The sequence below is a fragment of the Lynx rufus genome, unplaced genomic scaffold (assembly GCF_022079265.1).
Source record: "Lynx rufus isolate CCGP_SWC_20201006 ecotype Redwood Valley unplaced genomic scaffold, mLynRuf1.p SCAF_1, whole genome shotgun sequence".
NCBI lineage: Eukaryota > Metazoa > Chordata > Mammalia > Carnivora > Felidae > Lynx > Lynx rufus.
The window spans coordinates 137,180,266-137,324,444 of NW_025814823.1; the positions used below are offsets into that span (position 1 = coordinate 137,180,266).

Consider the following 144,179-nt stretch of genomic DNA (forward strand, 5'->3'; position numbering starts at 1 on the left):
TATCCTCCCCCTTTTTTAGTTCAAATGGGAAAATAACGGTTGACAAATACCACAGACCCATTTTTAATTTAAGAGTGAGGATCAAGGTTTTGATGAACGAACACTGTTCCATAGTCTTACAGGCTCAGTGGAGGCTTTTATCACTAAACTTAACTGACATTAGTACTAAACTAGCCACATGGGTTCTTGCTCTCCAAACAAACAAATGTCTCATAGAGGTTTTTTGGTTTGGGGGAAGTTTTTACAGTTTAAAATTTGCAACCCTGGACAAGAATATAGTTCCCAGCAACTTGCGTCGTGGCTGGATGTATGTTCCTCCCACTCCTGCTGTGTGCGTGTGCGTCACCACCCTCCCTGCCCCCACCCAAATGGAAGATGCATTTCTCCCTACTGTTTACAGACAAGTCCCAGGAAAGACCAGCCTCAGTCTCTTTGGTACAAGTTTTACAAGGGCCACCCAAGGGTACAGCCAGCTGACTCTAGCTGTTAGGACATCTGACAACTCAGGGTCAAGGGAAAATAGGATCTGAGGCCAAAAAAGAAAATGGACTGGTAAACTGGAGTAAAACAACTGGAATAAAGACTTCCTTTCAAAATTCAAACAGAGTCCTCACCCTTTGAAGGATAGGAGGTACAAAACAATGGCAAGACAACAGGAATAAAAGCCACATAAATCACTGGGCTTTTCAGTTTCTATTTACAAAGAAAAAGCTCCGGGTCATCCTTTATTTTCTGTGTTTATATTCATAAGAAAGAAAAAAAAACAGGGAGACTATAAAACTGAGTATGGATCTCAGCATTACCAGCTGAACAGATGAAGGAATTTAAATGTGTTAATTTAAAAATTATGATCACAATGAAATACCGCTTCATACTCATTAGAATGCCTGTTATCCAAAAAATGGAAAATAACTAGTGTTGGAGAGGATGTGGAGAAATTGGATCCTTTGTGCATTGCTGATGGGAATGTAAACTGGTGCAGCTATTGTGGAAAACAGTCTGTCAGTCCCTCAAAAAGTTAAACATAGAATTAGCATATGACCCAGCAATTCCACTTTTAAGTATATACCCCAAAGAATTAAAAGTAGGGACTCAGGTAGATCTTTCCACCCACTGTTCCTGGCAGCATTGTTCTCAATAGCCAAAAGGTAAAAACAACACAGCTAGCTGCTCATTACAAGACAGGTGAATGGATAAATGAAATGTGGTCTATTCTATACGTTCAATGGAATACTGTTTAGCCTTAAAAAGGAATGAAGTTTTGACACATGCTACAAAATGGATGAACCTTGAAAATATTAATGCTGCATAAAATAAGCCAGACACAAAAGGCAAATATTGTATAATTCCACTTATATGATGGCATCTAGAGTAGTCAAATTCATGGATCCGGAAAGCAGAATGTAGGTTACCAGGGGCTAGGAGTATAGACAGTGGAGAGTTAGTGTTTACTGGGTACAGAGCTTCTGTATGAAACATTTCTGGAAATAGTTAAGTGGTGATAGGTATGAATGAACTTCATGCCACTGGATTACACACTTTAAAATCATTAAAATGGTCATGTCTATGTTATGTATATTTTATCACAATAAAAAGAATATGTCGTCAAACCTGTGAATCGATTCATTACACTTGCAGTGTCATATCAATGTTACCACCAGCTCCTACCACCTCCCAGCGAATAGGGCTTGCGTAGCACAGAGGCAAGGGAAGTGGGAGCTGCCAGTGTTCACCAGCTGCTCAGCTGGCCTTGAACGGCTTTCCTCCACCAGGAACCAGGGGAGATGGGAGCTGCTGCTTGGCTTCCACGTCCCCTGGAATAGCACAGGCTGTGGGGAAAGGAGGCGTTGCACTCACCAGCTGCCCCACCCCATTCCTCCTTACCAAGCAGGGGCTTGGTGGGGGGACCCCTTTCTGGCCACCCACCTGTAGGTTTGCACAGAGCTAGGGAAATGGGAATTGCTGTTTGGCCGTCAAGGTTACCTCAGCCTGCCACAACATGGATCTGGGTAGGTGGGATAGGTGCAGCCAGCCTTTCGCTGTTCCTACTGAGTTCCTGTAGGTTTTGATGAAAAACTATTTTGTAAATTGTTGTCAGCCCTTTGATCAATCTCCAGAGATTTTGTATGATTGTCTTTGCTAATTTTTACTAGCTTAATACATGTCTCTCCAGGGATGAGGTTTCAGTGGGATCCCTGCACCACCATTCTGGAAGCCGCACCTTCTCTGTAGAGCTTCAACTAACCATAATGGAAACATACATATTTTCGAACAGCAGCATTTTGTACAGGTCACTTTGAAGGATCTTCCTTGTAAATTCGTGTGTCAATCTTCTACCTTTCTTACAGTATCCCAAGGAGAAACAGAGATAGTGGTCACATCCAATCTCAGGTTTGTCTAAAAACTTGGAGATGATGTGGTGGTGTCCAAGCCCTTTGCTCAGAGAGCTAACGGTCTGAATAAGAAGCATGATTTGATTAGATAAACCTGAGATCAAAAGTGAAGTGTCCCTGCAGGAAGGTAAGGGGATTAACAGTGTGGAGGCATGCAGAGCTTTTGGAAAGACAAGCCCTTTGAAATCCACAAAATCATCTGCGTCTCAGATAGGGGCTTTGAGTGACTTCTGAGGGGATTAGACCCTGTCCGTGGTGTTTGCTTCATAGAGATGCATCATTATTCTCAATGATGTTTATTGAATGTCCCCTCAGAGGCTGGCATTGTAATTATCCATTTCTAAGTCTCTGCATAGCCTTGCTTTGATTTTGCTTTTTTTTCTCCTTTGAAGACTTTGCTATTGCTGGGGATTTAATATTTCTCTTATTTTATGTTGGTTTTTAAGGAGAAGAGGCAGTTGACTCAATGCTCTGTATATACAGTCTTGTAAAGCCACAGCTGAAGATTTTAAGTATTATCCTGCTTTGGATAACCTGCCACTGTACAAGAAGCTGTTTTCTTTGCTAGACTTGCTACAGGTTGGAAGGGAAGCTGTCCTTCAACAGTGGCAAATGACACAGCTATCATTTCTGCAGGTCCAGAATGATTAATAGGTTTTGCCTCATCCATCCCCTCTTCCGACAAGGTTGGAGAACAGTTTCATTATTACTACTTTCTGGAAGAAGAAACAAAATTATTTGCCAGCATGCTTAAAATGATGAATTGCTAAAATGAAAGAAGTATCTTTATAATCCTTTTAGATGTCTCTTAATGTAGCTCTTCATTTTCCTTCCAAAGACCATTTGTTTATTAAGATCTGCCGTGTGAAAACTCGCAATGTGTATTTCAAACATCAGTTTAAAATGATTCTTCAGGTGCAATGCCAGTAACTTTAATAGCCCCCTTTGCAATGCTTCTGTGATCTCCCCGGCACGTCCTTCGAAGCTCCCTCCTGTCTCCCCTTCCCTACCCAAGTGCATTCTGAATAACAAAGAGTTTCTGGCTGGACTTACTGTTTGGGTCAAGTTCAGAGAGTATCCTTGTGTTTCTTTCATCATCTAATAAAGATGGGGGGCGGTGTGGGCAGTGGTCAGGGAAAGCACGTCGTAGAGAGGAAAGGCAAATGGAGATTTTTGATTTAAAGACTGTAGCCCCATCACTTTCTCTTACATAAAAATTGTATTCATCCCACACTTCCTACTGCAAATCACTCTGGTACGACGTGACAATGCAGCAGATACCCAAGGACTTTTCCCACATCACACTACAAACACAGTCACCCTCTCTGGGGAACCTAAGAGAAACTTTTGGGCTTCCACTTCCCCTCCATTTGTTTGAAGGATCAAGAGAACACAGTTCCATTTTCAACAAAAATTAAAAAGGAAAATCATGAAAAGAGCCAGCGTCCTCTTTTTTTCTCTCTCTTAATATATTGTTGCATCCAGGGAAGAGGAAGCGGTGAGCGCCACTGATACTGGGTCCCCAGGGACCCTATAAGGGTCACTCCCCAGCTATCAAATGAGCATGTCTTCCTCCACTTGCACAGCAAGTTTGTAATGGGACTGGAAGTTACTTTTGGCTCAGCTCTACTGTGCAAAAATATGAAATGCCATGGTGCTTCAGAGATTCAGGCTGTGTTCACACCTGGGTTTTCGTAGGGAAGATAGTTTTCAGTTTTAAGGCTTTAGAGATTTGAAAAGCCATTAGCCATATTCCTGCCAGCTTCCATAGGCCTTGATAAGATGTGTGTGTTCCTTAAGGACAGGAGCAAATTCCTTCCACACATTTTTGTTTTTTATTTCTTCTTTAGGTACTGTCGGTGGTGCCAATGGGCCAGTTCAGTTTGGGACTTAAAATATGACAACATCTCATTTATTCTGCATTGTTGCAAAGTAATGTGTGCACTGGATAAAAATGGTCAGATGACTGAACTGTCACTCTTCGAAGAATTTAAAATGAAATGTATTTGGAGTGCATTTAGTTAATAAATAGGTAGAGATGATTAACCTGTTCTTTGACCATGCAAGTTCATTATTATTAACATGCTTTTACTGGCTGCATCAGAGATGTCCTCAAGGCCTATAGGGATGAAAAGGACTTTCTGCAGCCTCACTTACGGTCTTGGAGTCTTTCCTTGGTTTTCTGATTTCTAACTGTGTGCTCATTTGTCCTCACTTCTGCCATTCCTTCCCAGGATCTGTGTCTGACAAGCTTCATTGTCGTCTTTGGTCCAAACTACTTCACCAGCAACTGTAACCCAGAACAAAACTGAGAGAAACCAGATTGCTTAATTCTACATACATTTACTTGGTAAATATGCTCTCTTGTCAAATGAGTAAAAACCATGGGTTTTATGATAGCCCTGAGACTCTGATTCATCCCTTCTATCATTATGTGAGGAGATGGGCTTTATAGTAAGTGGCATTTTGTGCTTAGAAAAATACATATTTTTGTTACTATTATAATTAGCCTTCAACAGAACAAGTCACTTGGACCCCCAAAACAGATTTTGAACTCTTCCTTGCTACCTCCTTAATCAAGGCCAATGTTATCTCTCACAGACTATTAAAACTGCCTCCTACAGGTCTCCCAATATTATTCTGGCTTCCTTCCAACCCATCCTCCACACTTTAGTCAAAATGAATTTTGGAACATGTTAATCTCATTATCTTGCCCTCATTGCCCAGTGGCTTTCCATGTCAACCTCACCCTACATCACTCTCCCTCTCCTGCTATGTGCTGCCCACACCATCTTCTCTCTTTGGCCGTGTTCTCTATACCACAGTCCTTTGTGCATGCTGTCTTCTCTGTCTGGAATGCTCTTCTCCCAGTTTTCCCCATGGTTGGCTCCTGATGTCCTTAAGTTCTCAAATTAAATATAAGTTTTTCAGACAGACAATTCCTAACCACTGTAACTAAAGTAGGTATTCCCAATTATTCTCTGTCTAGGGTGGATAGACATATGGGAGTGAACACAAGTATGAAAATCTTTGTATCACATATTAACATCCATTAGGTCACATGCACCACGAAAGAGACATTTAAAAATCAGGCAGACAATGACTTTGCCAGTTGACTTCAGCCCTCTGTCAACAGCCACTCCAGTGCTAAAACAAAAAACATATGAATGAAGTGGCCATAGTAGCAGATATGGAGGCTATACATGGGCCCAACAGCATGAAGTACATTTGCCAAGGCTGATCTAACTCCTATCACTGCTGAATATCCAACATGCCAGCAACAGAGCCTGGTGCTGAGCTTCCAATATGGCATCATTGCTCATGAAGATCAATCAATCACTTAGTGAGAAGTTGACTATATTGAATCCTTTTCATCTTGAAGAGCGAGTGGTCTTTTGGTCATAGGAATGGACACATACTTCCAAGGGTAGAAAAAGGAGTTGGTCCCACCTGTCTGCACTGACAGTGACCACTGTTCTACTTTTCATCCCTGTAACTCTGCATTCTGCAGGGTTAGAATTCTCATCCTCACAAAGGGATACACTTTCACTCGGGGACATAGCAAGATTATCCATTGAATTATAAGCTACAGCTGCCATGTGGGCATTTTTTGCTCCTTGTCTTCAGGGACCAGCAGACAAGGAAAAGAGTCACCATTCTGGCACAGGTAATCAACCCAATCATCAGGAGGGAGAAGGCTGTTGTCACAAAACGGGTCATGGAGGAATAAGTGTGGAACCCTAGTAACCCATCGCGGTTTCTTTTGGTACTTCTCTTCCCACTTGTGACTAAAAGAACAAGTGCAGCAACCCCTTGCTGAAAAGGGCATGTGTCTTAGTCCACTTGGGCTGTGATAACAAAATACATAGACTGAGTGGCTCAAGCAGTAACATTGATTTCTCACAGTTCTGGAGGTTGGGAATTTCAAGATCAAAGTGCCGCCAGGTTCTTTGTCTAATGAGGGCCTGCTTCCTGTTTTGCAAATGGCTGCCTTCTTGCTGTGTCCTTAAATGGTGCAGAAAGTCCTCACATGGCTCTGGTCTCCTCTCCTTGTAAGTGCACTAAGCCCATCATGGAGGGGCTTCCATCTTCATGACTTCATCTAAACCTAATTACCTCCCAAAGGCCCTACCTCCAGATACCATCACTCTAGGGTTAAGGGCTTCAACATGTAAATCTGGGGTGGGAGGACACAACAACAGAGCAACATGGTGGTGAGGCTCAGATGCTTTGGGGATGAGGATATGGGTCACACTACCTGAAAAACCACTGAGACTGGCAGAGGTGATATCTGATGGTGACAGGGATGCAGACAGGTAATGGAGGAAGCACGAGCTATTTCTCCTAGACTAATTACAGGAGTGGGGGCTAAAGCTGATCCCACTCATCTTCCTCTTCTAAGTTTTCCTTGAGAAAGAGAGACCCACTGGTATCCTGGAGGAGATGCCCCATGAATATATAAAAAGAAGTGGGTAGGAGTGAGGCAAAGGGTGGGCTGTGGTAGACACAGAGATGAGCTAAGCAGTGTCTCTTCAAGGAAGGACTTGTACCGAGCTGTGGGGAGTGCAGTCAGCAGACAGCCTCCAGCCACTGGCTCCTTCAGGGTCTGTCCCTGCTACAGAGATCCTGAGATCATGCCCTTCCCAGGGCAGCCCATACCTGGTGACTGAGCGAGGTGGGTGTCAAAAGGCCTGGACATCACTGCCCAACCTGGTGCAACTTTTGGTGGGCAATCCTTGCCCAGAACTGCCTGCTATGTTGGGTGAGGCTTGGTCACAGTTTTCCTTCTCTCTTTATTCAGTCTTCTTTCCTGCCCTTTCTTTTCACTGCTGCTAATCCCTATTAAACATCTTGCGCCCAGATTTGTCTCATCATCTACTTGCAAAGAAACCAACCTGGTATAGGCTACATGCTTTGGCAGCAGATGAAATTTGCTAACTAGGTCATTTGGAGGAAGTTATTTCACTCTGTTGCACCTCCATTTCTTCTTCAGTAAAATGGAAATAACAACATTTGCCTCTCAGGGTCATGTGAGGTTAAATAAAATCAAGTGTGTAATTACTTGGCACGGTGCTTGGTGTTTTAGAGTGTATAACGTTTAAGAGAGAAGCTCTCTCAGAAATGGCAACTTCCCATGCCGACACAGCTTTGTGAGTTCTCTGTTGAGAAGGAGCTGAGTGTTCAGTTTTCTGGCCACTGTGTTGATAACAACGGCAAATTCTTACATAGCAGACACAGTGAGCCAAACACTTTTCAAGTGTCTTGCATATACTAACTCATTTAACCCACAAACAACTTGATCAGGAAGGTTCCTAATCCCATTTTACAGATGAGGAAACTGAGGCACAGAGCTTCTCAAACTGGTTCACAGGTCTCAAAAGTTGCAAGTAGCAGAGCTGGGCTTCAAATCCAGGAACCTGACACCAGAATCTGTGTCAGGTGCTCATGCCCAGTATAGTACATGGCCTCTTGGGTCAACTTTATCCTAGAAAGAGCTTGATGCAGAATAAGGCAATCTTGCCGCTAACCTCCTACTTCCTCATGACACCCTTCCAGAACTAGTTTTTCTGAATGGGAAATAAAAAGAGGATGAGGAAGATGTCACCTGCCTGCAGATAGTCTGAGGTTCACTAGTCCTCTGTGAAGCCTTGAGACAGGGAGAATCCAAAATCTGTGTCTTCCTGGGATTGAGGCCCCAACCAAACGGAACCTCCCTGGCAGAAGGTATGAGAGTAGGAATGAGAGACACTGACAATGGCAGTTTCCTTGTGAAATTTCGGGCATTTGCAAATAATCAACTCAGCCTTTTCAACAAGTCTTTATTTTGCTTAAATTAACAAAACATAGGTTACATGCTATTTTCAGGTAAACTGCTTTATCACTGAAGCAGAAAGTGATATTCACAACTTGGGTTGCTACACATTTGGAGTTTTAGTTTTTAAATAGCAAGCCAGAATTCTGTACAAAATCAACATTTGGTGTAATGTTGTCCAAATATGTGAAGGATTTTAAATGTTAGCTGTGTTACATTTTGTTCCAGCAAAGCAGACAAAGATCATGATTCAAAACGCGATGTTAATATTTTATTAAATGCCTTTAGGGCTTAATAAATACAGTATGCACATTGGGCTTTCTCATGCAGCTACTCATATACAAATATACCAGATACCCTTGTGGGGTTATGGAAGGTCAGCCTCAGTCTCATGGCCAATAGGGAGTCAAATTTTTAAAAAGAAAGAATGAAAGAGGAATTAGAAGGCAAACAGAGGGGGGTAATTATAGGCCTGAATAAAAAGGATAAAAGAAAAATATGCCTCTTGGCTGGTCAGTTGGCTGTTTCAGAGTGACAATGGTCAAAAGCCTGGAAAGCATTTGGTAGTGACCTATTTTCAGAGTGTCACAAGGAGATGAATGCCATGCTGTCCTGGCCCTTAGAGTGCTGGTAACCTTGGATGGTTTTATCCTTAATTCTCTCTAGATGATCCCCATGGGCTCTCCTTCAGGTGTGCATTCTGGCTAATTAGCTCATCAGGCAAGTTTGGCCAACTCTTCCCTTAGCTCTGCACTTAGGCACAGGGTGTCCATATAATTGGTCACCCAAACTGGGATACTTTTTTTAAAATTTTATTTGTATTTATTTTGAGAGAGAGCTAGAGAGCAAGTGGGGGAAAGTCAGAGAGAGAGGGAGACAGAAACCCAAGGAGACTGGGCACTGTCAGCACAGAGCCTGATGTGGGCTCCAACTCCCAAACCATGAGATCACGACCTGAGCCAAAATCAAAAGCTCAATGCTTAACTGACTGAGCCACTCAGACACCCTTAGGATCCTATTTATTTTTTAAGTGTACTTGTTTATTGAGAGAGAGAGAGAGGGAGAGAGTGAGAGAGAATCCTAAGCAGGCTCTGCACAGTCAATGCGGAGCCTGACTCAGGGCTCAGTCTCATGAACCTCAAAATCATGACCTGAGCCAAAACCACGACCCAGACATTCAACCAACTGAGCCACCCAGGCACCCAAACTGGGATACTTTTGAGAGTTAAAGTGACACTCTTAGTAATTACTCTGGGACAAAGCTATAAAGCAGGGTTGTTCCAGGTAAACCAGGATGTTGGTCACTCAACAACATACAATACCAAGATTTTGGCCACATTTCTCACAGAGTCAGTGTATATTTACCCTCAGGCTAGATCTAATTAAGTCTCTCATACCCAGAGTTAAGAACTAAAAACAGGCTTTATAATATACTTCATAACACTTTTTAAATTACTTTCCTTAGATATTTTTTTCTCCCTCAAAATGAAATTTTACTTGGAAGGCTAACATGAAAAACAAATGAAATTTGAACCACTTTGAGTGAAGTGGGAATGAGGGCTGAGAGTCTCTCCTTCTTCCCTGGCAGCTCTGGAGGGACCCAAGAGGGACCTCTGACTCCTCGATCCACAATTTGGAAACCTCCATTCTAGACCATGCTCTCTCCATCTCAACATGAACTTGTTCCTCAAACATACCCACATGATTCATTTGGTTGGAAAAGACTAGAGTTTGCTATTCTGGATTTCCTGGTTCCTGTTCCAGCCTGTTCCTGTTCCATACCCAGAATGAACCGGAAGTCTGCAGCCCTTACAGTATGTCTTTGACACAGGGCTACTGAAAGAATGAACACGTAACAGGACCCCAAGATCCGGAGGCCTCACAGACCATGCTGCCAGCCTTGTGAGTGATGTCATCAGAGGCACTAATGAGCGATATTCAAAATGAACGGAAGGCAAGTTGCCCCTCTGAAGACTTGGAAGAGTTTCCTGGCACAGAGCTGTGCTTGCACCACAGAAACCCACACTATTCCACTCACCATCCCCTTTGCAGGTGCTTGACCTCAGGGCATGGGTGGCAATAGGAAACCCAGGCAGCTTTGGCACTTTGTCATGGTGGTGAGGCTGAAAGAAAGAGCTTTAAGCAAGGTAGCAGGAGAAATGTGTCAAGATTGACAAAGCCCACGGGTGGATGATTTGAAGTAGATGCGGCTGAGGGGGAAGCACCTTGGCCAAAAGAAAAAGCCACATCCAGCAGTCAGAGATGGGCCAGGTGGTCTAAAGAAATGTACTAGGAACTTTAGGAGAAGAGAAAGCAAAGTAATAAACAGTACCTACCTCTACGAATAAGAGTTGAGACTACCAACCAAGAGGCAGTTTTTACATAAACACAGACACAGTACCAGAGGGTTACTGCTTACGGCTAGTCACAGGTATGCGACATCCTGTAGGCACTGCTTTATTCGGCACCCATGCCTAAGGAAAGCCTACTGCTGGGCTCAAGCCACCCACGGTAGTCTTCACCCCTGACTAGAATCACGATTCAAGCATCTAGGAAGAAATAATTAGTCACTGTAGGCGGGCTGTGTATTTTTAGACTTATTAAGTGACCATAAACATCACAGGCATCATCTTCTAGTACAAAATTGTGTGATTATACAAGAGTATGTGTGTGTGTGTGTGTGTTGTGTGTGTGCATGTGCGTGTGCGTGTTCATGTCAGGAGGCTCTTACAGAACAGGTGAGAAGCCCTAAATCAGCAGGATGGTTTCAAGGTCTCCTACTCCATATTTTAATGAATCTGAAGGCAGAAACAAATATTTATGGAGTCCCTGGGAGGAGTCTTGGGAGCCACCATTTTAACCTCGTCCATCTTTCTCAACCCTGGCTGCACAGAAGAATCCTCTGGGGGAAACTTTTAAACAAATACCCATATTGGGGCTCCACTAGACCAATGAAATCAGACTCTCAGCAGCTGAGGCTCAGCCTTGGTATTATTTTTTAAGGTTCCCCTAGATGATTCTGATATGCAGGCAGCTTTGAGAACACAGCCCAGAATCTGCTTACCAGTAACTACCTGATGGTTAGCATAATACTCTAAATAAGCAGTGATCAGATTTCAAGAATTCCTCCCCACATCCCTGGTCTGGCACTGAGAAGAAACCCACTGCACCTAAGGCTTCCTGCAGCTGCCTTGTGGGGCATGAGGCCTCAGAGCAAGGTCTCCAGGAGGGGGCTCTGCTCAGGACACAAGGGGTGAGCTGGGACACACTGACCACTTTGGGGACCATCTGAAAATGCGCGCCACAAGCCATACCTGATGACGGAAGCTGCTGCGGAACAAGGCAGACCCAGGCAAGGATCTAAGTTCCGCTGGGTTTTCATTAGTTAAAATTATTCCTGTTTTCTTAAACATGTGGAAACTACTTGAGAATATTCTCTTCAATACCTCACCCTCCTTTGTCATTTTTGGCATTGTGGATGATTCAATAAAGGTGATTTTTATATATACAACTACTAATATTTTCATCTATCTGGAAAAATATTATAACTTCCACACATTCAACTAAATCATCATTAATAAGGTAACATGTCAAGCACCATATTTTTGCAACTAAAAAGAAATCTACCATGTATTATGTATTAGTCAAAGGAAAACAATTTCTAAAAGCACCTCAGCATCTGCTTAGAATTAGGTATCTAGAATATGTACAGCTTATTATACTGGAGAAGCATGAAATAGCACTGAAGAAGCCCCCGCATGCATGTTAAAAATCAAGGGCCCAAGGAACGACCTGAGAAGCATTTGTATTAGTGAGGACAATCCCTGCTCGTTTAGTCCAGGCCATTTGTAAAGATCTGCGCCATTTGCCAGTCTCCAGCAAATGACAGCTCGTGCAGAAAGCTATATTTGAACTGCCTATTCTCATTTTCCAAATGTAATTTTAGAGCTGTCCACTTAGATACCTAAAAGCACTGCTTGTTTTTCCATTTTCCTCTCCAGTAATTCCTTTAAACTCTCATCTCTGTGCTTGAAGTACAGGTAATCAGAAAAGGAGGGGCCCCTCCGAGCACTCTGCAGAGCCCTGAGACGGAGACACTCTTCCTTGTGGGCAGATTCTCTCTCCAGGCTGCCCTCTGCCCCCAGGCTGTCCTTGCTCCTCTCCTGGTGCTCTCTGTTTGGCTTGTCCTCCTTTTCCTCCTCACAGGTGTCCTCAAGCACCCTGGGAGCCTGCTCGGGCTGGGTGGTGAGATCCTGGGGGGTGCAGGGCTGCCTGGGTTGGGAGTCCAGGCCGGGGCTGTCTCTACCCACTTCATAGCTATTGTCCTCCTCCTCTTCCTCATGGCAGGAGCTGCCCCGGGCACTCTCCCCATCTGACTGGAATGCCGGCCCCTTCACTCCACGCTTCTGGGAAAGGTCAAAGGGCTCCTCCTGCTCCAGACCCCTCAGCACTCCTGCTGTCTGCGCCAGGGCGATTCGCCCCCTTCCAAAACCTGTGAGAGCAAAAGCAACGTTCAGGTCCCAGGAAAAGCTGTGAAAATGGGCCACTGGGTGGTACCCAAGGCCATTTAGTATAGTTTGATTTTGCATTTTAAAAATAAATTCCAGTAAGGCTGTGGAGAGATGGGCCTTGTCACAGATGAAGTTTGCATCCGTGTAACTTCCTTAAGGTAAATTTGGCAACATGCACTAAATGCTTAAAATAAACATAGCTCTGACTTAGCAATTATGCCACTGAGAATTTAAACTATGAAAACAATCAGACAGGTGCACAAAATATATGTGTAAGGATGCTCATCACCACATTTTTTATGGTGAAACTGAAATGATGGAGGTTTTTTAGATAAATAATACACTGAACCATGTGTAGAAGATGTAGAGACCTACAAATGGTTATAAAAAGGTATTCTCTATATATTTTAAGTAAAAATCATATATACCATATATATTTATAGTGTAGACACAATTTTATCTATCTTTATCAAAATATCTGGAAGAATTTACATCCAAATCTCAAAAATTCCATGATTCGGACATTTTTCTCTTCAATTCTAATGTCTTTCTTATTTTCAGTGAGCAAATATTTTACCAGAAGAAGAAATAAAATCATAACAAAGGTATTTTCATCTTGAAAAAAATGCACGAAAATATACCATTTGGGGACAAGAAGGCCGCCCCATAACCAGTGGTCCTAAGCACAGACTGGAGAGGGCACAAAGAGATCCCCTTGAGGAACTCTAAAGCCCCTGTGTCCAACTACAAGCATCCCTGCTATTGGGCACAGTGATGCAAAAGGGTCTCACTTTTAGTTTCAGTTGGAAGGCCCTGTTGGGAGGGACTTTTCAGGAGCCAGAAACACATAGTAGGGCTCCGCCTAATTTGATCTTGCAGGTCTCTGCCCCTGGTGAGCCAACAGCCAGGCCCTGAGGAAGAGGCGGGCAGAACCAGGCTTTTGGCGTGGGGGCAGACGTCCAGGTCTGCTTGCCTTATGATATCGTCAGGCAATGAATCTGTCTATAGCTTTAATCTTGTCAGGGGCATGGGAGGCTCTTTTTAATCTGAGTCATGATTTTTGAGCCATTTCAAACACTAGAGTGAAAAAGCACTAACACCTTTTGTAGATGAAAACATTTAAATTGTTGAAAGTCTGTTAACTTTCAAAGCATCTCTCTGATACATAGTGATGCTCTTTATTTTTTCAGAAGAATGACAGAGTCCTTAGGTGCCTTTTAGGATTTGAGCATCCATATGGGGTAAGTTGTGGTGACCAGGTTAAGCTTTCAAACGGATGAACATCTCACCATTGCCTTCTATCCCCAACCCCGGCAACTGAACAAACTTCACCTATTCTGGAAAAATCCAGGTCTAGGTTGGAAATTGGCTCAGGCAACTAGAGATGCAAAGAACAATTCAGGAGAAAACCAGTCTCAGGGAAAGAAAACTGCTTTTGTTTTTTAACCGGAATATTTTCAGGGCTTTTGCCTAAACTCTGGGCTTTGTTTTATGATGACCACAGTTCCCTGTAACTCAGGAGCACTATAAGCTCAGTTGGTGAAAAATATGAAAACTATAATTATTCTGTTTCATGCTGCAGGTGTATGTGTGCATCTTATTTATGAATACATGTGCCTGCTTGACCAGCTCTCTGGAAAGGGTAAGAGAAGCAGGCAACACGAACAAATCTGTGTTTGCCTGGTGTAGTGAGCACTGGTGTAATTCAGAAATTCCCGAGTTGGGATCCCAGTTCTGCCTTCAGACCTGTTGTGCCCCCTTGGCCTCGGTCTCCTCTTATATAAAATGAGAACAACAGTCTACCTTGGGACATTGTGGGCACAAGCAATAGGATTTCTGAAGTGCCTACTGCCGTGCTTTAATCATACTAGTATCAGCAAACAGTGGTTAACATGATTTTGTAAGGTCCATAAATGTGTGTCTTCTCTCCTCACACACAGACCTTCTAGGAAACAAAGATGGTCTCATCCCCCCAGTATCTTCTGCAGCACCTAGGGCTCTGCTTTGGATACAGGTGCATTTATTGCCTGTTCATTGAAGGACTGCTTGATTAAGTAACTAGAGAACAACCTGGTGAACTCAGTGGATCTGGAACATAAACTCGTCACAGCTAAGGGCCGTGGCACTGAGGGGGCGAGAACTGCTTAGCAGTTCACTTTGGGCTCAGTGGGGGAGACGGAAGCCCCTGCTCTGCAGATGGGCCAGTGAGCCCTGCCAAGCAGGAAAGCCGTCCCTGGGTGCATCTAGTTATGAACAGGAGACCCAGCCTGCTACACACATCCTTCTGTGGAGGCAGAGCTTACACGCCTGTTTTTTCGAAAGGAAAGAAAAAGAAAAAACCACATGTCCTTTAAGAGCAGTGCGATGAAATGGATACAATAAAGGCTTTAATGTCAGGAAGGTCTGTGTTCCAATCCTGACTCAGCCACTTTTTCAGTTGAGCAACTTTGGGCAAATCACTCTCTTGAAGCCTCAGTTCCCCCCATCTGTAAAATGGGGATAATATAAGTTCCTCCAGCCTTGAGTTGCTGTCAAGATTAAAGGAGGCAAGGCACCTGATGTGGTGTCTGAAGCAAGAGCTAATAATCGTACTGACTGGAGTGGTTATGATGTTCTCATCTGTCCTCTGTAATTCGCTTTTACTTACTACCTTCAGATAGTACTATTGTATTTGTTAGAATAACACTAAGCGTGTTTCTGCTCCTCTGCTGTGGTCTTGACACTATGATCCCTTTTTCAACAATAAGAATACCCCCCCCACAATAAAGCCCCCTAAAAACAAGTTGAGCTCCCTTTTTTGTCATCCACCAGCCCCAGCAGCCTTGGGTGCTTCCTGGAAGAGTGATTACCTTGAGAATGGAGGCCCCGCTCCATGACTCCATGCTTGACTTTCATGTGGCGTGTCAGGTTCCCCTTTAAGGTGAATTTGCTTGGGCAGTAGAGACACTTGAAGGGTTTGCTGTCGGAGTGCAGGTGCATGTGGCCCATTAGGTTGTGCATCCGGTTGAATTCCTTCCCACACAGCTGTCAGAAACAATGAAGAGGATGAGACAGGTTACTCGTGGAGGTGGGTCCTGCCCAGGTGAACCCACACCTAGGCCTGCATGAGGACGGATGTGCCTTCACTTTGTTTGGATCTTGGCATTTTAAGTGGCCTCCAAGTAGAATGTCCCCAGTGAAGTCAGGGAGGATCTGGACTGTGCCCAGGCCCAGAGGTGGAGCAGGGAGGGATGGATTCATGGGCTTGTGTTCCTATCACACAGGGATTTTTCAACTCATGGCAAAACTTGCAAAGCTAGTAAGGCTTCTTTCGAATGCGAGCTGCAGAAAAGGAGAAAAGCTGAGCTGAGAAGCAATTGCTCAAAGTGTGCTTCATTTTAATAATAAGTATATGATTATCTGTTTAATATTTATGGAACGTTTATAACATGGAAGATACTGTCCTAAGTCTACCATGGAATATCACATTTAATTATATCGATCGTATAAGGTGGGTGCTGTATCATCCCCATTTTACAGATGGGCAAACTGAGGGATTAAGGCACTTGGCCAAGGCACACAGCTAATGGGTGCTGAAGCTGGGATAATGAACCCAGGCCACTAGACACCAGAGGTCACATGGTCAACCACCACACCATCCTCTGTGCCCTCAATATAACTCTTCTGTTAGACTGTATCATGCAATGCATTTCTAATTTTTTAATTTGCTTATTATTGGAACGGATAGCAAAGTTAGAAGGAACAAAAGAGAGATCTAAAGAAGGAGTGTGTCTTTTTCTCTGGGTAGAGATTTGAAGTCCTGGAAATATTATCTCAGGTGTAAACATGTTTTATTCATTTCTTTCTTTTTTTTTTTTTGTCATTTTCTCATTTCTATTTCTAACAAAGTGCAGATGCATGATGGATCAGAAAAGTGGTTCTCCAACTTCTTTTGAGAGAACAGAACTGCCTTTTCAAAGGCAATTCATGCAGATACGGAAGGTATAAAACAGAGTCCACTGCTCTGGGTGCTTTCCGCCCTCTTCCTGTCCCCCGGCCCTAGCAGAGCAGGGTTTGGAGAACCCAGCCCTTCCTTGGCTGTGCTGGGAGGAATACAGAGAAGGGTTTTGTGTCTGTGCTCAGGCCCGAGTGTTAAGGAGGGAACATTTTCCTTCCCTCCCTAACCTCAGAGGCCCATGCTGTGAGGGCAGTGATATGGAGTGAAAGATCCTTGGAGAGAGAAGTCAGGGCACAGTGGCCCCTGAGGCTGACACCAGTTTTCCTTTTGCACTGAGAGACATTTTCAGGGACGATGTTGGGGGTACTGGATTGAGTATTTATGAATGAAGGCACTGTTTTCTTCAGGTGGCCACGGAGATGGGAGTTACAGGAGCCATGGAAGAGTGCGTAGACCTAACAAACAGAGATGTAGGAAGACCAACTGCAAAGAATGCTAGGTGGTAAGAGGCAGCCAGCTGGGGTGACAACTTTGTCACAGATAATCCACCCATGGATAATGAATAATTGTTTCTGTGTTTTTAAATGATTCACATTTGGGACTTTTAAGTACTTTTCCCCTTTTTACTTCCTTACTGGCAAGAATGAACTTGGCATACTGGTGTCCCACACTCAGTGTTCAGAGTAGCTGCACAGCACATTCATTTGGAAAAGGTGACCTGAGAGGGGAAAGGCTGGGAGTGCTTATCTAACTTTAACATCCCTACATGTGGGATGGATACTCGCTTTCTTTTATTCTCAATAGAGACAGTTTCATAAGATGCATCAGTCTGTGATTCAACTTTGCACAGGTGAAAGTTCTGGCAGAGTATTATTTATTAGTTTAGTTTATCCAGTTCTCTATCCTGGCCAAGGGGGGGAAAAAGCTTTGAATCTATTGATTTGAATTAGCTTTGAATCTACATTAGGTATTTCCAGTCTTGAGTCATTTTAGAAAAAGGAGATCTCATTTGGTTCATGGGACGGTTCCTGATTATTTGGAGTGAGCCTGCAGCAAAAGATCTGAGAACAGCACAAGCCATGGGTGATTAAACATAAGACACAAAGGAGGAGAGAAGCTGGAGGCTGGAAGATTAATTAGACTACTGCACTAGTCCAAGCTTGGATGAGTCTCATGGTCGTTTAAGCTAGATAGAATTGAAGAGATGGGTGCCTTCTGTACTTCACTCCTATAAAGGGGTAGGGATTCTACTTTTAGTTTACTATCTCTGGTTGCTGAGATATCAGAAGCTGGACTAGTCTGAAAGGTTTTTATAAAGGAGAATTTTAGCTCAACCTTGAAGAATGTATAGAATGCCATTTGTTTTTATTTTGACACAGACTAAAGTCTCTTCATTAAGTATTTTCAGGCACTTTATTCAACATTGAACTAGAGGCAAGATAGAAATCACAGTTGTGATAATGACCAATTGTTTGTTGTTGCCACAGCTGCTGCAACTCGGTGGTCAGAACAGTCCTGGAATTCATGGACCCCAAAGTCCTACCTCCCTTCCCCATCCTACTCCCACCCCAACACACAGAGAGGGGCACAAATATCAGAATGGCTACTAATAGGGGCACCTGCGTGGCTCAGTCGGTTAAGTGTCCAACTTCGGCTCAAATCATGATCTCACAGTTTGTGGGTTCCAGCCCTGCATCGGGCTCTGTGCTGACAGCTTAGAGCCTGGAGCCTGCTTAGATTCTGTGTCCCTCTCTCTCTCTCTCTCTCTACCTCTCCCCTGTTCATGCTCTGTCTCTCTCTGTCTCTCAAAGATAAGTAAATGTTAAAAAAAAAAAAAAAAAAGAAAAAAGAATGGCTACTGATAAGTATTTTCCACCTACTTCCTTAGCTTTGGACAAGCCACATTTTATGATCCTTTAACATAACCCAGTGTGTGTTTTTCTACTATAATGTTTTTCTGACTCAATTCATCCACTGCTGAACTTCCTGGGACATTTTTTAGTGGTACATGCGTATATTAGGATATTAAAATGATATTGTCCCCTGAAGTCAAGGCATATGGCCTTAGGGAAGGTCCACTGTAGGGCATGTCTGGTCACTTATATTATCTGAGGGTGACTGGTAAACGACACACTTTTGTGCTGTTGGTAAAATCTATTTTTTGTGTATTATAGTTCGTGATTTATGGTAGCCTAACGGGCCAACCAATGGAGAGTGTTCGCAGGGTTGAATGGAGGTGTGTCAACTCTAAAAGATGTTTGGAGCATTAAAAGGTACCCTAAGTTATCTTTTGAAATGCAAGAGCTTCCTTCCTTTTCTTTGTGGCCAACCTCAGTATCAAGCACAGGTCTACACACATAGTAACACTTAATAAATACCTAAGTATTTGGCTGGGGGAATAGACAAACAAGTCAGGAAAATATCACTACCCCGTGCAAAAATCCAAAAAGCAGCCATCACCAACTCTCTTCTTTTCCCTCACTGTAATATGTACAACCCTATACACACTAGTTTGTAAGCCAAAATCCTCAGTGGCAGAAGGATAGAGACAGGTAACTGAGGACCCAAGGTACTTGGACACTATTCACATCTCTGTGGTAGGCACCCTTCGCTTCTTCCTTTCAGCCCTCTAGCTCTTCCACAAAGCCCTTTGGTCCTTATCCAGAATACTTGGCCTCTTCATCTTTCTTAGAAGACCATCCATCAGTATAGAAGACATTTTATGTCTGTGAAATTCAGAGGGGGACTTTTCAGTCACTGTTAGTAAAGAGAGGCCAGAGGAAGAGAACTGGGTGAATTAAAGAAGGCACCCTTGGGTGGGGTTTGAGATGTGAGCTCCCAGAAAAATTGTCATAGTAGAGAAGGGGAGGTAGACTGGAAGGAAGAAGAGTTGGGAGGGAGCACCAAAACTCTAGTTTCTTTCTTCTCCTGGGAAAAGCAGTCAGTCTATGTCAAGGCCCCCTATAATCATGACATGTGAGGCTAAGAGCTTGCCCAAGTCAAGACTTGCTGAATCATCTCCTGCCAAGGTCTGTGGGGATTGAAATAGGGGTAGGTACTGACACAGGAAGCTACTGGAGTGGTGATATCTCAGATTTCATGGGACATGTGGCCATCTCAACCAGTCTGCCCCTCTTGAACTTTCAGTTCCTCTAGTGAGGGGTATTAGTGTACCTCTGGCATTAAATCTCAGCTTTTCCATCAATACTCACATTTATTTATTTATTTATTTATTTATTTATTTATTTATTTAAGAGAGAGAGCGAGCACGGGGAAGTGGGGCAGAGGGAGGGGGAGAGAGGGAGAGAGGGAGAGAGGGAGAGGGAGAGGGAGAGAGAGAGAGAGAGAGAGAGAGAGAGAGAGAGAGAGAGAAAATCTTAAGTGGGCTCTATGCTCAGCACACAGCCTGACTTGGAACTTGATCCCACAACCCTGGGATCATGACCTGAGCCGAAATCAAGAGTTGGACACTGAACTGACTAAACCACCCAGGAGCCCCCATCAATACCCACTTTTATGCCTACTTTTTAAATGGAGGTGAACTTCAACATTTAATAGAAAATGGGAACAAAAGTTTTGTTTTAATTTTTTTAAGTTTTATGTATTTATTTTGAGAGGGAGAGCACAAACACAAGCAGGGAAGGGGCAGAGAGAGAATTCCAAGCAGGCTCCATGCTGTCAGTGCAGAGCCTGATGCAGAGCTTGAACTCACAAATCGTGAGAACTCACAAATCCTGAGCCGAGATAGTCAGACACTTAACCGACTGAGCCATCCAGGCACCCCTGCAACAAATGTTTCGAACTGTCCTTTAAAAATGGGTTGCATGGATCATTAGGCTTTGAGATAGCAAAGCAGAGAGGTGATGGTGAGACCCCAGAAGGATAGAGAACTTGCCCCATTTTCTCTTCTGTAAAATGTCAGTGATAATAATAGTGTCTTATGAAGGTTGTTGTAAGGATCCAATGAGATAATTCATGTAAAGGGCTTGGCAAATAGTAAGAGCTCAATAAATAGTAGCTCTTATTACTATCATTATCATGTACATAGTAGACTCTTTTAAATTCTGGAAATAGTTCTTCAAAGATAAGACTACTTCTTAAACCAATTATTTGGAGGAAGTATGAAAGGGAGGACGAAGTAAGGAATCCTTTTGAGTAAATACTTGCCAGGTCACTTGAGGCATATAGAAATGGAAGCAGTTGTACCTGACCCAGCACTGAGAAATGTGGATGGAAAGACAAGATTCATCCTGAATTGCAGGCTTTGGGAGAGCCCTTTATGCAGCACCCAGACTCTCAGTTAGCCATTTAAACAGCTGGCCGATGCCCTGTTTTCTCATCCTTATAGCAGTTCCGAATTCTGGCCTCCTTGTGCCCCTTCCCTCCCTGGTTCAGGGCTAGAAACACCTCAGGTAACTTCTTGTGAGCTGCAGTGACAGCATGGACAGCCAGCCTCACCAAGAAGTCAGCTGGGTGCAGAGACCGGGTGATGGCAGTGGGCAGCACTGGGCCAGAGGCCCACAAAGCCAAGAAGAGGCACACTACTTCGTGCCAACCAGCCTAATCGGAGCCTGAGGACTGAGATGCACCAGGAAGCCTGTGCTTTCCTATTCTAAGAGAAAAGGTCAAAGAGCTGGAGCCTGCGGCCGAGGAGAATGGCCTCTGCTAAACTGCCCTTCCCTTACATTCTTCTCTCTCTCTCTCTTTTAATAAGGGTGTTCCTTTCCTCAAAGGGAGAGAGAGGGAGGGAGGGAGAGAGAGACTGTAAACTGTCCAAAAGGACCGTGAGAAAACAGGAAGCTTTGAAAAGTACAAGAGAAAGCAAGATGAAATCTATTTGCAGGCGGGCCCCTGGGGACATGTGAGGCATTGTTAAGCAGGCAGTTCATACAGCTATATCCTTCCTTCTGCTGAGGAGGGCTTTGCTGCCAAAAGGCTGCTATCTGGTCACTGCCTTAACCCCCTCAATGCCAGCCTGAGTGCTTGGACCCAAAGTCCTGGGCCCCTAAAAGCCCCCACCTGGTTTGTCCCCCATGGGGCATCCAAGAGCTGGAGTAGGAAGCAAAGCCATGGTGGCAAAGGTGGTGGGGACCTTTTTCAAGGAGACCTCATCCTCTTCTATCAGCCCTGCCCTCCGTCTTCAGGCCTCTACTTCAGACGAGGCTGCAGATGACCTGGTGATTCATAACTTAGGCAGCTCCCGGCTTCACCCATCTCAAAGGAGAATTTGTCCCGGAAATTCTGGATGGCTGCTTTTCCTGGACAGGTTTCCCAAAGACGGCAGCTGGTTCTTTGCTATTATGGAGTGTGGCTCTACAAGGATAGCATCCAAATCAACCCCTGCATGCTTACGCAGAATCTGGGAAGCATATTTCTGAAACATGGCTTAAGTCTACAGGCGCAGGTCTTTGGAGATACTCCAGCTGGCTCCAAGAAGCAGGGAGTCCAGAAGTGGAGCCAATAGCATAAGAGCCCAGAAGGGCAGTAATTTTTTTTTTATAAAAAAAAAAAATAGAAACACAGAATGGAAACCTTTCCTCTCCTCTAATTTTCCATCCTATTGTTAATGCTTAATCTCACAGTAAGCGAATGTTTCTGCTTGCTGTGGACAGCTGTTTCCACTGAGCACGGGGCAGAGAGAACCATTTCATGTTGCAACAGGGGGAGGGCTGTGTGTTTGGAAGAATTTTTAGTGGTGTGAATCCTAAGAAATTAGAACCTGTTATTTAAACTGTCTCCCCTTTTTATAAGTTTTCGAGTAAAGGAGACAGAGCTGACGCTTGGAGTACGACTGGAGCAAGGCCTGTGTCTTTTTGCTAGCCATGTCAACCGTGTGAGGGGAATAACCCTTCCCTGTGACTACAATAAAGCTCGGGTTTAGTTGTCTGGGCCTTTTCTCCAACATCACTATGCAGCCAGCCAGTCACCCGTGTCTGATTGACTCTGAATTCTGTAGCAAGGAGCAAACGGCCCTCCATCCTGTACCTAACTCCCAAAGCACCATCAACCTCTACCCATTACCAGGTCTCCAAGAATCCACCACAACACTGATGGGGAGCAAAGGCTACAGGACACCATCTCAAGATGGCCCACCCAACAGTGGGATCTGGATCTGGAGCCTGGACAGGACACAAAGAGCCCTGTCATGTGATCTGTAAACTCAGACATGCTCTGAGATTCCTCTGAAGTGAAGAAAGGCAGCACTTTGTGGGGACATGGGGACAAAGAGGAGGAGGACCCTGGCAGTGCTTCTGGCACTTCTCAGGAGGCAGAGGGCTCTCCATTGAGGTGACTGATGCCTGTCCTCATTCAAGAAACATCTAAGAAGGGAGAAGGGCCACCTGTTTGACGAAAATACCCTTCAACACCCAATTATTTTTCTTCTGATAGTAGACACACTCTCCGAGGCAGCCACCTGACCCAAAGTGTGGTCTTCTGGGACAACCTGTCCCATCCCCCCAACCAGGAAAAGGAGGCCTTTGCAGATGACCAGTCCAATTGGTGCACCAGGCCCATCTGGTACTGAAGAGTATAAACTGTGCATCATTTCAGAGCTCATAACTTATACTGCAAGCCCTTCTCTTATGGAATCTGGTGGTGTGAGCATACATCCAGAGCCTAAACCATTCTCAGGGAGAGGTCATATTGAGTTTCTGAACCATAAAGTTGATCATCAGGCACTCTCTAAACCATGTATGTGCACTATCATTGGGGTGGATGGAGGAGGAGGGGGCAGTGATTCATGAAAGGAGACATAAAGCTTTGAGCAGGGCTGGTTCACTGCATCATTGGGCCCAGGTTGCACTACAGCATGCAGTCTTCTGTGCCCTGGTGCCAGAGAGAATCCTCTAAATCCTCGGGTACCACCTGGTCCAAGAAATCCTCCAGGCCACTCTGAGGCCCTTGAGGTAGGCAAACAGAACTGCCTCTGTGTCCCCAGATCAAACCCAGCCTGCAAGCCCTTTTCCTGCAGCGGCTCTGCTCCCTGACATATCCCTTATTTCAGAGGTATCTTCTGCCTGGTTTCACAACTACTCCTGGACCTGACTTGGAAAGGCAGAAGTGTGAGTTAGTTGGACCGTACACGGGTGGAAGGGACCACAAGCATGGCTACCTTCATGCCTTAACAATGTATGTGTTCTGCCACCAGTTGGTTTGATAAAAAATACAGTTCATGCTGGAAGCCCAAGAGTAAACTCAGCACAGCAAATGAGGAGTGGCAAGCAGTGCCTGTTTGCACCTTGACTTTAGGAGACAGCAAACTCCTGGCAGGCAGGAATAGCTCTGTTAAAAGCGAAAGGCTCAAAGTGGGAAGCGGGAAGGAAATCCAAGTGCCTAATCAGAGAGAGAAGAAGTGATATACGGAGTCCCTGGGCTCATGTGGCCAGGGCTAGCTTCGTGGGTGTGTGACCAATGCAGTCACACCCAGCCCCATCTCAGAAGCGTCCTGAGTTTGGTGTCATGTTCTACTTGTACCATCTCGAAATTTCTTAATAACATTTGAACAAGGGGCCTTACATTATCATTTTGCATCAGGCACTATCAATTATGTAGCCCCTTCTGCACGCAGCTTCCTTCTCCTTCAACTCAGATGACTCAAGATGGACATAAATTGACTTGCAAACCACTGGGAACTTGAAGCAAAGGAGGGGAAACACAAGTGGGTGGCAGGAAAGGGCTGGAGGGAGAAACCTCCCTCCCCCACCTGCAGAGAATGCCCACACAGGTCTAGGGAAGCTCTGGTTCCTGACCCCGCTCACCCTGTCCAGGAGTGGCCAACACAGGAAAGCAGTCAGCTTCACAGGGGGTTCCTTCAAGAAGGGGGGGAAAGGGGACATGCTGTAGAGGGATTAAAGCAGGAACCGCCCCTCAGATGGACGGAGAATATCATCTGGACCCTATAAGACATGCAGTGACAGAGAAGGGAAACTTCCATTTCAAACAGAAAGGCTCTAACAATATCTGAGGGTGTGATTTCCCTCTCCTTCCCCCTCAGCTCTCTCTCTTCATGATGGGGATGGCACGTGCCAGTACATTAAACTACCCAATCCTCAGCAAGATTCCTTCTCATTCTAGAAGTGGAGAAGGGAAACAATGTGGGGAGAGGATGGGAAGAAGGGGGAAAAGCCTGGGAAGCCCAAGCATTTCTAAATAATACCAGTCAATGCCTTGAGTTTTACAAATCTCCAACTCACACATTTTCTCAGCTGATAATATAGCAATTCAACCAAATGAATCTGATGCGGACATTTTAATGAAGATGCTCAAAATCCCTGAGCTCCATGGTACTTAGGAACAAAGAGACACTTCAGATGACTGTGCTCACAGTTATTCCTTGGCCCAAACAAGCATTTCTAAGGTCGTCGGAGGACTAACCTTGGAGTCTTTTTCATCCTGCCTCAGAGACCTGTCCTCAAATTACACTTGAAGTCCCAGTGTCAGGAAGGCGGAGGGGGGCGAGGGAGTGCAGTGTGAGAAGGGAGGGGGCAGTGCTAGAAGACTCTGTGACTCCTTTCTCTGTTTCACTCATTGGCTTGTAAGGAGAAGAGTATTATACTCAATTGCTTCTTTCTGGAATGGGAACTTTCCACATCACCTTCATCCTTTAACAACCTCATTTCCCAATGGGCCTTCCACCCTCAGACTTCCTCTACTGGCTCCCTCCACCCCTGCACACTGATTCCACAGTGAGACCAATAGGACAGGCTTCTCAGGGACCAGCTAAAGGCTGGCGTGGTACAAAGAACAGAGCAGCAGATGGGCCTGGGGTTAGCCAAAGACCTACTCTGAGCCTCAGTGACCCCACTGGTGAAACATAGTAGGAAGTTTCCTGGAGACTCTCTCCCCTTGGGCATTTGTACAACCCTCAGAGTCCTCCCTGTCTGCATTCCTCCCAGGGCCCACTGCCCACCTTGCATTTGAAAGGCTTCACGTCAGAATGAACGATCATGTGTGCCTTGAGGGTCTGTTTCTGCACAAAACTCTTGTAGCACAGGTGACACTGGTAGGCGCGGATGTTGGTATGAATCAGCACGTGTCTCTTCATGTTGGCCAACAGAGTGAACTCCCGCCCGCAAATCCCACATTTGTGTTCCTTCACACCCTAGAGGGAAGCAGATTCAAAAATACTGTGGTTAGCAGGTAACAGGCTTTCATCAGAATTGTAGTCTTCATTCTTCTGTTTGCCACACAAATCCATGAAGAGCCTGGTGACAGATGTTGAGTTCCAAATGGTGTGGCTTTAGCCTTGTTAACTGCTGTTTTCTTGAAAGGTGTTGATTATGTAATCTTTTTTTGTCTTCTGAAAACCATTAACTAAGCCAGAACTTTTTTTTTTTTTTTAACGTTTATTTATTTTTGAGACAGAGAGAGACAGAGCGTGAACAGGGGAGGGGCATAGAGAGAGGGAGACACAGAATCTGAAACAGGCTCCAGGCTCTGAGCTGTCAGCACAGAGCCCGACACGGGGCTCGAACTCACGGACCGTGAGATCATGACCTGAGCCGAAGTCGGACGCTTAACCGACCAAGCCACCCAGGCGCCCCTAAGCCAGAACTTTAGAGGAAAAGAACGCTACTGCTTTTGTTGTTCCTGATGCTACATGGGTTAATTCTACAATAACAATTTTGGGGATTAAAAAGATTTTGGTAGGAGCACTGTGGAATGATAGGTGAAATGAGTCTATAATCTACCCTTCATGATAATGAAAAAATAAAACCTCCTAAAGTGATAATATCATTTCTCATATGAAAACCAATGTTTTCTTGAATTCTCATTAATACACTTGAAAATCCCAGGAGAACAATTCATATCTACTCTTCAATAAATTATAATAGATCACAGTGACCTAGGCTCCCATAGGTCACAGTGACCTCTATGTGATTTGGCTATGGAGCCTCTGCTCAGCTAGCTTCTGTCCTATAGAGAAATTTGGCAGTGGATATTTGAATACTTAAGCATTAATGTCCTCCCTTGAAAACATTTCCAGGAACTCATAGCATGAATAGAGTATTAGCTAGTCCTAATACTAGTCCTAACTAACCAGTGCTTCCCTGAAAAGGCCTTTGCAAGCTATCTTAACACAGAATGACTTTTCAGAAGGAAAACTTAGAGAACCATGGCATTAAAACTAAAATTATTATGGAATTACAACAAGTTGCTTAGTTAACAACTGTACCTAATAAAACACATATTGCCTGGTATCCATAATGACCTGGGAGAGAGGAGTCCCAAGCTTACCTCTGAGTCTCTCTGCCTATATGTCCATTTCTTTAACTTGGGACTTGATAATAAAACAGCACTCCTCAGTTTTCGTGAGCCCATGGCACCCAAGGACAAGTTCAGGTCTCTGCCCAACCATTTACTGGCTATGTAACTGTAGGCAAGTTTCATGGCCTTTCCTGGTGATGGTTCTCTCATTTGAAGATGGTGGGTCATGAGCCAGGGACTCTTTCCAGCTGGAATACTCTTGAGTCTAGATGATTGCAGAAGAGTATGGATATATACTAATGAAGAGACCTAAATTTTAAGGCCCTCCTAAGAAGATGAATTTTAAGTGTGTTGCATATTCAATCAGTGAATTTAAATTTTTGAAATTAACGAAAATTACGTTCTTGATGTTTTTTAAAAGTTACTTCAGCATTTTTCTTTTCAAGATTGCCTCTACACTCATCTATGATTCAGCTGACCTGGGACCAAGGAGAAGTATCTACTTATCACTGTTTTTGGAATTCTCTCAGAGAATTCTATGTCCACGGTAAAATTCACATATGGGCTGGCCTAGAACTCAAGTGAATGAAAGCCCAGACACAACTCCGGGAACAAAGGAAGCCACCTTGTCACTAATAGGATCAGTGAAATCAGAGAGGGAGCCTGTAGGGGTTTTCAGGGGTGAGGGAGGGAAGGGGGTGGAGAAGAGAAAGACTTGACAGTAGTATTTCAGAGTCAGGTGCTGGAGTCCAAGATTCTGGGTGACCACCCCATGCCTCAGTGTCTTTATCTGCGAATCTAGAATAGTATCTGCAGGTTGCTCTTCCAGTTGTTAAAGAGGATTAAATGAGGAGTAAAGTACCTGATATACAGCAACCGTTATATAAACACTACCTCTCACTGCTGACACTATGAATTAAAATGCATTTTGTTTTCTAATTCCAGTGAGATGTTTCAGATACGAGGCTGCTTTGCCCATTTTGACTTCATTTTCTATCTTACGGAATTTTTATACGTTCTGAAATGCATCTTTGATTCCTTTTCCACACATGTAGGAGCCCCTGAAATCAGCAATGGTCCCCTTTGTGGGTGAATCTCAGTACAGGTTCTTTGCTGAGGATTCCTGCACTTGGCAGGGGCCTCCTCTCTGGATGGTATCTACAGGTGCCTTTTGTGGGGCAGGAGTTGTTTGTGCACTGCCCACAAGGCAGCCACACATTTCATCTCCACTACAGAGCCAAAAAAATGCCCCATGTTTTGTCCTAACCTATCAAATGAAACACACTATGGCCGGGTAGAGATGTTATCTCAGCTGAGCAAAGTCCTCCAGTGACCTTTCTGAATTAAAGAGTGTTTTTAGAAACTCTGGCTTGCTAGAAGTCTCTCCCGCCAAGAAAACCACTTGCGGTCAAAAGCATGAGGGTAGCCAGTGGGGCAAACCTCTCCTCTTGGAAGCTCAAAGCAGACCCAATCAGTTTAGCTGGGTAAGTTATCAGGGACACTACTGTGGCCTCGCCTTACTTCATCCTGAATGACTCCAGGGCTCTGGTTGCAAACCAGGCTGAATTTAGACATTTGTGCCTGTATATCTCCTTAAAGACCTGAGCCCAGGAAAGATAAAAACAAAGCAGACAGAGCAGGATGCTCTTTCATTCCCCCCACAAAAAAAACCACAGGGCCCTACACCCACCTAGGCAGGGGCTCTACCAGGGGAAGCAGAGGCCTTGCTGGATCCAGAGCCACGTGCATATGTGAAGCACTTCTCACAGCTGAGAGTGAAAACACCCCAAAATGTAGGCACTACTTCTGCAGCAAAGGACCAAGAGAATTCTCTAGAAGGTGGCTCTGATTAGCCTACCCCAGGCACAGAAATGGTTTGGGTAAATAATACCTGATGGCACACGCATACTAGGGCCCTGGATGAAGTTTCCAGAAACAGGATTTTAGGGGTGGCAGGAGGCTAAGAAGCAACAGCACAAGGACCAGCTGTTTCCTTCCGCCTTCCTCACCCTCCTTTCCAAACTGCCCACATTATTTATTTCCAGGCCCATCTTAGACTCTAGAAGGCTGGATGGCAAAGGACTTGGTTGCTGGTCCCCCAGCGTCCCCCATTTCAAGGAGAGGAAGGAGGCCAGGACTCAGGGAGGAAGCCCCTCGCCCAGGGTTACACAGCTCCTCCCCGCCCAGGTGCGGGGCAGCGAAGGTCTGCGGGCCCCGCCCCCCCAGGGCTCTGCGCCTGCTCCCCGGGCGCCGCCCGCGGCCTGGGTTCCGGCGGTACCTTGTGGGTGAGGGAGTGCTGCTTGAGGTGGTGGGGCTGCACGAACTCCATGCCGCACTCGGAGCAGATGTAGGGCCGGATGTCCTTGTGCTTCATCATGTGGTTCTGCAGCTGGCTCGGGTACTGGAAGGTCTTGTCGCACTCGGAGCAGCTGTACTGGATGGGGCCCCGGTGAGTGGTGAGGTGCCTCTTGAGCTGGGCCAAGGTGGGGAAGTCGAGGCCGCACTCCACACAGATGTTCTCGCGCCCGCTGGCGTGCTTGGCCTCGTGGGCCTTGAGCTCGCTGGGGTAGGCAAAGCCCCGGCCGCACACGCGGCAGTTGTGCGGCTTCACCTCGCTGTGCTGCATCATGTGGCGCTTCAGGTGGCTGGTCTGCGTGAAGGCCTTGTGGCACACCTGGCACTTGTGGGGCCGCGTGCCCTGGTGGGTGAGCATGTGGGTGTGCAGGTGGCTGAGCTGCTTGAAGAGCTTCCCGCAGCGGGTGCACGCGTGCGGCTTGATCCCGCTGTGGCCTAGGATGTGGGTCACCAGGTTGTACTTGGAGGTGTAGGACTTCTCGCAGGTGGGGCACTGCCAGCGCTTCTGCGCCCCGCCCACGTCCACGTAGTAACTGTCGTCGATGCGCACGTTCACGTCCACCCGCTCCACCTTCTGCTTGGCCTCCTCGCTCTCCTGAGGCTCGGCCTTGCGCGGCAGCAGCGCTTCCGGGGGCTGCTTGGGCAGGAAGGTGTGCCGGCTGAAGGGGAAGGGGGAGGCCGAGGGCATGAAGAAGGGGAACATGAGGCCCGGGGGGACCTTGGGGTAGTAGGGGTAGGGCGCGGGCAGGAACGGAGGGGGCGTCGGCTGGGGCCACACGGCGCTGGGCTTCACGGGCTCCTGCTTGACCGGCTTGCCCCCCAAGTGTTCCAGGGTGCGGTAGAACTGGAAGCCCACGTTGCACAGGTCGATCATTTGCGAGTCATACTTGGGGCGCGGGGGCTGCGGGAAGAGCAGGGAGAGGTTCGGAGGGCCGTGGTTTTTGCTCTCCTCAGAGTGGAGGGCGAGAGGGGCCTCTTCCGCAGGGTGGCTGTAGGGCATCTTGGTGGGCATGCTCTTCCGTTTTCGAGACCCTCCTCCTTCAAAGACCCCCGGGAATCCATCTAGGTGTCCTGGAGGAGGTTCATATCGAAATTGGGAAAAAGGCCCCCGGAGAGCTTCTGGGAAGGGGTGTCTTTGGGGAGCCTTCCCCCGGGAAACCACTGGCTGCAGGCAGTGGGGAAAGGAGGGGGCTCTCTTCACACCCAGATTGAAATGCACATCCTCATCTTTGATCATCTTCATTTCCTTCTGCATCCTTGGCAATTTTCCTTTAAAGAAAAAGAAACTTACTCTTTAAAAAAAAAAAAAAAAGAGCCCCCTTTTTCCTTAAGGGTTTTGGCTAGATGATCAGTACTAATTTATGATGAGTGATGTTTGTTTAATACTGACCCTCCCTTATCCTAGGGCCGCTCGAAGTATCACTGTTTTTTCCCCCTTAGGAACCCATTACTAATGCGGAAAGCTGTGGCCTCCCAGAGTGGGACCCTAGAGCTCCAGTGTAAATCCACAGCCACAGAATATCATCTGGGGGTTGGGAGGCGTGGGAAGGAACCTGAGAACTCAGCCAGCCACTGTGCCCACTTAAGATGAGGGTACCTAGGCCCAGAGAGATGAAGGGCACGTTCATGCCCATCACCCCTCAGTACAGAAGTCAGAACTGGGATGTGTTCTGTGGGTTTTTTAACCTGAGAAAGAGTGCATCTGCCAGTGGTGACTTAAATGTGTCTTTTGGATTGTTTTCTGTTCTTAGGGAACCAATTTCCCCTGCTCTCCTCTCTGTCTTCGGGGCCTTTGCTGCTGGAGGAGGCGGCGGCGGGGGGAGTATGCAAGCCCACACAGGTGAAGAGACTTTCCTGCTCGATTTGGATCTCAGATTTTCCGAGTCACCCACTCCAAGCAAGGTGTGCTGCTGGGGTACATCAAGTGGATGAGATCAGTGTGATTAAGAAAAGCATACAACCCAGTGTTACAAAGTCATCTTGGTAATGTACACACTTTAATCTTCCACCTGAAGCCACCTCAGGTGAAAAATTCCAAGACTATGAATCTCTAAAACTTAGACACACATGTGTCTAAGTAAAGCTTGGCCTTCGAGGACTCCTGAGGCACCTGACCTTGCCTTGCTGAGCCAGTTACTGCATCCTGGTGACTCTATCAGGTATGTGTGGGAGAGCTTGTGGGCTGGAGTCTAAACCAAGGACGAGGCTTCCTTTCCCACGTCTCCTTGTCACTTTTCTATACTCCTCGTGTGGGTAGTGGTAAAAACAACCAAGTGGCTGACTTGATGTTTCCATTGAGGGCCCTTTCTACCCAAATCCTCTGAGCTTGAATGGGATTGATTCCCTTTGCTCAACAGAGGCTTTCACAGAGCCAGTTACCCTGCCCAGGTATGCAGTCTGGTCTGGGACCAACGGAGACAGGGCTGGGATAGGGTCCTGGATTAACTGAGGGCCTTGGCCCTTGGGAATGGCTGCATGCTGAGCAGTTAGGGTGAGGGTCCCAGGGGTGAGAAGGCCAACAGCTGCTAGCGATTTTCTCCAGTCTTTGATGAGGCAAATGCGGTTTCTGCAAGCACCTGAGTATTCCCCAAATCACACATATGTCTTGAGGTTTGAAAACTGCAGCACATTAAAGCAAAAATGGGCCTTTTTTTTTTTTATACTGGGTTACCAATTCCATACACAGACGATCTAACTGGGAGGAAAACGCTTGTGCCTTTATTATATGAATATTTGGGCATTACTTAAAACTGTTATGTTAAATCATCAGAAAACTGAAAAGAAAATAATGTCTATTAATCTTTGCTTTGTGTTTATGTGATGGGAAGATAGTCCTGGTTTGTCCTCTTTCTGTGGACTTGGGGCTTGGGGTGAAGAGAAAGAGCTTGCTTGTTTAGCAGAAGGAAAACCCAGACCTGTGCGTCCTATCCTTCTGCTTCCTCCTAAAATTGTTAACCAAATGCAAGGTTCTTCTACTCCTGACTCGAGGACCTATCAGAGGTCCGGGAATGCTGCTCTGCTATCGTCAGTACCTAAGCGAGGATGGAGAGGGCAGAGGCTCTTGGGATAACGTTCCACATTTACTAGATCTCCGTTTGCATTTCAACAGGTTCTGATCCCTGAATTCACATGCAGTTATAAAGGGTGTGTTGGGCCCTGGTATGAGACTTTGTTGCTCCTATAAGAATAACTGGCTTCCAGATCAGATTAATGTGTCCTATTGAAATAGAGAGGAAAAAATGGCAGCTCCTTTCTCTGGATGTCATTTTGTCTATGGTTGGTTGTATACCCTCTGTGGAGAGAAGATTCTATTTGCAAAAAGTCTCCTTGGACTGGACCCAAATGCCAGGCTACACATGACTGTGACAGACACTGGCAGAGCCCATCTGAGTGCACACTGGTTCTGTTTTATTCTGATCTGGTTTAAAGAGCTAATGATTCCTATTTCATAGAGCTTCATAGAGCTTGATTGTAGAATTAGTTTAAAAAAAAGGGGGGGGACAGACATATCAGAACATGGGCCAGAATTTAATGATTTTTTTGTGTATTTTATTGTTAAGAAGGTATTTGAAAATGTATGACTAGTGATGTCTGGTATCTTTAAACCGTGTGTTATATCTTATACTAGAAGGTACTTACTTGGAAATGAATGTTATCACTAATTATGAAACAAAAGGTACTTTGGTATATACAATTATTATTGCTTTTGTTTAATATTTGTGTTTTCACTTGTGACATAGTATACTAATTGAGTCACTTTATTAGAATTGATATCTTTTTTTATTTAAAAAAATTTTTTTAATGTTTATTTATTTTTGAGAGAGAGACAGAGGGTGAGTGGGGGAGGGGCAGAGGGAAAGGGAGACAGAATCCGGAGCAGCCTCCAGGCTCTGAGCAAGCTGTCAGTACAGAGCCTGATGTGAGGCTTGAACTCACAAACTACGAGATCATGACCTGAGCCGAAGTTGGACACTTAACCGACTGAGCCAACCAGGCGCCCCTAGGATTGACATTTCTAATGCAATACTAATTTCAAAAGCATATTTATTTTCAGTGTTTGCATTTTTATTTGATCACCATCAACCTTCTAAGGCAAAGAACATCGTTGAACAGAGATGATGTGTCCTTTAACATCAACAGCAGAATTGTGTCCCCCAAATGCAGAGACTTTACATGTGTGCATTGTAATTTCCTCCCTATTTTAATATGATAAAAATTTTTCCCAGTTTCTGACTTGTGTATATACACACCCCACCCCTAAAATGGTAGTGTGCCTGTTCTAGAATAAAATCATTAACTCAGGAGCTTTAAAAAGGCATTGAGATCCATCCATGGACATATTTTCCAGATCTTTAAAACAGCAGTCCCCTCTGCAAAAAGGTCCTAAGGGATGCTACCAATCTCTACAGAAGTCAAGGAGAACTAGATCTGCTTCCTCTCGGCATTCTTGAGAAATAAATCAGGTGTAGCTGCTGCTAGTTATTAATATCCCTGTCTTCTGAGCACAGGGTGCTAAGGAGAAGCCCTAGGGTGTAAAAGAAAAACACAAAAAAGCAAACTCATTGGGGATGGGGAGGGTTGAACGGAAGAGCAGGGAAAGGATGTCATCCTTGGGAGGTAATCTATCTTGAAATCAATCAACTTAAAACTCCCAGTGGACTCTACAAAAATATTAACAAACTCCTAGAAAACCTCACTGTGTGCCACCCGCATGCTCCCTTCTATTTCTAAAAATAGGCCCACAGACATCCATGGCACATAGGGATTCCCATGCAGGAGGCAAGAGAGATCTGAGAGCAGCAGTAATCTTGGCCAAGGACAGAGGGTAGGGGACTGTGGGCCCTCCCCCGGCCAGTAACCTGTGACTTCTCCCAGAAAATTGCATGTTATAAGACAGTTCCCCACCGGGATGAGCAAGACAATATTCAAAGAAGAAGAACTGAAATTGTAAAATAGCCACCTCTGGGATAATCGGGAGCCTTGCTTTGGAGGCTGAGGGTATCTGGGTTTGAATTCTTGGTGTTAGCAGTTTTGAGAAACTGAGCAAGTTAATTTTGGGGCTTGGTTTCCTCATCCATGGGGTTGGGATATCCTCCCCTGGGTTTTTAGAGACTTAAAACAGAGCATGTATGTGGAAGTGTATTAAACACTAGTCAGTGTGGTGCTCGTGAGGCTAAGAAAGAGTGGACAGGAGGGGAGGACAGCTACTGGGATCAGTAGATAGACACTGACTGACAGCATCTCTCTTTTCCAAGCTGAAGCTCTTGTCCACATCTGGGTCTCTGCTTTGCAGGTCAAAACCAAGACTTGACCCATTTGCACTGAGTTGGTCTTGTCACAGCAGTGAACGTGAACCAGGCTAAAGGAGGCCATTGGGTGAGTCCAGGAAGTGTGTGTGTTCCCTCAGTGTGGAGTTCAACCTTCTAGTTTGAGAATATTCCCCCATCTCTTCTCTGTGGATCTTTGTTCTATTGGGGAGATAGCCCTGAGCTTACATTGATAACAGATGGTGACTGGGGACAGAAGGGATTGAGTGGTCTCCTGAGCTACTTCAGCTAGTCTGTGGGACCCTGAAGTATCGCCCCCAGTATAAGATCAGAGGTCACCTTCCCAGGGACAGGAGGACCTGTTTGTCAAACCCTAAGTCTCCAATACAAGGATGGTGCTGAGTCATTACTGGCAAACTGACTCTTGAGACTCCCGCTGGAGTGTGGGGGCATGGGCTGGGTCTGTTTTGTTTACTGCTGCATTTCCAGTGTCCATCATGGACTGACAGCTAACCTCTCTGTGTCCATATGAGAGGTTCTTGTTATAACATTCCTCCAAAGTGGGATTTTTTGCAGAGCAGAGGCTCAGTAAACTGCTATGGGATGAGAGAAGGAATGAAAAGTTCTTGTTTTTAAAGTCTCCACCTGGAACTTTTAAGTGTATCATTTTATCTCACTTTATTTAGACTGCAGGTGACTTTTTGAAACATCCCTAATCAGAGCATGAGCACACTCATAAACTCTCAGGTAGCTATTGTGGGAAGAACTCGATATATACACCTTGTGTGCACTGTTGTTTATCCCCCTGAGTTTTCAAGGGCTCCTTTGTCTGAACTGTCCCTCAAATCATGGTAAACCATAAACCCTGGCTATATCCAAGATGGGAAATATATGGAAAATAATGCTAGGGAGCCATCTTCAAAGTGCCACAAAGTTCTGCAAACCACTCAGAAAACAGATGCCTAAAAGTCCAACGGGAAATAGTGGATACAAAGATAGACCCTAGGATCAAGACTGGGAAACACAGATCAAGACTAGGTAGTCACCCTGCACTCTTCTACCCAAAGGAGATGTTTGAAAAGTTAGTAGCAGTCCACTTTGTGTACTATGAGGTAAGGGTGCAGGCTTAGAATAATGAATTGCTATGGTCAGAGAATGTTCCTGACTTTCTTCCTTGTATACTCAATCACCATAGCAAATAGGCTGTAAGTCAGGAAGCACATAGCTTGGGGAGGAATATATTGTGTCGATCTGTGTTAGAGGCATCTGGGACTCAAGACTTCTTCTCTAACAGGTATCATCCACAAGAGTTAGTAATGAGGAAATAGGCAATGAAAAGATGTTAAAAATAAAATCTTCTTTTGAACCGTAAAGACCAATTAGAAATGCAAAGCCTAAGATGAAACTGCATTTAGTTTGGAGGAAAAAAAAAATGCTTCTAATAATGCCCTTTAATCAGGAATTCACCTACTGCACAAAAATATAAATATTCCCCAGATAAAATTACTGGTATTTTGTGGTTCTCATTCAAATCGAAGGTCATTCCAGTAAATGCTATCAGAAGAGTCATGGTGAGTCAGCATGCCAGAGTCAGATCTATTATCTTGACTCCATAACACTGATTTTTGTTCATCCTGAAATTCATGAAGTAATATTCTCTTGTGTTCTTTATTCCTTGAAGATTTCCATGTTTCATTGGAAAATGTTACATTTTGCTCCTAGAGACACTGGCTTCCCTTTTAAATTGAGAGAGTGGCACTTTCTTATGTGGTCTGCTCTGGAGCTCTGCTCTCAACAAAGATGGAAGTAGGGAGGAGATGGGAGTTGAGGGGACATTTCAGAATAAAGGGCAGTGCTAAGAGAAACAAAGGTGTAGGGAGTTGTGGGAAGGTAACAGGAAGGCGGGATGGCAGATGCATGGACTGACAACTAACCTCTCTCTGTCCATGTGGGAAGAATGTTACAACATTCCTCCACCGTGGGATTTTATTGGATCACCTGGTTCTTTGTGAATTTTTGGTAACAAAGGGAGACTTTGAGTCATGAAATTAAACATTCTAATGATTGAATCCCATTGTCTTAATATGTACATAGTTATATTGCTAATTTCTTCATCTGCATATATTTGGCAAATAATGAGTCAATCTTATTTTGCTGTAATTGGCAGGAATAGAAGGATCTGTGTATGCAGATGCTAAATAGGGCAATATGTTCTAAAGAAGTGAATGGTCAGCCATGTCACTCCCTGGATTGTAGGATTGACAAGAAAAGGTAGTTAGATACCTGGTAGCCAGACCCCAGGTAGCCCCTTCTGGATGCCCTTGTGGCCCTTATTTAATCTATAAACCCGAGTTCCTCCTATTTTGTTATAAAAAGTAATCCGTCAACCCACAGCATGAGCTGAGTCTTCTAGGGGGTCAGAAAATATTCATTGGTAATGAGACCTGTCTACATGTGAAATAGTCAATCAAACTCACCTAATTTATTTTTTTAAGTTCCTAAATATGTCACCAAGACATTACATAGTTAAAGTCAAGTTTAGTTTTTCTTTTTCTTTTTTTAAATGTTTATTTTTGAGAGAGACAGAGCATGAGTGGGGAAGGGGCAGAGAGAGAGGGAGACACAGAATCCGAAGCAGGCTCCAGGCTCTGAGCTGTCAGCACAGAGCCCAACATGGGGCTTGAACCCACGAGCCTTGAGATCATGACCTGAGTTGAAGTCAGATGCCCAACCAACTGAGCCCCCAGGCACCCCTCAAGTTTAGTTTTACAATGTTTAAATTGTCCATGCTAGTTTTGCATTTATTACCCCCCCACACACATGTATTTTTTAAAGAGGCCTTATTAAAATAACGACAACAAAGTCTGGTACTAACTTGCATAGATTAAATAGATGTGGGACAAATAAATAAATAAATAGATGTGGGTTTCAGTTAAGAAAGTGTTCAATGCCTAGGTCAAATTTCTGGAAAGCAGGAATGAATATAATTACTTGAGCCCTGGAACAGCTGCTAGGGTGTTGGGGTTATCTCTGCCCTCGTGACGCATTTAAAGGAAGGAAATGAATTGGAGATGTGACTTAGCAGTTCTCTTTCCCAGCCCTCAGAGCTAATATATCTCTTGTGGATAGGGCCCTAACTGGAATGTTAAAAATTTTCTCCTACTTTCTTTTGGGGGAAATGTCTTTAGAATACATGTCAATTTTTTTTTTTTTTTTTTGCTTTTATGATCATAGGTCGAGTACACTTGATATACCTACTCTCAGCTAAGCAAATATACACATGAATGTTAGAAAGCTTCATTTTGTCTATCTCTGGGGAATGACAGCATATTTGGTTAGGTAGGCCTTAGAATGGGTAGCTAATGCCAGAAAATATGACCATCTGGCATCAAAAGTGGTAAGAATTAACATGTAATAAATGAGATTAGCCATTGATGGAGAAGGAACCTATCTTCAAAGTAGAACTTAGGGCAGTATTTTTGGGAGAGGGGAGGGAAGAACTGTTTTGTACCTTGATTGTGGTGCTGGTTACACAACTATGTATTTGTCAAAACTCCTAAAACTCAAATGAATTTTACTGTATGTAATTTTAAAATAAGCTTAAAAATATTTTTTTAAAATGCCAAAAAATGCTGCTCTGCACATTATTATAAAAAAGAGTAATGGAGGATATTTGAGAAATATTCAACAATAGTCAAGGAAACCAGACTCCACCCTCTAATCAAGTCTTATCTTTGTAATGCATCTAATAACATGCATATGGTATATGAAGAGGGGAGCTTTGTTGTCAGTATTTGATGATCTTAGTTACTGCTCTTTCCAAAGGGGAGACTCAGAATATGGCCAATATACCAGTTTTTTTTTACTTTGTTTTGTTTTGTATGCTATTCAGCAAGAATATTATAGGGGCACAGACGGTGTTTTAAGTTATCCTTCAAGGTCTAATCTGTGGCCTTGATTGCATATTCAGTAAAGAATCTTCTGTAATTTCTCCAACATTTTTGAAATGTGAAGTCTACCGTCAGTGGACAAGATCAGTCTGGTCATTAGGAAATATATTTCGGGGCGCCTGGGTGGCTCAGGTCATGATCTCGTGGTGCGTGAGTTCAAACCCCACGTCGGGCTCTGTGCTGACTGCTCAGAGCCTGGAGCCTGTTTCAGATTCTGTGTCTCCCTCTCTCTCTGACCCTCCCCGTTCATGCTCTGTCTCTCTCTGTCTCAAAAATAAATAAACATTAAAAAAAAAATTAAAAGAAAAAGGAAATATATTTCTACCCTTTGTCAGTCAATAGATTGGTATTGACATTCGGGTCCATAGGTAACTCTTGTGAATGAACCATTTCTTCTAAGAGTGATTAACTGAGTGCTCTACAGGAGGCAGAGAGAACCTCACCTACTGGCAGCTTTATGGAGACTTACAGGTGAAACTTTCCTTTCTAGCAGAGCTGGAAGAAAATTCCTCACTTCTCTGATATTTATCACATTTGTCTGATGTTTTACTCATTGACTAGTTCCTGTGCTGCTAGTCAGTTTTCTGTGTAGGTATTTTATATTTCTAACACAATCTGGTCAGAGAGTCGGAAACTTGCCTGGTACCTTATCTATTGTTGGGATCCAGCGATTGTGTGGGAATTTATCAGACAAGTCCCATGCTCTAGCTTGCTCTTCTTCCCTGATTCCAAGCAGAATTTTGATGTTACCTGAAAGAAGGAATAACTGGTTGACTTGCCCTGGCCTAAGTCCAGCCCAGGTCAACTTCACGTCAATAAGCTGCCAAGAACAACTGTGGTGAGGAAGGTGGTTTAGCTAAGGTGTAGCAATGACTAGAGTTTTGCTTTTCAGAAAGCATGCCCCCCCCTTGCTTCATCCTGTTATGCCATCCTTAGCCTATGTGCACCGTATTCCTTTGACCTGGAAGGTGACACTGAAATAATATGAATGAATTTGGGAGGGCTCTGGAAATGCCCATTGATCAAATGCTACAGAGAGTATGTGTCACCATAGAGTAGAACATGCCCACATTCTAACAAACAATATCCTAGAAAGGAGGGGCATAAGAATTTCTCTCAGTTTTTCCACAATTGCAAGTTCCCCCATGATTCTCTGGGCAAATGCCCATTAGTCTCGTGGAAATGCCTATCCTTATGGGCAGAGGGGTCTTTGATTTCACCTTTTCTTTTTATTTTTATGTGGAAAAAAGTCCTGCTCTTTCCATATTCTGATGAGTGATCGCTTTTCACCCTGGATACCAGTTTTCCCCTCACACTTTTTAGTTCAAGGTCTTCTCATTGCCCTGCTTCATGTTGATTTTTCTGTTGATTCTGCTCACTAAAAGCATTCTTGGAAAATGCAGTATATACATTTATCACCTCATGTACTTGTACCTATAGCCTGTCTCTTGAAGGAAATACAAGAATCTGGTAATACTTGTTGCCTCTGAGGAGGAAGACTGTATAGCTGGTAGAGGAAGGCTTGGGAATCCAGCAGTCGAGTTACCAATTCAGGATGGAGCATTGCCGTCATAATCTGTAGGACGGTGCCCTGTGGGTGTAAGGTTCTCTGGGTGGAGAGGAAACTTTTAATTATATACCCTTCAACTATATTTTTGCACACTGTGACTGACTTAGCTATTCAAATACTTGCATTAATAAAATAAAAATACATATTGACTTCAAAACAGCAGACATTCAGACAAAATTAGACTTGGGATCCCCTTCTTTTTGAGTGCTGAAGAATTATTTTGAAACATTTCTTTGGACTCTTCAGTTTCCTACCCAAGATCCCTGGTGCCCCTGGAATAGTTAACCCTGGTTTATATTTGGGCATGCATCTTTTTGACCCAGGCAAATAAAGCAACTGCAAAGACTCAGACTTGGAGAAGCCTCCTCAAAGGTGTCACTCAGCAAACTGCTTCAGGTGCTTCCTATGTGCCTGCACTGTGTGGAAGCCAGAGGATGATGTCTAATAAACCAAATGCTAACTTAAAAGTACTCACTATCTGGGAGAAGAAACTGACAGATATATGTGGAGAAAAATATTCTAGGAGCTACAATGGAGGATCCTTGAACTGGCAGGTTGATTAGCTGATGAGAGAACAAGAAGCCGAATGACATTTTCTTTCAAGGGATGCCTGGGCGGCTCATTTGGTTAAGTGTCCAACTCTTGATTCTGGCTCAGGTCATGATCTCAAGGTTTGTGGGATTGAGACCTGCATCGGGCTCTGCACTGACAGTACAGAGATTCTTTCTCCTGCTGTCTCTTGCCCCTGCCCTGCTCACTCTGTCTCCATCTCCATCTCTCTCTCTCTCTCTCTCTCTCTCTCTCTCTCTCTCAAAATAAATAAATAAAATTTATTCTTATTTATTTATTTTTTAAATGTTTATTTTTGAGAGAGAGAGAGAGCCCATGAGTGGGGGTGGGGCAGAGAGAGAGTAGGGGACAGAGGATCCAAAGTGGGCTCCGCACTGACAGCAGTGAGCCCGATATGGGACTTGAACTCACAAACCGCGAGATCATGCCCTGAGCCGAAGTTGGATGCTCAACTGATGGAGCCACCCAGGTGCTCCAATCTTAAAAAATATTTTCTTTCAAGGGAAACCCTCTTATACTGTTGGTGGCAATGCAAACTGGTGCAGCCACTCTGGAAAACAGTATAGAGGTTCCTCAAAAAGTTAAAAGTAGAACTACCCTACGACCCAGCAATTGCACTACTCGATATTTACCCAAAGGATACAAAAATACTAATGAAAAAAAACATCGGCACATGCACCCCGATGTTTATAGCAGCATTATCAACTATAGCCAAATTATGGAAAAAGCCCAAATGTTTGATGATTGATGAATGGATAAAGAAGATATGGTGTGTGTACACACACACACACACACACACACACACACACACACACAATGGAATATTAGCCATAAAAAATGAAATCTTGCCATTTGCAATGATTTGGTTGGGGCTAAAGTGTATTTTCCTAAGCGAAATTAGTCAGTTGGATGAAGACAAATACCATATGAATTCACTCATATTAGGAGTTAAAGAAATGAAGCAGATGAATATAGACGAAGGGGAAAAAAGAGGGAGGCAAACCATAAGAGACTCTTAACTAGAAAGAACAGACTTGAGGGTTGCTGGAGGAGAAGTGGGTGGGGGATGGGCCAAATGGGTGATGGGTATTAAGGAGGGCACTTGTGATGAGCATTGGGTGTTGTGATGTAAGTGATGAATCACTAAATTCTACTTCTGAAACTAATGTTACAGTGTATGTCAATTAGCTAGAATTTAAATAAAAACTTTAAAAAATATTTTCTTTGAAGATATTCCTCTATTTCCTTTTTTATCATTAAAACTTCAATTAGAGTAACATGAAACAGATGAAGGAGTATCTGTGGATGTGAGGAAAACCTTCCCTCTCCCCAACCAGTGCCCCAGCCTTCCCTATCATGTATCCTGCAGAGCAGATGAAGACTTTGGTGACTTGAAAAGTGGGCTGACCTTTAATTAGCTGCACCAAGAAAAGCAGGTGTATATAAGACAAAAATAAATTACATTCAACGTTGGAAGTTCAGATAAAGATGAGTCTGATGTGAAGATTCACAGTAATTACAGAGTCACACACTGCAAATACGACTAATCCAGTTTCTCCATTCCACCCATCCCTGAGTTTTTCCTTGGCTCCTTCCCCAGTGCTGAGAAGCAACTTTGGGATGCTAAGGGTGAGACCCTTCGATTTGGGGCAATGTCAGGTCCTCCCCCGGTAATTACTGTGTAATTAAGTTGTGTAAAAGCTCCCAGGGTAAAAGTCAAATCCTATTTATGCCATTGCAGAATCATAAAATGTCAAAGCACAGGCATGCTCCAGCCCTCAGAGAGAATTAGTGCCTTCTTCCTCTCAACTCCCCTGGTTTGTGCCTCCAGTGACCTGCTTCCCCACAACGCTGTCATCCCCTTGTAGTCCAGACTAATTCCTAAACTTTTCTGAGTCTTCACTGCTTTGTGAAATTACTGGGACTTATTAACATATATAAGTGATAAAATTTCAAATTGTAATAGTTTTCTAGTCGTAAAATGATCTTGTTCTGTTTGTTAGCACAAACAAGTAGATAAAACTACAGAAAAGTCATGGAATTCTTTCCTTGTACTCTATCCCTTCTACCTCCCTTCTAACAAATAGGCAGAACGCTTTGTTACTGTTTAGGATTAGTCATCAAAAGAAACAATTTGTTTTCAGATCTGGTTCATCTTGCTTTTTAATCACAAATGTGGTTTATATTCTAATCTGTTCTAATAATCTGTTATGTGTTGTCATTTAGAGAGTCGTCCTGGAGAGCAATACTTATTTACATTCCCAGGAAGGAGTACATTCATATTAGAATCCATAACTTTGATTATAACTCATTTCTTTTGCATACCTTGGTTGCTTATTACTTTAAAATGTAATAATACTCCAGGATTTGTAATTGCCTCAATATATCTCCTTCTAGCATTTTTCTTTGTTAATTTCTCCATTTAATAAGTTTTCTCCCATACACCCTAAATGCTAACTTTATGTAAAAAAATAAGGAAGAAAGGGAGGAGGTGAAGGAGGGAGGGAGGAAACCAAGAAGTCACCCTGCCAACACCTTGCACATGGACCATGCATTTTGGGGTGATTATTAGAAAATCTTGTTCACTATTCCTTAGAAATGACTCTTAGCTTCTTTGTTTCCATTCCTAGATCTAGGACTGTAGTTCAAGTGCCCACTTTACTCCTAGGTTACTTTCAACAGTTTCCATCCAATCTTTCAGACCTTTTTTCTCCATCTTTAAAAATTTCTTGAATACCAATGTCACATCCATCTTCTAAAAAGTCATCACTTTTTCTGAGACAACACTGTTCAGGAACCTTACAACAGTAGAATATAGATACTGCTATACATAGTGTGTAGAATTTGCTAATTGCTATTTCAATATTCATTCCTCCTCCTTCCTTTAGAAAGGATTTCTAAAGGAAATACAGGTTTTTGCTTGTGGTGACAATGTGCCCAGCCAAAACACTAGTCTTTTCAGACTAACCCCTTCAGTTAGGGGTTACCTTGTGCCACAGTTCTGACTAGTGAGATATAAGCAGCCAGCTGCTAGGGATTTCAGAGAAACCCTTTTGCATTTCTAATGTGGAAACCACTTGCTTTATCTTTTCCTTTTTTTCTTTTTTTCTGCCTGGAATATGGATAGGAGACTGGAAGTGGAATAGTCATGATGCAACCATGGAGCAACCAGGTTAATGACAATGCTTTCCACAGAGTGTAGTAGAGGGGAAGAGGGAAATTTTCAGTATGAAACTCGTACTCTGTTGCTGGCTATCTTGTTATTAGATAAAATGAACCCTTTACTTGGTTAAGAAAATGTATTCAGAGTTCTATGGCTTATAACTAAACACAGTCCCCACCTGATGCACAGAGCAATGTAAACTCTTCTCCCTGACTCTCAGGTCCTTTAGAACAGATCCAACGCAATTCCCCTTCTCACTAAAATCGTCTCAACCCCAGTGAGACCAGGCTTTCACTATTGTGTACATGGAGCAAACTGATTTCTACCTCTCTGTCTTTGTTTAGACTGGTCAGCCATGCAGGAATATTCTTTCCATTGATCCATTCCATCCTTCCAGGCTGAAGTTAAGTTCAGCTTCTTCCTGGAAACCTTTCCACCCTACTCTTATGCCCAGTTACTTTCCCCTTCTTTCACATCCTATTGTATCGCCCCGCTCAATCCTGAGTTAAATACAGGTTTTTTTCTTTGCTTATTGCACTCTGGGTCTTTCATGCTTAGGTTTTGTTTACCCATAAGCTCCCTTCGGCCTGGATCCGTACTCTTCTGTCTGCCATTGTGCCTTGCATGGTAGTGATTGCCATGAAATTACTTAATACAGAGCTCTTGCCTGGTTGGGATTCTTACTATGCACTGCTGTATCTACTTTTTAAAGAATTTTTTTTTCAATTTTTTTAATGTTTATTCATTTTTGAGAGAAAGAGACATAGAGTGCAAGTGGGGGAGGGGCAGAGAGAGGGAGACACAGAATCCGAAGCAGGCTCCAGGCTCTGAGCTGTCAGCACAGAGCCTACCCGGAGCTCAAACTCACAAACTGTGAGATCATGACCTGAGGCGAAGTCGGACACTTAACCAACTGAGCCACGCAGGCCCTCCTGTGTCTGGTTTTTAAAACACGTTTGTCTATGGCTTTAAGAGGACATGTGAATTTAGGCTGTATTTCTGTCTAGTAAGTTAGTATTCCCATAGGCTGCCAATTCAGAATCAGTATGAATTTGCCAGTTGGAGAAAGTTGCAGCAGCAAACATTGTCATTGTGGATTGTTGCTGTGATCATTGTGTTGAAGTCACACATTGTTGACAGAGCATTTGCGGGCATTGGAGATCACTCTCCAGGCCTTTAAATCTAGGTTTCAGCATCAGGAGGATGTGAGATGAGGACTCTTGGAGCCCATTTCTCCCTGCCTCACGAGGACTACAAAGGCCAGTTAAAACACTCCGTTTGGGTGAAGGGCCACAGATCTGCTGTCGAGCTCCTCTGTTGAGCTGGGCTGCCACAGTGGGTGAAGCCAGCCCAATACTCTACTTAGAGGGTGGCATTCCTGGTCTTCCACTGAATGCAAAGAAAGAAAGGAGGGGGAAGAGGGGAAAACAGCATCTTTGATTAAGCCTTTGGGGATTTAGTTGCTCTTCTATGAATTGGAAATAATCACTGGACTTATGGACAGTTTTGTATTCTTCCTTGGACACTTCAACTGTGAAAAACAAAAAGGACATCAGCACAGGGAGGGGGTTCCAAATTCAGAACTGAAGTTCATTGTAATTTCTCACTTTTCTATTTTAATTTTTCTTCAATGAGATATCACCACACTAATATACTGGCTTTCTTTCTGTCTGAAATATACACATATATGCATGCATACACCCACAAGCCATGCAAAGCTATATTTTATACAAGTTGTTAAATTTTGTGTGTTATATTAACAAATATAGCCATTATGGAAATATGTATGGAGGTTCCTCAAGAAATTAAAAATAGAACTACCATATGATCAGCAATTCCACTTCTGAGTACATATCCAAAGGAAAAAAAAAAACATTATCTTGAAGAGATAACTACACTCCCATGTTTACTGCAGCATAATTCACAATAGTCAAGAGGTGGAAACAACTCAAGTGTCTGTCAATGGATGAATGAATCAAGAGCATATATACAGTAGAATATTATTCAGCCTTAAAAAAGAAGGAATCCTGGCATTTGTGACAACATAAATGCACCTTGAGTGCATTATGCTAAGTGAAATAAGATAAATACTGCATGATATCACTCGCATGTGGAAATCTAAAGAAAAAAAATTGAACTCATACAGAGAGTGAAGAAGTGGTTGCCAGGGGCTGGGGTGTAGGGGAAATAGAGGGAGGCTGATAAAAGTGTATAAACTTTCAGTTATGAGATGAAAAATCTGAGCATCTAATGTAAAACATGGTGGCTGTACCTGATAACACTGTACTGTATATTTGAAATTTTCTAAAAGAGTAAAACTTAAATGTACTCACCAAAAAAAGAGGGGGGGCATAAATATGTGGGGTAATGCATGTGTTAGTTAACTAGTTGGGGGGAATCCTTTCACAATGTATATGTGCATCCAGTCATCACATTGTTTAAATATTTTAGAATTTTGTTTGCCAATTTTACCTCAGTAAAGCCAGAAAAAAATGGGGAATTCTTTTCAAAGATAAAGTCCTCCTAATCCCTTAAAACATTGGCATGAGTGTGTATTATAGAATAACAATCCCTAGTATAAGAAATTGCAATGGCTTTGTTATTTGGTGTATTAATCTCTATTTTAAAAATTTTTTATTAGCAAAACAAGCAAATAAAAATGATAGGGAACATGAAATAATTGTCTTTTGGGACAGACCTTGGGGAAGATGCCCACAGGACCCATTCATAAATGTCTATGAGTTACTTTGGGGGCACTCTGAGGAGTCTCGGTGTTGTTTAGTAGAAACCTACCAGGCAGTCTTGACAGAAAAGAACAGAGTTGAAGCTTATGAGCAGCAACACTGGGGCTTGCAGGACTCACAAGATTCCTTGAGGCCTCAAGGGCTCAGGAGTGACCTCCAGGCTGCCTCCATAAATTGATCTCTGACGTATCTGTTGCTCACCTTAGGCAAGGCCCATGGCGGTGAGGAAAGAAGGGACTCTTCTGCAAAGATATATAAGATGCAGTGCCTTTCTTTTGGGAGCTTGCCACCTAGTTGAGGAAACAAGCTAGAGTCGGCAGGATCACAGATTGTCTGAGTTGGAGGGGACGTAAAAAGTCTAAAACATAAGCCACATTATAAGTTTCTTAACCATTCAGGGTTCTTGGTTTCCACATTTATGAAATGGGCTGATGTTGCCTACCTTAGTAGTGAATTGAATGAGATCACGTATCTTGTAGAGAGCCTGCCAATAATAAGTGTAGTTCAATCTGCTTTTAGTATTATCATTATTGTAAAGTCAGCAAGTTGTGTTCTAAAATGATGCTGATGATAGGATATCACTTCAAAGTGGAGCCATGAATTAATAGAGGGTGGAAGGGGAAAGAAGGAGGGGGAATGCTGTCAGTAAGTAACTGAGGAGAAGGTATGCCCTGTGAGGCTGCTTCTGGTTATAGTAATGGACCTGGGCTATCCAGAGAGTGTCTCCAATGGTGAGTCAGTCTGTAAAAACTGGGCTCAGGGGACACAGTGACACCACTTGTCCTGAACAAGAAGAAGACATTTAACCACAGCCCTGTCCCTAGCCCTGAGTGCCAACAGAGCTTAATACAAGCAAAGAAGTAAAGTATGACCCCACAGTGATGGTGCCTGCATCATTTAAAGTTACATGATCTCCCATCCTCCAGCTTTTCACAGCCCCAAGCTTTATTTTCCAGTGTACTATCAGAAAAAAATCTTTGCCATTCATTTATTTATTCTCTGCTTTGCCCCACTGGACCATAAACTCCATGAGACTAGGTCCTTGCCTGTTCTATTCACTGTTGTACCCACCTAGAAGAGTACCCTGCCCATAGTAGGTTAGCACGTTGGAATCACTTGGGAACTTTTAAATGTACAATACCCACCCACCCCCAACACCTAAAAACAATGCCATGCCTAGACCCCTCCCCAGATCTAAATTACACCAGCATCTCTGGAGGTGGGGACCCAGCATTGGTGTATTTCAAGAGCTCTGTAGGTGATTCTTACAGCCACCCAAGATTAAGAATTACTTGAGGGAGGTTTGTGATAAAGCTCTGTTGAGTATAAATGAAAGAATGTATACAATAAGGGAAAGGTGAGTGGGCATAGGGTGGTAGAGGAAGGATTCTGATGGAAGAAGCCCTATGACATCCTCTTTCTGCCACATAACAAGGCTACTAGAAATGGGTCTATGGGTAATAAGATTCTTCTCTACGACAAGGCTGAGTTGATGAGGCATAACCCATGCAATGGCCATTTTGGAGTCCATGTAATCCACAAAGGGATGCATCCTGAGCACGTCATGCTGTACCTGGTGGTGGTCGGGTACCACCAGTGCACCATTTGAGTACATATGAGTTTTAGACTAGAGAATCTTCCCCACCACTTTTTTTCCTCCCAAGCCCCAACCTACCCCCAAGGTCCTGCCTTGCTACCTGCTAAGAAGCTGGGCTGCAGATATGGTCCCCACTAAGGGATGGCTCTTCTTGGCTCTGCTAACCTGCAAAGCTTGACAATGAGGAAGGAGCTCAAGAAGGTTTTCTCCCTGCATGACTATGATACTTCTGAAAGGTTGAGCTGTGGGATTTTTTTTTCTCACTTCTCTCTTGGAAATCACCTCCATATGCTGATTGGACTGTAGGATAAGACTTCTTCTTTACATTGAGAAATCATTTCCCATTATATTTAGGAAGCAAAGTGGAGCTGCTGTTTTTTCAGCTTCCTTAGTGACTTTTAATGCCATTTGTCAAGTTTGGTTGTGTTTGAAAAAAATATTTTTTTGTTTTTGTACAATAAATGACTAAGTGCAGAGTCTTCCCTTGTACTTTGATTGGGAGTTCACACCTTTTAGAATATCCAGCGCATATTTTTAGAAAGAAACGACTGATACTATTGACATTTAATTCCATTAAAATGCTTCATCCAATTTCCCCTGCCCCATATAGGATACACAGGTTACTGGAAAATATTCAATGACACTAATCCAAATGTCTGTATTAAGTGTGGAGGAAAGGTAGAGTAATGCTTTTAATAACCCAGAAGCTGAGCTAATGACATCGAAATGCCTGATGTTTAGAAAGCCATTGTGGCAGGAAAAGGTGACTATTTTAGGTGCTGTTGATATCTGCAGTGGGTGGGGGAGTGGTCTTTGAAACTGGGGTTGAACAAGCAGGTTTTTATTCCTGGGTCATTGTGAGTTTTACACAAAGGGCTTTGCTATAAATCAATGCTACTAATAGTAAAATAATGCCTATAATTAACTGAGGACTCACCACATACAAGGTTTTTAATGTGGATTATCTTGTTCAATTACTACTATTATTAATCCCACAGATAGGGAATCCCACAGAGGCATTATAAGTATAAATTATTTGTCTAAGGTCACATAGCCTGAAAGTAGCAGCTCTTAGCCAGGTGTTGGTAAACTTTTACTGTAAGAGTCAGAGAGTAAATATTTTTGGCTTTGTAAGCCTACAGTCTCTGTTGCAACTATTCAACCTATTATTGTAAAGAAAGCAGCCATAGTAGCCATGTAAACAAATGGGAGTGGCTGTGTTCCAATAAAACTTTATATACAAAAACAGATGGTGGGCTGGATTTGGCCTCAGGGCTGTCGTTTGCTAACTCCTACTCTTAGCCATGACACTAAGCTCTCTTCTGAGGCCTGTTGCGGGATTCTTCTGTTCTAATAACCCTCTTTCAAGATCTTTTACATTTACATATGGGCTATTGCAAACACTAATCAAGCCTACTTACACAAAGCCCTACTGGGCAAATAATTGAATTTTTTGATGAATCCTAATCCTCATTGCCAGCAGCACTCTAAATGTTATGATAGGAAAGGGGTTTTAGATGAGTGGGATTATAAACCACACAAGGACTCTTCAGAGGAAAGCTTCCAAGTGCATCTTAGCTCTCCAGAGTTTGTGAGCTGGCAGAGTAGAAGAGGAGTTAGGTTTTCGCGGCACCCACTCTGTGCCAGGCGCTGTGCAGGGCTCTGCATGCTCTTCCAGTTCTCGAGAGTGTCTTTATGTACTACTCCTTCCATGCAAGTTTCAAGGCGGCACTCAAAAATATACAATACCAACAAGATAAGAGAACTAAAGAAGTTGGGGCATTACATAACTTAATCCTCACATCAATCCTGCGAGACCATTATTCCTTATAGATGAGAAATAGAAGCTCAGAGGAGAAGTTACTTGCCTGAGGCCAAAGAACAAATAAGTGGCTGAGTTGACATTTCATCCCAGATGTGACCACTTTCTTTGCCTGTACACCTTCTGTTACGTCACGCTGCCCGCTTCACAGTAGACTGTACCCCTCACCTTGCTTCGAAACTCAATCCCAGACTCACTTAAGTTTGGAAAGTCAGTTAAGTTTGATACTGTATTTACTCCTTTCTCTAGAAAGGGTATTTTCTCTAGAAAATAGAAATATTTTCTCTAGAAATAGAAAGGGTATTTTCTCTAGAAAATAGAAAATATTTTCTCCAGAAAATACCCTTTCTAGAGAAAGGTATACCGTTTCTCTGATATACCCCACGTGCTTCACAGAGTTGCTCTAATAATCAAACATGGTAGTGCAGGTGAAGGAAGGATCCTTGCAAAGGGTGAAACACACTGTAGATGTGTAGTAGTGTTATCTATCAGGGAACTGGTTGTACTTCTGGTGAGGCAGGCCCCTTCCCCTCCTTACCACACTGCTGACCACTGAAAGTATTCCCCTGCACCCAGGGGACCCTGGCCACTGAATCATTCAGATTGCCCAGGTCTAGGAAGGAATTGGTCCCCAAAAATCCCCTGAAATCAACCCAAAGTCCAGGAACTTGGAAAAGGTTATAGAATAGTCATCCAATTTCTAATCACATAAGTGACTCTTATAAGCACACATATTAAGTGTCATTGCTATGCCTCTCCACACTGTATTCATCCTATTTCTATTCCTCTAGTTTCAGAATGGACTTTTTACCCTCAAGATGAGTGTAAATTCAGCCAGATCTTCCAGACTGATCCCCTGCCCGGTTGTTTCAACAACGTGGTAGGGAGCAGTGGTACCTGCTTCATTCAAAGCCTGGAGCTCTACCTCACTGGGGGGAGGCTTGCATGTGTCTTTGCCCTGAACTTGTGACTATTTATTTATTTATGGTTATTTATTTATTTTGAGAGAGTCAGACAGTGAGCATGAGTGGGGGAGGGACAGAGAGAAAGGTGCGAGAGAATCCCAAGCAGGCTCCACACTGTCAGCGTGAGCTGGATGTGGGGCTCCATCCAACGAACCATGAGGTCACTACCTGAGCTGAAACCAAGAGTGGGATACTCAATCGACTGAGCCACCCAGGTACCCCAAACCTGTGACCTTTTAAAACTCTTGGCTAAAAAAACTTGAAAAGTTTGAAAATAATTTGATTATACAAGGAGAAAAATTCCTGTATGTCAAAAATCATGTAAAATTCAAAAAGAAATGGCAGACTGGAAAAATAACTGCAACATATGACAGAGAAACAATACTACCTCATATCGAAGAGCTTCTACAAATCAGTCGCAAATGTGACTACTTAAAGTGGAAAACTGGGCAAAAGCCATCAAAAGGGAATGCACATGAATAGTTCTAAAGACAGATTTAAAACAAACAAAATTTTTTGAGCTAGTTTCAAGTAACACCAGACACCCAATTCTCATGGAGTCACCAGTAATAGAAATGTTTTGACAAATCATACAGTATCATATCTGGCATGTGTGTAATCTCTGTATAAACCCACACCTGCCTGAGGCAGTTTAGGTGATTGAAGAGAATGATACCAGAGACAAGGATTGGACTGAGTTTCAGATTTAAAGTTTATGAAAACACCATATACAAATATAACCAATATTTCATCACTGATATTTTTGACACAGGGGGAAACAAATTATATATATATATATATATATATATATATATATTTGTATATATATTCATATATTTGCATATATGCATATATTTGCATATATATGCATATATATTTGCAGAGAGAGAGAGAGGAAAATAGAAGCAGCCTCACAAACTCTTGTCTTGCAACAATGTCTGGAATTGAAGTATACAAGGCCTGAGGCTCATCTAAGGCTAAATTCACACAGGGAGAAAATCCATTCATGAAACTAAATCATCCTAATGCAGATGACATTTCATGAGTAGAGAGTACAACCAAAGTGTGAAGGACAGTTTCCAAATCAGTGTAAAAGTGTGAAGAAATAGCTGGATCTAAAGTGAGTAAGAATTGTGTGACAAATTGATGAGGTGGTGAGGAAAAGCCAATTAAGATACTGACAGGCTTACTCTGAAAGTCTGAATGGTACAGGACTGAATCTGGAAGATTCTGGGTAAAGATTATTTCCTTGGAAGGATTAGCAAAAGAAAGAGTTCTTTTAAGTGCTTCCTCTTATCCTATTGTTTGTTCCTTGGAGCTTTTTGACTTTGAGCAGTTGGGAATAACTTGGTTTTAGCTGATCTCTCTGTCTCTGTGTCTCTCCCCCTCTCCTCCACTCTGCATTACCAGCAACAGGCTGATTCTGTTAGATTATTAACCTTCTATGTTTTTTTTTTTTTAACAAAAAGGGTACATTTGATAGATGACATCATTTAATGGGGTGTTTGGGATATAGCCCCTTTAAGTTTTCATCTTCATTTGTGCTGATTGAAGAAACGCTGAGGCTAACTTAAGATGAGCTATATGAATAAATAATAAAACATCTTTTGACTTACCATCTAGTAAGAGGTAACTCATTTGGATTCCATTTCATAACAAAATATGAGCAAATTCAATCTAGAGTTTAGCGAATTATCTTTAATTTCTGAAACCTTTGGTTTTTCAGAGTAAAAGGCTATTCTGTAGTCATTCATGGGAAATTTGATGTGAGTAGAGAATGCCTCTGCCTGAGAACTTTTTAGGGAGAATCCAACAAGCCACACTTAAGAGTGTTGCTTGGTAGGTTTTATTCTCAAAGAAATGAGTCCTGGGCCGATTTGTATCTTGTGAACTTCATGTGAAGAAAGAATGTTTGGGATATTCTAGGAAAGAGCATCATATGTGGACAGTCTAAAACTGGATGGCAAATCAGCCCTCTGGGTGCTCTGTAGACTGCTGGCAAATGACAGGCATGATATAAGGCCCACAGAGTGTTGTGGTTAGCAGAACAGGAAGAAAATCATGAAAGCAATTGAGATAAGCTGGCTATTGATCAGAATGAATTAAACACAAAATGAGTTAGCACCACAATTAGATGAAGGTGAGCAGCTCTATACAATTTATTTTTAATGACTTTTAAATAATATGAATTCATTACCATTGTAAAGCTTAACACTAAAATGTTTGAAGAAGAAAACGAGAAGAAGAATACCATTACCAAGAGTAACTGTTAATATTTTGGTTTGTTTCTTTCAAGTCTTTTATATGCATGAATATGTCTTCTTTTCCAACACTATTTACTGTACGTCTCTATGCCATATACAAATACCACTGTAGTAGATAACTTTTATACATAGATATTGGTTGAGTCTCTATCATTTCCTTAGATTAGATTCTCTAGAAATAGGATTACTGAGTCAAAGGATATGAATCTTCAAGTCTTAGTACATATTACCAAATTGATTTCCAGAAAGGTCAACTACTCATTTCCTTAAATGCATCTTCTTACCATCTTTGAATCCTTTTGTTTTCCACATGAAATTATATAAGCTGCTAAACTTAACCCAACATTTTTGTAATAGGAATAAAAAATAATTCCAGGTTTATTGAAAGAATTATTTTGCGATATTGTGGTAAATTACACTAAGATATTCTCAAGTTGTAAAAATAACTTTTATACCCACTATTACATTTAGTTTCCACAAAAACCCCATGAGATGAAGAGAATTAATTGTAGGATGTTTCAAGCATGGGAGACGATTTCAGGCATCATCTTGTTCAGATTGTATTAATATTTCTATGTGACAGAGGCACAGAGAGAAGATGAGAGTTTTAAAGTTCCAGAGCCCAAGTGTCTAGAATCTCAGATCATGTATTACTTCCCACTGGATGACCTTGACTCTGTACTGGCTCCTGTAAGCCTTTTGTCATTCCCAAGTTCCTCCTCCCCTACACTTTGTTATCAATCCACTGGGAAGTATACCTCTCAGTCTCTCCCTGTCACATGGATTTGCAGATAACTGGAAATCTAGACTCAGACTCATAAGCAGAGAGAGAGCAGTCTGGAAATGAGCATTTTATCTGTGATGTATATGATGATTTAGAAAAGAAGGATATGGGTGAAAATGAGCCAGTGGAGTTGAGATAATCAGGTCTGAACTTGGAGTGAACTTGATAAACCAAGTGGTCAAGGGAAACTTAGTAAGAACAAGTCTAGGGGCTGCAGGCTCAACATGTTTTACTGCCGGACTGTTCTGATCATGAGGACTGCCGAATGCCAGAGTATGCTGACACAGGGAGAATCATTTCCATGGATAATTCTCACTTGCTCACGTGAATTAGCACAGGTGAGTTGTGTCAACAGACTGGAAGAATCCTCAATGAAAATTGTCAAGACTTCTTCTACCCCAAAGATTTCTACACTCTGCGGATGATCATCTGGTTAACACACTTATTTGTTCTTTGGCCTCAGGCAAGTAACTTCTCCTCTGAGCTTCTGTTTCTCATCTATAAGGAATAATGGTCTCGCAGGATTGATGTGAGGATTAAGTTATGTAATGCCCCAACTTCTTTAGTTCTCTTATCTTGTTGGTATTGTATATTTTTGAGTGCCGCCTTGAAACTTGCATGGAAGGAGTAGTACATAAAGACACTCTCGAGAACTGGAAGAGCATGCAGAGCCCTGCACAGCGCCTGGTGCAGAGTGGGTGCTGTGAAAACCTAACTCCTCTTCTACCCTGCCAGCTCACATCTGGTTACGATATATTGCTTAGAAGCTAAAACAGCACTCTGCTGATGTTTGGCAGTCCAGAGTTCTGCCGTGGCCTCTGGTCAGCTGTTGCCTCATTTTATTTAGAAACATCTCAGTAGTATTTCCATTTTGGGGGTGTGTAATTTTAATTCAAAGAAACCATTTCTTAAAATGCTTGACATTTAAGAAAATCTGGCACTGGATTGCCACCACTGAAGCCAAGTATCATATGTGTGGAAAGTAGCATGGCTTAGCGTATTATGTTCGCCAAATCTTCCTTAAAATTAGCATTTGTGCCATATGTTGGTACCCTAAACTCAGTACTCTTTTGGCTGATGAAAATGCAAAGGAAAACATTCTCAGACTAAATCCTGTTCTCTTTCTTTGTATACACTTTTGTGTAGTCACTAGCAGTGATATTCCTTTGGGAGTGAAAATGAGTGCCTGCCTTGTAATTCTCAATGAGAGGTCAAGTACCCAAAGGCTCGAAAGTGGGAAGATATGAGCCTGTCAGGCAAGGGTGTCTGAAGGTATCGAATCTGCGAGATATAGTCCTGTGTTCTCACTTTACTATTCAGATCCTTGCAATGTCTTGGGCAAGAACTTGGACATAGACTCCAGCCTCCTCATCTCCCAACACAATGTTTGGGAGGGTTGAGTGGATAGGAGGTGGCTAGAAATCTCTCATGGAATTTAGAGAGAGCCTTACAACAGAATTTCACAAAATGCAAGACAACCTGATGTGACAAGGGATCTATACTCGTATATCCTCCTTTGTGGGTCTTAAGTGCTATGCCTTGTGGTCTTTGAGGTTACATCCCCTCTGAGTTCCCTCCTCTGCTCCTACCTGTTCCCATCCCATGTAGCCTCCATGATGTGAGGAAGAGGTAATGGTCTTTATGGCTTTGGACCAACCATCTGCACCATTCTGGGTTTGCAATGTACTTTGTCTCTAAGATTTATCACTATGCTCCCTGAGGCCCTGTAAGGCTCAGACAGAGTGTGGGGATCTCCTTGACACCGAAGGCACAGGCTTTGCCCTTACAAGTGCGCATGCACACACACACACGCACACATCCTAAACATGTACCAAAGTGTGGGATGAAAGGGCAAAGTTATGTTACCACTAAAAACACCAGAGGTTTAAACTATGATGGGAATTTTGGACCCAGGGCTTTGTTCCACTGCAGTGTAAATAAGAGTGTGTGTTCTCGATGCTTAGGTAGGCCTCTTCATCTGTGCAATGAAGCATACGCAGTATTTAAAGGGAATGTTTGAAAATCCTACCTCTGGTAGTACCTAAGAAAGTCCGAAAATCTACCTTTGAAAAAAAAACATGTTTATTATGTAAATACTCAAACTATAAATGCAGAGAGAATACCACAATGAATCCCCATGTCTCACACCATGTTTCATTTATGACAAACCATATTCCATCTATTCCCCACCTTCTTTCCTACCTCCTAATTAGGATGATTTTGAAGTAGATTCACAGCATCATATTTTATCTATAAATATATTTAGGATGTACCTCTTAAACATAAGGATTTTTTCTTAAAGCATAGGCACAGTACTCTATGTAATATCTAAAAACTAAAGAGTTTCCTTAATCATCAGATATCCAGTTAGTATTCACATTTCCCCAGTAAATCCAACTTTGTTTTTTTGTTTTTTTTTTTGTTTTTTTTGCCTTGGAATGAAAATCATTCTTAGAATTTTGTCAGTTCACTATTGAACTAGCCAATTTTCTACCTTCATATATCATAGAAGAATTTAGAAGTTTGGAAGGAAAGATATCTTTGGGAAATGATAATTAAAATAAAGAGAAAGAAAAGCCATTTGGATTTCCTTAACCTGGAGTCAATGATTGTTGAGACTGACAAGGTTGGTACACTTATGCAGCACCACAGCAGTTCCTTTTTGTAAACTGAGGCATGGAAAAGAAAACTAACTGCCTTGAATTCACACAGTTAATTAATCACAAAGTACTCGATTTTGAAATTTAAGAAGCTGTATTTAAACTAGTTCGTATAGGGGCGCCTGGGTGGCTTTGTCAGTTAAGCAACTAACTTTGGCTCAGGTCATGACCTGGCGGTCTGTGAGTTGGAGCCCCACATCAGGCTCTGTGCTGACAGCTCAGAGCCTGGAGCTGCTTCAGATTCTGTGTCTCCCTCTCTCTCTGCCCCTCCCCCGCTCATGCTCTGTCTCTCTTTCTCTCTCAAAAAGAAATAAACATTAAACAATATTAAAAAAAAAATAAAGTAGTTCTTAGCATTTTAAATCACTATAGAAGCAGCTATTTCCAGTGTTTTGTATGTGGTTTTAAGATCTGTGTGGCCGCTGGAATGGCTTAATGGCATGTCGTCCAGTTCAGTACTCACTAGCCCTCTGTGACTTTCGACCACACAAAATATGACTAATCCAAATTCAGTCATGCTATACATGTAAAAAGCACACTGGATTTCAATCATTTAGTTAAAAAAAAAAAAGCAAAGTGCCTCACTGATAATTATTCTATTGATTACATGCTTAAATATTTTTTGATGTTTTGAAGTTATTCAAAGAAATTAAATTCATCTGCTTTTTTTTAAATATGGCTTTTAGAAAATATAAAATTACATTTGTGGCTTGTATTGTATAATGTTTCTATTGGACAACACTGGTTTAGAGATTGTGGGTTTTTTTTTTTTTAATGTTTATTTTTGAGAGAGAGAGAGAGAGAGAGAGAGACAAAGCGTGAGCATGGGAAGGAGGGCAGAGAGAGGAAGACACAGAACCCGAAATAGGCTCCAGGCTCTGAGCTGTCAGCACAGAGCCTGATGCAGGGCTCACACTTAGAAACTGCGAGATCATGACCTGAGCTGAAGTCCGACGCTTAACCGACTGAGCTACCCAGGCGCCCCAAGAGAGATCGTGTTTTCTAAGCAGGACTGCATCAATTGATTATACAACAGGGCTGTGGGGCCGGAGAGGCCTGGGGACAGTCATCTGTCTCACCCTCTGTTCTTGGTAAGGCTGGACACTAACTAAACCATCCTACAGAAAATCCTATTTTTAAATATTTGTGGAAAAAAATAGATGTTCTTTCTGACTTACCCTGTGGCTTGGTCTAATACAAGTAAGTGAGTTCTACAAATAGGAGAGTCGTACATCCGCTGGCACAAGTATTTTAAACAAAGAACTGGGAATTCTTCTTGAACTCTCCCTCTCCGTCACCCCTCGTGGCCGATCCAAACCCAAGCTCTACTTTCTAAATACCTCTCAGATCCCAGCCTTCATTTTCCTCTTGACCACAACAGCTCTCTCCCAGTCCAAGCAAGCACCAAACACCAACTCACCAGAGCTGCTGTCCTTGTCTCGTATGTGGCCTTCCACATCCCTCTTACTCCACTCAGCAAGCACATGGGAACATCATTCCCCTGCTAAGGCCTCCAGTTGTTTCCCATTGATTTCAGGGTGAGGTTCACACTCTGAACTCTGCCAGCAAGCCCAACAGTCTGACCCTGTCCATTTTCCAGCTGCATTTTGCTCATGTTCCCCAAGCTCTCTGCATTTTACTCATGTTGGCTTTCTCTCAGTTCCTCATCCATACTGTGCTCCCCCTCCCTTCTGAACCTCTATGCATGCCATTCCCCGGGCCTAGGACGCTCATCCTCTCCCTCTGTCACCTTTGTCTGGTTGGCACATAGTTATTCAGATCCCAGCTCAAGTGTTCTTTTCTCAGCACCTCCCGACCAGGGCAGACATACCAATTTTGACACTGAGCATGTGTCACAGTGGTCATTTTACATTTGTTATTGTGATTATTCACTTAACACCTGACTCCCTTTGTGGACTGCTCTGTAAGGGCAGTGATCCTATTAGTTCACATTCACTGTTGTATCCCAACACAGTGCTTGGCACAAAATAGGCTCTCAATTAACAGGAAGGAAAAAAAGACAAAAGGTGAGGTGATTGCACCAACAAGAATCCTGCCTCTTCTTCCTTTCCTGGAAGCGAAGAAGGCACATCCTTTGTCACCATTCCGTCACAGCTCTCTGACATACTCCTGGACAGACTTCTGGGGTACCCCAGTATAGGGATTACCACACTTTCTGAGTTGTGTTTTAATTTCCTATGCAGAATCCAACCATTTCTCACCACCGTCACTACCCCTACCCTGGCCCATGCCACAACAGCCTTCCTCCAGGAACTTTAGCTTTTACTCTAAAATGGATGGAAAATCACTTCCTCATAGCCTCCTAGCTCTTCTCCTCACTTCCTACTTTTGACTCCCTTTAGCCTACTCTTAACACAATAGTCAAATTGATTCTGTTAAAATGTAAGTTAGATCTTTGGGCACTTGGGTGGCTCAGTTGGTTGAGCGTCCGACTTTAGCTCAGGTCATGATCTCATGGTTTGTGAGTTTGAGCCCCATGTCGGGGTCTGTGCGGACAGCTGGGAGCCTGGAGCTTGCTTCAGATTCCGTGTCTCCCTCTCTTTCTGCCCCTGCCCCGCTCATGCTCTGTCTGTCTGTCTCTCTCTCAAAAACAAACATTAAAAAAATTTTTTTAAATAAATAAATAGGGGCGCCTGGGTGGCTCAGTCGATTGAGCGTCCGACTTCAGCTCAGGTCATGATCTCATGGTTTGTGAGTTTGAGCCCCACATCAGGCTCTGTGCTGACAGCTCAGAGCCTGGAGCCTGCTTCGGATTCTGTGTCTCCCTCTCTTTCTGCCCCTGCCCTGCTCACACTCTGTCTGTCTCTCAAAAGAGTGAATAAACATTAAAAAATATTTTTTAAATAAATAAATAAATAAATAAATAAATAAATAAATAAATAAATAAATAAATAAATAAAATGTAAGTCAGATCTTGTCACTCCCCTGCCTAAAATTCTCCTGTGATCTTTTTGGAGTAAAAGCCAAAGTCCACCCAGTGGCCTCCAAGGCTGTCCATGATGCAGTTACCCCTCGGAACCCATATCCTACCACATCCTTTTGCTTACTCTACTTCAACCACACTGGCCTTTGGTTGTTTCCCACGCACAGCATGCAGGCTCTGACCTCCAGACCTTTGCACTTGCTGCTCTTTCTTCCTGGACAGCTCTTCCCCAGATACCTGCGTGGCTCTCTTTTGCTTCCTTCAAGCATTTGCTCGGTACTACCTTTTCAGTGAGGCCACCCTAACCCTGCCCTCCTCAGCACTCTCTATTCACTCTTTGTCCTGCTTTCTATTTCTCCATATCTTCTGACATGTAACTTACTTATTTTGTTCAGTGTCCATTTCCTTCCGCTAGAATGTAGTCTCCATAAGCATAGAGATATTTGTCTTTTGTTTCATGATATATCCCCAGTGCCTAAAACAGTGTCTGCCCGGGCAGGTTGTTGCCAGATAAATGTTTGTTGAATGAAAAAGACGCAGCCCACGCACCAGAAAAGTAGGCAGGCTTGAAATCAGCCATCTAGTGTGAACATGCGGAACCTGCTTTTGTTGTCAGCAGGCTGACTTGGCTCTACCTCAGAGCTGCTTCAGGAATCTTGGAGGTTCCCTAAGCCCAGATTAGCTGCCCAGTTTCCCAGCTCCATTCTGGTAACTGTCTGTGAGGCCCAAGGAAGCAGTTTGTTTCCAGAGTGCATCTAAATGTCCCCCCCCCCCAACATCTTCCCCTCCTCCTCCTCCTTCATCACACACAAATATACCACACAACCCTCTCACTTTCCAAGGACACAACTCGGGCTATTTCTAAAACTGAGATTCTGATCCAAAACAGTAGCCAACACATAGTGCGTCTCCACGTGCACAGGAAGAGACAGGAGACCTCTGAGCAATTTCCTGGCCCTATATTTTTCCATTCCAGTAAATGAGGCCTTCTTTAGCTCAGGAATCTCTCTCTGAACCAAGCCAATGCCTTAATGGTACATGCTTTTTGTAACTGTCTGGGCTTGTTTCTTTGTTCTTTTATTTACTATTTTAAGTGATAAACGCCTGGATCCCTTATGTCAAAAAATTTTTGACCTCCAGCTCTACCAGATGTTGACTACTAGTTAAGGCACATGTAATGCTAATGCAGAGTTCCTTTCCTAAATAGGCATTTTTATTTAATAACATATAATACTTAAATTGCACTCTCTGTCTCCAAAGGGTTTTGCAAGCTATGTACTCCGTTAGGCTGAGCAGCACTTGAGTTCATGCTTTATGGCTCGGAAACCAGCAAGGTTATATAATTTGCTTAGTTTGTAGCTAGCTGTGCTTCAGACAAAGCACTTTGCTTTTGTAACAGATAAGGAAAATATGACCAATAAAAAATGTTATTAACAACTGTTGTAATAAATAAATTAGTTTTGAGTTATTTCCGTATGCTTTAAAAATTTTTTTTAAGTTTATTTATTTATTTTGAGAGAAATAGAGCACGTGAGTGGGGAAGGGGCAGAGAGGCAAAGAGAAAGAATACCAAGCAGGCTCTGCATGGTCAGCATGAAGCTCAACCCTGGGATCTTGAGCTGAGTCACAGTCAAGAGCCTGATGCTCAACCGACTGAGCCAAGCCGTATTTGTAACTTGCTCACTTGGCTATGCTGGCTCCTCCCCCTCTCTAGATATCATTTCATGGTCCTCTTGTCCCTTCCTCCCCAGCCCTTCTCTTCCTCCTTGTTCTCACGTTTATTCTCTCCTTGTTTCTGGGGGTACTCTCGCTGCCAAGGGAAACCCACCATACCCACAAGCCTAAAAGTAACCCTTATCCATATCCTTCTGGGACCCATTTTCATCTGATAAGCATATTGTTGTTCATGGATGGGGAGGGCTTGAGGTCAGGTTCCTAGGGGGTGCTGAAAATCAAGAATAAGTGTATTTTTCTGGTTTATTTTTATGTAGTGGTGAGTGATTTAAAATACTTTTTAAATATTTTTTTTTGAGAGAGAGAGAGAATGAGAGAGAACAGGGGAGGAGCAGAGAGAGAGAGAAGGAAAGAGAGAATCCCAAGCAGGCCTCGCGCTGTCAGTGCAAAGCCCGACATGGGACTCAATCTCACAAACCATGAGGCCATGACCTGAGCTGAAATCAAGAGACACTTAACTGACTAAGTCACTGTGGCACCCATAGAGCATTTTAAATGCAAACAAATGTGGACATATAATGAAGCAGAATGTAAAACAACAAATACACCACACACACACACACACACACACACACACACACACACACACACGACTGGTTAAAGTTTGCAGTTGCACCTGTGGCAGACCACTTAGGATTTCTCTTCTCTCCCATTAGGGTTACTTGGATTAGAAAAGTCTGAGGGGAACTAACATAGCATAGCATTTCCTCTGGGGTCCAGGGAGATGAAATATTGGGATTGATTTTCTAAGAGCTGGCACAGTAAGTATTGTTATTTCATTCTTTCTTTGAGCAAGAATTTTTTTTTTTTCTGGAGATTATCTTGAAAGTAATAGAGGGAATCTGGGACATCCTTTCCCCTGGACCTTGAACATCGACCAGGCAGCAGTCTTACCAAACTAAGGCCTGAGTGGCCCTTTTCTCATTAGGCACCAAATAAAAGCAATAAGTAAGGAAACCTGTTGCACTTGATACTGTGATGGAAAAGAAATGTGTTCAAAGATGAAGCTTCTGTTACATAGTGATTTCACACCAAGTGTGTTAAAGACCTTTATAGGGAGTAGAAATGGGGATGATAAAGGCTGAGTCCCTATGACTTTGATTTGACTCTAACCTGTCCATACCCAGGTGCACGTACGTACCTCCTTCTTAGCCCCACAGACAATTTATTTGGAGAGAAGATACAGCACTACGTATGTTACACCATGCTTGTAGAATACACCTACTATATAGGAGAGCAGAGAGCCCAGGAGACCAAGTCAGAAAACCTGGCTTTGAATTCCAACTCAGTCAGCTACTAACTTTCCTAAGCATCCATTTTCTCAGCTCCAATAACACTTTATTCATCAAATGTTTCTAACTCCCTGTACATATAGTTGGATTGCCTTTCTCTATTCCCTTTATAGGTAGACTGGCCTTGAGACTTGCTTTGGCCAACAGAATGTGAGCATATGTGACATGTGTCATTTCCTTATGGAATCTTTGAGAAGTAGTTCATGATTTTGCATGATTTTCTATCCCTCTGCCATAGCAACCTGAAACATTTCCAGTAATAGCTATTCTGTCAGCCTGAGGCCTAAAGTTAAGATGACCTGGAACAAAGTCACATTTGATCCAGGTAATGGATATGAAATGGAAGTAAGATATAAATCCTTGTTTTCTTTCTTTCTTTCTTTCTTTCTTTCTCTTTCTTTCTTTCTTTCTTTCTTTCTTTCTTTCTTTCTTTCTTTCTTTTTCTTTCAAAACCATGGCAATTTGAAGGTTGTTTGTTATTAAAGTACAACCTAGCATATACCCTGACTAATACACTAGTTCATGGATCTGGAGAAAGATTAAAATGAGATACCTAATAGGTAGTATGCATGGCCCATAACAGGTGCTAAGTAAGTGTTAGTTCTTCCCTCCTTCACCACAATTCTCTGCTTTGATCCTTCTCAGCCCTTCCTTATAAGCCCTGAGCTATGCTACTCTGTAGAGAGTAATTTTCAATTAAGAGAGAATGAAAATGAACTTTAAGACTTCCTAAACAACTCCCTAAGACCCTTTAAAAAGTAAGAGAGCCAGAGTGGAGCAGAATGGAGAATTCCCAGGGTGGAAAGAGAACCTTCTCTCTGAAACCTATAAAAGAGAAAAGAGCTAAGGGTCTCATCAAGGAACTCGGCCAGAAAGCAAAACAAATGAACTCTGTAAATATCCAACCACAGATAGGCTGCCACCCTATAGCATCGTTCTGCTGTCATGGAACTGGAATCAGGGCATGGGCAGACATCTCACAGGATTCCAGTTCTCTCTTTCCTTTATTTATTTTTTTAATATAATTTATTGTCAAATTGGCTTACATACAGCACCCAGTGCTCATCCCAGCAAGTTCACCCTCCTTTAACAAGTTATCTGTCCTGGAGTGAAGTATATTCCTCGATCTACTTGGTACCAACTTCGTTGACACTTCACCAAGAATGAGGAAACCAGCCAGACCTCCAGCTTTTAGCATTTTTCTCACTGGTTTCTTAAGAGGCCTCTCCCTTCCTCCACTCACATCCAGACTGTAGCTTCATGGGTCTGAGAGGGGAAGCCTACCAGGGCTTCTGATGCTGCTTTGACCACATCACTTGAAGTTGACCACTTCACAATTCATCCATTGAGGTCATCAACCTAATACCCTCTTAGGGTATTTAAATCCACTTTAAAGGAAAAAATTTTTCTACTGAAAGTTACTGTAGAAAGGGGTGTCTTTGAGCTTCACGAAAAGGGTACATCATAATTGATCAACTTAGACTTAGGTCTCCAAGTTGTTGAAAATTTTGAAAAGAGGGGAGGAAAAGAGGAATGGATGAGACAGCTATATGAGGTCTCTAAGTTTAAAGTTGCTTCCAGTAATTAGAGGCAAGTTGGACACCTCTCTTTCAGAACCTCCACTGGTAGAAGAGATAGGCAGAAAATGGGAAGGGTGACAAAGGAGAACATTCATTCAAAAGACCTGTCTTAAGCATCTATGGAGGGGAAGGTACTGTGCTGGGCATGGAGGGACAATGGCAAGAAGACAGTCATGGCCCTGACCTTTTCAAAGGGAATATACATTATTGCTCTTTTGTGTGGGTTCATTGCAGAATTTTACCATCCCTGCCCATCCGCAACCACTAGATGCCAATAGTGGCCCCTATTCATTCTGCTAAGCAAAAGGTATCCTCCCTGTTTTCAGATGTCTCAGCAGGGGACCAGACTGCCTCCAGTTGAGAACTACTGAACTTGAGTAATGATAGCTACTGAAGGTGATATAACAGAGCCCTCAAAGGGGCTTAGGGACCCCAGTGAGGGTAGAAGGAGTGAAAGAGGCCTACCCTGAGACCCCTTCCTCTCCCTGAGATGGCTCTTGATGTCTACATGTTTCCCCAAGGAAGACAAAGGATGATAGGAAAAAGGGGGCACATTCATTGCGCGCCCAATATGGCTGGGTAAAGTACTATGAATGTTCAAGGGCGTTATGTTAGAAAGAGGCTGAGCAATATGTGGGAGGAACACAAACTTGGAAGTCAGGCAACCCAGGGTTTGAGTTCTGGGTCCTCCACTTACCATCTGTGACAGGGCACGAACTGTCTGCATCCCAGTTTCCTCAGTTGTAAAATGGTGATTAAAAAATGAGTAAGCCACCTCACAGGGTTATTATGAGATCCCATAAAATAAGAAATATAAAGCACTTGATACCAAACAAACAAAAAATGGCGCTCAAATAGTAACTATCATTTACTAGTATCCGGGCTTCCTAACAACACTGGTAAGAAGATATTCTATTAGTTGTAAAGAGGAAAGAAGAAGACCTAAGACAAGACTAGGGCTAGGAGCTAGAAAAATAATAAGGCAATCAGTAATTCTCATTTCAGGTTCCTTGATTTTTACTTCATCTGAACTGGCTGAGAGAGAATCCCGGCAGTTACCATGGCCCTAAAAATGGGCCCCCTGGAGCCCAGGCTGCTGCATACTGACCAGACTACTGGGATGGGGGAAGGGGACATTTTGGGTCAAAGACAATGGACGGGGACGAACTAGTTTGCTGAGGTGTACAACATGCTGCTGGGGAGGTCTAGATTAAGTTGGCTGAAGGAACCCGTGAGTTATGAAGGAGGTGGGTTGGAGGCCTGGGGCTTGGTAATGTAGGTTTACATGCTTCCAAGAGCTGATACTTGAAGGACTGGATTTGTTCTGTGTGGTCCCAGGGGCAGGAACAGGGCCAGTGGATGGAGGTGACAGGGATGCATTCATCTCTAGTCAGTACAGCCATTAATTTACTGGAAACTTGTGAAAGGCTCGAACTGGAATTTATTCACTGTAGTGATCGTAGCACGAGCCCAGAGCGTCACCCACGTGGGACAGCCATGGAGTCATAGCTGCTAGGATTATTACCAGCTGGTCTTAGAAAAAGCAGCCAGCTCTGAAAAGCTGACTGTCTCTACATCTGAGACTTATGTTAAAAAACAGTATGTCAGCCAGCACTGAAACTCAGGGCAGCCCATCTATTAAAGCCCAGCAACAGGTACTTTACCCTTACCTTCAACACTGCACTTTGCAAACACTGAAACAAACAAACAGAAAAAACCCTCTATTAGGCTCAAATATTGTTTAGGTAATAAAGCCAAATAACTATCCATGGGATAATCTGGAAGTGAAATTTTAAGCTAGATAAACATTGAGCCTGCTACGAAAGTTCATTCTAACTTCCTTTGACCCTCTTATAACTGTGGTCCTCAGCATTTTGGTTTGTGGTAAGAAAGCATTGCTTCTCTCCTATCTAGAAGGTCTACTGGGCCTGTTTCCTCTTGCAGTTTTTAAAGAGGAATATAGCTTGCACTTGAGTTCCAAGCCCAGCTCTTTCTGCCTAATTCTGTTTTGATGCATCTGATACATAAAGTTGATAGACTTGTAAAGTGTGTGGGACCAGAAGAGACAGAAGCACCATTATCTCTCTAGCTTGAGCTCACTGAAGTAAAAGCTCCCAAACACAGCATCTTCATAAAAGCAGCTGTCCTAACCGCCTGCCTATGATGAAGGAAATACAGATGAGGAATCACATATCTAGAATTGCCCTCTCTTCCTATTTCACGTTTTCAGTTATTCGTCGTTCATTCCAAAAACATCTATCAAGTCCCGACTATGTGTCAAAAACAGTGCTCAGTGGTGCCTAATGCAACAATAATATTTTCTGAGTGTTTCCTATGTGTCAAGAATGTATGAAAGACATCACATGCATTAACTCGTGTGACCGTCCCAGCATCATATGAGGTAGGTTCTTTTCCCCATCTTACCAATGAGGAAATACGTTAAACAAACTGCCCAAGGTCACACAGATAAGAAGGAAGGAATCAGTAGTTTTTTTTGAAGATAATTGTTTGATGAAGAAATTAAACAGTAATGATACATACTTCCAGATACTTTCTAGACTTCTATCAAATATACAAACCGGCTGTAGGTAGCAGTTTAAGAATGGGAAAGCTGTTTGCCACCCAAGACCTAGATTATTTAAAGTACCTCCCTGCATTTTATTAGTGAACCCCAGTTTTGGTCTCCTGCAGTGATTCCCAGACTTCTCAGCATGAGGACTCCATTGTAAATTATAAAAATAAACCCATTTTCAAAATCCCCGGTAGGTTAGAAACAATACAAAATAGCCCAAAGCCCTTTGAATTCAGTAACATTTAAAAATTAATTTATACTTTATTAATCACCCTAATATAGTTATATTTGAAGAGCAGAGGCACATAGACATTCACAACACTGTTTAATCAGTAAGTTTAATCTGAGTCCTCAGATCCCTGGAGATTCACAGAGCTGTATCGCTTCAGCCAAATTGTTTCCCTTTGAGCCTCAGTTTTCTCATCTCTAAAGTGGAGATAATAAGAGCTTTTTTAGAGGATCTCAGAGAAAATTAACGTGAGGCCAGCAGGACCGTGGAGGGCTCTTGTTCTTGAGACTGCAACAATGCTTAAAAACACAATCCCTGACAAACATGATTCCGATCCAGTTAGGGAGAACAGAAGCACATGAGAGAGTTAGTGAGCTGGGCATCCCACTGAAGTAAACTGTCTTCTGCAACCTAGTTGCAGAATTTGACTTGATAATGTATAAGGCAGAGAGTGTGTGCACAATGGGTTCACTATCACCTTACACACGGGAAGTTTAATTCACTTGAAAGCTATCAATTTTTCGTTGTGTTCGTGTTGGGCTGCTGTCTCTGACTGAGACACTTGAAGTTACAGGGATCCCAGGTGTTCTGGGTTTAGATTCGTCCCTTGCTGTGCTGCCCGGAGATTGCATTGGGGGAGCATGAGCCTGTGCACATCATGGTGATGGAAGATATTTGATTTGGTTTGGTTTGAAGCTGCAACTCACATTTATTGAATGGCTGCCATGGTGAGGGGGTTATACAATGGCCCTAATATTAATATTTGATGATATTTTGATCCAAATATAATTTAAAGCACATTTATCATGCAAATTGAAACTTGCTGTTTAACTTAGCTGGCTCAACCCCCAGCCTGAAGTCACAACCTTACACTTTTATAGCCTGCATTCACCACATTTTCGGGATATCGTTGACTCCAGGGATAGAATCTTCTAAGTTTCCCTCTGTGAGAGTGGCTTGGGGGCAGCAGAAATTACTCCAGTATCTCCCTTTGGGTTCTTGGACTAAGAAAACAAACCGTTCTGTCACCCGCAAACCCCTACTTCATGGCTTTAGTGAGCACATAGCTGGATAACCTAGCTGCCTCTCTTCCTTCCACTGCCAGGAAAGTGGGTCCCATGAGCAGTGGAGTTCAGATTAATAATTAAAAGGCCAACATTTATTGAATGTTACTGTGGGGCAGGCACTGTATGAAGCAATTATGTGAATTATCACCCTCAATTCTCACAACAAACCCTAAGAGGGTGGTGCTGTTTTACACCTGTCATGCAGATGAGATTAGAACTGCCCATTTGTTGATTATCACACTGCTGGCAAGTAAGAGGGTTGGGACTTCATTTTAAGCAGCTACCCCCCCCACGATGTGAGTCGTGAGCACGCCTCTGTATGGTCTTGTCACTCCTCCCACATACACCTTGCTTGCTGGGATACCTTCTCACCCTGGTTGATGGCCACATTGTACATGTTGCCAGGAGGATGGGGACCAGATACATGGAGAGGTACCTGAGTGAGAAAGAACAAAGCCTTTGGTTGTGGCTTTATATATGGCAGTTGGTGATGTGCTGGCAGGGGAAGATCAAGAGGGATCCGATGATATGAGATGATCGTCCTTAAAGAAATTCTCAGAGTTTGAACTTGAAATCAGAAGCATCCCTAAGGGATTAACTGACCAACCCCTTCATTTTACAGATAAGAAATAGAGGCTCAGATAATTGGCCACAGCCACGGAGCTGGTGTGGGACTCAAAACTCCTTTCTCTCTGTCTCCCTCTCTCCTCTCCTTATTTTTGATTTGGTACAAAAGGATATTTGGTGACAATGTTTCCTCTATACCCCGTCCCCTACCCCAGCCATCCCATTCCCCTACCCAAAGGCAAATCCTATTAGCAGGTCTATTGTATCCTTTTAGAGATATTCTCTGCACCTCGAAAGTATACTTTTATTTTGTTATTAACAAAATTGGTAGCATTATGTAACCTGGCACAATCTTGCTTTTTGTACTTAACTGTACAGGTTGGAGATTGCTCCATTATTACAACAGATTTTTTTTCTTTCAAAATTATAACAGCTTTATTGAGATATAGTTTACATAATATAAAATTCATACATTTCCAACTGTCATTGTGATGAGTTTTAGAAAATTTATGTAGCTATACAATCATGACCAGAATCTACTTTTGGAAGAATTTCATTACCCCCAAAAAAGTTCATTATGTTCGTTTGCATTCACTTCCAGCCTCTACCTCCAGCCCAGGCAACCACCCAGCAACTTTTCATCTCTATAGTTTTTTGCTTTTCAACATTTCAAATACATGAAATCATTCAATATTTGTTCTATACCTGGCTCTTTAGATAACATGTGTCTGTTTATTTCACTTAACCAATTTTTGAGATTCAGGGTGCTTGGGTGGTTCAGTTGGTTAAATGTCTGACTCTTGATTTCGGCTCAGGCCATGATCTCACGGTTCGTGGGTTCGAGCCCCGTTGGGCTGGGCGCTGTCAGTGCAGAGCCCACTTGGGATTCTCTCTCTCCCTCTCTGTCTGCCTCTCCCCCGCTCGCTTGCTCTCCATCTCTCTCAAAATAAAGAAGTAAACTTTTAAAAAAAGGTTGCTTTTGAAATCCATCTACATTATTGCATATAACAGTATAGTTCCTTTTTGTTGTTGGGTAGTACTCCATTGTACAGATATAACAATTTTTATCTACTCATTGATTGACCTTTGAATTGTTTTCAATTTGGGGCAACTGTGAATAATGACGCTGCGAACCTTTGTGTGCAAGTCTTTTATATGGACGTTTGATTTCACTGTTGAGGGGTAGTCACCCAGAAGTAGAATTGCTGGGTTGCATGCTAAGTATATATTTAACTATTTAAGAAACCGCCAAGCTGTTTTCCAAAGTGTTATACCCTGTAACATTCCCAGTGGCGGTGTGTTAGAGCTCTAGTTTCTGCACATCCTCAACAACATTTGGTATTTTCAGTCTTTTTGGTTTGGGACATTTTACTGGATGTGTACTGATGTCACGGTTTTAATTTGCGTTTTCTTTTACATATCTTTTCATGTGCTTGTTTGCCATTTGGACATTGTCTGTGGTTAAGTATCCAAAATTTTTGCGGTTTTTAATTGGGTTGTGTGTCCTATTATTGAATTGTTAAGAGTAAGAGTTCTTTGTATATTCCATATATATTCTTTACCAGCTCTGTTTTGCAAATATTTTCTCCTAGTTAATAGCTTGTCTATTTTTCTAAGGGTGGGTTTTTTTGAACAGCAAAAGGTTTTAATTTTGACGAAGTCCATTTATCAATTTTTTCATTGATTGTGCATTTTGTGCTGTAACTAAGAAATCATTGACTAACCATGGTTACAAAGATTTTCTCCTATGTTTTCTTTTAGAAATTTTATAATTTCAACTCTTACATTTAGGTCTATGATATACCCTAATTTTTTTTTCTAAATATAATATATTGTCAAATTAGCTAACATACAGTGTATACAGTGTGCTTTTGTTTTTTGGGGTAGAATCCCGTGGTCATTGCTTACATACAACATTCAGTGCTTATCCCAACAAGTGCCCTCCTCAATGCCCATCACCCCTTTTCCCCTTTCCCTCACCCCCCCCACCCACCCTCAGTTTGTTCTCTGTATTTAAGAGTCTCTTATGGTTTGCCTCCCTCCCCCTCTGTTTGTAACTAGTTTTTCCCCTTCCCTGCCCCCATCGTCTTCTGTTAAGTTCCTCAAGTTCCACATATGAGTGAAAACATATGATATATGTCCTACTCTAAGTTAATGTATGTGTATGGTGTGAAGTAAGAGCCTGAGGTCGTGTTTTCTTTTGGATATAGTTATTCAGTTATTCCAGTGCTATTTGCTTCACAGATTGTCTTTCCCTCACTGCATTGCCTTTACGCCTTTGTCATGGTTGAGCATACCTAGAGTCCATTCCTGGAGTTTATTATATTCGTTCTTTTGTAAGGCTGTATAATACTCCATTCTATAGATGCTTAATTCAATCATTTCCTTATTGATGGACAATTATGCTATTTTTAATCTTTTCATCCTACTTCAAATAACGCTGTGGCAAATATATTGCATTGTAGGAATGTGTTTTTGCATCTTAAAGGATTAATTCCAAGAGAAGTCAATTGTACATTTTGATAGACATTTACAGATTGCTCTCTGTAGTAAGTTTTGATCATTCACTATCACACCAGCTGTATGAGCGTACTCTCCAGATCCCCAGAAACAAATATGCTAACAAATGTTTCATCTTTTATTTCATTAAGTAGGTAAAAAAAATAGTATCTGGTAGTTTTAATTTGTATTTTCTTATTATGAAGTAGGATGAGTATCTTTTATTCTTTACAAATTTTAGGGTCAAGTATATCTCATTTTACGTGAAATGTGGTTTATGTCCTTTGCCTCTTCTCTCACCATATTAAGTTCCTTGTGATAAACATTGTGTATATTTCCCCTAGTTTTGTGTTTGTCTTTTGACCTTGTTTATTGAGTTTTGGCCCTATAGAAGCCTTTTATTTTAAGTGATAATGTATAATAAATAAGTCTTCTGGGTAAAACCAGAAAACTTTTCCTACTCTGAGATTAGAAACAAAAATGAATCTCTCATTTTTTTGTATTTTTTACGTTCTTATTTATAACATTTAAAGTTTTTGATCTATCTGGAGTTCAACTTAAGAAATAAAATAGGGATATAAGTTTTTCCCCCTTAAATAGCTACCTAGTGGCCCTAACATAGTTAATTATATAATCCAATGTTCCCCTCTGATAGGCAGTGCTTTTTTTGTCACCTACTAAATTTCCATATGCATTTGGGTTTACTGATCTGATTTATGTATTCTCTGACTCCTTCTGTCCTGTGTTGCTTATATTTTCAAAATAACACAGCAAATGAAGCACTTTATGAATTGCTTGCAGTAACACTTAAGTCCTTTCTCACCTTCTATCCTAGTGTTACTAGCTAACAAAATTCAAACTCTTTTTTAGCATCCCAAAGGAAAATATAATTAGGGTAGTAAGTCTCTTTGGAAGTATAGGCAAGTAATAATTAGATACTACATTTTTGAGTCAAATAATTCGGTGCTAATCCATGGTTTCTTTCTAGAACAACCAATGATTTTTGGATAGGCTGTATCTCTGTACATATGTGTATGTTTATACACATGTGTGTAATGTCCATGTGCCATGAACAGAAGAAATAGCCCTTTATTAAGTAAACTGAGTCCTCCTCCCCCCAAATCCGTATCGGTTGAAGAACAAATAAATCTAGCACTTTATGTCATTCTGGGGTGGGATTTGCTCATGATTCAGGGTCCTCCCTGGCCTCATGTATGAAATATGTGATGACAAAATTCCTCTCCTAGGAGGGTCAGAAGGAGCACAAAGGAGGCAGTGTAAGTCATAGTAAAGAATGGGATGTCTGAGCACTTAGAGGTTGTGAAGGCACACTAAATAGGATTGCTTTCTTCAGAATGATGTGGTCTTGTGCTGTACCTTCTTTTCCCAAAACTGGGCTCTCCACTCCTTCTCCAACATCCTGTACAGACCTGGGGCCCAGGCTGCAGCCAGGAGATAAGAACTCTCTACCCCTGGGAACCTGGACCGAGCCAGAGATGGGTCATTGTGCTGAGGAGGGACTGGGTGGCAGGAACACTGTGGATGAAGTTGGAGGAGATGCCGACTTGCTTGCTGCATTCCTGGATGTCTCCTGAATGTCAAGAAAGATGATGCTGGGAATAGTCCCTCCTTACCCAGCTCTCTAAAAACCCTGGCAAGGGAAGGGATTCTGCATATACCTATGGGTAACTGTGGAACTTTTTTAAATGTTCTTCACCCTACAAGTTCAGTGTCTAATAATTCAGGAACCCCATCTTGATGGATTAAGTACAGTTCTCCTTAGCACCTTAAAAGTGTTTTATATATATATGTGTATATGTATATATGTATATAATATACATATATATATGTTTTATATATACGTGTGTGTATATATGTACACATATACGTATATTCATATATATAATTATTTTTATATATGTATATATAATTCTTTTTAGCATAATGATGGAAGATCTCTCTTTATTTTTCTTTTTTAACTGAAAAAGTCCTGTAGGGTGGGGGTTGGGGGAGGGAGGATCCACTATGCTGTGGGGAAGAAAACTGCCTGAACTAGAAAAACAGCAAGAAAAAAGTGGTGGCATACTGTAATGGGTGTTCAATAAAACTGGGTTGAAATCGTGAAGTTCTTCATCTCCCAGCTCTTCCTGTGGAATAAGGCCAGAGGGCCTTGATTAAGGGGGAGAAACCACCATCTCCAAGCAGGCAGAGGCCTGGATGAAGCAAACCAGAGGCTATTCCGGTCCTCTCCCTCACTCTCTTCCGGCCCTGCTTCCTTTCCCCACCCCTCCAACAATAGCCCCCTCTTGATTTCTGTTCCAAGACAGAACAGTGAGTGCAAAGGAAACTTTAAGGATTCTTTCCACAGAGTTTTCTAACTGGGAAAAGTGAGGTGTATGTGTTGGCATCTGCTCCTTGGCCGTGATGCTGGAGACTGAGGCCCCCTTCCTTCTCCCAGGGGCAGACTCAAGGCAGGTGGCAGAGTTTCTTGTTCCCAGTGTCCAGCATTCCAAGGAAGAAGCTGGTAGAGAAGCTCTTCTTCCTGGAAGGACTCTGAGGTTATTCTCTCTTACATGGTTGCTTTTAATTTTTTTTTCAAGCTGCTGAAAGCTGAATGTCTTTTGGGGCTAATGTACCCCAAAATACTTGTCACTACCCCTGCTGGGACTTCCTTACCCTAAGCTAGTAGCTTGTAGGATAGGCAGACCCCCATCCCCTCCCCAAGATTCATTAGATCTGGAGAAGTCCTGGGAATCTGCCCCAGGTGATTCGGATGTTTGGTGCTCAGAATACACTTGAAAAACAATACCCCAGATCCTTCCTCTCTCAGATTATCAGGGCCCCTTGATGTGGAGTTAACTTGTTTGGTGAGACCACAAAAATCATACCTAATGTTACTCAGAGCTGAATAGAGTCAAGACTTAGCCAGTAACCACTATAACCACTCTCCAAGAGGGAGTTATGTTGTCTTGGATAAGGCCAAAGTTAAAAAATGGCTTTGTAACTCTTTGGAACAGGAACCTACATTCTGAAATCACTCTGTATACAACAGGTCACAACCCTAAGGTAGTGCTGCCCAAACTTGAATTTGTACCTTCATCTCATGGAGATCAGGTTAAGATACTGATTCTTTTTTTTTTTTTTAGTGTTTATTTATTTTGAGAGGGAGAGAGTGTGTGCAAGTGGAGGAGGGGCAGAGAGAGAGAGGGTGGGGGGAGAATCCCAAGCAGGCTCCTCACTGTCAGCACAGAGCCCATTGAGGGGCTCAGTCTCACAAACCATGAGATCTTGACCTGAGCCGAAATCAGTAGTCAGACGTTTAACCGACTGAGCCACCCAGGTGCCCCAAGATACTGATTGTGACACAGGAGGTCTAGGATGAAGCTAAAGGTTCTGCTTTTCCAACAAGAAAAATCATCATCCTGGGTGACGCCATGTTGTTGGTTTTTAAACTATGTTTAAGGAACACTACCTTAAGGAATACTTAATTTTTAAAAATATTATTAGCTACAGGTAACACTTTCTACTTAATGAGAAAGCTGAAAACAAGCCAACATCAGTTTAGTGGCCTTGAGTAAATCACTTCCTTTCTATAATTTATCGGTTAAACAAGGTGGTTGTTTTTTTTTTTTTTTTTTTTTTTTTTTTTTTTTTTGCCATTTCTGAAATGGGAGCAAGAGAGTATTAAGTGAAATGATGTGTATTAAGTCCTTAGCTGGCCCACTCCTCCACAAACACTGCCACTGGTGGTGGTGGTGCTCTGGCGGTGCTCATTCTCCTGTTGGATATCAGTGGCCGTCACAGATGGCCAAGCGAGGCCATAACCTATTATTGGAAAATGGGAGGATGGGTAAGACTTGCCTTTGAGTGCCATGGTACTTGGCTTTATTACTGTGAACAGAGAGTGCATTTTCCAGTGTCTGCAAATAACAGAAACCTTAGACCCCTCGGGCCCCTTGTTGTTATTCTGTATTTATATTTACCCCCTTATATTGGCCAAATAAGTGCAAAACTGCTTCATTCCAGTATTTATTCATTTGATTGTCTCCATTGCCCAATTATGTAAAGGAAAGGGTATTGTGCTCCACAAGGATATCACATTTCCCTCCCTGGCTTCGCCCCTTCATGTTTGTGTAAACTCAGCCTAAGTGGCATCCCTTTACTTGAATTTACAACCCTGCCTATAAAAAACCAGACAGTGCTGAGCATTTCCTACAAGGCTGAATTCTGGCTCACAGCTCTTGTAGCCAAGGAAAAACAAATTCATGCTCTCTCTCGCTCTCTCTCTCTCTCTCTCTCTGTCTCCCCCTCTCTCCCTCCCTCCAAAAACAATTTGCAAATCCATCATCTGCCCAGAAAACAAACGGAAAATAAAATGCAACTGAGTCTTTTTTGTGTATCTGATAAATGTTTATCTCCCATCCCATGAGCAAGTGGGTGGGGTCTTTGCCAAGATGACACATTAATATCCATGTAGTAGCCCCATGCACATAATGGTGGAACGAGCCATAATTCCAGTCAATTCAAGTGGGGAATAAATATGTCAAGCTGGCAGTTTGGCATTGTCTAGACCCCAAAAAAGTTTGACTAACTTTTTCTTATTAACTGTTGCATTTGGCTTTATATAAAGATAGCAACTTTCTTTCTTTCTTTCTTTCTTTCTTTCTTTCTTTCTTTCTTTCTTTCTCTCTCTCTCTCTCTCTCTCTCTCTTTCTTTCTTTCTTTCTTTCTTTCTTTCTTTCTTTCTAGAGAGCACACGAACAAGGGAGAGGGGCAGAAAGAGAGAGAGAGAGAGAGGGAGAGAATCTTAGGCTCTATGCTCACTGCAGAGCAGTGATCCCAGTAGACCCTGGGATCATGACCTGAGTCAAAATCAAGAGTCAGACACTCAACTGACTGAGCCATCCAGGCACCCCTAAAGATAGCATATTTCACTCTAAAGCCCACTTATATATTATCTATTCAACAAATATTTATTTTACATCTATTATATGTCATGTGCTATTCCAGGCTCTGGGCACGTAGCAGCGAACAGATGAAGTCCCTGTCCTCATGGTGCCTACTTTCTAGTGAACTCGTATAATACACATATCTCTTGATGAAGACATGTTCTTGATCTTTTTCTCTAAATGTCTTTGTTTTTATCTAAAAGTATTTAGTATTTGAATGGTCACAAAAGAGCAGTGATCATTAGGCCATGTTTGTTGTCTCTCTGTTCCTGTCAGATGCAGACCTGCGTCCATTGCTGCTCTCTGAACATGAGAAGAAAATTGAGTGATTTAAGTAGAAATAAGAACAACTTTTTCTATAAGTTGCAGATTTTTCTTATAATTAAAGCAGACTTAACATGGCTTGTCAGTGCTGGTTTTTCACACACCATTATCTGTCTTTTGCCTTTCCATGTCACCATTAACTTAGGGATGAGGATCTAATGTCTAAAATAGGCTCAGCAAGCATACATTATAAAAGTATAAAAATAATAAAAAGCTTATGAGATTAAATCTAGCAATAATTTTTTAAACTTGAGTAGAAAAATTTAGTATCTGGTTTCTTTTTTTTTTGACTAAATGAACAACGCATACTCACTATAAGATGAAAACAGTGTAGAAATGGATCAAGCAAAAAGTGCTGCGCATGTGGCATTGCAATATTTATACACCTATGTAATTGCTCTTTTCTCTTTTTATGATTTATGTATGGTTATAGAACCCTGGTTAGTCTCATCAGATTACTTGACAGTTCTTACTTTATAATACGAATGGCTTCTAGAATAACAACTGATAAATTCAAAACTAATTTTTAGAAAGAATATCCAATGCTGAATAGGAATTCTGCTTAAAAGCATGGTTCTTAAAGCATGCATTTTTATTTAATGTCAGTGCAATCCTGAGGAAAACAAAGCAAGACACTTACCATTCATTTCAGAGAATCAAAGAACGTCTGTATCAGAACCAAATAGATCATCCAGGGCAGCGAGCAGGGGAGAAGAGTGGAAACCACCCCCCAGGTGAATTCTGATATACACTGAACACACACAGACCACCGTGAGAATTCATCATTTTGCAGACGAGAAAACTGAGGTCTGAGCCAGTAAAGAAACCTTTCACGTCACACATACAGAGAATGGTAGAGGTCAGACCAGAACAGAACAACCGTGTTGTGACTCCCAGTCTACTCCTTGTTCCACTACACTAAGCCACATTAGAAGATACCTTTTGCACAACAGTGTAGAACAACTCAACTTCAATTTGTTCTCTGAAGATTAAGTTTTCCAAACAAATCTATATTACATCAAAACCTCTTAGTCCAACAAAAGAACCTCAAAGTTTTACGTTATTAGTGATAGATTTCTGGTTGTTGTTGTGTTGCATGTTTTCTTCTGGAAAGTGGAGGCGGAAGTTTAACCAAGACCTAAGTTAAAGTATCATTAGTATTGACAAACTAATCAGCCTGTAGGTTTTAAAGTTTAGAGTGAGCGAAATAGCAGTTAAATGAACCACACCTCCCACCCCACCACCCCCACCTCCAGCCACACACACACTATTGGTGATCGTGGTGTTCTTTTTATCTGTGTGAAGCTAAGTGGCTCTTTACTAAAATGTTTGGGGAGAGAGATCACTGAGTGTGCTTTGCCCTCAGTAGGGAGAGAACGTGTCATTTCAAGTCCTTTCTGTCTAGCTGAATCGTGAAACTGCCACAGTGGTCTCCAAAAAACATGTCTCCAGCCCTCTAGGGCCAGGGAAAAGGTCACCAATGACCAGAGCTCAAGAGCTGGGGGAAATAGGTGAAAGGGAGAATAAACATCTACAGCATAATTGCAGTCTTTTCAAACATTCTTCTAGGTTGAAAACTTTTATTCCAAGGCAACCTTTCCCCTGCATTGAGCTCTGTTGAACACAGCTGGCATTTTAATGAGACTAAATCTGGTGTTTCTGCCATTAGCGGAGATGAACATCAAAGCATTAAACTCTACCTTCCTTTGTTTTACAAGAACTTAGGGTTCAGGATACCTTCACTAAATATGTGTCCAACTCTAAAGCTATGAGGAATACTTTTGTTCTGATAGACCTTCGGCATTGTATTGATCAAAGATAACAACACAAATTACAAAGGATGTATTCTATTATCAGCATTAAAAAAATACAGCACGGGGCGCCTGGGTGGTGCAGTCGGTTAAGCGTCCGACTTCAGCCAGGTCACGATCTCGCGGTCCGGGAGTTCGAGCCCCGCGTCGGGCTCTGGGCTGACAGCTCAGAGCCTGGAGCCTGCTTCCAATTCTGTGTCTCCCTCTCTCTCTGCCCCTCCCCCGTTCATGCTCTGTCTCTCTCTGTCCCAAAAATAAATAAACGTTGAAAAAAAAAAATTAAAAAAAAAATAAAATAAAAAAATACAGCACCCCCAAGTATTAGTACCTGACTTAAAAAATTACAACTGACATTGATTGACTCCTAATCTTGGCCATGCATTGTCAACAATTGCCATGGTTAATGCATTGCATAAATAATCTTATTTAATCCCCACAACTGTATTATGTGGGTGCAGTTTTACCTTTGAGGAAACTGAGGCTTAGAGAAGTGAATAAGCTGTCCTAAAGGCCTGTGGTCAGTAAATGACAGAGCTGGAATTCAAACCCGAATTTGTATGACAACAGAGTCTATGCTTTTGATGTTCTGCTTTCTCCAATTTGATTCACATCCCAACACAAAGGCCTATAGGACACATCCTAACATAAATTAACATTTGTTTGACAAATTTGTAATTTTATTATAGGCACAGTTCAGGCACAAATAACGAAATCTTCTTTGTGTCAAATTCTGGATCATTCCACGCTGGAGTTCCCCTAATGATATCACAAAAGAGCCTCTGATGACCCCAAAGAAGAATCACACAGTGGAAGTTTCCACACAGGCTAACTCACTCCTTGCAATTGAGTGGAGACAGATTGGTAGCAACTAGACTAAATGACTTAATGGCTTTTTTCTTTAGGGATCTGAATTTCTTCCCCCCAGCATCAAACACATATTCTCATGGCAAAGGCTTAACAACTTAAATGGAAATAATGAATATATATTTTTCTTTTAAAGAACACATCCTGAGGTCCTTTATCTCGGGGGCCACAGTGAAGACGCATGCTAGAAGTGGGGCTGTTTTTTGCACCAATGTCATCATGCCCACCTTTTGCCTCACTTGTCTTTAGTCCATGTGACTCTACTGTCACTTTTTTTGTCACACCATGTTCCATCTGATGCTTTTATTCGGTAACCAAAACTACAGAGCTTTCTATGATGTTGTTTTAATTGAGCACAAAATTAAATACGTTATCAAGAAAAAATGAAACTGAAAGAAGCAAGTCAAGATCGCAACCAAAAGTTTTCCACAGGGGTCACAGTGGCTGACAAAAAAGATGCAAAATGCCCCAGTCTGTCAGTCCTGCCTACTTTTTGACCTGAAGATCTATGAAACGGGTGGCTAGGGTAGGTGGTAGGGGCCTGGAAAGCATGTTCAAGTGCTCTTAGAACCATTTTGCATCCTCTAGCAAGCAGACGCTGATCATAGCTCTCTTAAATTGCTCGCTTTATAGTGCTCTTAAAGAAAGCCTCTTAAAAAAAGGAGAAGAAAAAAGAAGTCTGACTAATGGAACAAAACCTGCACAACAGCCTGGTTGTATCCTCTATTCTCCCTCTTGTTAAGATGATGGCTCAGTTTTGACTAAAGATGAATTACTTGATTATGGTTAATACACGGTCTGGCCAAATTAATTTATAAATGAGAAACTAGTTGCTTTTATCACACTCTTCCAAGCCAAGGTTACTTCAATCCCTAAATTTTATAGAAATTAATATTTTAAAAAACTCTGCATGATTTTGTCCTTCACCCATTCAACACCTCTCTGAATTAAATGATTAATATGAGTAAATACACGTTGTCTTTCCAATTGACCTTGCTGGCCTCTTTTGCCAGTGTGCTCTTGGCTCCCTCATGGCTTGCCATCATGAGTTTTTGGTAATGTTATCCTTTCTGACAAATTTAATTGAGGCAAGTTAGACTTTCAAAAACGAGTTGTCTGCATAAGCTTGACCAGTTTGCTATGGAAAACCAGGTGCTGGGTGAATATTTTTCAACTGCGTCTGTAGCTTAGTTGTACTGTAAGAGGAGATCAATCTTAGTCTTCCTATTCTAGTCACATGTGGTTGTCCAAAACTAAAGCTCTGTGACCCCAAATCTTTGCCACCTTTTGTGTGGCAGATGACATCTTCCATCAACAGTGGATAATAAAATTTACATTCAGTCCCCATGTGGAACCTGAACACGTAAGCACTCCCCCACACAGTACAATTCAAAGTGACATTCTCTTCTATTTTCCTTCAGCCTCAGTGATGCAGAATAACAGTTATAAGTTAACATTCCTTTGGTGGGGGCGGGGGAGGGGTGGTCTTGAATATAAAAAAAAGAACAAGAGAAGGCTACCCTCAGTCTAGACAATGAGTGACAAAAGTCCCAGAGCAAACCATAGTTGTTAACAGACACCCTCCTAAGGTTCCCAGGATACAGCACTGAGAAGGAGTGAATTCTCCAGTGAGACACATCACACACTCCAGGGCTCCTAGTTAACCCGGCCATGTTATCTGTGCCAAAAATCAGTTTTAACACCCTGTCCTCCTCAGCCCCAGTGCAATTTTATTTCCCGTTCTGCCAGCCTCAGCTCTGCAAAGCATCAGTATTCTCTTAAGAAAAAAAGTAAAAGCTTAAATTCTGGGTCATCCATCAGTCATACCATTTGATTAAGGATTCTACCCAGCAAGGTATTTTCCATTGAAGGTGCCCACGTCAGTATCCATCCCGGGGACATTGAAATGGAAGTAGAAATGATTGCATGGGTAACTTACCAGCTCCTGAGTCTGAATGGCTGCAGCAACCCCAGTGCTTTACCTGATCCCTTGCTCTCTGTCTCTCTCCCTCTCTCTCTCCCTCTTTCTCTTGTGTACAGATTGCAGGGAACTTAAAGAACTCGCAGGGACAATGTTTCAAATGACTTAAGAAAGAACAGGAACAATACTTCGTTCTCTTTTTCTCAGATGAGTACCTTCGGGAAGAAGGAAGGAAGGGAGGGGAGAGGGAGGAAGTCAACAACCCTTTGCTTTCCTGAAAAAAAATAAGGAAACAGAAGATAGACATCTCATTTTCTCTTAAACAAAATGTTGGAAGGGGCAAAAAAAAAAAATCTTTGAAAAAAGGAATTCCTCAAATATGCTCTCTGCCCTAAGAGCTTTAAAGAGATGAAAAGCCTTACTGGCCTGTCCTGTCCAAACAAATGGTGTTCCAGAAAGGCAGGCTCTCCTGAGCTTGCAGCCTCTGGTATCTTGTTTGCAGAACTGACACGGCCAAAAGGGAACAAATCATGTCATGTTGCCTCTGAGCAAGGGAACGTTTGGTCTGTTGTGCTAACTGAGGCAATCCTCCAGCCTGTGAGGCTGGGCAGGGTGACGGTCAGCCAGGATGTTTGGCTCTTCCTGGGCTCTTTGAAACACCAGTGTTGCTGCAATTTTTGAGCATGATTCTAGAGCCTTAGAGTTCTTCCAGGAACAAACAGCCGATTTATGCACTGGTCACCGAACTTTATGCAGTGGGCCAAGTCAAAGCTTCCATCTTTGCTGATGTTTTCAAAAAGAAAAAAAAAAAAAGCAACTTGCCACACTGCTGTTGGACATAACTATCTCGTGTGGGATTTAGTCATCTCTGGAAAAACTGAAAGGCAATTTCTGTTTTCAAAATACTGTGAAGCAGCCTAGTCTTAGAGAAGTCAGCCACAGTTTTTGAAAAGCGACGGGGAGGCTGACTAGAAGGAGAGAAAACATGGAATGTTCTTTAACAAGTTTTAACGGTGCTTGGCAGTCCAACGGGTGGCATGAGCTCTGTTTAGAGTAGTTGCGCTCTGATTGTGCCGTGTATCTTGTGCCCTCCATTCATCTGGTTAAGACCATTTTCACCACAAACAGGAACCAGCAGTTATGTGGACCTTTGTGGCAGCAGAAGAAAAACCAACTTTAAGGTACTTCCTTCTTTCACTCAATTGTGAAAAAAAAAGTGGGGTGGAGAGTCATACCTGATCCCAAGGAGCAATTAAAGTGAATTCAGGGAAAGAGAGATTCTGATTCAGTCTGTTTGAAAGGCATTTATTCGGTTCTGTGGTCAATAAGGTTACTCTTTTATCCCCACAGTTTTCTTCCCCCGTCTATCATCTCTCTGTGTATTTATCTATGTATCTATCTATCTTTCTATCTTTCTATCTTTCTGTCTGTCTGTACCTCTCTATCTGTCTGAATATGTGTGTGTATATCAAAGAGGACATAGAGAGACTGTTACTCAGTAGGTTGGTAAGAGCCGGAATGGAGTTGTTCCTTGCGTTCCCTGTGGCACCACTTCTGGCACAACTTAAGGATTTCTGGCATGGGTTCCCCCAGCCCCACGTACAGATGAGAAGACTCACGCCCATAGAGGCGTCCGTTGTACCACTCGCCCAAGGCCACACACATCAGTGGCAAAAGCCAACAGGCCCATCTGTCTCCTGAGTCAGCTCTAGTGCCCTTTGCCCCCTGCTGGCCTTCCTCTGTACCCTGCCTTTGTAGAAATGGGAAGGAAGCTCACAATGAAAATCTAGGAGAACAAAAGAAGAGCGCGAGGGAATGGAGTAGCTCTCCTGGGTGCCAACCTGTGAGTGATCGTGAGGCCGAGGGAGCCCTCTGCTGAGATGGTCAGTAGAAAGTGGAAGTAGGTGGGAGTGAGGTGAGGGTGAGTGAGGAGAAGTAGGGAGAGGCTGGGCTGGGTGTCTGTGGCATCAGTCAGCAGAGGGAGTGAGGGGCCGTGAAGGAACAAGGACGCTCAGGTTACAGAATTCTTGCAGGAAGGAGCAAGTGTCTGCTCACCCGAAGACTGGAATCGAAGAATCGTGAGAGCTACAGGCACCCTTTGCGTATTGTTGTTCCTCCTGCAGCCTCAGGCGAGGCCAGGGCTGAGCCCCAGGAGCCCAGTCAGAGTCCAGAGGATTTCCCTTTCCAGTGCACAGAATGTGGGAACTGTCACGTTGAGGCCTGTTGTTTGCTCCAAGCCGGCTGACCCGCCCAAAGACAGGCCGGACTGGACGGGGGCCCGTGCCATCCACACCGCTGCGCAGCTTTGATGTGACGGGGCGGCATCCAGTCGGGGTCTGGCGACGTCACCTCTGGACAGACTGGAAGGCGATTTCTAACGTTTTCAAGACACTGGGAAGCGGCTCACGCCTTCGTAATACATCGGCCACAGTTTTCGAAAGAGAATTCTCAGCCCTGCCTGCGGCACGCCGTTCCATTCGTGTACCTCGTCGTAACCCTGCCTGTGAGCCTCCTAGGAAAGACGTCCCCCTCCTTCCCTGCTCTGCCCAGCCCGCGGAAAGTCACCCTGTGGCCCTTGTAAAATCACCCACCGGGCGTCTAGAAGCTGAAATTCCTGAGCCCCTCCCACTAGGTTTCACAGGAGAGATGTCTAATCAGGTCACTCAAGCTGGTGAAGCTTACTGCCCCGCTGTCTCACGGCTCCTTCAGATTTTGACTAAAAGTGAAGGGAGTGGATGTTTGTACTAGAAACGACTGAGGAAACACATGTGCAGAAATGGAATATGGTCTGGTCACTCACCTCTCAGGTAAGCCCCATGTTGCTCTGGATATCATAGAGATCATTTGAGTAGAAAGAGGACTGTAAGAGCCTGTGACTGGATCGGAGGACAAGGAAAAAAACCAAGATATGAAATTTGGTGAGGCCAAAGCAGTGACTCAGAAGTCAGAACTAGCAGTACAGAAATATGAGGTCTACTCAAAATGGCTTCCCACTTCTGAAGCATCCTATTTGGTACTTCTCCAGCTTCTGATTATCCCAAACTCTAGGGCTATCTGTTCACCGCAGGACTAACTTAACCCCAATCACAGAGGGTGAGGAAATGAAGGGTGGACTGAAATATAACATAGGGTCAGGACAGCACACCAAAAATAAGTGTACGTGTCAGTGAACTTCCAACATGAACATATCTGAGTGACAGAAACAGAAGACCTGCCCCCACCCCATGGCACTCCAGCCACTACCTCCTCTCAGGGGTCACGTGGCTCTGACATATCACACCTGATGCAGATGTGAATTACTGCGTTTTGAATTTACATAACAGATGATACCATACTGTGTTTTTTGTTTTGAATCTCAGTATTCCTGAGATTCAGCCCTATTGTAGAGTGTAGGTATGTTTCATTCTCTTTCTAGAGAGTATTTCACTCTGTGACAATACCACAATTTATATATCCACTCTACTGAAGATGGATGTGGGGGTTGTTTCTAGTTGGGCACCATTACAAATGGGCTGCCAGGACTTCCTGTCCCTGCCAGATGTCTTTTAAAAAGTCTGATATAATGGGGCGCCTGGGTGACGCAGTCGGTTAAGCGTCCGACTTCAGCCAGGTCACGATCTCGCGGTCCGTGAGTTCGAGCCCCGCGTCAGGCTCTGGGCTCATGGCTCAGAGCCTGGAGCCTGTTTCCGATTCTGTGTCTCCCTCTCTCTGCCCCTCCCCCGTTCATGCTCTGTCTCTCTCTATCCCAAAAATAAATAAACGTTGAAAAAAAAAATTAAAAAAAAAAAAAAAGTCTGATATAAGAATCACCTCTCTCCAGGATGGTTATCCACCAGTGATTCACAACCTTTTTGCTTGGGTTATTTGTTTGTTTGGCATTTGCTTCCTCTCCCATGGGATGCATGGCATAGATTTTTTTTTAACTCAAATAGATTCAGTTTGAGGATGTGATACCATTGGAGACACTGGCAGCGTTCCTGAACAGCTTTGGAAGGACTTGGGAGCCACAGAGCTGACTTCCTCCTGGAGCCTGGAGATGCTACTCTGAGTCAGACTCCATCGACTTCCCCTCTCCCATCGACATTCTGTGGAAAGTGGATTTGTTCTCCCCACTCTGAGCTTGTCCTGGACATGCTAAATTTCATCCTATTAATGTGCAGAAGACAGGGCCGAGTCCTGGACCTAAATTGCTTTCTTCTGTCTCTCTCTCTCTCTTTTTTTTTTCAGTTTATTTATTTATTTTGAGAGAGAAAGAACATGCAGGGGGGAGGACCAGAGAGAGGGAGAGAGAGAATCCCAAGCAGGCTGTACACTGTCAGCGCAGAGCCCAATGCAGGGCTTGAACCCACATTCCCATGAGATCATGACCTGAGCAGAGATCGAGAGTCAGACCAACTGAGCCATCCAGGCACCCCCTGAAATTGCTTTCAAACTTCCTTGGTTCCTTTGATTTATTCCCTTTGTCTTCGCCAAGTCCCATATCCTCCAAGTCTCAACTCTCAAAATGTGAGAATATTCATTTCTTCCTTTTTAGTTTTTTCTTAGCATGCAAAAATAATAACGAAATATTTACTTAAACAAGTTATTAAACACAGTCTTTTTATGCTTCTATTTTCCTCAATTTGACAAGAGGATATAATAACATTATTCCTAGTTTTCATAGTGTTAGGGGTAAAGAAGAATAGCTCAGGTCTTTCACATATTTACCATGTACCAGACACCCTTTTAAACATACTACATGTCATAACTTAATGGTGCTATTATTGTCCTGTCCCTCTTCTTTTTTTTATAGATGAGGAATACTGAGACATAGAGAAGTCTACTCCCCCAATATAACATAATTAGTAAGATTTCAAACCCAGGGAATTCTGGCCTAGAATCCTTATTCTTTTTACCACAAAGCTAACTTGCCCTGCCTTCTAAACAAACACTCCCTGGCACATAGTAACAACTCAATGAATGGTCCTTCAAATTGGAGAATAACATGTTTTATAACATAAAAGGTAACAATGCAGGGCACAGAACCTCCTTCTCAAATCATTTTATGAGCATGTCTTATGAACCAGTAAGCTCCGTGCTAGGTGTGGTTAATGGGCTTCTTGATATTGCTGCCTGGTAGAGGAGAGACATATCAAACAAATTGAACCAATGGCACCTGAATATGTAAATACAGTTGTAGTCAGTTCTCTGAAGAGGAAATACAGGAGTTAGGAGAGCTTAAAATCAGTACCTTAAAATCAGGTACTAAATCTGGACAAAAGGTCAAGGAAGGTCCTCCTAAGAAAATGACAAAAAAATATTTTAAAAAAATTGAGACATGAAGATTGAGCAGGCATGTGCCAGGCAAAGATGGGGAGATGGCGGCTTATGCAAAGAGAAGCCTGGTAGGTCTGATTCTGAACTTGATGCTAAGATGGGTGGGAAATCATTGAAGATTTTACACAGAGGAAGGACATACTCAGATTTGGATTCAGAAATCCTAGTTTGATCACAGTGCAAAGAGTGGATTTTAGAGGGGCAAGAGTGAAAGCAGATGAACACTTGTAAAGTCTAGTCTAAACCTGATCATGCCATTAAGAGTTTATCAGGAGATGCAGTGGACATCTTAATGCCTAGAGAGGTCATGGGATGGTAACATTTGAGAGTTATCCTGATACATTGTGTGAAAAGAATGTGTTGGAAAATGAATATTGATAGTGCCTGGCATAAAAACAGCTGACTCATGAAAGATACATACCTTTGAATGGCAGCACCTTCTACAATGTCCCCACCCCTCATCCTCAATATCTAGAGCCTCCGAAGCTGACTACTTACCTGCCCTGCTCCACTGCAGCCTCCTGGTCTGCTTGTCTTGCTGTCACTGTCCTAAGGTGTATCCATGTGCCTGATTTTTTTTTTTTAATTTGAGAGAGAGACAGACAGACAGAGAATCCTAAGCACGCTTCATGTTCAGGGTGAAGTCCGACACGGGGCTCGATCCCATGACCCTGGGATCATGACCTCAGCCGAAATAAAGAATCGGAAGCTCAACCCACTGAGCCACGCAGGCACCCACCCCATGCCTAAATTTCTTAACGTTTACTCAACAGAGTTCCTCTTCCTCTAGGATATAACCAGTGCTGTCATTGAAAACCAGTGGCATCCTCAGACCTGGCCCAAGAGTGGTCAGTTTGAGGGATGGAGTGCAATTCCGTGTTTGAACTACTACAGTTGGGGGAAATGTGCTCTAGATATTCCACATTGGAATCCAGGCTGGAATTTTCTAAGGAAAGTCTGTTGTATGTGGTAGATTCATAGCATTGTGTTTCAATTCCAGCGTATTATGGGTCTTAAGAACTGGCCTGTGGAATTAATCACCAAGGAACACGTGCTTTATGTGGGAACACGCATTCCGAGCTCTGAATATCTGATACAAGCAAATGGGCATTTTTAAAAACATTTTATTTAATTTTAGAGAGAGAGAGAGAGAGCATGCACGTGTGCAGGGGAAAGGAAGAAAGAAAGAGAGAGAGAATCTTAAGCAGGCATCCATGCTCAGCACAGAGCCCATCGTGGAGCTTGATCCCACGACCCTGGGGTCATGACTTGAGCCAAAATAAAGAGTTGGACACTTAACCAACTCAGCCACCCAAGTGCCCCCAAATGGGTATTGTTAACTTACAGAATGGCAATCGTTGTGTTAAGAAAAACAAACAAACAAACACCTGCAAATTCATTATCTTGCTAGAGGTGGGCAAGCATTCTCCTCCAGTATTCATTTCCACAATCCAGTAGAGCTCATATTTTGGTCTTCCTCCAAAGTGGTCACAAAGACCTTTTTCTCCACTTAATAAGCTCTCTCCAAACATCCTAAGATTGTATATTGCTGTGGCATGCAAGAGACAAGAAATAACTTTACATTTATAAATTAAATATGATGAGAGTGCCCTCTCTTTGATAATGCTGGCTAACAATTCTGTATCATCACTTTTCATGGCTCTCAGGCCCCACCTTAGACTGTAACTTTAACAGTCATAGGAACAGCACTGAGACTTGATGTATGTTGGCTGGTTCATGGTCCCCTCAGCGGTGGCTGATTCCACTCATGGCTCTAGGCGCTCTGTGCCAAGTTCTGTACAGAAGTGTCCACCAAATCTTCCAAGACCATATTAACTAAAGCTCAGATCTCGGGTGACCCTTGTCATCTCTACAGCCCTACATGGGTGAGATCCAAGGTTGCTGCTACTCTAAGAAAACCTACAACCTGTCTCATTTCCTGATCTTCTGGGATCCAGCTCACGCAGTGTGGTCAGGCTTTTCTCTTCCTCAACCCCATTGCTACAGCTTTCAGCCTCCTTGGACCTAGATCATCGGTAAACCCAAATATTAAATTAACCAAGCAGGTAACACAGATCAGTGCCCCATGCGTAATACAAGAGGGTATAGTGGGGAGCATGGCAAGTCAAAGGGTCCGTGTCCCATCTAAGGTAGTTTGTGACCATGTGAGAACATAGGCCTAATGTAACTGGATTATAAAAAAAAAATAATAAAAATCATAAAAAATAAGAAATCTGAATTTTGATGTAGAATCTCTTGATTTTAAGATTTTAAAATTGAAAACATTGCTTTTAAAAGATATTAAGGAGTTATTAATTCAAGGGGATTGATAATGGTATGGTGGTTTTGCTTTTAAAATATATATAAAATCACATAAAATGTGATTTAAGATTCTACAAGAAAAATTAAATTTTATATGCAAAAGGAACCTAAATTTGATGGTTTTAAATGATGTCAGTTAAAATATGTCTATAAAGCCTTTGATATTCCTCTCTTTAAGAGAAGATGGGAACTAATTTTTCCCTCCTTTGAGATCTAATCACTTAGACTTAGTGATTTGTTTCTAAAAATAGAATAAGGCAGATGTGCTGGGAAGGGAGGGACAGGAGAGACTGGTCATAAGAGGCTCTGAGCTCTCCTCACTCTCTCTCAGATTGCTTCCTCTGAGGGAAGCAGTCCAACTGCCATATCATTAGGATGCTTAAGTAACCTTTGGAAAGAGCCACATGAAGAGAAACTGAGGCCTCCTCTAACAGCCCTGTGAGCGTACCATTTTGGCAGTGGACCATCCAGTCCAGTCAAGCCTTCAGATGCCACATTCCAAAGGCAGTCTCATGAGAGCTCCTGAGCCAAATCACCCAGCTAAACTCTTCATGAATGCCTGACCCATAGAATGCATGAGGTAATAAATGTTTTTAAGCCCCTAGGTTTGGGGGAAATTTGTTACACCCTGAAAGATAATTAATACATTAGCACCAGAGAGGCTGCTAGTTTACTTTTGACCTGAAATTTCCAAAGCAAAAATCCCAGGTGAGAATAGCTACTGGTGGGAATTGCAGTTTGACTCTGAAACTCCACAAAGCTATTAACTGCTCCAACCACTTCCACCCCACCACCAAACAAAGGGGATCAGTTTTTAAAGTATTCACATACTTACTGCATTCTTCCTGGGATACCTGAGCAGAGAATGTACTAGTGACCCCTGCTATGGGTGTAACAGACTATGAGAGTTCAGCTAACCATCTGTATCATTTATTTGTTTGTGTATTTCTCTCCTACATTTGTCAGTGAGTGGGGCAAGTTTTCTTTTTAGGTGTCTTTTTTTGATAGGTTTCAAATTGCCAGGGGTTGGAAGATGAGCAACTAATTTGTTGTGTGTAGTGGCAAAATCTGCACTTAGTGTTGTGAGTGCTTGGTAAATATCAGTTAATGCTTCTAAAGCTAGATATGGGAAATCCTTTATTTTTTAAAAGGAGAAACGAACTAACAGAACCATTTTATCAAAAACATAATCTTCCTTAGAAACTAGTACAGACGACAGATTATTAAGTTCATGGGAACCCAGACTTTGCTGATTCATTGTTGTATCTCTAGTGTCTAGAAGTTACCTGGCATGTGGAAATTGCTCAATAGACATTTGTTGAATGAATGAATGAATGAATGAATGAATGAATGAATGAATGAGACCAAAGAGAAGAAGGTCCATTAGAGGGGAGAGTAGCATACCATCCATTAGGCATGCTTCTTAGCCCTTCCTTCCCCCATCCCCTCTCAAATGCCATCATTGCTCAGGCATCTTTGAGGAAGCCAAGACTCCGTGAGAAACATGGTTTTAAATGCAAGGACCAGGAAGAACCCCCTGGGACTAAACATGAGGAGACCTGGCTCCCCATCTTTCCACTTACTGGCCACAAGGCCTGGCAGTAGGCTTCACGTCTCTTCTTTGGTCCTGATTTCTTCTTCTCTCAAGTGATAGAAGCTTCTAGCCTTCATTCCAGAGGTGTCATGAGTTTTTCCAGGCTTCCCCTTCTTTTAACACTCACCCTGAAGGAGGCAAGTCACCACTTGTGAAGTGCTTTGAAGCTGACAAACCGGAGGCCTCAGGGTGATGTGACCAGAGGCGCACAGCTTGGCAGATGACCTGATACGCCTGATGTTCAAAGCAGCTGTCAGTGAATAGAAGGCAGCTTGCACAAAGGAGCCAGCCAAAAATAATGAGGGAGGTGAAAAGAAAAAAAAGAAAGAAAGAAAGGAAAAACACACAGGGCAGGGCTTGGGGTCACTTGTGTTTCCTCTGGTCTCACCTCCTCCCTGTCCTCCTCCACCCAGTCCTCAAACAACCCCCTTCTGCCTCCTCCAAAAGAAAAGTTAAAAGCTTTCTTTTGGAAAAAGGGTAGTTTGCTTAGACTGCTGCTGTTTACCTTTGGTAGGACAGCCATTGGTGGTGAGTTCAAACACAGGAAAAGGCCTCTGCTTACAGGAAGAGCTGCAGACAGGCCTGGAGGACTTGCCGCGATGCTGTGAGGTTGCACCTTTCCCATCGGTGTGCAGCTCTGGGACCTGACGCTGGGCCCTTGCCTCCAGTCAGGCAGCCAACCTTCAGCCATTGCTTACCCTGCACTACTCCTCCCTTCCCTCAACATTATTGATCCTGAAGCATAAAGATGGTGGAGGATGGCAGGTGGGTGGGCAGGGAAGGGAAAACAAAAAGAGGAAAAGAGGTTTACATCACAAACAAACTATAACCTTATTTCCAGTCTAGCATGGAAAATATAATTAGAAGCAGCAAACTTTGGGTTTACATTTGGGAGTTTTATTTATTTGTTTTCAACCATTAAAATCTCCCTCCATGAACTAAAGAGGCCGCATCTGCCAAAACGAGGTGATAACCCCTCTCTGGAAAACTGATCTCTCTACAGCTGCTTAGAACTCTGTGATTTATTCATGAAAGGGAAGGGAAAGAATAATCTGCCCTCTTACTTTTCAAAGCACTTGCTCATGAGACCTAGCCACACTGAGAAGGGTTAGACTACAGTGTGAGAGAAAGGAAGAAAATCACACTGAAGAAACAAATGCTGGCAAATAATCAAAATCTTCTGGGGCTTCCCCATTCCCCCCAAATTTCTTTCCTCTAATTCCACTTCAGAAATTCCCCTGGCTCCAAGAAGCACTAGACTTTCTGGTCAGGCCATTCTCAAGTTTACCATGAGGATCTCACTTCTCTCTTTCCCTGATTTTCGAGTTATTTGTTTCTGGCTTCAGAGAGCCCATGGCATCCTGTTTCCCCCCAAACCAAAAGGGGAATAAAGGGCTGTTAATATCATCTCCAGGCACCCACCTCTACTTTGTTTGACACTCATTGTTAGTGAGCTCCTGACACACCTGATGTACCATGTAGTGAAAAGCAGCAATTTCTCCTCCAGTGAAGAATTTTCTCCAGTACTTCAAGCTCACCAAACCTTGGTTGCAGTATTTTACTTGGTGTGGAATCAGTTTGTAAAAGTCCTTTGGTTCTTTCAAGACTTTTTCTCTTCAAATTTCATTTTCAGCAGTTTGACACTGATATCCCTGAATGTGTGTGTGTGTGTGCGCACACTTAAATCTATGCTGTGTGGGTTTGCTGCCCTTTCTAAATCTGTAAATTTAAGTCCTTCTCCTAATTTGGAGATTTCCATCTATTCTTTTTTTAAATACTCTTTGCTTCCCCTTTTTAAACTCTCTTCTGCTTTGTTGACTCCAATTGCACACATATTAGACCTTTTGATAATGTCCACAGGTCTCTGAAGATTTACTCATTTTTTTCAATCTCTCTTCTCTCTGTTCTTCATTTCTACTGTTTTTTGAACTACTTTAAAGTCCACTGATTTTTGTTCTGTTCTCTCTATTTTACTCTTAAGCCCAACCAGGAAATTCTTTTCAGTGTTGTAATTTTCAGTTCTAGAATTTTTATTTGGTTCTTTTTTAAAAAATCATTTTTTTAGAATCTCTTCCTGATCTTTTACCACACTTATCTGTGAAACAACTATATGAAGAATGGTGGGATACTTTTCTTAGTCCTGTTTTATATCTAGAGAAACCAAGGAATTGAGAGGCTAAACAAACGTGTCAAGATTTGAAAGGCAGCCACAAATAGAGCCAAGATATATAATATATAATATATAAAATGGTGGAGGAAGATGGAGAAAAGAAAGAAACAGGGAGATGAAGAAGTGTGGGAAAGAGACAGAGTTTACAATTTCAAATAGGATGTTTAGGGATGGTGTCAGTGAGAAGGTAAGTATAGAGAAAACATCTGAAGGAAGCAATGGAAGGGGTAGAAGCTATTATTCAGTGGCAAGAGCAAGTGCCCACCATAGGATATGTTATGTATGTATGTCATGTATGATCACTGGATCTTCCATTATATTTTTGCAAGTTGGTGGGAGCACAAGTTTATCATTTTAAAGTCCAAGGGCCAGAAGTAGTCAGGACTTTAAAATGTCTTATGAACTATTTCACATCATACACGATGGGGTTCTTTGAAGGGCTTTGATGAGTGCTCCATAGTAATTTTGGTTCTATAGGATAACTTACATTCTTGGCATATGCAAATTACTTTATAGGAACTGACAAACTGATAAACATAAAGTAGAAATAAGAGACTATGAAAAATTTGCTTTCTTCTGATGACTAGATAAATTCTGTCTGCTACTCCCAGTAACTGATGACTGGGAAATTTCGAACAACCCTCCCACTAAAAAAAACCTAAAGAATTAGATGAAAATGAAAAACACCTTCTTAAAAGCATCAAAATGTCAACAAGGTAGTGAGGAGTTTAAAAGGCAAAATCTAGAAGAGGACAACCCAGAGAATAGGCTGATATTCAAATCTGACTTTGGCTGCTAGGCAGTTGCCAGTCCTAAAGAAACAGCTGCAAAACTAAACCAAACTTCTGACAAATTCCTAGGGTTGGAGGCAAAAGGAAAGACCGGCAACCTACCAGAGGTGGGGAGTCTAGTAAACTACCTTCTCTTCAAACTGAGATCCCAAAGAGTTACAGCTTCAGGTAAGGTGAATCCTGAGTAAACCTCTCCCTGCAAACAATTTCCTTCTGCCTTTATGCCATTTGGGTTGTCTAGGAAGTCTCAAGCCTTGAGCTTAGTTTGAGTTGGATCTAGACTGATAGCACCTCAGGTGTCTGGCAAAGTAAAATCCTTTTTGGAAGGAGATACTATTGTGTTGAACTTCAAATTATTCTTACAAATAATTTTTAAAATACAGTGTCCACTGTTGGTGGGAATGCAAACTGCTGCAGCCGCTCTGGACAACAGTGTGGAGGTTCCTCAAAAAATTAAAAATAGAACTACCCTATGACCCAGCAATAGCACTGCTAGGAATTTACCCAGGGGATACAGGAGTGCTGATGCATAGGGGCACATGTACCCCAATGTTTATGGCAGTGCTTTCAGCAATAGCTAAATTATGGAAAAAGCCTAAATGTCCTTAACTGATAAATGGATACAGAAGATGTGGTCTATATATACAATGGAATACTACTTGGCAATGAGAAAGAATGAAATCCTGCCATTTGCAGCAATGTGGGTGGAACTGGAAGGTATTATGCTGAGTGAAATAAGTCAGTCAGAGAAGGACAGATATCATATGTTTTCACTTATATGTGGATCTTGAGAAACTTAACAGAAGACCATAGGGGAAGAGAAGGGGGAAAAATAGTTAAAGAGAGGGAGAGAGGCAAACCATAAGAGATTCTTAAATACAGAGAACACACTGAGGGTGGGTAGGGGCGGAGAGAGGGGGAAATGGGTGATGGGCATTGAGGACGGCATTTATTGGGATGATTACTGGGTGTTGTATGTAAGCCAATTTGACAATAAATTATATTCATTAAAAAATTAAAAAAATAAAATACAGTGTCCAACACACTGTCAAAAATTTTATGGGAAAATAAAACACATTGAGCAAGAACCAGCAGAAAGACAACTCAAATAGGCCCTTAAGCACTGGAGATAATGTCTGTTGGAATTATTAGCTATAAACTATAAAACCACCTTGCTGTGTTTAAAGAAGAGAGAAATAAACTCTTGTTTGAAGGCTGTGTTTGAAGAAGAGAGAGAGTGAAAGGTAATGATTTAAGATATAATAGTTGAGAATATTCAGAATTCATGAAAGACATCTTTCCATAAATTCAAGAAGCCTAATAGATTCTACACAGTATATTTACACAGCACTTCCAGACACATTGTAGTAAAAACATAGATAACCAAAAAACCCTGAACTGTCTCTATACCATACATTAGAAGCAGCCATGGGGAAAAGGATGTATTGCCTTCAAAAACATAAATTGACAGCTCACTTCTAAAATCAATAATGGAAGTCAGGGGATGCCTGGGTGGCTGAGTTGGTTAAGCATCCTTCTTTGGCTCAGGTCATGATCTCACAGTTGATGGGTTCAAGCCCCACACGGGCCTCTCTGCTGACAGTTCAGAGACTGCTTCAGATCCTCTCTCTCTCAAAAATAAAAATATTTAAAAAAAAAAATTTTTAATGATGTCAGAAGAGAGTAAATGATATTTTTAACATGCTGAAAGAAAATAATTGTCTGCTGAGAATTCTTTTCCATATACATATAAATATACATAGATATATGGACTAGAATTATATATTGATACATATACTGATAGATATGTATATATGTGTGTGTGCATATATATGTATATACATATATATACACATATATTCTATCAGTAACAAAGATTAATAAAGACTTTTTTTAAATGAGAGAATTTGGTAAATTCTAAAAGATCTATTTCAGGATAAAGTAAAATGATCCAGATGGAAAGTCTGAGACGCAGGAAAAATTTGAATTAGTTTAACAATGCAAGGTTAAAAATATAATAAATAGCAACACAAAAAGTTTTTAAGCTAACCACTAAAAGAAGAGATAATTAGTGTAAATCTTCCAAAATAGTAAAGGGGAAAAACTAATGATAAACAAATCTTAGTCATTCAAAAGGGAGTCAGAAAACAGAAGTAAAAGGATTATTGAAGATGTAGGATGTATAGAAATCTTGAAATAAGATGATAGATTAAGATCCAGATGTGTCAGTAATTACATCATATGGAAATGGACCAGGGTTACTATTGCTTAACAAGTGCATGTGAGAGGGCTGTGAGGAATATGAGAGTGCTCTGGGCTGAGGGTGGGGGTCCTGAATTCAGGTGCTGGCTTAGTCATTAGCTAACCATGGAATCCCGAGCAGTTCTCAGGACCTGAGTCCTCTCAGGAAATGAGGATATTAGGTTGGATAAAGAATGAGCTTCATTCAGTCCTTATAGACATAGCGATTGCTCTCATGACCTCTTTTCTTAGGTCCCAGGTCTTAAGATAGCCTTTTGTTGCTAAGGACTTGTCACATTCCTGGAAGGAAGGGACGCCCTCTGCTGAGATAAAATTGAATTCTCTTAAACCTCTGTCAGCTACTGGACAAGATATCTGACTGAGATTGGCATATGGAAATGGCATATGTTAGAGACAGAGAGGCCTTAGTTAAAGGTGAAATAAATGTCCCTTTCAATGACTGTTCATACCCTTGCTAGAATCTACAATAATCATTTACTTGAGTTAGCAAATGAAAAATACAACTTACTGGTCTAAAGAAGAGGGGACAGAACTTCCAAAGCTATTCATATTTATCCTGCGCATCAAAAATTTAGATTTATCGGGGCGCCTGGGTGGCGCAGTCGGTTAAGCGTCCGACTTCAGCCAGGTCACGATCTCGCGGTCCGTGAGTTCGAGCCCCGCGTCGGGCTCTGGGCTGATGGCTCAGAGCCTGGAGCCTGTTTCCGATTCTGTGTCTCCCTCTCTCTCTGCCCCTCCCCTGTTCATGCTCTGTCTCTCTCTGTCCCAAAAATAAATAAACGTTGAAAAAAAAATTTAAAAAAAAAATTTAGATTTATCCACACTTAATAGATCTTATGACACCGATGCCCTCACTTAGTCCATATGTAAAATGGCCACAGTTCAAACAGAGCTGGAGTTATCCTGAGGGAAAGCTGGAAAATGGGTGACCCTTACACCGCGCCCCTCCTGGCTCCCCTCCTGGCTCTCAGTGTATTGCAACCTAATGCAGCTTGTGTGTTGCCAGCTAATAGTTTGGACATTTGGCTTCGAAGGATGCCTGCCAAAAAAATTACAAATTGAATAGGATATTAATAGTGCAAACTGAAGCGAAGAACAAGAAAACAGCACAGCTGACATTTCCCTATTTCCTTCAACCGTATTACAAAGTAAAAACAGTGATAATGTAATCAGATCTGCAAAGAAGCCTGCCAGAAATACTAAACACTATCAAGAACGCTTTTGGAAGTATAGATTTATACCCTTTGTCATCCATGACAGCCTCAAGTAGTAACAGCTGATATCAGTTCATGATGGAATGGGACTATCGTAATTGGTAGAAAACCTTGAAGTATGTTTCACTACATTTTTTTCATTCTTTTAAAAAATTACTTCTCTGTATATTTTATAATGAATGAATGTCGCTTGTGTGTATAATTTGTAAGCAATCAGACAAACAGACATTAGAGCTCAAATAATGGGGCAGGGGTGGAGGGAGTGGGGGCAGGAGGGGGAATATATAGACAAAGAAATCTGAAGACCTCAGGCCTAGTTAACAGCCAGATCACTGGGGCTCACCTCGAGAGTGAGATGAACGTTAAGGCTACCTGGGAACTGAGCAGCCTTGGGTCCTCAGGTCCTGTAAGAGTTGAGCCCTGTGGTGGAGTGGCTCTTAAGGCAGACAGAGACTCCAGTTCCAGTCTGGGGGTCTCTCTACAAGTGGGACATTTCTAGCCATAGCTGGGGGGGTCAGACACAGCTATTTCAGCCCCAGCTTCCTGGTGGGTGGTATTGTCCCAGCCCCCTGCCTAATTCAGAAAACCTGGTCCACCACCATGCAGCGTTCACATGGCCTCCTTTGCCAAAGGAACTTTGACAGGACCTAGTTTCCACAAACCCCATGACTTCAACTTTCCACGCATTTGCTGCTTTTTCTTTTAAAAACAGATTTTTCTTTTTGTTTTTGAGTATGTGTGATTTTGTGATATATAATAAGAAATATGTGTATTTGGTTTTTCTCTCCTGTTTCTGACACACTTTCTAAAACCCTTGGAAGCATTTCCTATGTGATGAGAGCGAAAAGGTATCTTTTGTTATGTTAATGAGGTGACTTTTGGACAGCACCTAAGGAGGAGAGCTGGTTGCCAGTGGAGCCAACCATATGATTAGAGGGTTAGAACTTTGAGTCCTCCTCTCACCCCAGAGAGGGGAGAGAGGCTGGAGTTTGGATCAATAGCCAGTCGCCATGATTTAATCATTGCGCCTATGTAAGGAAGCCTCAAACCCAGAAGCCGTCCCAGCTTGGTGAACACAAGATTCAGGGACAATGATGCACCAGGAAAGGGCCTGGAACCTCTGTCTCTTTTCCCCACACCTTGCCCTGTGCATTTTTTCCATCTGGCTATGCCTGAGTTATAGCCTTTTTTTTTTTTTTAAGTTTATTTATTTTGAGAAAGAGAGTGCAAGCAGGGAAGAGGCAGAGAGAGGGAGAGAGAGAATCCCAAGCAGGCTCCATGCTGTCAGTGCTGAGCCCAATGTGGGGCTCAAACTCATGAGCCATAAGATCATGACATGAGCTGAAATCAAGAGTCAGATCCTTAAACGACTGAGCTACACAGGCACCCCTGAAGTTACATCCTTTTATACCAAATTGGTAATCAAGTAAGTAAACTGGTTTCCTGAGTTCTGTGAATCACTCTAGGAAATTAATTGAACTGGAGGGGTTGGGGAGAGTCACCAGAACCTCTAATTTATAGCAGCTTAGTCAGAAGTATCAATGATGATCTGGACTTGTGATTGGTGTCTGAAATGGAGTGGGGACAGTCTTCTGGGACTCAGTCCTTACCCTGTGGGTGACTCTCTATCTTCTGGTAAACAGTATCAGAGTTGATTAGAACTGTAGGATACCCAGCTAACTGGTATCCCAAGAATTGCTTGGTGATATATAGAAATCTATATATTTCTATATGTAGAAATCTTGCACACACATACACATTGGATGGATCCCCCCCCCCATCTCACATACACATACACATTGGAATTGGGTCCCAAACTCTTTAGTATGATACCTATTTTTTTTAATGTTTTATATTCCATTTATATAACCATTTCCATGTGTTTGTATTAGAGTAGAGAGAAATACTCTTGTGATTACTTTGCTGTCTCAACTCAAAATCTTTGGACATTCATTTGAAATCTTGACCAACTGAAGCCCCGACAAGTTAGTGGAACTTGACAGGTACCATAGCGAGGTGTTTTCTAAAACCAAGTTTCTTGATTAGGATACAATGTGCTCTCCAGTTCACCATATTGAGTTATAGGATTTTATTTGCTTTGTTTGTCTTTTTATGTAAAATTATTTATTAAGCTTCAGTAGCCTGGGGATACAAACATAATAGCATCTCTTTTGTTTTTCAGACTAAAGCAGTTCAGTTGGGATAGTAGAATGCATAGTGGCCCTGTGCCCTCTCTGTGAATTGTCCAAGAACATTAGTGGTTTGGTCCACAGTAGCCATTCCTGCTGTCGTGGTGCTTGTTCTTCTCTCCCCAAGAGATATCTCACTCCAGATTACTCCAAGCCATTCAGTATCCAATTATTTAGCCAGCAAGTGGCTCAGCATGCAATTTGTGACCCAATTCTGGCCAATTAATCATGAGAGCAGGGGGGAGAGGTGGGACAGGAGGGACTTCTGGGAAAGACTTTCTCACTCTTAATAAGAGAGATAAGACAGGAAGCCTCTTGTTTCCTCTGGACATTGAAAATGTCTAGATGTGACTTTTGGGACTTCCACAAACACAGATTGACCTTGAGCTGAGCTAGATGAGAGTAGAGCGGGAAAACGAGAAGCACCGAACCCTCACGATGCCATTGCGCATCATTAACAACCCTAGCACTTCTCAGCTTCTGTTATCTCTATGAGATAATACATGTCTTTATTATTTATTCCACTCTGAGCTGAAGCTTGTTACCTGAACAGTAAAGCATCCCAACTGATAATACCTGCTTTCCAAATGGCTCCAGCAGTGAGAATGGGATCACCTAGGCTGCATTGTCCAAGAGAAAAACAATGGAAGCCATCACTGGGGGCCACATACATCATTTAAGACTTTTTAGTTTCTACATTAAGATGAAATTAATTTTAATAATTTAAACCTACTCTATGCAAGATATTATCATTTTGACATGTAGCCAACATCAAAATTGATACTTTACAATATCTTAACATAAAATAACACAAACTGTAAGAGAAAAAACATTTTTTATATATATATGAAATTTATTGACAAATTGGTTTCCATACAACACCCAGTGCTCATCCCAAAAGGTGCCCTCCTCAATACCCATCACCCACCCTCCCCTCCCTCCCACCCCCCCATCAACCCTCAGTTTGTTCTCAGTTTTTAACAGTCTCTTATGCTTTGGCTCTCTCCCACTCTAACCTCTTTTTTTTTTTTTTTCCTTCCCCTCCCCCATGGGTTCCTGTTAAGTTTCTCAGGATCCACATAAGAGGATAAAGAAATTGTGGTATATATACACAATGGAATACTACGTGGCAATGAGAAAAAATGAAATATGGCCTTTTGTAGCAACGTGGATGGAACTGGTGAGTGTAATGCTAAGTGAAATAAGCCATACAGAGAAAGACAGATACCATATGGTTTCACTCTTATGTGGATCCTGAGAAAAAATTTTTAAATTGGACTTCATCAAAATTAAAACTTTATGTTCTTTGGAAAATACCATTAAGAAAAAAAGACAAGTAACATTCTTGGAGAAAATATTCATGATACATGTATCTGATGAAGGACCAGAATATATACAGAGCTCCTACAACTCAATAGCAAAAAGACAAGTAATCAGTTAAAAAAAATAGGCATATTTGAGCAGTTACCTCACAAAAGAGGACATAGGAATGGCAAGCAAGCACATGAGAAGATTCTCAACACCACGGATCCTCAGAAGACGCAAACTAAAATCACAATGAACTACAACTACAAAACCTCTAAAATGGCAAAAATGAAAAACACTTAAATGCTATGAATTGGCAAAGCTATGGAGCAGCTAAACCCCTGACCCATTGTTGGTTGGTACAGTTTATTATGTGTAAATTATGTTACACTTAAAGCTTTAAAAAAAAGAGTTAAGCCAATGAAGTTTCAAAATAATGGCACATGATTCACATGAAAAGCAAAAAACAAAAATTATAAAGGTGTAATGGAGTTACTGCTAATATTTAAAGAGGCACTTTGCTAAATCTTTGCTTTATTTATTTCCTCATTCAGTCTTGAAAAAGAGCCTACGAGGGAGGTATACTTACTATCTCCATTTTAGAACTGACCACACTGAAGCTTATAGAGATTCAGTGGTCAGGCCTGAGTTAATGATCCTATCTAAACTCTTAAGCATTAAGCAAAAGAAACTGAAATTAAAATTAAAACTAGATTGGGGCACCTGGGTGGCTCAGTTGGTTGAGCATCTGACTGTTGATTTTGGCTCAGGTCATGATCTCGCAGCTTCGTGGTTTTGAGCCCTGCATCAGGCTCTGTGCTGGCAGCGTGGAGCCTGCTTGGGATTCTCTCTCTGTCCCTCTCTCTCTGCCCCTCCCCCATCACGCTTGTGCTCCTTGTCTCTCTCTCTTTCTCTCTCTCCCCCTCTCTCCCTCTCTCCTTCCCTGTCTCTCTCTCAGAAATAAAAAAAAAAATAAAACCAGATTAAATGTGGTAAAAGAAGGCGGTTTGAGGAGACTAGTGCAACAGTGACTTCAGAGTATGGGTGACTATTCTGGTCTGGACTCTATGGCTGCTGTGTTCCCTTCACGTTTTTTTCATTTGTAAAAGAGAATAAAATACCTCCTTAGAGATTTATGGGCAGGATCAAATAAATTAACATAGGTAAAGTTCCTGGCACACAGCATGCACTAAGATGTTTATTTTCTTCTCTTCCCTAATGGAAAGCAATATATTTCATATTCTGATAGAAAGTGAACCCTTAGGTTACATTGCAGTCTTGAATCTAGAACACACTGGAGGTCCTCTTTGGTTTGGATTTTGAGTATTCATACAGATACCCCCCATTTACATTCGTCCCCTACTCCCAAACAAAACCCCATCTCCATATAAATGGGTCCAAAAGTGAGACATATTTATTCTAATTAATCCTTGATGTTTGAGAGAAATAAAAACATGCTCACATCATTTCAGAGTCTGGGTACAAATACAGAAAGAATCTGAGTTTGGGTAATCAGAAGACTGTCCCTTTGAGCACACAGGTTAGTGGAAGTTACAAGGAACCAAGTAGGAAGCAGATTAAGTGGATTCTTCAAAAATTCAAACTGACCCTAGTGCCCTAATGCACTTATATTCCCAATTCTGCCAAACCCAGCTCTGTAAATCTGTCATTTGCTTTGTCTATCCCATCTCTCTAAATTTGGCTCTCATGTCCTTCGTATGCCTTGAGGTGAGGACAAAAGCAATTTTCCCACAGAGGATCCAGCAGTTAGATGGACATCTATCATAGCAAAGGAAAACCAGCCTTCAGTTAATGCCTCAATTTCTCCAAATTTTGAAAAATAAAATGGGGTGTGGAGTTACACCTGACAGCAAGGAGCTACTAGAGTGAGTCTGGAGTAAGAAACATTATGATCCAGCCTCTAGGGGTGTGTATGTGTGTGTGTGAGAGAGAGAGAGACAGAGAGAGGAAGAGAATGAGAACACTGAGGACATAAAAAGACTGTTACTCAGTAGGTTGGTAAGAGCCGGAATGGAGTTGTTCCTTGCGTTCCCTGTGGCACCACTTCTGGCACAACTTAAGGATTTCTGGCATGGGTTCCCCCAGCCCCACGTACAGATGAGAAGACTCACGCCCATAGAGGCGTCCGTTGTACCACTCGCCCAAGGCCACACACATCAGTGGCAAAAGCCAACAGGCCCATCTGTCTCCTGAGTCAGCTCTAGTGCCCTTTGCCCCCTGCTGGCCTTCCTCTGTACCCTGCCTTTGCAGAAATGGGAAGGAAGCTCACAATGAAAATCTAGGAGAACAAAAGAAGAGCGCGAGGGAATGGAGTAGCTCTCCTGGGTGCCAACCTGTGAGTGATCGTGAGGCCGAGGGAGCCCTCTGCTGAGATGGTCAGTAGAAAGTGGAAGTAGGTGGGAGTGAGGTGAGGGTGAGTGAGGAGAAGTAGGGAGAGGCTGGGCTGGGTGTCTGTGGCATCAGTCAGCAGAGGGAGTGAGGGGCCGTGAAGGAACAAGGACGCTCAGGTTACAGAATTCTTGCAGGAAGGAGCAAGTGTCTGCTCACCCGAAGACTGGAATCGAAGAATCGTGAGAGCTACAGGCACCCTTTGCGTATTGTTGTTCCTCCTGCAGCCTCAGGCGAGGCCAGGGCTGAGCCCCAGGAGCCCAGTCAGAGTCCAGAGGATTTCCCTTTCCAGTGCACAGAATGTGGGAACTGTCACGTTGAGGCCTGTTGTTTGCTCCAAGCCGGCTGACCCGCCCAAAGACAGGCCGGACTGGACGGGGGCCCGTGCCATCCACACCGCTGCGCAGCTTTGATGTGACGGGGCGGCATCCAGTCGGGGTCTGGCGACGTCACCTCTGGACAGACTGGAAGGCGATTTCTAACGTTTTCAAGACACTGGGAAGCGGCTCACGCCTTCGTAATACATCGGCCACAGTTTTCGAAAGAGAATTCTCAGCCCTGCCTGCGGCACGCCGTTCCATTCGTGTACCTCGTCGTAACCCTGCCTGTGAGCCTCCTAGGAAAGACGTCCCCCTCCTTCCCTGCTCTGCCCAGCCCGCGGAAAGTCACCCTGTGGCCCTTGTAAAATCACCCACCGGGCGTCTAGAAGCTGAAATTCCTGAGCCCCTCCCACTAGGTTTCACAGGAGAGATTTCTAATCAGGTCACTCAAGCTGGTGAAGCTTACTGCCCCGCTGTCTCACGGCTCCTTCGGATTTTGACTAAAAGTGAAGGGAGTGGATGTTTGTACTAGAGACAACACACACATAGAAATGGAATATGGCCATGTGTCTGACCCAGCAGATGTGTTCCAAGTTATATGGAATGTACAGCTTAATTAAGAGGTAGAGGTCTGAAAGCCCTTGTGATGGGGTGTGGAGGAGGAGGAAGTTTGCATCTGAAGGGTGAAGGGTGAAGCAGCACCAGCAGAACTCTGAACTCACACCCCCGTGTCCTAAACTGCTCACCATAGCTTCCGACCATCCAAGGCATCTTTATTCCTGTTTCCCACTTTAGGTCCACTTATCCAGACCAGCAGGGCCATCATTCAGCCCAGGATTCATTTAACACGAGACTACTGCTATTTTTTTTCTCCAGGAATTTTAAGTGTAACATATGTACGCACAAATCATAACAGTCAGCTTTATACACATCCAGGTCCTGACATGGAGCGTGACCAGTACCCAGGAGCCCCTCCTGCCCCTTTCAGCCCCTTTCAGCCTCTGCCTCCTCAGATAACCATGACTCTGACTGACTCTAACCATGACATTCTGCCTGTTCCTGAACTTGCTTTAAAAAATAGAATCCTATGGTGCATACTCTTTTATGTCATTTTTGTTACTCAAGTTTAGGTTTGTGAGAGCCAACCATGTTATGTGTAGTTGTGGCTGGTTGACTTTTGCACTCATTCTTGTAAGTATTCTGTTGCTTAAACAGGCAGGATTTATATATTCCTTATACTCAATAGGGCATTTGGGGTAGTTTGGTTTGTGACCACATGCATAATGTTGCCATGAACATTCTAACACACGCCATATCATATTTTGGTTTTTTTAATGTTTACTTATTTATTTTGAGAGAGAGAGAGAGAGAGAGGCAAAGAGAAAGGGAGAGAGAGAATCCCAAGCAGGCTGTGCACTGTCGTCACAGGGCTTGGCACGGGGCTTGAGCTCAGGAACCATGAGATCATGACCTGAGCCAAAATCAGGAGTCAGACACTTAACTGACTGAGCCACCCAGGTACCCGCCCATAACATATTTTAAAATTTTGATGCAGGACTGCCCATCATTGCTCTGATCCTTGTTACCAGGAAGATGGTTCACTCCTAAGATTCACAACATTTTTTGAATTGTGATACACTATTTTATTTCATTAGTCACCCACTTCCTCCTGAAATGAAGCATGCATAGGTTTCTTTTTTTTAAATAAAATTAACCTGATTTAAGGACATGGCAGTGTCATTAGCATGTACTCACTTTTTTGTGCCCTTAGCAGCTTGTCCTGCACAAAGCAAATAATTTCATTTTTTCAGTTGCAGTGAATTGTTTGAGAACAATCTCCCCCATACATACTTTTCACAATTTGTCCTAAACAAAATACCATCACTCCCTTAACCACTCTTCATACCAGTTGTATTCTGTTCTTTTGCTTTGCTATACCCAGGGTAAAATATTTTTGGAAAACACCATACACAAACACACATTTTTAAGCTGACATCTAAAAGTTTTATTATCTGTTCAAATGAATCAAAAGGTGGAATTTCTGCCATATATATTTTTTTAAAGATGCAGGTGCTAGCTATTTATTTATTTATTTATTTATTTATTTATTTATTTATTATTTTTAAGTAGGTTTCATGCCCAGTGTAGAGCCCAATGTGGGGCTTGAACCTCAAGATCAAGACCTGAGCTATAAGATCAAGAGTCAGATGCTTAACCGACTAAGCCACCCATGTACCCCACAAATAAATGCTAATTTTTCCCCCAATGTGGGGCTCGAACTCATGACTCTGAGATCAAGAGTCATATGCTCTACTGACTCAGCCAGCCCCTCTGCCATTTTTTTAAATTGTTTGATACCTTAAATATTTTCTTTAACTTTGAAACTGTAAGCTTAGCTCATACAATTTATAAAAAATATCCCCCATGTTACATGATCAACAAAGCTGTCCTCATGAAAATTGATTAGCAAAATCAGACTTACTTTCATTCATATGTGGCTTTCTGTTTTTTATTTTTATCATTTCAAATAAACCTGTAAACCAATTCCTTGGCAAAGATTACATCTAAATTTAAATCCTAAGCTACATGGATGGATAGATGAATGGATGGATGGATGGATGGATGGATGGGTGGGTGGATGAAAACTCACCATGACCTTTTCCCCTGAGTGAAACAAAGAGCCACACTTTGATATTTCCTCCCAATGCTTTCTTTGCTTTGATTTCATGTCACTCTCAGAAAGGATGCATTCTTGGGTTGTTTGGTACCTAGAAGTCTTTTACACTCCAGAGTAATAATACTCCACCGTAAGATCCAGAATGGGTGAGAGGTCTGTTTTTCTACTTTGTTAAAATGAGAGAAGGGAAAGGGGAGATGGAAAGCTGTGCTCTGAACCAATTTTCTCCACACTTTCTTTCTAAAATCATATGGAGGAGAAAATGGTGTTTTAAAGATGTTAGGTCCCTTTATTTTCTCATGCTTTAAATAGGCCACCTATGATGCTTAGTTTCACCTTTATGTCAGGTATAAAATCTCCATGGGGATCCAGAAACTAGACAAAGGATAGGTTTTCCAGTCTCTCAAGAAAATGGATTGTAAGAGATTTCCTGATAGGATTTTTGCTTACTGAGTATTTGGAAAGTTTAAAATTCTCCCTCTGAATTAGTCTATTTTGCTTGTTTATACTGTGTTCAGGTGTTTTCTAGATAGTATTAGAATCAGCACTATCATCAGTTCTTAATTATCTAACAATATTTATTCTGTTCATTACCTGAGGTCAATTTTTAATTTGGTTTGACTTTTTCTTGAAATTTAGCACAACAAACATCTTGCTCATTTGCCCCCCACAGCTCAACTAGTTTGAGCTCATGGAATGCAAACTAATTTTAAAATAAGCAGGAGACTCCAAAGGCAAGATTTTCTGCCAAAAAAAAAAAATAATAGTAATGCATTAAGAGCCAACTGATATTACTCTGACATCTGGTACCCCCCCCATTCTCCACAACATCTGCAAACCTGAAAACATCCCCAAAAGCCTCTGGGAGTGAACACTCTGGAAAGATTCAAACCTTGAAGGTTACAGAAGATACAAGACAACCATTCTTCCCCCAGACAATAGTGCATTCCCAGGAGACCAGGACCTCTAAAGGTCATAAAAACCATCCACAGAGAATATCAAAATACAGAAGCCCAGGAGAACTAGGTGGGAGAAAAATGGAAGGAGCAGAAAAAAGTGACGAAAAATGAGAAGCAAGTGGCAAAAGAGAGAAGCCAGAGCAAAGCCTAGAAATTTTGATGATTCAGGAAGAAACAAACTCCCTGTAAGAGAGGAGAAAGGACATGGGGAAACCCAGAAGACAACCAAGGAAAAGCAGCAGCAACCCAAAGAGCAGAGCAGACTGGAAGCCTTCAGCCCCAAACACCTCAGTTTTCTGAGGGCCTCTACACGGTATTCAGTGAGGGTCCCTGTTGTATTTCCATCTTTTGGGCTTTGATGAATAAAGATCCACTCATGACCCTAGGGAAAAGAGAAAGTCACTGAAAGAATCCATGTTACTAAAACACAATTTAGAACTGGAAAAGTATCAGGAAGTAAGGTGGCCTAAGCAATCAGCTCTTCCCTCCTCTTTCTGGATCACAGGATGCCCACAGACCCTGCTTCTCTCTGCATGTGAGCTCCTTCACTCTCCCTCACTCAGCCCTTTATCTGTTTCATCATAATTACTGCTTCCTCATAGCTGTGCTTACTTATACACTGTCAGACAGTCTTCAGCTCCAACTTGTAGGTCACTCAGCTTGCCAGTCTGTTCCCATATCTGTTTATACCAGGAGTGCTTTTATTATAATTTTGTAATTTAATTAATTTATAGGTAAACTCAAAGTTTATAAATAGAAAAAAGTTAATGTTTCTACAAAAACTAATTTGAATGCTTTGAGAAGACTCATCAAGTTGGGTTTCACACATGACAAAAACCTCACTATCAAATTAAGTGTGATAAAGACAATTCTAAAAGACTAGGGTAAAATACCAGAAAAAATCTATAAGTATTCTGCACTCAGCTTACTTAAAAATTGTCTTTAAATTGTTGATTCACTTGAAAGAAATCAAAACTGAAATTGGTAGATGATTCTCTATGAGTGTGATTTATTCCAGAAAGACAATATAGAACTTCAGTGAACCAATCCATAATCAAAGCAGAGGTCTTAGCCTTACATGAAAAGATGGCAAATAAAATTATATGTATACATATTTATGTTAACTCATGTGTTTACATGTTAATCTAGATATATCTGTACAGCTAAAACTTTTTAGGTGGTATTATTTTTAAAAATGTTTTTCCTCAGTAACTACTAGCCGTCAGTGCAGTCGGATTAGGTAGGAGGATTTCTGCTGCAATTTTCATCCATTCTGGCCCTCCCCATTTAGTGACTTGCTTAGCACCAAGTACATAACAGGCACTAGCGAACCCTTGTTCCTTGACAACCTCAAAGGAGGTAAATAGGCCAAGCAGTGATAACCTAAACTCCGTCCCCAAATTATTTTTCTGGCCCAGTACTCCTCAAGGAGTGAGCCAACTGTAAGCAATAATGAACTCAACCCAGTTCCAAAGAAATAAAATAATGTGGTCCCTTGTTTTGAATTCATTGTTAAAGGTTTTTAAACAATCCTCTCAAACAGCAAGAAACCTGCCCTAAACACCGCCCTTTCCCTGGGGTAGGGTAAGCAAGAAAATAGGAGCAATGAAAAATAGAGATCATGCATTTTTTTGCCCTACCCCTAGGGCAACGAGTAAGAGCACAACTCTAGAGTCTGAAGCTTCTCGGCATTAACTTGCCATGAGAACCCAGTGACTACCTAACCTTTCTAAGTCTCAGTTTCCTCTTTGTAAAATAGGTTGCCCTAAGAACTAAATGAGGTAATGCATGAATGGAAAGATAAGGTTTTCTTTTCCACTCCTACGCTTTTTTCTTTCTCTAACTACTCACCCACCATGGCACAGGGGAAGGTGGTAAAGACAAGAAACACCCCCCCTAATAAGGACTAGAGTCATATGCAGAGTGCTTAACAATAAGAAGAAAGAGGAATATTATTATGTTTGCTGTTCTCTGAAGAATATGAAGGGCCTAAAAAGCCCACAGCTTACTGTAAAGCCCACAGCAGGAGCACCTTGAAACTGTTCTCCAGGATGCAATCATTCATTCATTTAATGAATACCATTTATGTGCCAGGCATTGTTTTATGCACAACAGTGAACAGAGCCAAGTTCTCTCTCACTGAGCTTACATGGCATTTAAATTGAAGAAAAACCAGAAACTAAGAGGTTACCCATGAAACCTATGCACAATGCCTGTTGCAAAGTAAGCATTCAGTAAACACCAGCAGTGTTAATCATTGTTGTTATTAACCCAAATGAAAAATCTAATTTAGGATTATTAAAATGTCTTTCTTGACCTCACACCATATAGAGGATTTTCTGACCCTAAAGCTGGACCCACCTCACACTGGCTTTCTCACCTACCGACCTCAGAACCCCTGTGTCTTTCTCAGCACAGAACTCCTTATTTTTCACCATCTTTCCCCTCCCCTACCTTCCTACTGTTTTCAGAAATCACAACTCTTTCCCCAGCTCTCCAGAGGTTAAGCATGGAAACTGGGGAAATCAGAGCTATAATGTTCTGTTAAAATATGAACAATTTGGTGTGTTTTTTTTGTTTTTTGGGTTTTTTTTAAATTTTTTTTAACGTTTATTTATTTTTGAGACAGAGACAGAGCATGAACAGGGGAGGGTCAGAGAGAGAGGGAGACACAGAATCCAAAGCAGGCTCCAGGCTCTGAGCCGTCAGCCCAGAGCCCGACGCGGGGCTCGAACTCACAGACCACAAGATCGTGACCTGAGTTGAAGTCGGACGCTTAACCGACTGAGCCACCCAGGTGCCCCAACAATTTGGTGTTTTGATAGAGATTGCATTGGATCTGTAGATTGCTTTGTATAGTATGGACATTTTACATCTTCCAGTCCATGAGCATGGTATATCTTTCCATTAGAATATAGGTCTTTCATCTCCTTGGTTAAATTTATTCCTAGGTATTTTATCTTTTTTGGTGCCATTGTAAATGGGATTGTTTTCTTAATTTCTGTTCCCTCTGAACCCACTTTGTTGAGAGTTTTTATCATCAACAGATGTTGTATTTTGTCAAATGCTTTTTCCATATATATTGATGATAATATGATTTCTATCCTTTCTCTTGTTAATGTGCTGTATTACAATGATTGATTTGCAAATATTGAACCACCCTTGCATCCCCGAAATAAATCCTGCTTGATCATGGTGAATGGTTTTTTTTTAATGTACTGTTGTATGCAGTTTGCTAATAATTTGTTGAGAATTTTTACATCTTTGTTCATCCTGGACATTGGCCTATAGTTTTCTTTTTTTGTAGTGTCTTTGTCTGGTTTTGGTATCAGGGTAATGCTGGCCTTGTAGAATGAATTTAGAAGTTTTCCTTTCTCTTGTATTCTTTAAAAATAGTTTGGGAAAAAATGTGTATTAACTCTTCTTTAAAAGTTTGGTAAAATTCACTCTCTTTCAGAAATTAATAGGGTGCCTGGGTGGCTCAGTCAGTTAAGTGTTTGACTTTGGCTCAGGTCATGATTTCATGGTTTGTGAGTTCAAGCCCTGCGTCAGGCTCTGTGCTGACAGTTCAGAGCCTGGAGCCCATTTCAGATTCTGTGTCTCCCTCTCTCTCTGCTCCTCCCCTGCGCACACTCGGTCTGTCTCTCTCTCAAAAATAAACATTAAAAAAAAATCATCTTTGAAGCCATCTGGTCCTGGATGTTGTTTGTTGGGAGTTTATTGATTACTGATTTAATTTCAGTACTAGTTATCAGTCTGTGACCCATCAAGATATGGAAGCAACTCCAGGGTCCATCAAGAGAGAATTGATAAATAAGATGTGAGCTACATGTGTAGGTGTATATACATACAAATATGTACACACACACACACACACACACACACACACACACCCCTAGAGGGTTTATGCTAAGTGAAATAAGGGAAAGTGAAATAAGGGAAAGATAAATACCATATGATTTCACTTATATGTGGAGTCTAAAAACCAAAACAAAGAAACAAACCAAACTTCTTAAAAAAGTAATCTCTATACCCATCATGGGGCTCAAACTCATGACCCTGAGATCAAGAGTCTCGTGCTCTACTGACCGAGCCAACCAGGCATCCCCCAAAATCAAACTCCTAAATACAGAGAACAAACTGGTGGCTGCCAGAGAAAAGGTAGATGGAGGGATGGGTGAAATAAATGAAGGGGATTAAGAGCTACAAATATCCAGTTATAAATTAAAATTTGCAAATATGAATGATTGATGGTCCACCTCTCATCCTATTCTAGAAGTAAAAGATAACCTCTCTGCAAGGGTCTCCAGCTCTGTGCACATCTGTTAACACAAAGAAGTGACCCTGAGAGGCTGCCCTGGGACAGAGGCAGCTAATCTGCACATGGCCAAATTCCCACCTGGCAGGTGTCCATTGTGTGGTCTTCAGGGCTGCCACACAGCCACTTATTTTGAACTGGAACCCCCCACACTCTGATCCCCCCTTACCCACTTATCTATATTGCGACATTACCTTCTAACATGTGATTTATGTATTTATTAGGCTCTTTATTTTCCCTTTCCTCCATGAGAATGCAAATTCTTATGAGGGCAAATATGTTGGGTTTGTTCATTAGAACAATGCCTGGCACATACTAGTCACTCAGTAAGTATTTGCGGAATGAATGAATGAATTAAAACTTCAGAGGAAAAAGATTTCTTTCATTCCTGGAAGGGCCTTGGGGCCCTTAGTGGAGGCTCTGAAATGCAAAAGCAAGCAAAACTGAGACAACTGGCTGAGACTATTTTCTCATGTAAACTGGAAAGAAAGAGGAGTGGAGGTGGAGGCTCCAGCCCTTACGCCCTACAAAGGAGGCCAAGGCTGCAAAGCAGGGTAATGATGCCCCTTCAGCTTTCTGGAATACTGGCTGTGTTTCCTGTCTGTCTTGTTCCCATTCTTTCGACAGCCCTATTCCTGGCTTTCTATTGTGAGCCTGTTCTTTCAATATCGTGGCTATTGTGATTAAATAAATTGAATAGGGATGAATGCATCATTTTCCCCCACTGCAGCATGAATAGCAGTTAGTTGGGCCCAGTAGACAGGAAACACAAATACATAATGAAACTGGGGTTTGAAAGCACCACCTTCAGCTGCAGAATCTGCTTCTTAAGAGAACTGACTGCAGTGCCCACATGAGCCCAGCTGCATGCAGGGCTTCATTCTCGGCCCTCCATGCGCTGGACCAGGCAAGGCAGGGATGAGAGGAGAGCAGGCAGTGTGGGGGATGTGGGAGGGGAGCACTAACTCTCTACTCACGCCTCGTTCCCTCTCCCCCCCCACCACCACCCCCGCTAACTGGAAAAGGCTGCATATTTTGGGCCTTCCATGGTTTCATAGCTGCTAGAGCAACAGCAGGTGACCAATGTAGTGGGAGGAGAGGACAGTGGGAGCCGGCTGCATGGAGCCTGGAGCAGGGGAAGGCCAAGCCACTGTGGGCTGGGTGGCCAGGGAAGCTCTGCCAGGATCTTATGCTCCTCCATACCCTCAGGACAAGCTAATACTTGCTGGGAGAACTAGGGGTCACCCTGTAGAGCCATTTTTGTGGTTTTAACCATCTTTGCTCCAGGACCTAGGGCTTCAGGGTAGAGGTGGGGTGGGAGGGTGGGGCTCTTCCCTTCCACAGGCCAAGAGAGAGAGAGACTTTCTGCTCTTGGCTCCCCTCCTTGCAGAACCAGCTGCAGGGCTCTCCTGGTAACCTCTCCACTTCCCCTGCAGCCTCTCCTTGACCACCTTGCCTCCTTGGGATCCCCCACCCTGAATGGCTGCAGCACTTTTAGCAGTTCACCTTATCTCTCATCCCAGTTTGAGTCTCCCAGTTAAAATTTAAAACACATAAAGAACCACATGCTCTTTTTTCTTAAGCTTCCTTTTTTCTATTTATTAAGTGCTTCTGCAGTTTCTCTCGTGTCCAACTCAGAGTAATGATCCTCACCAGCTACTAACTGGGTGACTTCAGGAAAATCCTTCTGGACTGGTGGTGGTCTCAGCTGCAAAATGAGATGTATAAGGTCCTTCCCAGTTTTAAATGCAGGGACTTTCCAAAGAGACTTAAAGTTGGTTTACTAGGTAGAGTTGATCTGGCTACAGTGGTTTGGGATCTAAATGCATTGTTTCTGGAGGTCATGGATTGATAGCATCTGTGAGCAGTCACCAAGAAGAGGTGACCCCTGGCTTCTTCCCTCCTGGACACTCACTACCTGCCCCAGATCTTCTAAAACTGAGTCCCCAGTTCATAACGTGTGACCTCTCCAATACTGGCGGGGTATAGGAAAAATGCCTTCTCCTGTAAGTTCAACGCTGAAAAGCAAGAAAATTTTCAGGAAGACTTTCTGCTAGGAAATTGTAAAATAGAAAAATGGAAAACCATAGATGCATCCAGTCAGAGCCCACATTTGCTGAACTTTAATAAAAGGCAGACATTGGTTAGCACATTTTAGGCAACCTTTAGCCCCAGGTCTTTTCCCTGAGCTGAACCATGAAGGAGAAGGATGTCAAGCCAAAGATAGTGAATCTTCCACCTTGCAACATATGCTGCCCCCTTCCAGGGTCTATACAGAGGAAAGAACCCAGGCTCAGAGATCATTCACATGTCAGTTTGACTTCAGTCCTGGCCTTTAATCGCTGGCTGGCGTTGAACACGCTTCTTAAATTCTCTGATTCTCACTTTCCTCTCTGTCAAATAGGAATAGTATCTTCTATCCTGTTGAGTTGAATGAGTATTAAATAAGAATGTGTGTGTATCATTCAGCATTCTTCATTGTAAGCAAGCACTTACCCCTGTGGGCTTAATAAACACAGCAGCAGTTTATTATTATTGGAGGCAGTGAAGTCAGAAAGTCTTCCCAAATTACACCAGCAGGTGCTCCCAGGAGCCCCTCCTACTCCAGCAGCTGGCACAGGCCCCATAGCCTATACCACTGTTCCTAGGCCTGCAGGTCCTCATGGCGGCTTTTGCAACTGCTGCTTCCCAAAGCTAGACTTCCCAGGATGCCACCTTCACTGCAGCACTGCCTTCCAAACCAAAGTCTTACACAACCTTCTAGCCCTGGCAAAGCCCACCCTCTCTGACCCATTTTCCTCCATCTTGTTTGATTAATTTGAGACAGTCATCTGCCTGTTTTTTAGGTTAATTGGACCCTTGGGTGAAATTCAGCTTTTTAACTCTTCTTCAGGAAGAGAACAGCATGACCATGGAGGGAAAGACCAGCTTCCCCTGCAAGCTCACCGCTTTACCCCCTCACAGCCCCAAGTTAGTACCTTATCCCTTCCTGTCAAAGCTTACACCATCTTTACACCTGATACATCCCTATGTCTAGTTCTGAGTCAAGGTCAGTTACCAGCAGAACCGCCACTTAGATGTTCTTTGATTCAGTTTACAAATGCTTCCAAGGTCCAAACTGGGGGTTCTCAGCCCCTGGGTGCGTATTAGAATGCAGGGGGTGTGGGGGAGCTTATCCTTGGAGAGTCTAATTTATTTCATCTTGAGTGAGCCCAGCTGTAGGCATTTTTTTTAATTTATTTATTTTGAGAGAGAGAGAGTGAGAGAGAGAGAGAGTCCCAAGCAGGCTCTGCGCTGTCAGTGCAGAGCCTGACGCAGGGCTCAATCTCATGAACCATGAGATCATGACCTGAGCCAAAATCAAGAGTTGGACCTTAACCAACTGAGCCACCCATGTGTCCCTGAGCTGTAGGCATTTTTAGCAGCTCCTAGTTTATTTTACTGGGGGCACTGTCTTCTAAATTCCCATCAAGGTTTTACTTACAACAATGAAAGCTATAAGCAAGGGGTAAAAATTGAAAGCATAATATGAAACAAGAGTGGGAGAGGGAAATATATACTCCCAATCTCTAATAACTGTTGACAAATATTAATTTTTGAGTTGACATTTTTGCAAGTAGCAGAGACGAATTAACCTTTTGGGACCATTTTAGCTTCTGGGTTTGAAAGTCATGCAAATTCTTCTTAGCTCATGGGGTACCTATTAATATTGAATTTAAACAGAAAACGGGCTGGAGGAGAGAAAGGGGTCTTTCAGGGATGTGACACAATGCCTGGTTGTCAAGTATTTTTAAGATAAGTGAGGAATGGCAGATTCTAAATTCTGTTTACCTCACATGTTTGATTCATTAACATGAGTCATCTGATGACAGAGTGATTGAGGTAAAAATATTGACAACTATGAAAATGCCAGGGTGTTTATTACTCATCCCTGACTCCACACATCTCTTTTCAATTTCCCCATTTACATACCATTCGGAACTGTCAATTACAGTGATAAGAAAGGAGCAGGAGGGGATCAGTATGCCTTCAGTGAAAGAATAGGGAAAATGCTATAGAATGGTGGAAAAGCATGGAAAAAACATCTCACCATGACTCACCTTATGTAGCTGACTCACGAGCGTCGTGAGGTTGTGGTGTGGATATCCATGAGAACAATGACATGCAATTTTCCCTGCCCTTGTGGAAAAAGCTGAGAAGCCTTGTCCAAACTGCCATTTGGTGCACAATCAGGCAGAAGCACAAGGACTAAGGAACAAAAGGAACCCACTAGTGGTGGACACATGTCATTCCTTTTTGGCCAGTTATTCTGAATCCCTGTCCTTTGCTTGGGAATTGCCCACCTCCCACTATAAAAGCTAAGAGTGTCAGGCACTCATTTTGCCTGCTGCTCTTGTAACCAGGACACAGGCATAGGGACCTGATGCAGACTCCCCCAACAAAGGTGACCTCCAGACAGAATCAGAAGCCCAGTGACCAGAAATGGCGCATGATGGCATTAGGCCGCGGTTCCAGCAGATGGGTCGGCGGCAGCAGCAGCATGGTGGGGGCGGCTACAGCACTGAAGATGTCATACTTTGGGGGCTCAGTGCAGAGCCAGTTCTACACTGCAGTGGGGCTGGCTTTCAGACCTCTCAGCTGTTTGATGAGCTGCCCAATATCTATTTAATACAAGTTTTCTTTCCTCCTTAAATGACCCTGGATCATTACAGCAGTCATGTAATTGTTACTCTACCTCACACCTTGGCCTTCTATTGTCTGTTCTCAGTGAAGGATCTAGAACGTTCCTGTGAAAACATCAATCATGACATACTGTTGCTCAGCTCAGAACCTTTCCAGTGCTATCTCTTCTCACTTACAGTAAAAGCCAAAGAGGGGCACCTGGGTGGCTCACTCGGTTGAGCATCCGACTTCAGCTCGGGTCGTGATCTCATAGTTCGTGATTTCAAGCCCCGTATCAGGCTCTGTACTGACAGTTCAGAGCCTGGAGCCTGCTTCAGATTCTGTGTCTCCTTCTCTCTCTGCCCCTCCCCTGCTCATGCTCTGTCTCTCTCCCTTTCAAAAAAAAATAATAAAATGTACATTAAAAAAAATTTTTTTTAGAAAGCCAAAGATGTCCAGTGACCTCAAAGGCCACTGGACGTCCCTCTGAACACATTGGCATTTCCATCCCTCCTCACTCAACCTATAACAGCCATGCAAACATTCCTGCCTCAAGGACCGTTCACTTGCTAAAATTCTTCCTGGAAATTTATGTCAGTCTCTCAGCCACCACTAGAATGTAAGGTCCAAAAGGGGCAGGAATCTTGGTTTTGTTTGCTGCTGCATCTACACTGCCTGGAAAAGTGAGTGCCTGACACAGAACAGGTTCTCAGTAAATATTTGCTGAAAGATTGGATGAATAGATGGATGGAGAGGATGTTAATGACTGGTGACAAGTGTACGTTTACCTGACAAGGGAAAGGTGGCAGGAATGAGAAGGTGAACTTGTAAATGCATGCCAGGTGCTATAGTTCGCATTGTAGGGCTCTGAACTGAAAAGTGTTGTGCCATGAATGGTTTCTTGCAAGGGACAGTCAGTGACAACATTTGAGGACTCCTTATTTTTGCTTTTTATGGAATAGGATGAATTTTGAGAGGAAGCCAGCAATCAGTCTTGGTTGTCAGAAATTTTGACATCAAACAAACAATTGTGCAAATTAATTTGAGGAAGAGTTGGGACAGTATAATAGCAGTAATAATAATAGCAGCTAAATTTATTGAGTGTTTATCAAATGTTGGGTAGTTCCTTAAAGACTTTACATGGACTGGGGTGCCTGGGTGATTCATTCAGTTAAGTGTCTGACTCTTGATTTTGGCTCAGGTCATAATCTCACAGTTCATGAGATTGAGTCTTGCATTAGGCTCTTCGCTGATCATGCAGAACCTGCTTGGGATTCTCTCTTTCTCTCTCTCTCTCTCTCTGTCTCTGTCTCTCTCTGCTCCTACCTGGCTGTGCACGCTCTCTCTCTCTCTCTCTCAAAATAAATAAATAAAACATTTTTAAAAAAGGACTTTACATGGACTATCTCATATTATCCTTGCAACCGATTTATGAGGGAGGCACTATTGTTTTTTCCATTTTGCAAATAAGAAAATGAGAGGCTAAACAATTCGCCAAAGGCCATAAATCTAGGAACATTTCACTTAATTATTTGGTTATGTTTCGAGCTGAGACAAGAAAAAATTTTAAAGTGATCTGGTTGTCTTATATTCTACGAATGACTCTACAGAATTATAGATTTCAAGTATGGTGTTGTAGAACGTGATCAGGCAGATGGGTTTTGAACATCAGTTCTGCCACTCAGTGTCTGTATGACTTTAGACAAGTTACTGATCTCTCCGAGTCAATTCCCTCATTTGTAAAATGTGAAATCATATGCTTCTTGCATATGTTACCATGATTAAATATAATCGCACATGCAAACACCTAATATAATGTCTGTCCCAAAGAAGTGACTTACAAAATGGTATTATTGTTGTTGCTATTGTTGTTGTTACTGTTGCAGTTAATAGTGAAGGAATTCAGAGTCTGGCCTCTTGGCTCCATTCTGTGAATGCCTACATCTGTGCTTTTGAAACATTAGTGGATGGCGTTTAGAATTGACTAGACTGCAATATAAAAATGTCAACTTCTGAGTTCCATCCCTCAATACTCTAATTTAGTATATATGATGGGGCCTAGAAATGTCACTCTTGGATGGAAAATTGGCCTTCTCTTAACTCCAGAAAGAGAGAGAACATCTACCTCTCCTTTCTAATGTGCCAGCTGAAATCCTTATATGACACTGACCTCTCACGCAGTGTGGTCTAATGGTTAAGGGATTGGGCTCTGGAGTCCCACAGCTCTTGGACCCTGTCTGTGCCTGTCTTTATGTGTAAAATTGGGATAACAATATACCTCTTAGAGATGAAGCAAGGCTTAGAATAAACACGTAAAATAATTAGAGTTTGGCACAGATTAGGTTCAGTAAAGGTTAACTATTATCTTTTGAATCTACCTCCCATTCTTTGGACTTGTATTGATGGAAGGATTTAGAAACAAAACAAAACAAAACAACTGGAAACTTTTCCAGTCCCAGACTCTGCAAACACGAATCCCTGGTTCGTCTCCATGCTGGAAAAAGATGACGCTCCAGGCCCACTTCTGCCAGGTCCTTGTTTCGTAGGAGGTCAGGCCTGCTGAGGGCCCCAGACTTACCTTACAGAGCTTTTGCCAATGTTTCATGTATATGAACTTAGGATCTTACAAATCAGTGTTCCCCATATGTTAGTGTGGGAAAGAGGATGTGCATCGATCTCCTGAGCTGCTCAGGGGCTCCCTAAGTTCCTTGCCATGAGCCCCTCTCACCTGCTAGAGGCCACAGCACTTTTCCTCTACCTGGGGTCGGATCTGCACGCTTGCCAGATTTCACATGAAAGTTTACCTGTGCCAAGGGACCTTTTCTGAGTACACACTCACAGGAGCACCTCTGGGCTCCCAGCACCTAGACGGGCACACCGTCACCTCCATTTACTCTCTTGAAGCCCTCTGTCTCCTTCACAGCACAGCTCTCCTCACAAGACATCATAACTTATTTGCTGCTTTCCTGTTTGCATACTTCACTCCCTCCCCATGCACACATGTCTACAAGAACACAGGGCTCACATCTGTCTTGTTCCCTCCTTTGTCACCAGCATCTACCTCAGTGCTAGCTCTCAACACATAGCAGCTCCCAACAGATATTGAATGAACAGTGAATGAATTTAACATCTTGAATCTAAGGAGGCATTTGCTCTGGACTCTTCTACCTGAAAGAAAAGGTGAGTGGATGGATCTGAATAAACAGTGAAGGACAAAAGCATTAGGCACAACCGCTGTAATTTCCCAGAGTGTAGCCGTCTGTGAGCTTCATAACAACGCTTTTAAGATCATTCAATGAAGATTTCCCACTTTCAATGTGAAAACCAGTAGTTATCATAGTTACACAGAGGCTCCTAACCTATTGAAGTCTTTGGAAGGGATTATGAGTAAAACAAAGTTCAGTATCTTTTTTTTTTTTTTTATAAGAAGAGAGAAAAAACTTTGATGAGATCTAAAATTTCCTGATCTTTCTGAGAGGAGAGAAGTCAGGTTCTTTCTTCTCTTTACCATTTTTGTCATTTTGATTTTTAAACTTAAATTACTCCCTCAGCTTCCATTTGAACCACTATCTAAGCCCTGGGTACCCTCATTCCCTCCCCCTACCTGTTTGGATGAGTTTTGGAGTTGGAGGAACTTTAAAAATAATCTTGTCTACTCCTTCCTTTTGTTGAAGAGGAAAAAGAAGTTCAGGCCATACTGTGAGAGGGTCTGAGGACCCAGGTCTCCTGAGTCCCCAGCTAACCCCCCCTCCTCCATGTTAAGTTCAGCTCACTTTGACTCGTCCCCTCTGACATAGCGCCCACTCCACTTTTCAGCCCCAGTACAATAGTTTAGGAGGCACCTAGTCAATATCCTGTCTGCTCTGAAGATAAGAACAACCCCATAGATGTCAGCCAAGACCTTTCTTTTCTGACAGCACTAAATGAGCCTTCCTTTCTCCAGTCAGCAGGTCCAGCCAGGATATTTCCAACTAGGGACTGTCCCATCCCTGAAGATAGTTTCTTCTCTCCTTAATCTCTCCGGGTTTGCTCCATAAGCCTGACGGGCATTGCAAATGGAAGTGGGCCTAGGGAATGTCCCACAGTATACATCCTAATCCTCAGAAAGCCTTGCTTCTCTGCCCTTGAGACCGCCAAGACCAAGGCCGCATCTTCCATCCTCTTTTATCCTGTTCCCACTCCAGCAGGAAAGAGGGCTCCCCAAATGCTTTGGCGATGTAAACAGTAGGTCTGAGTCCTGACAGGCCAGGTGAAGGTTGAGGAAAGACTGTGTCCTCCTTCACAGCCAGGTTGGGGCCCTGCTCTGGACTCCCGAGTGGTGTTGGACAGAGCTGAATCAGGTGGTTCTGTCTCTCCCCTCCCTTCTGTCTTCCTCTACTGCAGCAACTGCGATGTTTCTGGCAGAAACTGAGATGTGCCAAGAAATCCTTGTCTCCCTAGAAACTCTGTTCACTCAGCAATAAGTCCCATGGGAAGTTCATTTTTTTTTTTTTTGCATGGTTCTATTTATCACCTAGTTCCAGTTTTTTCATGATTTTTGTGGTGATTGGTTTGGGATTTGGGGCCAGGTCTGGGTGCAGATGGGGGAACAAGTAGGATCTGATGATTTTAGGACAAAGTGACTCACCTTCCTCTCCATCTCTAAAATTGTCTCTGTCTGAGCTCATTTTCCCTTGATCACTTGATTCATCTCACCAATACCGGTATTTGAGTTTCGGATTCAGCTTATTATTATTGTTTATGAGTTTTTATTTTTTTATTTTTGTGAAAGTGTTATTTATTTTCAGATAAGGAGCCCACCTTCACTTCTAGAACAATCTCTTCCAAAAGTTAGATTCCCTACAGTGCTAGTTTTCCAGGCACCTTCAGTGGCATCAATATCTTCATATTCCCTCAGTCCATGAACTAGATTATCTTCATCTCCTTCCCCTTTTCTTCACTTGTCCACCCATTTTTCTTAAAAGAGTTTCTCATAAGAACTTAATTTTGAGGGGCACCTTGGCAGCTCAGTCACTTAAATGTCCAGCTCTTGATTTCGGCTCAGATCATGCTCTCACAGTTCATCACAGTTCATGGGTTCAAGCCCTGCATTGGGCTCAGTGCTGACAGCACAGGGCCTCCTTGGGACTCTCTTTACCCCTCTCTGTCTCTCCCCACTCATGCTCTCTCTTTATCTCTCAAAAATAAACATTTAAAGAAAAAAACTTAATTTTGATAACTTCCAGCTCTGTATTCTTCATAAATTGTACAAATTATTGGTGTGAATTCTAGTTAAAATTGTGTTACAAGTTCAAATCTTGAGGCTTTGTTTTGCCTCAAAGACACTGCCATGGTATCTATAAAATAGAAAAAAAGAAAATCAAAAAGCATGACCATCTTCACAACAAGGTAAATATCTCTATGTATTATAATTAGAAGAGAAGCAAAAAAATGGCAAGTAAGTCCAATGGTGTCTGAATCGTAAGTGAGCGGGGAAGTAATTCTAGCTCCTGTGGGATTGTGGGAACCAAAATACCCCAGAGAAAGTAGGGACAGAGGTGTGTCCCCTGCTAGTTATCCATCTGCAGCCCGTTCTAAAGGGGCAGTGCTAGGAAGCCATATTCTGTACTGTATCACCCTGACATACGCCCACCGAAACTGCTGACCAGACCAAGCATGGGGACCTTACCCAAAGGCTCTTATGAGGGAAACTAAAGTGAAAACTTCTATCAAACAAAAAGAAGTGGCCCTATAACATTCTTATTCCAATAAAATTAAATTGGGACATATGTAGAGAATTGAACAATTGTCAGTGGGAGCTGGAGCTGAAAGATCCTGGGGCGCCTGGTTGGCTCAGTCTGTTTAGCATCCAACTCTTTGGCTCAGGTCATGCTTTCTTGGTATATAAGATTGAGCTCCGCATCAGGCTCTGAGATGACAGTGTAGACCCTGCTTGGGATCCTCTCTCTCTCTCCCACTCTCTCTACCCCTCCCACCTCAAAATAAAGAAATGAAAACATTAAAAAATAATAATAATAAAGTAAAGGCAAAAGATCCTGAGGCTCAGAGGGGGCAAAAGGGCTCTGATGGATGGTTATCAAGCTGAAGTCATGAGGAAGCAGAAACTCTGAGATCACGAAATTGAGAAGCTGAGAATAGAGGATGAAGTGCTTTTCCTGCTAAAAGAGGAAAGCAGACCCATGGAGAGATTTGGAGTCCTATTAATGCGGAAAAGGAAAGCACAGTTCTGTAGCTCCTACCACGGAGATCCCTAGGAGTGCTCCAGATTTTGAAAGTCTTTCTGATTTCAGCTTCCTGGAGACCCAGCTGTGCAATCACAACAGCCTGTCCTCCCAGAGGCTATTTGTTTGGCTTCACCTCGGTTACTATGAGGCTTGGCCCCAGCCTCGGACCTCTATTTCCTTGGTTCCATGGATATCTTTATGTCTGTCTCCTTTCTTTTTTTTTTTTTTTTTTAAATCCCCAAGCTTCTGTAGCTTTATTTTTTTTTTTTATATGAAGTTTATTGACAAATTGGTTTCCATACAACATCCAGTGCTCATCCCAAAAGGTGCCCTCCTCAATACCCATCACCCACCCTCCCCTCCCTCCCACCCCCCATCAACCCTCAGTTTGTTCTCAGTTTTTAACAGTCTCTTATGCTTTGGCTCTCTCCCACTCTAACGTCTTTTTTTTTTTTTTTTTTTTTTTCCTTCCCCTCCCCCATGGGTTCCTGTTAAGTTTCTGCCTCCTTTCTGCCACTCCAATTACTTAAGCTTATTTGAGTGAGACTGTTCCTTACAACTGAAACACATGTTAAGTTACTTAATCCTTCCAACAACCCTACAAGGTAGAAATAATATTCCCATTTGTAAAACTGGGGGCTGTAAGACATCAAGCAGCTAGATCACATAAGTCCTGAGCTGGTCATTTGCCTGTTTGCTCTCGTCAGTATTTCCCAGCGCTGTCTTTGCTGACCATGCACACTACATTTCCCAGGCTCCCTTGCCAACTGGCTTCTGGCTCACAAAGGTCCACTGGCAGGAAATGAAAGAGCAAGAAAAAGGGAAAATCCAGGGTATTTCTCCCTCCTTGTGCTTTGGGCAGCGGCTCTGTCAGTGATTGCATCTTCTTCATGCCCTAGATCCCATGAGAGTGCCTTCTTTACATGTTCCAGGCTCCCACTGGGCAACCCAGTCCTCTCTTTGACCCTTTAGGCCTAGAAGTGAGAGCAGCTTCCTACTTTTGCTAATCTTTGAGTGTTCTCACTGTCTCCTGTGTAGCTTTTCATCTCTTTCATTCCATTTGCAATTAGTTCGCTGTATTCAGTTTCTTCTGTTAACTGGGATGGCTTTGTTGTCCTGCATGGACCCAGACTCATGCAGCAATTAAGTAGCTGAGATAGGATTCCAAATTCAGTCTGATTCCAAAACCATACTCTGAAGACCACATGATATTGACAGTTAAATCACAGATTTCTCTGAACTCTGACTACAAACTAAGTGATGTTTCCCCCAGAGCACGCCCGTAGAGAGGGCTTCCCACTTTGTGTTTTCACAGCTCACTGTCGCAAGTGAACTCTGCAATGCCACCAACCAAAAGATCAAAATCAGGCCAGGAGAGTTCATTTCTGAGGCCTTCTCTGGCACCACAACCCTGTTCTGACTCTACTCCACCCTCAGGGCCAGTCTAGTAGTACTGGATTTGATAAGTAGTAGTTCTAGATTTGCTTAGAGGTGGGGAATTCTCATGGCACTGAACACTCACCGTTAAGGCAGTTTGAAATCTCAGGTTGCTCATTAGGGTTGCCACTGCTTGAAAGCAATAGTCTCTCCCTAGTGCTCTTGTTCTGGCCCTCCCCTAAGCTTCAACCCTTGGAGACCCTATTTGTTCACTATTATTCATCCTACTTGGATCCCCAAGTATTTTGTTTGTGCCCCCTCCCTCCTCTCCCCCAGATTCCTGACTTTCTGACCATCTGACCTCCCAGGCTAGGAGATGCCTGCTAAAGTAAATCGCGTGTAAATAGTTCTCTGTTGGTCAGTCATCAAGGTTCATGTTACTCCTGGTGAGCTACCATCATCTATTTAATGTTGCATAAGATCTGGCTTTCTAAACTCTATTACATTTAGGGGAGCCTGGACATGGGTAAATTTAAGATTTCTCAAAACTAGATGCTCTTCCAGAGGGAGCAGAGTGTTCTGATCATCTTCCCTGAAAAATCTAAAAAAAAAAAAAAAAGAAAAAAATCAGAGAAAGAAGCTTCAACTTTCTGGTCTTTAAATAAACCTATAATTGCTTCCCTAATTGTAAATGCCTCCTGCACCTGGTCTCAATCCTTTAAATACTAAGTTTAGTCCATTCATGGGTGAAGGTGGATAATTTCAGCATTCAATTAACAAGTGTATGATGGGAAATAGGCTAAGCTCTTGAGGTTTGTACTACACAATATCCTGTAACTACTGACAAGTGACAGTCTATGTTTTATAGACCACAGTTGAACAATCTGTACAATCATTTGTAAAAATAACCAAGTCCTGTTATAAAAATCAGTGTTATCTTTGGCATCTCCCTCCTTACTCCCTCCAGCCACCACCTCCCACATCCCAGCTGTCTCCTAATTCTGAGAGGGTTTTTGTTTCCCCAAAAAGCTTTAGTGGCTTCGCTGTTCTTCCTTTTCTCTCTCTAAGGAAATCTCAGTGCTACCAGAGACTAAAATGCATGGCCATATGTCACCGAGAATGAAATCTCCTTTCCCAATCCCTGTCTTTTGAGCTGACCTCGGAGCCTTTCCAGTAAGACAGAAGGCTGGACTACAAACCCTGAGGAAGTCTCCTCACCCCACCAGCAGGTGGCTAGCTCCTGTTCACCCCTCAGGTCTCAGCAAAAGAATAATGTCCTTGGGAAAATACTCTCCAACCCTCAGCCTAAGTCAGGGTCTTGAGAATAATTATCTCTGTTTACAAATAGGTCTTTGTTTCACCTGGATAATAACTATCTACTCCAATAGTCTGCAAGGTCCATGAGTATTTATGTCCCAAACTGTATTTCTTTTTTTTTTTTTAATTTTTTTTTTTAACGTTTATTTATTTTTCAGAGACAGAGACAGAGTGTGAGCAGGAGAGGGGCAGAGAGAGAGAGAAAGACACAGAATCTGAAGAGGCTCCAGGCTCTGAGCTGGCAGCACAGAGCCCGACACAGGGCTCGAACTCACAAGCCGTGAGATCATGACCTGAGCTGAAGTCGGATGCTTAACCGACTGAGCCACCCAGGCGCCCCATGTATTTCATGAAAGTAGAGTGTGTGGGGGTGCTTTGGACTATGGCACATTCATTTGGGAAATGCTGGTTTAATCCAAATGAAGCAAATTTCTTTACTGTAGGACTTCTTGAAGCATTTAAAATGCTAATGTGGGGGCACCTGAGTGGCGCATTCAGTTAAGCATCCAGCTTCGGCTCAGTTCATGATCTCACAGTTTGTGAGTTTGAGCCCTGCATCATGCTCTGTGCAGACAGCTCAGAGCCTGGAGGCTGCTTCGGATTCTGTGTCTCTCTCTTTCTCTGCCCCTCCCCTGCTCACATTCTGTCTCTCTCTCAAAAATAAGTAAACATTAAAAAAAATTTTTAATGCTAATGTGTGTAGTAATTTCCAGTATTTCGCAAACCATATTAACCATGAAACCTTTTTTCATAACACACGTAAACATTTGGAGGAACCTAGTGTTCTGTGGAATGTAGTTTGAGAAGAGCCAATATAAAGTGAATTCCAGTTTCTGCCTTTAACATTATAGCAGCTTGGTAATTGTCACTAGCATGCACATTTTAAATAACCTTGGAAGCTGCAGTAGAAACCTGACAAAACTTCAGAATGAAATAATCACATAGAAAGAGATAGTTAGGGGTGCCTGGGTGGCTCAGTTGGTTAAGTACCCGACTTCAGCTCAGGTCACGATGTCATGGTTGGTGGGTTCAAGCCCCGCGTTGGGCTCTGTGATGCTGACAGCTTGGAACCTGGAGCCTCCTTCAAATTCTGTGTCTCTCTCTTTCTCTGCCCCTCCCCTGATTGTAGTCTGTCTCTCTCAAAAATGAATAAACATTAAAAAAATTTTTACATAAAGATAATAAAAAAAAGAGATAGTAGAGATAAGGTAAAGTTGAAGCAGAAACCCCAAAAAAGCAGAAGGTATGAGAAAGAAAGCTGGTTTATAGGGTATGCAATGATGGAGTTGCAATGAAAGTAGAACACATGCCAACCGGGTAAGTCAAAAGAGAGCTGACAAGATTCTCCTCAATACCTGATGCTGATGACTGAGAACCAGTGTGACACTGGCTGACATCTGAGACAATAAAGGAAAGGAGTGGTGACCTTGGGTTTTCTGGCTGGCTTTTATATATAACAGAACCATATGGTTAGCTTGTTTGTGATAATGTGAATTTCAAGATTGGTGAATTTCAATTCAAGTTCCACAGGGTTACATTATTCAGAAACACGGCAATATGCAAAATTATACTTCATTTTTTAAAATAATATAAACACATAAAAAAATCTCATTTTTTACCTTTGGGAAATTCATCTAAATAATTTTAAATGAAGACATATAAGTACTACTATGAGCTATTTTTATATGTGTGAGGTAGCAGTAGATGTTTCTTGATATCCCAAAGGGCTGCCTCAGATCCTTTATGGAAATAGAGGTATAGACTTGATAAATGAATGTTGAACCAGTTATTCCAAGTTTTATGGCTAAGCAAGTGATGTCTATGTTACTATGGCTACAGATCATCTTTTGGAGTTAATCCGGTGAGTAGGGATTTTCTTTTTGAGTTTAATTTCTCAAGGCATGTGATCACACGTGAACAGTGGGGGCTCAGGATGGAAACCTTGCTTTGAAAATCAGCTACCATTTAGCTTTCCACTTCAGCCACTCAACTGAGGTGGCAGTTTCGTGATGAAGATTCAAACCAACATTAAGTAAAATTTGTCTTAGTGGAAAAATTGTAGAAGTTAGTTGTTTGAGAGTCCGAAGGCTTTTAGACATTTGCATTACTGCTGAAAACCATAATTTAATGTAGGGTACTTCTGAATGATCCATAAACACAGATATATAGTACAAAGGCAAAAATAGGAAGAGATCTTTGGACAATGCCAAATGGTAGGGATTTGACTTCACTGGGGCTTTTATATCAACCCTGGAATCCATCTTCAGTTTAAAAGTTGAATATTAAAACTGGATTAATTCCAAAAACTGGCCACCCTTCAAAAAGGTTCTTGGGTCTTGACAAATAGATACAGAAGTAGAACTTGCATAGTCAGGACCTAGAGGTTGATTATCAAAGATTTTTTTTTTAAGCCTCTGTGTTCCTGAGATCATGGCTATTTCACTAAGTTCTGAACTGAGGAATCTGAAATGCTGGGTGAAAAGTCAGAGAAAGAGTTAGTGTGGAAGGGGATGTGGACCTGTCCCTAAGGGAAGGAGGTTTGGCCGGATGCGATGACCTGGTGCAAATCCACTGTGCTTTCTCATGTACAATCCCCCCGTCTCTGTTCTCCATCTTCCCAGACTCAGGACATTCCTTTCAGTAACTTTTGGGTCCAGCTACTTCTGCCTCATTGATGCAGAACCTACCTTCTATCTTTCTTAACCCCCTAGAGGGACGACTCACTTCAAACTTTCTCAGGGGGCTTAAAAACATGTAAGCTCTTTACTTCCCCTGCCAGAGGGAGGGGTGTGTGTGTGTATTTGGAAGGGGTGGTTCTTTCAGCACAGGCTGTGGTATGAGAACTTCTCAGACTTTAGAAACATGGTACTAGCTTCTCGTTCCTGAGGGGAGGGTAAAGACTGGTAAGGCTTCTTCATACCTCACCCTACTGTGTGAAGAAGAAGAGCCTGCTGTTTGGTCCCCAGTTTTTAACCAGATTTCCCTGCCCACTGAGTGGGGCTAGTGGGAGCATGCAAAACACAGCACCTGCCCCATCCTCCTGCTCACACATTTTTGCTTTTGCCTCCTCCATCTTTTGGATCTCCCCAGCCTGCTCCCATATGTGCCTCAGGCTGCTTGCTTTTCTAAAGGCTCTATCCTCAGGATTCCAGCTCTAACACAGTGTCAGAAAGCACTCTCAAGCCCCAGGTACCACAGCTGCCTTGGGACATTCTAGCACCTTCTAGTAGAAACAGACCAGACACTTTTCAAAATATAGCCCCCAGAACAAGAGGTGTCTTTATCCTATGTCCTCAGGGAAAGAAAATCTCTCTCTCAGGGGTGACAGATGCATGAATAATTTTATTTCTAGCCTTATTATCAGTTCCAGAGCATCCTGCACACTTACTGTAGTCACAGAACCACTGCCTCCTAACCCACTTTGGAGAAAGTCAAGCTCTGTCTCTCCTAAGGCTCAGCCCAGCTTTTCACCCCAAAGGGGGAAGCTGGGGTTGGAGCCACAGTGCCTAAACCCAGCCTGGAGTTCCCCCTCCCATTTTCTCACTCAAACCAGTCTTTCTCACTCAAACCAGGAGCCCACCACCAATTGTAAAAATTGCCCAGTTTCTTTCAGTACCCCTTTCATAGCCATCTTAGGCCTTTAGGTTTGGCTTTTCTTTGTGTAGAACACATCACTATGGGCAGAGTCACCTTTCAGCCTGGCTGGTAGCCATGTTGCACACACTACATACAAACTGTCATTGAGGGTGGAAAGGCCTTCCACCCAGCCTGTCTTCTAGATTAGAGATTGGCTTGGGTAGCCCCTCTGCCCCAAGAGCCCAGAGACAAGGCAGGCAGTCCTATGCTTCCTGTCAGCCCTGGGGCATCCCGAATATCCTCACCGAACTTAGGGGCCATTGTTGTGTCCCAGGCAAGCAGTAGTTTTTGTTCAAGGCTCAGACCAGGAAAGTTAGATACCTTTGTAACCTATATTCTGTTTTATTCAAATGAGTACAGCTTCCTGGACTCCTCGGGGAATGTGTATTCTTTCAACTTAGTTTACATTCGTGAACAAGGAAAAGGAAAATTGTCATGGCTGTGTAGGCACCAAATGTTCATGTTCACATGTCTGAGAAGAAGCAACATGGAGGCAACTTTCTGATCTTTTATTCTGAATGGGACTGTGGGCACCATGGAAAGGACAGACAGGCCACTTTCTCCCTGTATGCTGCCCATCACTGGCCTGTGCCTGTGACGATGAAACTAGATCTAGCATGGCCCCAAGCCCTTCTTCAGGTCTTCTTCCCCCTCCTCCAAAACTTCAAACTCTAAGGCATATTGGGGGTGACTTTGGGAATGAGGTGCAGGCTTTGGGGACATCTGGAGTTGTGGGCTGGCATGGGTCCTTCTGATCTTTAGAAGGTCCTAAGCAGAAGCAGCATCACTTTCACCATTGAGAGCCACAAAGACAATGTGGCTTCATCCTCCCTCTGTCCCTGGAGGCCCTACTGTGTACAAAAGGAAGAGGCATAGTGAGTTAAGTGAGTGAATGAGTTCTCCACAGTGAGATTCCTGGAGGTTATCTTACTTTTCCACTTACAATAATCCTTAAACTATCTTAATAAGTTTTCCAACATTTCAATTCATTTCATTTATCTTCTTAAGATAAGATGGAAAAAAGTTTTAAAATTACCTCCAGGCTCTTTGCATCAACTAGATAAATGGGAAGGTCTGTGAGAGGTTAATACCTTACAGCCTAATCTTTCTTTGGTATCCCATCAGGGCAATTGTGATCTGTTTAATAGCAACAGGATGACTGCAGGTCTCCTGGAAGGAGTTATCAATGAATTTCAAACTAGAGATAAAAGCCTGTGAAATATGCAAACGCTCCTTTCTAATTAAATAATTCACTCAACAAATTTTGTTCAATTTTAGTTTCCCCATTTAGGGCAAGTTCTATCCAATACCCCAAGGAGAGATGGCAAGATGGGTGATGAATAAGTCTTTGGTGATCAAATTTGATGATTATCTGCTCACAGATGGTATGGCAACCATCTGTAGGGATTATGAAAAGAGGACATTAATGACTTTTTAAAAATCATATTTTGGTCTCTGCTCCATTCCACAAATCCTTTACAAAGAATCGACTCCCAACCATAGCAAGGTGGTAGGAGTCTCTGCTTCCACTCTGGGACATTCTACAGTTTTTGTACAGGCTGGGATTGGGGGGACAATGCCATGAAGGTTTGTATATATAGGACTACCAGCCATTCGGGGGAGTTCCAGAACAAGAGGTCAAGCTGGAAAATGGTATTATAAGAAAGCGTTCCCTGGAGGGAGGCCATACCTCTTGATCTGGGAGTTTATACTGAGGCCAGGAAACATTACAAAAAAGATGAGCCATTTTTGCTCTGGCTTTGGGAGTCAAATTTGTTCCAGTTTTTAAGAGTACAGCCAAAGGGTGAGTCCGAAGGAAGAGGGAGTTTGCCCCATAGTGGGAAATACGGGCTGCCAGTTCCCACAAGGGTGTCCCACCAAAAGGAATGGAGCTCCCACTTGTGGTCACAATTTTAGTCAGGGGTCACACTGACCTAAAATAGGACTGGACCTTATGTATGGCAAATGACTACTGGAGTGTACCACCAAGGAGAGGGTTACAGCAAATGGCGATCGCAATTCCTGCTGGGATGTCCTCTGCAACAGGGAAAGCCAGACACCGGGTGGCCAAACCAGGTGGGGAAAAAGGAGGGGGTGGACTCACTATTCAGATGGGTAGGAACATGTTTTGCCCATAGATTGCTGGATCCGTCGGAACAAAGGAAAAAGGGAAGGGGACCGAAAGAAGCAAGGTAGCTGAGAGTCAGCCAGCATCAGGAAAGTATCCCAACCAAGTCCATAATGTGTGCATATCTGCCCTGGATGACCTACAGATGGAGTGGGAGAAGGAGGAAAGGGGTTGTTTGCCCCCATAGGCACAGGCAGTCTGACCTGCTCACCTTCAGAGTTTCACACCACACCAGGGAGCCACCCTGACCAGACACCTTCAGTTGTGTGAGGAGTACTAGGGTTATACTGTAGAAGGGCTGGAAAGAGAAAGGAAAAGGAGGAAAGCATCCCTCTGAGGGCATGAGGGGAAATCCCTCCCCTACCCAGGCAAGGACTGTCCACTTGTTCCTCCTGGGACTTCAGATCCTCCCCAAGGAGTAGCCTCTGGGGGGAGGTGGGTGGGGAGCGTCTTCACTTCCCCAAGGAGAACTAGAGTTGGTCTACCGAGGGAAAGTCCTGAGAAATTCCCAGAGCATCCAGGGAGGGTCCCAGGCCAGAAGAGGGTCCCCAGATGGACTGCCAAATGTGGGAGCCTGGCAGCAGGAGGAGTAGAGAAGGAATTCACCCATGGCAGAACAAACCTCAAGTGAGCAGCAGACAGGACAACAAAGGAGAAACTGTCTGTGACGAGGCGGTGGTGAGGGTCCATAGTTATCGGTGGAGTGAGGAAGTATGGGGATCTATGGAATTTTCCCTTTTTTTATTTTTTGGTAATCTTAGGAACTGTGCCTGCTTGTAATTGCTCATTTAGGGCCTATGGTTATTTTGAAGGGAGGTTACTTAATGAGCCTGTTTGCATCCAGGTCAGTGGTCGCTGTGGGCCTTTTCCCTTTCTCTACACATGTTAACCCATGACTTCCCCATATGATTAGAATTGCCTTTGAAATGGACTCCCTTCTCCCTTTGTCTCCCTACAGTCTGTTCTCAACACAGGAGTCAGATGGCTTCTGTGAAACTGTGAGTCACATCATGAAATTCCTCTGCTCAAAACCCTCCAATAATTTCCCATCTCACCCAAAATAAAAGCCAAAGCCTTCACGGCCTACAGGGCCCTTCCTAATCTACCGTCCACCCACAGCAATCTGACCTCCCTCTTAGCCTCCTCAGCACCCTACTTTACTGTCTTTGCCCATTTCCTTCCTTCCTTCTGTTTTTTCTTATAGTCCTTTCAGTGAGTCCTTCTCTTACCCCTTTGTTTACTGTCACACCCCTCCAGTTTTCTCTGTTCTTCCCTGCTTTATTTCTTCTGAAATACATTTAAATGTGAGACATTATACTTTGCATGTTCATTTTACTTTATTTTCTTCCCAGTCTCCATCCCCCTCCCTACCACCACCTAGATTATAAGCTCTAGGAAGACAACCATTTTTGTTGCTTTTCTTCACTGCTTTATCCACAGGGCGTAGGGTAGTGCCTGCCACGTGTTAGGCACTCATTTAACACTTGTTGAATAGCTGAATGACTTGTGGCGTGAGTCAGCCACTTGGGAGGCCACGTGCAAGATCAGTAAGCAGAGGAGGGTAAAGGAAACGAGAACATACATGGGGCAGGGAGGGGAAGCCAAGAAAAGAGACTGTGAACCCCTGAGAGACAGAAAGAATAGCCTCCTTCATCAACCCTACCAGTTCCAGTTCTGACTCCCATCAGGTCTCTTAGATGCAGTTTATTTCCTGTCTTTGTATGGGTCCACATATGTCCATGATATTACCCACTTTATCTTTACAGCAACACTCTTTTACTTGATCCTGCTTCAAAGGGAGAATACAAAGAGACAACATTAGAAAAATAGGCAGCCCAGATCACCTGGGACCTTATGGGCCATTGTACATACTTTGGCTTTTGCTCTGTTTGAAATGGGAGGCCACTGCAACATTTTTTGTTCAGAGGCGTGACATGCTGATTTTTATTTAAAGGAGCTGCCTCTGACTGCTGTATGTAGATAAGTGTTGTGAGGAGGTGTATTAAGGCTCTCCAGGGAAATAGAACCAATAGGGTGTGTGTGTGTGTGTGTGTGTGTGTGTGTGTGTGTGTGTGTGTATACATATACATAACGTACACATATGGAGAGAGAGAGAGAGAGAAGGAGATTTATTTTAAAGAATTGTCCCACACTGTTGTTGGGACTGGCAAGTTTAAAATCCATATTGCTGGACAGCACCATTTTATACCCATTAGAATGACTACTCTCCAAAAACAAACCCCAGAAAATAACAAGTATTGGCAAGAATTGGAACCCTTATACACTGTTGATGGGGGTGTAAAATGGTATGGTTACTGTGGAAAACAGTAGAGTTGTTCCTCAATCAATTAAAAGTAGAACTATCATATGATCCAGAATAGCTCTTCTGGGTATATACCTAAAAGAATAGAAAGCAGAGTCTCAAAGAGGTATTTGTACACTAATGTTCATAGCAGTGTTATTCATAGTAGTTAAAACATGGAAACAACCCAAGTGTCCATCACCAGATAGACGGAGAAGCTAAATGTGGTATATATGTACAAAAGAATGTTATTCACCCTGTAGAAGGAAAGAATTTCTGACATCTGCTACACCATAGATGAACCTTGAAGACATTATACTGAGTGAAATGAGATAGTCACAGAAGGACAGATGCTATATGGTCCTACTTGCATGAGGAACTTAGGGTAGTCAACATCACAGAGACAGAAGTTGTAATGGTGGTTTCCAGGAACTGGAGGAAGTGAGGAATGGGGAATTATTGGTTAATGTATTATAGAGTTTCAGTTTTACAAGATGAAAAGATTTGTGGAGATGTTATGGGGTGGTAGCTATACAACACTGTGAATATATTCAATACCAGTAAACTGTACATTTAAAAATGGTTAAGATGGGGGCGCCTGGGTGGCTCAGTCGGTTAGGCGTCCGACTTCAACTCAGGTCACGATCTCACAGTCCGTGAGTTCGAGCCCTGCGTCGGGCTCTGGGCTGATGGCTCAGAGCCTGGAGCCTGCTTCTGATTCTGTGTCTCCCTCTCTCTCTCTCTCTCTCTCTCTCTGCCCCTCCCCCGTTCATGCTCTGTCTCTCTCTGTCTCAAAAATAAACGTTAAAAAAAATTTTTTAAATGGTTAAGATGGTAAATTTTATGTTATACGCATTTTACCATAATAAAAAAAATGGGAGCAAAGAAGAAGAGGTGATGTCGCAGTCTTGAATCCAAAGGTGGAAACTCAGAATTTCTGTACTGTGGGGTAGAGGCAAAATTCTTTCTTCTTAGGAAGGCCTCGGTCTTTGCTTTTAAGGCTTTCAACTGAATGGATAAGGCCCTCCACATTATGGAGGATAATTTGCTTTACTTAAAGTCTACTGATTTAAATATTACTCACACCTAAAAAAAATGCCTTCAGAGCAATATCTAGACTGGTATTTGATCAAACAACTGGACACCCTAGCCTAGCCAAGTTGACACATAAAAGTAACTGTCACAGGAGGCTAGGGTGGAATCAGGGAGACCAGTAAGGAAACAGTTAGGACAATCCAGATGGGCAATAGCGGTAGCTTGGGCCAGTTTAGTAAGCAGTAGAGATGATGAGAAATGGTAAGTTTTTGATGTATTTTGAAGGTTGAACTGACAGCAGTTACTAATAAATTGTATGTCAGATGTGAGAGAAAATGAAGAATCCAGGATGATTTCAAAGCTCCTTGCCTGAGCAACCAGAAGATATTGTTTCCATCAACTAAAACGGAAAGGCTGCAGGGGGAGCAGTTTGCAGGGAGAATGAAAGAAAATCAGGAGTTCTATTTCAGACCTGCTCTGTTGGGATGCTCGATACCCATCCAAGTAAAGATGCTGAATAGCCAGTTAGATATATGAGCCTGGAGTTTAGAGGAAAGAAAGTCTAGATGGGAGATAGAAATGTAGACATTTCAGCATATACAGGTAATGTTAAAGTCATGAGACTAGTGGCCTCAACTGTAGCTATTTTGGTGGAGTGATGGGGCCACAAGCTTGATTAGAGGAGCTTCAAGAGAGAATAAGAAAAAGAGATGGTAATGAATCTATAGACACTTCTTTTCAAGAGTTTTTCTATAAAGGGAGAGCAATAGGCTAGTGGGGTCTGCAAGAGTTTTTTAATTAAATATGTAATGGTGTATTTATATGCTTATGGGAGTGGTCCTGTAGAGAGGAAAAAAAGTCAAGGATTTTAATGAATGTTCACTGTGTGTCAGGAGCTGTGCTAAGTACATATGTCTGGTCTCTCTTGATCATCACAGCAAGCCTATGAGGTTGGAACTGTTATTATCCTTACTTCACAGCTGAGAAGACTGAGGAACAGAGAGTTAAAGTCACTGTCAAAGTCACATAGGTAGTAAGACAAGAGAGAGAGTAAGAACCTGAACTCAGGAGTGTCTGATTCCAGATCCATGGAGCACCTCCCTACACAGTCCCTACATTTAGCCCCCCATTTGTAGAATCCACTAAGGATATGAAGAGATATCTCAAAACTTTGTCTGAAACTTTAGTGAATTTTATGGAGAAACCTCTGTATTATAATAATGTTTGCTAAAGTGGGGGTTCTGGGCTACTCCTCACTTCTCTTTGTTGGGTTAATTCCAACCAAGTTCATTCACCTTTTTGAGCTTCTCCCTAGTCATTCCCCGACAGTCTGCCCATGTGACATTATAGTATAGGCCACATGTTTGTACAGTTTCAGGCAAGGGATCTACACTCCTTGTGTGTGCCAAGATCTGCTACCTGAAAAGCTCTCAGTACATCTTTGTCAAATGACTAATTAATCCATTTAGATAAAGCTGACAATCCCTTGTTCTCAGAGATGAGAAATTCTTAGAGAAGTGGAGGATCCCCTCCTCCCACCATGCCTGGGATTTCTGGCAATGTCTCTAGCATGTTTTGATTATTGCAACTGGGGTTGAAAAGTTACTAGTGAGGTCAATTGGATAGAAGCCAGAGATGCTGTTAAACAGCCTACAGTGCACAGAGTAGTTCACCACAACAAAGAATTATCTGGCCAAACTCTCAACAGAACGGAGTTTGAAAACCTCTTTCATAGATTAAAATAGAAAATGAGGTTCTTAGATATATACCAACAAATATTTTTCCTGCCTTTTTTTCCCCTCATTCTCATTATTCCCAAGTTAGGGTGAGATGCTTATTTCATCAGATCTTGGGTTCCTTCTCCATCAGCTGTAGCCTAGACATTTTGTCCCAAAACTGAGGTAGTTCTCTCAATCGAAGAGACACTAGCCTATTACCCTTAGAATTAGGTTACAGCTCTCCAAATGAGGTGCTGAAAACAGCTGTTAACTTCCAGATTCTCTCAGGGATTTTCAGAATATTTAACAATAAATATATCAACACTAACTTCCTATCTATTCTGGGATACATTGGGGTCACTCCTGCTAATAATCTATGCACCAATTCTCTCTAAAGCCACCAGATTCCAAAAATCTATAGACAAAAGCTCTTCCCAAGCTTTCTCCCATCTCCAAGTACAGAAATGGAAAACAGAAAAAAAAAATCTTCCTTAGATTGAGCCCCCTCCCCAGCAAATACACAGAAACATTGGGTAAATGTTTTAACAATATATGTCAGGTTCAAAAACAAAGAGAAAGGTCTAGGTGCCAGAAATGAAGATGGGCTCCTTGGTCCTGAGTGGAATTGGGGTTTTGTGACCTACAGGACTAAGCAAACTTGGCATCAGGTTTTCTTGCAAGTTAGGGATCGGCATATGCAGGAAAGGGGGACAGGAACAAAGGCATAGGCCCTGCTCAAGTGAGGAAATTGAAGTGACTTCCTGGACCAAGCTGGGAGTTGGGGGAATCTTTGTCTGCAGTTCAAGAGCTTGTTTTGGATGCAAGTGTGAACCCCTCTTATTGGAGAAAAAGTTATTTGTTTATTTTTAATTGCTTTTAGTTTTTATTTATTTTCTTATTTATTTATTTAGAGAGAGAGAGCATGTGTGTGAGCAGGGGAGAGGGGCAGAGGGAGAGAAAAAATCTTAAGCAGGCTCCACACTCAGCACAGAGCCCAACCCAGGGCTCAGTCCCCTCAATCTCCTCTCTTGAGCTGAAATCAAGAGTTGGACGCTCAATCATCTGAGCCACTCAGGTTCCCCAGAGAATCATTCTTGAAAAACCAGAGCCCCCAGGCTGCTCGGCATGCAGCTGTGTGGCCAGACTTGTGTACTACATAGAGAGAGAGACAGACGGACACAAAGAGACACACACAGCTTTGAGAAATTGGCAAACCTCTTAACACCGCGTCAGAGGTGATCTCAAAACTGAGCTAAAGAGTTGCCTCTACAACTCAGAAGTGCATAGGATACTTGAAGAAGGTAATTTCCGCTGCAGATGAGCTAAAAGCAAATAAGGAAATGCAGTTTGTTCAGAGATAATCAACTGGTGCTAAAATTGGAGAAATTAAACCAAAAGAACTATAAACATTAGGTTAATCTGAAAGTGATATCAAAATAAATATGTTTAAGTGTTCATCAAGATGAGAAAAGAAATAGAGCTCATTAGGCGAGATGGGGCATTTTGAAACAAAAGAGTAGAGAGATTGGAAAGACAAACAAATAATGAAAGAAGTATTTTTAAAAAGAGAATCTCTCAACAGTGGAGAAAGTAGCAGCTAGAAAGCGTTTAAGACCCACTAAAACAATAAAGTACCAATTATTTGCTGTACAACCAGGTTACTGAGGAGTGGTCTTAGCTTACTGAGGTATAAACATTTAAAATTTTAAATTTTTTCTAATTCCTTCTAAATAGGCTCTCTTGACACCCTTCTTTCCTGTAAGGTAGGTGGTCTAGCAATATCTCTTGGCTGGCTTCTATAACAATGTTTTCACAGTTACTGGAACTATCTCACTTTGATATTTAAGACTAATCTTACTTATTTTAAAACTTCATTCTGGTCTCATCTCTTCTCCTTCCCTCAGCTCTGAGATGAAAGTAAATGCAAGGTTCTCTTCACACTGTTTTTCTTTTCTTTTTTCTTCTTTTTTTAAATGTTTATTTATTATTTTGAGAGAGAGAGGAAGGCAGCGGCAGAGAGAGACAGAGAATCCCAAGCAGTCTCCACACTGTCAGCACAAAGCCTGATGTGAAACTCAGTCCCACAAACCCTGAGATCATGACCTGAGCCAAAATCAAGAGTAGGACGTTTAACTGACTGAGCCAACCAGGTGCCCCTCTTGTTCCTTTTTTACTGTCTTTGAACTTTCTCCTTCCCTACTTTTCAGATGTGGACCAAACTTTTGCCTACTTCTGGTGTCCTCTGCTGATGGGTGTTCTACTGGCAGATGGTCCTCCAGACTTACTTAGTGTGGTGTCCAGCGTCACTCCAGCCCCTCTGTTGTTGAACCCCTCTCTCCATGGGCCAGCTATATCTCCATTGGAATCCATGCATACACTGTGATTCTTCTGCTGGGTTGGGCATCCCTTTGTATGACCCAGTCACATAGCTCCTGGCCCTCCACTACCCCCTCAGCTCCTTTATGTGTACATGAGGATCCAGATCCACATCCTTTCAGGTCCATGGATGGAGTGGGGTGTCCCCTCTTTTCCTCGTAGGCATGCTGGCTGTTCATTGAACTTGGAATGCAGAGTGCCCAGTGCCTGTTGTGCTCACTTTTGGTTTAGCTGCAATCCTCGGACAACAGGAACAGTCCCACTTAGCATCTTGCACTTCCACACTGTGCCATGTCACTACACTGGCTGAAAAACCAAGGCTCGGGGAGGTTAATAAATAACTGGCCCAACTAGTCACCTGAGGAGCATGGATACAAATATAAATTTTTCTGACTCCAACATGAATGTTTTCCACTATGCTCTGCTGTAAGAGAAGATATTCTTCTAGAAAAGATTTGGAGAAAATTAAACAACTTACTACTCTGGGAGAGTTAGCACAAAACTGTAGCAGGAGTAAAGCATTAGGGGAGAAGCACAGGGCTTGCAAGCCATGGCCCATTGCAGATCTGAAGCTTTAGCTGGGAGTCCTCTGATCTAAGGAATCTGGGGCGGTGTGATGATTTAAGGTGGAGGTCCTGGGGATCCTGGGGGATCAAGAGCAGAAAGACAGATGAAAGGACTGTCTTTTGTGCTTTGGAAGGTAAGCCCCAAAGAAGAGGAAGCAGGAAGCTCTGTCCTCCTGATGTCTCTAGAAGTAAAGGAGCCTCCTGATTCTCTTCCAGGCTGTCCACATAGGTCAGAGTATCAGGATTGGGAGGAGGGAAGGCAGCCAGGTTAGTAGCTCTTTCCAGGAGTCAATACTATACATTTTACTGGCATTTCCTTTAAACTCTCCTCCAGGAAGTATGGGTAGAGGAGTGGGCATTCACATCCACAATTTTCAGATGAAGAAATACAGGCCCAGAGAGTGAGCATGACTTGCTCAAAGATACACAGAGTCAGGACTTCATCCAGGGTGCAAAGTCTAGTGTTTGACTCATCTTGAGTCTGGTCACCTGCTCTGCTGTGCCTTCCTTCTTGTGTCCCTCTTGGGGTCTGTTTCTTAGCAAAGGAGATATACAGCTGTAAGATACTCAAAAAATAATAGTAATAATATCTGTAAAAACATTTTTAAGACTGTAAAGCTATATAGATGCAAGGAAGAATTACTATCAAGTGTGGAAACGGTTTATAACATTATCTTTCTGTAATGACTAATTATTTTAATTTCTCATCTTCCCTGAGAATGGAATATTAAGTTAGGACAAATATGACTTAGGGCAGATGAGGTGAGTGCCAAAAATGGAACATTGTAAAGAAAGATTACAGAACTTCTGGCAAAGAAATTGGGGAAGGAGCCCATCTCTCTAGGTGTCTTCTCCCTGAATGCAAAACAGACCACGAAAATCAGTTGTGGAAGAAATCCTGATCCTTCAAAGAGGAGCTATCAAAACTTGATTTTTCAGGAAAATGACTCTGATATTTTTTAAGTCATCTGCTTTGGGGTACCACCTACCTAGCCAAGAAGGAAAGGAAAAATATGAAAACTTCAGGAAGAATCTATGTGCCCCAAGAATAAATGATTGACCAAACTTGGGGTCATGTGTGAAAGAAAGAAAATAACATTAACCCAGAGTGTTTCTCACTTTCCCCCCAAGTCCTCAGCTGGCCAGGAAGGGGAATAACACAATTCCCTTTAAGGACTTTTTTAGTGAGAAATGAGGCCAGTCATCATCTAGCTGCTGAAGGCCATCTATTGAAGGAAATGAGACATGTTTACCAGTCTCAGACAGATGCATTTATGAGTGATTATCTAAGTGCGACCCCTCCTGTCCAGCTTGTGTGGCACTCACAGAGGAAACTCTAGGTTATTTTATGGGCTAGAAAGCATAGAAGCATGAAATGTTAGAGTTGGAAGGGGTTAGAGAACATCCAATCTAGTTTCCTATTTTACAAACCAGTGATAAGGGCCCAGAGTGATTAAGTGACTTACTCAGCATTACATAGAGAGTGCAACCCAGATCTCCTAATCCCCAGTCCAATATTTTCCTATCCTCTTGACAATATTTCCCATAAATGCCATTGGTTTGGGGTGCCTGGGTGGCTCAGTCGGTTAAGTGTCCAGCTTCGGTTCAGGTCATGATCCCACAGTTCATGAGTTCGAGCCCCATGTTTGACTCTGTGCTGACAGCTTGGAGCCTGGAGCCTGCTTTGGATTCTGTGTCTCCTTCTGTCTCTGCCTGTCTTCTGCTCATGCTCTGTCTCTCTCTGTCCCTCAAGAATAAATAAATGTTAAAAAAATTTTTTTTGAATGAATGAATGAATGAATAAATAAATGTTGGGGTTTTTATTTTTATTTAATTAAAAAAAATTTTTTTAGTATTTATTTTTGAGAGAGAGAGAGAGACAGAGCACTAGCGGGAAGGAGCAGAGAGAGAGGGAGTCACAGAATCCGAAACAGGCTCCAGACTCTGAACTGTCAGCACAGAGCTCAATGCAGGGCCTGAACTCACAAACCCCAAGATCATGACCTGAGCTGAGGCCAGACACTCAACTGACTGAGCCACCCAGGAGCCCCAAAATGTAATTGGTTTTATGTAGTTGGTTACAAGACCTGTCTATGGAAGATCATGAAAACTACGTATTTATTTCCTGTGGGCTGAATTATAAAGAGGATATTGACATCATTTACTTGATCTAAAGCATTGCTAATCAATCAGTAATTGAATCTTAAGCTATTAATTTGAAGAACTGTTAAAAAGATTTAAAACTCTTTCCATATTTTCCCCATTATACATCACACATTTATGTAAAAGATTACACCATTTCTTCTCAGCCCAGAGTTCATAGTGATTTTCAAAGGAAAGAAATTTCACCAGGTAACAGGAACAGTCAGTATGGAAATCAGACGGCCCAGTTCTCCTGAGATTCCCCCCAATGGCCAGTTGTGTTGGCAGCTGTTGTTTTCTATTTCCTATCTTCCTGCTCACAGCCTGCTGAGTGCAGCCAGAGGGCATCATGCCACTATGTGCACTGGGTGTCCCACAGACCCAGACGATCAAACCTGAGCTGCCTCCTCTCTACCATCCAGGAGCATTGGGCTCGCTCCCTCTCAAGTTCCTTCCCACCATTCTTTTACCTTCCCTTGTTCTCAAGCTCTCATTCCTCTTGGTCCCTTCAGTCTATAGAATGATCTTGCCCCAATTTTTATGAAAAAACGATCAAAGTCATTCAACGTGGCGTAACAGAAGTTAACTTTTCTTCACTCAAAAATGTCTCTTGATCTTCTGACCTTTTTCAAAGGAAAAAAAGGTTCCTTTTTTCCTTCAAAGTCTAGTTCTCTATTTGTGCTTGGGAATCCCTCCCAGGACAGTGCTCCATCAATTACCCCTGTTTTCTTCTTCATTTATCTTTTCTCTCTTTTCTTTCTGACTTCTCTCTTGCCTAGAAAAACACTCACATTTTTCCTGAACTTAGAATAAGAATCTTTGACCAATTTCTCTCAAGCTAAACCTCTTCTCTACTCTTCCTATTATTGCTGGATTTGATGCACTCTTACCACCTCCTTAATACCTTTAATCTCAGTTTTATTCCATTTGTCTCCTGAAATCATTTTGTGGAGTGAAAATAATTGATATGTAATCACTAGCCTCAATGGTCTATTCTTAGTTTTTAGTCTTTCTTGAGCTTCATGCAGGGTTTTGTTCACTCAGGAGATATTTACTAAACACCTGTATTGGCAAGGACCTGAGCTCAGCCCTGTGGGGAATAAGATGAGTGATGTCCTGCCAGGAGCTTATAAACTACTGGAAGAAATAAATACAGAAATGCATCAAGTGAGTGCTTTTTCCTTTCCCAGGAATTTGGTTCTGTAATTTCAATGACATTTTTCACATTATTTATTTATGTGTCTGATCACCCAAGCTAGAATCTAAGTTCCTTGAGGAACAGGACACTTTTTTCTGTCCCCGCTTGTGCTGTGTATAGAACCTTGGCCCTGATAAGTGTTTGTGGCAGTCAGCCTCTGAGATGGCCGCAAAGATCCTCGCCCTCTGGTATTCATGTTCTTGTGTAGTGTCTTTCTATATGGAATAGGGCTGACCTATACCACCAGTAGGATATTGAATAAATTACAGTTTATCACTTTTAAAAGACATTACAGCTTTGTCTCGCTTTCTCTTGGATCACTCAGTGTAGCAGAAGGCTGTCATAAGAACACTCAAGCAGCCCTATGACTGAGGCCACCTGCCAATAGCCAAGTGAGTGGTCTTGGAAATGGATCTTCCAGTCCCAGTCAAGCCTTATAGTGACTGAAGCCCTAACTGACACCTCGACTGCAATATTATGAGAGAACCTGAGCCAGAACCTCCGAACTAACCCATCACCAAATTCCTAACCCACAGAACTTGTGTGTGATTATACATATTTCTAGTGTTAAGATGTTATATTTTTGATAATTTGTTGTACAAGAGTAGTTAATTCAGGGGCACCTGGGTGGCTCGGTCCGTTAAGTGTCCGACTTTGGCTCAGGTCATGATCTCACAGTTCATGAGTTTGAGCCCCATGTCAGGTTCTGTCTGACAGCTCAGAGCCTGGAGCCTGCTTTGGATTCTGTGTCTTCCTCTCTCTGCCCCTCCCATGCTCGTGCTCTGTCTCTCTCTGTCTCTCAAAAATAAGCAAACATGTAAAAAAAAAAAAAGAGTAGTTAATTCAAATTTAGTACCTGAAAGTGCAGTAGTATTACTATAATAAAAACCTAAAACACGGGAGTGGCTTTTGAAGTGGGAAGCAGGCAGAAATTGGAAGAACATAGAAGAAACTGTGAGAGAAGCCTGAAGGCCCTTGAAGGCTCTTATAGTAGAAGTGGATCACCTTTGAGGGGGCTGCAGGGCAAGTTTAAAGGACAATAAGGAAAAGGTTATTGGAAACTAGAGAAAAGTTGATTCTTCCTATGAAATGGTAAAATGAGCCCCAACAAAGTGGAAACTAGAAATATACCTGGTGAACTGGATGACCTATCCAAGGAGATTTCCAGTCAGAGTGTTGATGCCACCTGGTTTCTTCTTGCTGCTTATAGTAAAATGTAAGAGGGGAGAGGTAAGCTAAAGGAAGTACTGATAAACAAAAGAGCCCCCAGAAGTATTGTATTTAAAGTTTCCCAGTTTGCCCAGAATTCTAGCATGCTCTTCTGAGTACTCTCAGAAAAACATGATCTAAAGATGAAGCCAAGGATTGACTATAAAATCCTCCATTAAGTTCTCAGAAAGATCTAAGGCTGTGCTTCAAGAACTATTCATCCAAACAATATGGCTCCTAAGAAGTCTAAGGATGCTGTGCCCTAGCAGTCTCAGAGAAGCTCAGGAAGAGAAGGGCTTATCTTGAAGCAATTTGTGGATGTGACTTTTACCTAATGAAGTGAACCCCAATAAGAGTGCAAACCCACAACGTTTTGTCAAACCCACAGATTGTATTGTCATAAATATGGCCAACTTCACATGTACCCCAATGTTTATAGCAGCATTTTCAACAATAGCCAAATTATGGAAAGAGCCCAAATGTCCATCAACTAATGAATGGATAAAGAAGATGTGGTTTATATATACAATGGAATACTACTTGGCAATGAGAAAGAATGAAATCTTGCCATTTGCAACAATGTGGATGGAACTGGAGGGTGTTACGCTAAGTGAAATAAGTCAGAGAAAGACAGAAATCATATGTCTTCACTCATGTAGAACTTGAGAAACTTAACAGGAGACCGTGGGGGGAAGGGAAGGGGAAAAATAGTTTCAAACAGAGAAGGAGGCAAACCATAAGAGACTATTAAACACAGAGAACAAACAGGTTTGATGGGGGGAGGAGAGGGGAAAATGGATGTTTGGCATTGAGGAGGGCACTTGTTGGGATGAGCACTGGGTGTTGTATAGAAGCAATGAATCACAGGAATCTACCCCCAAAACCAAAAGCACAATGTATACACTGTATGTTAGCCAACTTGACAATAAATTATATTAAAAAAAAAAAAAGTGACAGAGGAAATCAGTACCAAGACACCATCCATGCACCCCGGGAGACTGTAGGGATTGTTTCCACATTGGGGCAGCCTGCTGGCCTTTCTTAATAAAGGAAATTAAACTGACTTATGATAATAAAAAACAAATACGGCCAACTTGTATTATAAGGGGCAGAGATAGTATGAAAGGATAAGTGGCCTCTAGATTCCCAAACTTCTGCAAGAGGAAACTATGCAGCTGTCCACACAGATTACCTGTGATAGAAAAGAAGGAGGGTGGAGCCAAGAGCCATTGAGAATCATTCTACAAAGGAATAGCACTGACTAGTGAGGCCTCATAGGAACAGCCTGTGAAGAACTAAGGCCTCTTACCGACAGCCGTGGGAGTGAGCAGTACTAGAAGTGGATCCTGCGGCCTCAATCAAGCCTTCAGATGACTACAGCCTCACTGGTATCTCGACTTCAACCAGAATCACCAAGCTAAATGGATACCAAATTCTTGACTCTCAAATACTCTGTGAGATAATAGGTGCTTATTTTTGTTTTAGGCCACTAAGTTTTGGGGTGCTGTGTTATGTAG

The 144,179-nt window shown here is 42.5% G+C and overlaps 1 protein-coding gene across 1 annotated transcript; it reads right to left on the reverse strand.

The window, feature by feature from the left end:
• Positions 1-9,348: 9,348 nt before the first annotated feature.
• Positions 9,349-81,010, reverse strand: ZNF366 (zinc finger protein 366). Its single transcript, XM_047087820.1, has 5 exons — positions 80,945-81,010; positions 29,141-30,486; positions 25,565-25,756; positions 15,566-15,740; positions 9,349-12,697 (listed from the first exon to the last, which is right to left on the reverse strand). The coding sequence occupies exons 2-5, from the start codon at positions 30,470-30,472 to the stop codon at positions 12,162-12,164; spliced, it is 2,235 nt and encodes a 744-aa protein (XP_046943776.1). The 5' UTR covers positions 30,473-30,486; positions 80,945-81,010; the 3' UTR covers positions 9,349-12,161.
• Between the last annotated feature and the right edge of the window lie 63,169 nt (positions 81,011-144,179).

Bases quoted from the DNA above. Each gene is read 5' to 3' on its own strand.
- ZNF366 (XM_047087820.1), bottom strand. From the start codon at position 30,472: ATGCAGAAGGAAATGAAGATGATCAAAGATGAGGATGTGCATTTCAAT. The intron at 25,757-29,140 runs GTACCGCCGGAA...GCTTCCCTCTAG, and splicing joins AGCACTCCCTCACCCACAAG to GGTGTGAAGGAACACAAATG. The intron at 12,698-15,565 runs GTAATCACTCTT...TTGCTCTCACAG, and splicing joins GCGGGGCCTCCATTCTCAAG to GTTTTGGAAGGGGGCGAATC.